Source organism: Hemiscyllium ocellatum, chromosome 8 (assembly GCF_020745735.1).
Source record: "Hemiscyllium ocellatum isolate sHemOce1 chromosome 8, sHemOce1.pat.X.cur, whole genome shotgun sequence".
NCBI lineage: Eukaryota > Metazoa > Chordata > Chondrichthyes > Orectolobiformes > Hemiscylliidae > Hemiscyllium > Hemiscyllium ocellatum.
The window spans coordinates 53,683,954-53,786,690 of NC_083408.1; the positions used below are offsets into that span (position 1 = coordinate 53,683,954).

Sequence of the window (102,737 nt, forward strand, 5' to 3'; positions counted from 1 at the left end):
TGAAGTAACTAATTTCAGTATCAGATCAGATCAATAAGCTTCTAGCTTGAAATTTTGGTGTCGAACTTTGTTACCTAATACTTTAATTTGTATTATAGTGCATAATATATACTATCATTATTTTAAAATCCAAAGCCAAATGGAGGGAGGCGGATTTTAGTTTGCTTTGTGATGGCGTTTTTGCTAAAGATCAAAAGTAATTTGCAAGTGACCTAACTACAGAATTTCCAATAACAAATGACTCAAGATAAATACTTGGCAGGACACGTGATGATAATGGATGATATGTTTATACTATTGAGTTTTACCAATAGACCAAACACAATTAGTTTAGCTTCTGACTCAAGTTCCAAAGGAAGGAGAGTTTTCACCTGGCAGGAGAGTAAAACATTCAGTTCAGTTTAAGAGTGCCAGTCACCCTAGTCAAAGTGTTTTTAGATTGTGGAGCTTTAAGGCTGGAACAACTTTTGTAGAAGCCTTCATGTTAGAATCAGAATGGTTTAGGACATCAGGATTTTGAACGGTTAAGGTCAGCAGACTGAAAAGGAATTGTAAAATTGTCTCACCAGTCCAAGAAAAATAAACTGGGAAGAATCCGTTAAGAATGAATTTGAAGAGTTAAGAGGATATTTCTCTGAAATAAAATAGCTTTAAAAGGTTGTGTGAGAAACAGCTTGAAAGTTTGCTTTGCTATTTGTGACAAGATTTTTTCAACTTGTATTATTTATAAAGAGCTTTTTTGGTAAAATAGACTTTTATTTAAAACAAATGTAGCATTGTGTGACTATGTTTCATGGACTACCATCATTATAAATCAATTTGCAAAAATAAAACACTGATCAAACCAAGTTTAATTCTCAAATCCAGTGTACAAACAGCTAGGGTCATCACTTTAGTAATTCCTTGACCATGAAACAACTATGGATGTCCCAAAAATGTGAAAGGAAAGACAAAGCAAATTCCATTTGTTTTGTTATTACTCATTTAGTTGATGCGAAAGAGGCACTTCTGCACATGACCCAAACAAAAATCACTAAATTACAAAAGCTCAATCAACAGTTATAAAAAAGGCAGATCACTCATATACTTTGCAAATATTTTAATGATTATTTTAAGCATACACATTTGAAAATAGTTTGTGTGACTTGAAACTGCAACTTGAGTTAAATAAATGTTTATAATATACAAAGAAATACAGGGGAAAGCTTAGCTTGCTTTAACATGTGCCTTGCACCTAGAACCAGTGTTTCTAGCTTACTGTAAAATTGCACAAATGCATTCAAGGATTTGATCTTCAGAGCAGGACATGAAAGACTGAAAACATACGCACACCAAACAAACGAAAAGAAAACCAAAGCTTATTCATGATTGTATACTAAAAAAGGATAGCAAGTAAAATTAATACTCAAATAAACAGTGCAGGCACTAGTAAACAGGAAATGCTTTGGAAGAAATGCCCATTCATTCTCTACATTACAATTCTACACAAGCAGGTTCTTGACCAATAGCAAGAGGCCAGCAAAGGAGGTCAAAAAAGTGGCATCTGTAGTGAACCCAGGTACCAATTGCTGTGCTTAATAAACTGAATAAAACACGATGCATTGTCAGAAATTAAACACTGAAAATATGACAAAAACTGCTCTTAGGAACATTTACAGGACCGTCCCAGCTTCCAGTCTCATAAGCCCTTGAAGCAGCACACAGTGCTCTGTGTCATAATATTTGCTGGCCTTGTAATTATTAACAGGAGAAGTTTGTTCCTGCCAAAACATTAGCAGCTAAGAGTTATTCATTATGGTTCTCTTTAAAGCCTCAAAAAGTAGGCAAGCTGTATCCAATTACAGCTGGATATAAACATTTTTTCACACAAACACAAGAGGCTTTTCTAGTTTCAGATTCAGTGTTCTGTTCAGTATCCATCAATGTTCATTAATCAATTAAGATGAAAACCTTTCTCCATTGTAGCAGCTAGCAAACGTTCTCTCATAATTTCCTCAGAGGAATATTCAGGCAATTTAAGGTAGTGCACACACGTGTTTACTGATGGATAACTTGCATCTGTTGCATCAACCTAAAATCAAAAAAAAGTTAAAATGCATCCCTTAGGTCATTTAATGTAACATATTTAGTACTTCCAACCATGTCGATCTTTGTAAACCAAAACAGATTTGGATCATTATCATTTTTAAGTGGAGATATTTCATTACACGTTTTAGCAGTTTTCGAATCTTCCAACATAATTTGGTTACATACCTTCCGAACAATTGTGAGCCGAGGATGAAGATTGGCCAGACCACCTGGTGGAAGAGTGGAACATCCTGTGGTGAACTGGAGAAATGCCTTCCTTTCATCTGATGACATTCCACAAAGAACTTTAATAAATCGAATGAACCCTGGGCTGAGGACAACGAAGGAAAAATTCAATAAAAAATACTGAAAGCGATTCCTTTATCCCACATTAAGCAAGTAGTATAAATTGTACTAAGTTCACGCAGAAGTTCACATAAATAAAGAAACTGAACATGAGGGAGCTGTAACCCTAAAATTGAAAAAAACATTGACCCAAAATGTTCTTGGCAACATGTTCAATATGAATGCTTCCAACACTGTTGTTATTTTAGATTTCCAATGCCTGCAGTATTTTGCTTTTATGTTGAAGCATTTTTCTATCCCCAGAAGAGTCATCTTCGATTTCTGGGACTTGCAGCAAAGTCTTGGCCAATGAAGACAAAGGATGAGTCAAATGGCGCCTTGGTGTAACAAATGTCCTAAAATTCTTAACTGAACTGGATTGTATTTGACAAGAAATTATCATCTACATACATTATCCAAAGTGAAATATAAATCCACAAAACATTACTGGTCAACTTATTCAAGACAATGACGTAAAGGTAATTGGGGCCAAAAAGAAAACAAAAATGGTATTTAGGGTCAACAGGTCTAAAGTTTGCAAGCTGAATCGGTACAGCAGAATTGACAACCCGGCTCTCTCAAGTACCTATCTCGGGTGTAGCCCAATTTGGGTTCTGTATAATTAATAATATCCTCTGCAGTCCAAGATGGTGACTGGTTTCCACAAAGGATCATTTGAACTTCTTCATGGCTGAAAGAGCTCAGCTTTTCCATAGGAAAGACACGATTGAATCCATCTGGAAATGGGGAAGAATGATAAACACCATGCATAAATTGACACTTTTTATAGTTCAGGTCATTCAATTTACATTTGCCCTCATTAACCTTATTAGCTTTACAGAAGATTAGTTCACTCAATGGCAGGATAGTATATCAATTGACCAAACACTATCATAATCAACCGATAATCATGTTTAACTATAATTTCTCATTTCTCTTCAAACGTCATGTCTTCAATAGTTAAATAAAGTTAGCTATTATTTATGCAATATCCAAACAATTCTTGCTATTGACACTGTTCCATCATTTGCTCGAACCAAACCCCAGCTTGTTCTGAAGTGGTGTAACTTGGTGGATTTGGACATTAATTGCTCATTGAAGCTGCCACAGGAAGTTGTGGTAATTAAAGCTCAAGTAACCTTCTAATGATGTATTCTGTTCCTCAATGTTAGCACATTCACGATTAAAAAGGGCATTACCTCTGAAAGCATCCATCTGCTTTTGTATTCCAGTGTGCATGCAGAAGTCAAACATCAATTCTACATACTCTTCTGCATTGTCTATCGTTACCATCTAAAATAGAAGAATGTTAGATCAATCCAAAATCGACCAAAAATAAAAAAGCAAACAAGAACATTTCATTGCAAATATTTTAGGTACACATTCCCCTCTCTTACTGAAGTACAGATAAGCAAATTTAGGACAAAACAAGATTGAGTAGGGCAGAAACCCTAGACTGTAATGTTACCCAATGAAACAAAGGGGGAGTAGGGGTTGGCAGCATGAAGGAGGAAGAGGGGATGCACAACCGCACATGCAGGTGAGCAACATGGGAAACAAGACACAGAGAGAGAGAGCGCGAGAGCGAAAAAAAACAAGAACAAGAGTGGAGACTGGGTTAAAAACAAAATAACTATTTCTTCCTCAGTAAGATCTGAAACGTTTACCACTGACCTCATCATCACCATTTGGCTTCAAATCAACAGCTGTAAATCCATGTACTTTGGATGAAGGACAAAACTGAAAATTCAGCCTGCAAGATTTGGGAAAAGAATAACAAAACAATTACAAATACCTAATATTTTAATAGTTAACTTCAAATGATTTCAAGTGGAAGCATCTTGCATTCAGCCCAAAACATATTTTTGCTCATTTTCCCATTTCCTCAAATCGTTTGGACTGTGTGCATCTGATGTGACAACCAGATTAGTAGACTGGTATAGGTAAACATACCCATGACCAATTTCCTGTATGATTGGAATCAGAGTCAGAGTCATTCAACATGGAAACAGACCCTTTGGCCCAACTCATTCAAGCTTACCAGGTATCCCAAACTGATCTCATCCCACTTGCCTGCATTTGGCCCATATCCCTCTAAAACTTTCCTATCAATGAACTATCCAAATGTCTTTTAAATGTTATTCTTGTATTCGCCTTACCACTTGCTCTGGCAGCTTGTCCCATAAAAGCACCACTGTGTGAAAAAGTTGCCCCTCGGGTCCCTTTTAATCTTTCCCCTCTTACCTTAAACCTACACCCTCTAGTTTTAGACCCCCCTAATATCGGGTAACGACCTTGGCTATTCACCTTACCTGTGTCCCTCATGATTTGACAACCTCAATAAAAAGTCACCCCTTAGCATCTTATGTTCCAAGGAAAAAAAAATCCCAGCCTATCCAGCATCCGCTTATACTCTAACCCTCCAGGCTTGGAAACATCCTTGTAAAGGTTCAGAGCCAATAGAACAAATATCATTCAGAGCTGACTTTTACAGGAGAGTGGAAATGTGAGTACAAGAAACGGACTATAATTCACAATAAAGAAAAAATAAATCACAAACATAACCACTGTATGAACAGCAATCTCCTCCCACCAACAAACAAACAAATCTCTAAGTGATGTGGACTACTTCAAATTTCAACTATATTGCTCTCAGTTCAAAAAGCTGTGACAAGAAATCGGATGTCAATTCACTCCTCCAGCATGCAACTGAAAATATATAATAGCTTCAGAAAGTGTATAAAGTGTACTTTTTAAAAAGTATCTGATAACTTAAAATTGATTGGAACCTACATTTTGGACACTAATTTCCTGATTATAATTTGTAATCTGGTCACAAATGCATGATGATTCAACTCAAAACCAAACAAAATGTTAGATTGCCCAACAAGTCAAATAAATAGGATTTCACTTGAGCATTATAAATACAGAGAAATGGGAAGCATACATATCCAGACCTCTTAACAGGCAGGCACTGTAGAAGACTATTTCATCATATTCACAAAATAAACTCAAATCTGGAAGAGCACTGCAATTATTTTGAAGAGAGAACGAGGAAACGGCTAAATTAAAGCAGAGTGTCACACCAATTCTGTGTCAGGCTGTGCTATGTAGAGTGCTCTTCTTTTTGGGCTTCAGATTTCCAGTGTTTATTCTGGACACAAGTTCGCTATCTTATTCTGAGAAATAAGTGTATCGACCTGAGTAGGCGTGAACATTTTCAGAGGCACAACAGGAATTACTTCACATTTAGAAGTCTTTCCAAAGATTTAACCTTGAGGTCTAGATATTTACAGCCTAACCACGTTACCGTTCAGCATGGAAACAGACCCTTTGGTCCAACCCATCCATGCTGACCAGATAGCCCAACCCAATCCAGTCCCAGCTGCCAGCACCATATCCCTCCAAACCCTTCTTATTCATATCCCCATCCAAATGCCTCTTAAAAATGTTAACATAGCTCCCTCAAACAAAATGTTAATAGGTGAAAAAAAAATGCAGATAACTGATGGACTATGCCAGAAGCCAAGAAGAAAATCCGTACCCTAGATCTTCTATGCCAAGTGGTGGTCCTGATCGGTTCTTCAGAGTAAGCTCCTGGAGTTGTGTGTTTTTCTCATCTTCCGAAAGAGCTCTGTTACTTACTATTTGCCGCCTTTTCACGGAAAGTTCCTTAATTTCCTTCAAGAACCTAGCTCTGTGTGGATTTACCAATTCAAAATCCTCCCAAGTTAAAATTCCATGGAACCAACCAGGGGGTTTGGGTTTAGGAGGATCAAGAATAAACTCTGATTTTGAGTCTTCATCAAAACTACCAACAGATATAGAATCATGTCCTTCCTCTGTTGATGCTTCTGATTGGCTTTCAGTATAATGCAAATCACCATCTAGCCGGGTTCCATATTCATTTAATAGCTTACTCATATTGCTTTTTATGTCTCCCATGCACATGAGTTTGAAGAAAGGTTTAGATATTGGTATATCCACCAGTCTGTTGTCCTGAACGCATTTGGCTAAGAAAATTCCCAGAAAATGGAAAAGTTTGGTTATTCTGTCCATTTCTTCACTATCCTGTGGGAAAGCCGCAGAAAAAAGTCCACACGATCGTTGCACATAATAACCTGGTGGCTTAAGTCCTCCTCCTAAGTCAACCTGTTTAAAACAGACAAGTTAAATATTCAGTTGAAGTGGTATCAAGTTAGTTTTTAATACAGTAGCGCCTCGACATACGAACGACCCCATTCATGAACAAATCGGTTTACAAACAGGATTGTACGTAAAATTTTGCTTCAATGTACGTACGAAATTCAAGGTATGAATGCAAAAAGCCAGTGTGCGACCACGTGGTTTCATTGTTCTGCTTTGCAATGCGCTTGTTGAACACAAATGCTCTTGGGCCCTGCGTGATCTCATTCAGTTAGTCTCTGGCGCATGCGCTGTGAACAGCCATCCAAGCATTCTTACACTATCTGAACAATGGGAAAAATTGATTCAGTTCATGAACCCGATCCCAGAACGGATTAAGTTCCTAAGTCGAGACGCTACCGTACTATGAACAAAATGTTGGATCATGTTATACTTTATCAATTGAAACAGTCTAATTGTAACCTTAGTGCAAAGCAAAAATAAAGTTTTGTTTTCATTTTAATACCTGTCGGGATTCATCATCAGGAAAATCATCATCACACAGCCAAATCCCAAGTTCTTTCTTTTGAAACTCTGCTGCTACGAGTGCATAGAACTCTAATGTTGGACCAAGACCAGTTCCTTCTTCACCTAAAAACTCAACCTGAAAACATATCAGAAACAGGTAGATTGAAAATTTAAATTGGACAACCACCATCAGCCACACCATCATTAAAATCAACAAGAAGTGAAATTTCTGTCAATGATCAAGTTTGAAGAAGTCCATCCACTGATGTGCATTTTGTGGCATTCACTACAAAAAGAGAGGCCGCCAATTGGGATGCTCAAAATTTTTAATTACACTGCAAATTAAATTGAAAAAACACTACTTGTAGATTAATTTGGGTTTACTTCTTCAAGGCATGTAAAACACAGAAAATGCAAGATAAACAATATAAACTGCGCACAGCCTGTCAAGAGTCCAGTTACTAACTGGCTTCTTGGTAGAGAAGAACTACAGTATTATTAAAAAAAAAATTGACATGTTATAGAACTTGCTTGTCTGTGCTCTCCAACATACGATCAAACAAATTTAACAAGGGAACAATTCATTGTGCATTAGAAATATATTGCTGACTGACAAAATTAGCAAACGTGTACTCTAATGACTCGAGACACTGCTTGGAGAGTCATCTGAGAGAATACCCTGAAAGGTTGGTTTAACTTCAAATAGGGAAGTCAACTCTAATTTGTGGAGATGTGCTGTGATACGTTTGAGAGAATGGCATCTCTCCCAAACCTTGGTTCAATTTCTCTTTCCCAACCACCAAGACCACCTGACCTTCCTTGACAGCTTCCCTCATGTGCTCGACCCCTTCCTGCCCTAAAGGCCTAGCATTTTGATCACTAATTTCCAGTGGCCGGTTTTGTGGAAGAGTCTGCACTCCTGGCAGTGCCTATCTTTGAGTTCTGCTGCTGTGCTGAGACTGTTAGAGCTGCTGGACAATCATTGGCTGGCGGCTCTCAAGGGTCAGATTTCTTGTGCAGTAGGTGGTGAAAGTCTGACACTGGCTTTACACTGCCCCAGCATATCATCTTTGTGGGGTAGACGTTCTGAATTTGGCCTCATATTTCTCTGCAGTATTTCACCCTGTTAACATCCTGTACATAAATCCTTAATACCCAACTTCTTTGCTTACTTCCTGCTTGTCAACTCTCCCTCCTTAGATGCTGATGCAGATGGGCTGCAGGAAGGACAGCAAGTGGGCCATAAGCAATGCACAAAATGAATGTCATTGCTTCCAAACTATATAATAGTTTTTGGAGACTCTGATTCACATGAAGTTTTTTTAAAAATTTATGTATCACCTAACAGTCACCAGAAAAGGACCCTGATCAATTCCTCTCACAAACTGTACACATACCAAGCCAGGCTGAGATAATCAAACTCAATGATCACTGATAATCCCTGGCAATTGTACAGCCTACATGGTTTGATTATTTTCTCTCTTAACTGTCTTAGTAACAAAATGGCATGATTCCATTTGTTCTTCGTGAAGAATTCTGAGAGAAACACAAGATTGTTCATTTTAAACATTACTCAAACACACAGGAACCTACCAAGGTCACTTAACACTATTCCAATTGGATTTAAGGTTTTTTGTATTATTTACCTCAAGGACAGATTTCCTATCAGCATGAATTTGCATGACGTTCTCTGCCCACTCCATTAATGTATCACCACGAGGAACCTTGACCCGTTCATGTTTTAATCTTCCAACCCTAAATTCTCCTGGATCATCACGTCTCACTGTTGTTGTTGTTCGGGTACGTTCCATGGTGGCCTCACGTCTATTCTGTAGCCAAACTATTGCTCTAAAAACGCAGCAGTAAACAGAGATGAAAGGAACACAGTAATGTACAAGTATAGATAGTTAGAACTAAAATGATAAAATGAACATCCTCACCAAGATATGTAGTAGAGAGTCAGCAGAAGCCAAATGAAATGCATTACGTTATACTGTGCAAAACTTTCTACTGAACTATTGTAAGTTAAAGTTATAGAAAAAAAAACAAAGGCAACACATACATATTGTACTGATATTGAGATGGTTTTTCAAAAAGACTAATTTGTATTATTTAAGTCCATCATTTACCTTGATGCTCCAAATGCTGTGCAGGTGAAGTAAAGTTGTCTAGTTTCAAAAGGAATCAAGAATGGACACTTGCTGGTCAGCTGTTCACACCAGTCTGGTAATGCACTACTAGCCAAAGCCAATGGCTCCTATGATAAAGGCCATTAAAAAAACTGAGCACATCAAATAGTGAGCCAATATAAAAAAAAAGGTGAATATCATTGTTTTAATAACCCAAAAACTTTTTACGGTTAGAAAGAGATTTAGGCAAGTTCGTCAGTGACTACACCATTAACTCCTGGATATTTGAACGCATTAGTCTTCCAAATGGAATTGCTAAAGAATGTCATACACAATTTGTACTTTGGATCAATTTTAAACAGTTACCTCAATCTGTTGTAAGATTTTTGTGGTGACTTTTTTGCTTGTGAATTCTTCTGGGGAAACATTGAATTCAAGCTGACCATCACTTTCTGCAAATAACGGAAAACACCACATGAACTAATCAATTCATGGATTTTATGTATTTCTATTTCCATGATAAAAGATGCAGACTAACCTTCTTGACCTCTCCACGTAGTGTATGGATCACTAGCAATAATATAAAGAATACGAAGTAATTGCAAGACATCCTCTACACCACAAGCATTTTGCCCACTCCCAGCCTTGGCTTGTGGCTGCTCTCGTGTTCCATTAAGAATTTCACAACCATGCAAAGAGGAAATGGATCCATGGCTTAATCCGGATGATTTTGTTCCATGCTCACAAAATTCCTGCAGAAAATGTTTATTTTCAAAGAACAAAAATTAATAACACAATCATTGCAAAAATAATCAACTGCATGCAGTACTAGACAAAGCCATTTGCATAGCATGATTAACACACTAACTTTTATGGGAGTTAAAAGAACAAAAATGCATTAAAGCTACAACCATACATTAAGGCTCATTTAAAGGAGTAACTCTGCAACATAAGCATTAAATTTGCTTCTACAGGTGCAAACACATAATTCACAAAAAATATTTTGCACAGTAGTATACCTTGTATGCAGCAATGAGCTGAGAACAATTTCTGTTTTTCCTAATACTTTTATTAGTGCCGGTTAATTTCCAGTGCCGCAGGAAAGCTGAATCTGCATTCTTCTGCAGGTACGTTATCAAGTCATTCTTTGGTAATTCATCAGTGCCAAGGTATTGTTCCACATGCTCTACAGACCAGCAGCCCTACAACAGGAAGAACCAAAGGTTGGTCTTTCCTGATTGTAAAGTCTTACGGGTTGTACATGCTTGAAAACATTTAAATTTTTTTATTACACATGCTCTTAGGATTAAAAAGATCCATTTAACGGAACTGTTAGTACTTCAAGATAGTCATAGTAATAGTTTAGTCTGTTATCACTAGGTGCAAAAAAGTGACAATTTTGGAACACAAAATAACCACTTACCATCTTTCCATTTTCCCCCTTTTCTTTATCAGAATCTTTCATCTCTCTGTACATAATCCTATAAGAAATGATAAACACTTATCAGCTTTTCAGGTTACGATTATAAATTTCTGGTTTGGATCTTTGAGCTTACAGAGAAATTCAGCACTGAGATAAAATACTGTTCTACTCTAGATCTCAATCAGCAGCAAACAGTCCAAAAGGATAACAAGGGCAGGTTAAAGTTCATCAACACCCTAAGGTTAGCTTAATTTTTTAAAAAAAGCAAAGAATTAACATGTTACTGAATTTTAGTATTCTAAGCAAAATACACTGTATAAATGTGAAATGTAAGGTAATTCAGTTTAAAATTTGGAGTTTGGTTAGTTAATTTGGTCTGCCCCTATAAAAGGGTTTAAATGATTAATTTAAGTATTACTGCAGCTGTGGTGATTTATTTTAAAACAGTAGGAGACATTTTCTGGAGAGTAATGGGGGTTTTGTTTATATTGGGAGGATTTATGGGCAATTTCTGTTTGGGCTTAAAAGGAAAACACAGCTTGAATAAAGCACTTTTCAGTTCAGGTTTGCAGAGGTCTTGGCTGGCGACAGACATGCAAGACATTTGCTCCTGAAGAGATAATTAAGATCTAGTTTTAAAAAAAAAGCTTTGCAGCAACTTTATATCTAAGTTTCTTTGCGACTGTGACCTTCAAAACCAAATGGCAATGCCACAGCGTGCTAACATTGTTTGCTGTCTGCAGAACATCAAATCAGCTATGCACGAGAAGTTGTACAGGTGAGTAAAAGTTACTCCTCAGTTTAAAGCAGTTTGCAAGATCCAGACCAGAAATGGTTGGTTCAAATCCTGAAGGGGTTGTTGGAAGCTGATAAAATCTAAAGTTTAGTTGGAAGAAAACTCAGAAGAGGCTACCAGATTCACAAGACTCAGTTAAATTAAGAGCTGTTGTGGTTCTGTTCGCCGAGCTGGGAAATTGTGTTGCAGATGTTCCGTCCCATGTCTAGGGGACATCCTCAGTGCTTGGGAGCCTCCTGTGAAGCGCTTCTGTGATCTTTCCTCCAGCATTTGTAGTGGTTTGAATCTGCCGCTTCTGATTGTCAGTTCCAGCTGTCGGTATATTGGGTCCAGGTCAATGTGTTTATTGATTGAATCAAATCAATAAACACATTGACCTGGACCCAATATACTTACAGCTGGAACTGACAATCAGAAGGGGCAGATTCAACCCACTACAAATGCTGGAGGAAAGATCATAGAAGCACTTCACAGGAGGCTCCCAAGCACTGAGGATGTCCCCTAGACATGGGACGGAACATCTGCAACACAATTTACCAGCTCGGCGAACAGAACCACAACAATGAGCACCCGAGCTACAAATCTTCTCACAAACTTTGAAATTAAGAGCTCTACACATGTGATAGAGAAGGGAATTCCCTCTGGTGCATGTAAAAGACCACCATAGGAATTAATGGGATTATATTTTACCATGTTGTACAAAATCTTTGAACTTGAGACATGTGAATAGTTTTTATTCTATTTTATTCTTCATTTCATTTGCATATCAAATTTGTGCTTTATTGTCAAAATCAGATCTGCAATTGTGTGCGCACGCGTGCTGTTTGTCCATCCGCCTATGACGGTGTCTCTCAGTGAAAGACCACAAACCAAAAAACAAAATTTGATCCACGAAACCAGGTTTCAATCTGGAATTGGTCAGCAGCAACTGGGATCAGAACATGTTGCTAATTGAGAAATTTAAGAAAGCTAAATACATAACAGACATCAACTCTCTGCCTTCTGTTTATAAAAATGACATTAACTCATTTCACTCACTGATACAAAAAAGTGATGCTATGTTACTTAAAACATTATCATGCTACAGAAGGGTTTAACATTCTCCAGGTTCAAGTTTGCCTGTCAAGTGCTTTTGTCATAATTTTCACGACGCTATTCACTCGAAAGTTGCTGCAGCTACATACTTAACTTTGATTTATTATGGAGAAGAAATCAAAGTTAAGCGTATATATGAGGTTTATTTACCAAAGGTCTTTTACAACACTTTATCCTCATTGTGACCTCATGTTAATGGTTATGAATGATGTCTCTCCGCTTGATTCATTGTGGGTACACATGCTGAACTTAATCAAGAAGTCATTGAGACATGTTTTATTACATAACCGAAAGCGGTAGCCAAGGTCTTCGGAATAGAAATTCAAGAGCAAAACAATAACTTAATAGTTTATCTAAAAGAATGTATTTCAGAAATAACTTCTAATCAAATACATCCAAACATGCAAGGTTTCCAAATATGTTCACTTACGTGTAGGTTGGTTCCCATATGCGTCTAAACTTATCAGATTTTATATTCCCATTACAAGAAAGCTGCAACAGTTTCTGTACGTAACAGAAAATGGTGGCTCTGTAGTTTGACAGGGGCAACTCCACTTCACGAGATGTACCCAAACCCGCTACCTTAAGAGTTAGTGCTAATCGTGGTGAAGGAGCACACTCTACTTCCTCCAACAGCTCTGATCGAGGTGTTCCTACAAAACAAAAACATATTTCAAAGATTAAAGCCCACACTGTTGTTTTAAAAATGTAAAACATTACAAAAAAAAAGTGTACACCAAACCAACGTAAAGCCTACTTTCAGATGATATCACTATGCAACCAATTTAGAACATATTGCTATTACTGCAAGACTTCAATTACTAAAACAATAGGTTACAAAAGGAATAGGAGAATGGGTCATAAAAGGGAAGAAAATAAACAGCCAGTGTGTTTTTATGTAGCAATGTGTCTCAACATAACAAAAGGATAAGAGCTTGAAAAATTCTCTGATCAAGAAATTACCTGGGGGAGGGATTTCTAAATCAGTTGTCTGCTGCACATTTGTACGACCAGGTCGTGGATCAAAAGCAGGTACTAAAGCAGAGAATTGCCGCTTTAAGACAAAATCGTCATCCCACGTTCTGCGACGTCCTCCTTTTGTTTCATATTCTTCTTCTTCCTGCAGTCCAAGGTTTAATGAAGGTGATTTTATGTACAGTAGCAACCACACCCCCCCCCCCCCCCGCAGGGGATTCGTTCCAGGACCTACCGCGGAAGCCCGAAACTGCGGATAGGAGCGAACCCATTCATTTAAATGGGAAACGTACCTTCCCAACAGTCTCATGGTCCCTCGTTCCAGAACGGTCCCTATGATGTCCCAGCCACAGTTAACCGCAGGTAACTGAAACCACAGAAACTGATTCCGCGGATACAGGGGTCGCCCTGTATTTTCAAGCATTATAAAACTACAAATTAATAGATCAGACTGCATATCTCAAACAGGACAAAAAAAACCTGTATTACACACTTGTGTTACTACTGTTGTTTAAGTAATCTCAACAGTACTTTTACTTGAAACACTCAAAGAGCGACATGAGAATGGCATACCATAACTTCTTCATACTCCTGATCTTCTTGATTGTCATCTTCATTTTCATCATCTTCCTCATCTGGTTCAGGCAAATCTTCATCATCTTCAAGTTCTGCCAATAAAGTACTAGCTCGACAGCTATCTAGAAAATCTATAGAATATAAAGTAAATATCATTTAGCTAGAAAAACCTATTTCAGAGTCAATTTGAAATTAATATTAAAGTAAATAATGCTTAGTTGCAAGGTAAACCTGTGTTATAAATGGCATGATTACATACAGCTGCCCTGCATGTTTGCACTTTAACAAATATATATGCTGCCATGAGTTGGTGATGGAAGAGGCATGATAAAGAAAGTGACCTCTGGAGAAAATTAATTGGATCATAATGTCAACAGCAACACAGCATATGCATCCAAATGTTTGCCACTGTGTTAATTTGAATTCACTGGTTTGGGCAGTTTGGGATTAAGTATTTTCTTTGTTGGGTTGTTGGCATCACTGGCAAGACTAACATTTAATGCCCAACCGATATTGCCTTCAAGGTGGTGGCGAGACACCTTCTTGAACAAATGCAGTCTGAAATGAAAGTATTTCCATATAGAGAGTGTTGCAGGATTTTGACCCAGTGGAACTTGAGGGACAGCAAAATGCTATGAAGCAGGTTTGGCATGCAACTTCAAAAAGGCAGCCTGGAAAGAGTCTTCCTATACACCTGGTATCTTTACACTTCCAGGTAATAGAAGTTGTGGTTCTGAAGCCATACTGAACTGCTGCACTGTAATGATTTTTTTTCCCTCCCTCACTTGTCAATGCCTTTCTCAAGCAGCTCAATTAACAACTGTGCACTTATCCAAATTTCAATATCAAGTAGTCAGCTGATCAAGTAAACATGACTCTATAAAGACTGGTGCAATCAAATCCATGAGTAATCTTGCTTGGAAGATAGTTACAATGCAAACACTGATGACAGATAGATGCAATCTTGCCAATTAAGAAAATCTAGTTGAAATATATGCACAATATATTTAAGAAAGTAAATATATATCAATTACAATGAAAAATAGCCAAATTTTCTGCATTTTCAGGGGAAAACAAAAATGTATGGTTCAATTTTTTCTTGTGCATCTTAGGATAAGCAGGTACCCTTCTATACAAATATTAAAAGACCAAACTAAAATCTCAGTTGGATCAGCTTCAATTAAACCAGAGATTCCATAACTGGAGATTATACAAACATCCAAAGTGTAGGAAGTTCATTTGATAAAAAGGGAGAGCAAATTCTTTCAAAAGATTAATACCATGTTTCAGTTGTGATTAAGTTGATCGGAAAATTAACTATTTAGATTTCAAGGTCTTTCTATGCCAGACTTTGAGAGACTCCCAATGACAAGACAGAAGACTATGGATAAACCTTTTAAAGATAGGTGGCAAAACAAAGGTGAATGCTTGGTTTTCTTGGTCAACACTGGTCAACTTTTACCCGTGTGCAGAGGTATTTCCAACTTTTCTATGAAAATGCCTACGATGTCCAGCTTGAGAAATTAGACAAAGCAACTAATCCTGGACTTCACAACAAACAGCTTTGCAAAAGCTCAAACACCTTGTCACAATAGTCTTTTTTCAAAAGCAAAATTCTTTTAACTGGTAACTCCTTCCATTGGGTCGTATTGTTCTCTGCCCTTGTGAACCAGGTGCTGAAACGAAATGCCTCAGGAACAAGGATTTAAAAGGTGGTCAGTTAACTGATCCCTGACAATATTTTGACCAATTAGAGTCCATGCCAATGAATCAGTACCCTCTTCTCTCTCAGCAAAAATTGTTGCTTCCTTTTGAAACCCAGTACTCTGGCCATTCTGTCCTGTTGATGGCAAGATGGGAAGGTTTTGTCTTTTTTTCTCAGAATACAGTTGGTTCTGACATAATGCAATAGTCCATATAACCAAATCGGGCAATGGCTGTGACATTTAAACTAATGGGGCCAGAATAGAGTTATAGCCAACACAGCTAAGGAAAGCTTGCATTCTATAAATAAGTCTAAATTCAACTGCGTTAAAGTCAATTTGCATTGAAGCAGCATGCGTTATAGCAGAACCAACCATACACAATTAGTAATACGACATGGAAATGGTTATAGTGAACCTAATAAGCCAAAGCATTGAGGATTGCTTTTAAAAATTTGAGTTTCACTCTAAACAGAAGTACTAGACCATCAAGGGCACTTTATGCATAAATTAATAATCAGTTCAACTGTGTATTTCTGGTTATTATGCAGCACAAAGTTCAAAAATAATGTGAAAAAGTCAGAACATGCCATGACTCATGATGTCTGAGCTTTACCTGGTCCCTCAAAGGATCAGCAATTGAACTGATTCTACGCAACGGTACTATGAATTCAGACCTTCCCTTCCAATTGCACACAAATCATTCTGAAATCTTAAAGCCATATTTTCTACTCACACATTCTGATAAAATGATTTTCTATGGAGTGCCAATCACAGACAAACTGCCACTGTGCTCCTACTTTAGTCTGTCCCAAAACTGCTCAATAGTTTGCCAGGTCTTCTAAGCCCAGCTACATCAGAAACGTAAGAGCTCTGATAGATCGTTGTTCATTGGTGGGGTGTTGACTAGCCAGTCTCACCTTTCAAGGCACAAGCCGCTATAAGCTAAATGTCCGAGTGCAACAACAATAGTCTGTGAATCTTCGAGCATAGATGAATGCTATGAATGGCTGAGCGAGCGATTTGGTGAAGGCAGACAGGTGAAATACTTACTCAGGAGTTCCAACACGTTTTGTCCACTCCAATTTTTCCTTGGTAACTAACTATCGAAATGACTGCATCAAAACTTCTATGATCTTTGGTTCTAACTCAAAATATTCATGTAGTAGGGAACTGCCTGACAAAATTCAAACATACCAGGAAATTCCCAGAGAAAGTCAGAAGTCACACAACACCAAGTTATAGCCAAAAGTGTTAATTTGAAATCATAAGCTTTTGGACTGCTGCTCCACCAGATGCTCCTTTACCTGACAAAGGAGCAGCACTCAAAGTTTGACATTTCAAAATGAACCAGCCTGGCTGTAACCTGGTGTCATGTGATTTCCGACTTTGTCCACTCCAGTTCAACCCCGGCACTTCCACATCATGACTTCCAGAGAAGTCAGCATGTTGGGACTTTTGCCGGCCCCAACACGCGAAATTTAGTCTTTGACAATCCAGAGATTGGAAAACATTTAAATTAGCATTTATGGAACTTGATTATAGCCAATGAAACAACTTTAATCAAGAAATATTAAAAATAAGTGCAAGCATTACCTTGAAGACTAAATTTTAAAAAAAAGACCTTCACAAAATTCAACGCAATGTGAAAACATTTGTTCCCATCATCATAGTCCTTGGGAATAACCTACCATATAAAGAGAATTCTGCCTCTTGACCTGTGTCACTCTCACTGGAAGTAGATGTCAGACTTGTTGTCAGTGTATTACTGAGTGACTGACCGACTGACAAACCTGTGGTTGCTGTGGCTACATTGTTGCTGCTGGTGACGCTGGAAGTTGACATAGTGACAGTTGACGTAGTACCAGTTGTTGTGAGGTTTGGGAAACTCTGGGCACCCATGAGAGGAGAAGCTACAGGTTTCAGGAAACAGGTGTTAAATTACTGATAGTACATTCAAAAAAAAGAGCAGAATTTTCTTCGTGTGAATTTCAGCACCTTCTTAAAATCAATGTTATATTTTCCACCACAATAAATGAACAGTTGTTAAAAACCTAATAAATTTATCTTGTTTGAAACCCTAACTTTTAACCAAGTGGATCAAACTAAATAGCTTCACTTCTCTGCATTATAGCAATTTAAGGCTGTGCCAATAGATTTCAAGTACAAACATGAAACTTTTTTAAAAAACCAAGAATCAGAACTTTTATAATTAATATTTCCATTGGCTAAACAAACCAAGTACTCTTAATATTTCTGTTATACATTAAATGGCAAACTCAAAGAAAACATTTGCACTATAACTCCAGGGATATGGAACCCTGAAGGAAGTACACTCTAATTGTTAGCCACCATATATTATCATGGTGTGTGTGTGTGTAAAAGTCAACTAATAACTTAAAATTTGTGACGGTAGGTTTCAAGAAGGGAATTGCTGAATGTAGTGAGGGAAATTAACAGAAATAGGAAGTACAAACAGTAGAGCTCAAAAAAGAGGGTTCAGAGTGACCTGGTGGCAATAAAAATTTGATAAAGTACAAAATACTTCAATTACCAAAAAAGTTACTTGTAGTAGCAAACATTGTATAAAACAGGTTAAAAGTTAAATCAAGCAATTGATTATATACAAATGAGAGTTAGAAGCAAGAATAGGGCATTTGACCCCTCAAGCCTGCACTACCATTCAATAAAATCAGTTGACTGTAACCTTAATTCAGCTTTCCCACATTCACAGATAAACATTTACCCCGTTCTCAAGAACCGGCTACCTCTGACATAAAAATATTTAAAAATTCTCCCTTAAAAAAAGGGTGCTGAAAGCAGAGAACTCAAAGACCTTGAAGGGAAAAAATAAATGCCTCATCTGTTTTGAATAGGTAACACCTTATTTTTTTTTAAAAAAAAGAGTAACTCCTAGTTCCAGATTTTCTCTCTCACACAAGGAAACATCTTCTCCATATTCACCCTGTCAAGACCTCTCTGAATTTATAATGTTTCAATCAAGTCATCTCTGAAACCTCCGTGCTCCAGTGGATACAGGTCTATTCTGTCTAACTTTTTCACCTAGTTATAGTAGTTATCTAGTCAACCTTCCCTAAAATGCATCAAAACAAGGCCTACAAATGCAAGGCAAATATATTAAATAAAATTAATCACTTACTTGCAGTACTCATGACATTCCGTCCCAGAGTATTAGTGTTGTTATCACTGCTACTGCGACTTAAATTCATATTATTGGTGGCATTGGTGCGTGCTATATTAGCCACTCGACGCACAAATGATTCCATAAGACTGGATGCTTCCCTTGAAGATAAATTGGGTACACTGGCACTTGAGCTCATGGGTGCGCCAGCAGCTAACAGTGAGCTTACTGAAAGTCTGTTACTTGCAGAAGAACTAAGTGGGCGTTGTGACGTTGCTTCTTTGTTTGATGACTCAGCCACTGAACTAACATCAGGGGAGCTCACACTAACAATACCCATTGATATTGCACCAGATTCTCCAGAGTTACGTATTGAGGCATCAGGACCAGATTTCCTATCCACGTTTTCACTTCCTGTGTCTGCAGTCAAGGTGCTGGTACTGGCACTAGATGTTGATTCGGTTCCACCCTGGGGCAAAATATCAGTCGTAGAAAGGACAACAATAGGTTCATGACTGTCTGTACCAGAAGCAGCCGTCTGTTCGAGTACGCTTTCAGATCTGCGATCCACTTTAGACGAACTCAAGCTTATATCGCTGCTACTAGCCACACTGCACACAGAACTGCTGCTTCCTTTTCGACTGGAGGAGCCCGGTGCAGTGGCCACCATCTTGTCTGGGCAGTTGTTTTTCACCAAGCTGCTCCATGCTTGCGCTGTGCCTGAAACAGTGGATGAAACAGGTTTGGGTGATGGCGCTGAATCAGGGTCGTACCCTGGTGCAAGCTTGAGGTCAAATTTTCCTTCTGCGCCCATACGGTAAGAGTTAGAGCCACCAGCATCCCAGGTGACATCAATCCAGCCTGGAAAGGGACAGGAGTTTATCAGACCCAGCAGAAAGCAGACAGCAGCTATATGGACAGCAGCTTCATCCAATGAGACCAGACTATTACTTTACTGGAAGTAGTAAATTAAAACAATTTGCACTGTTAAGCAGAAAATAATTGGATATTTAGCTATTAAGTGTTCGTTGTCTGAAGAGGGCAAAAATATAAAAAGTACAAGGGAACCACACTCTGCACAAAGGAACTCAAAACAGTTCATTGTAAGGTGTATTCATTGCAAGTATTACGAACCAATAGCTTAACAGATCTACTTTTGCTGTTTAACATACATATTGGAATTAATCATAAAATTATAGTCTGGTCCCAGTGAAGTACTGCGAGAAGGAAAAATTGAGTAACAGGGAGATAAAGAAATGTACTGCAAATGCCAAGCTGAAAGTTATACAGAAAAGAGCAATACCTGGCAACACTATGAATATAGACCAATTGTAGAAAACTACCTCTTAAATTACAGTTAAAGGACTCTTAATTGATAACATGTGTCAGAGACCAAAATAATGCAATGCGTCCCTGAACTAAAAAACACCAATTGAAAAACTAACGCAGGATAGTTACTTGTAATTCTGAAGGAGCACGTTAAAAATGTTTTCCCTTCTGATAGTGATATGTACGCAAGCAGCAACCAGCCGGTTATTAAGAGGTTAAAGCACAAAACCTTCCCTAACAATCTCATCAGAAAGGTTGCAAGGAGGCTGGCATGAAAAACAGAGAAAGGAAGTGTGTAAACATTTTTCTAAAGTTAGGGCAGAATCACATTGTACTACATCTGATGTGGATGTGCTTGGTTCTGGATTAGTGGTGCTGGAAGAGCACAGCAGTTCAGGCAATATCCGAGGAGCAGTAAAATCAACGTTTTGGGCAAAAGCCCTTCCTCAGGAAACTTTACTGCTCCTCGGATGCTGCCTGAACTGCTGTGCTCTTCCAACACCACTAATCCAGAATCTGGTTTCCAGCATCTGCAGTCATTGGTTTTATCTGGATGTGCTTGGTGCTGATGCATTTACACCTTTCATCTTGATGAGTAGAGAATTTAAGTAGGATGAAAAATGTTCATCCATTTAGTTACCAGTTTTCCCTGCAGCACTACCTAACCATTTAAAATTTTTAATAACATAGCCTTGATTTTCTAAGCAATTCCTTTTGAAGACTTTTTTTAAAACACTTCATAAGAGGTGGGCATTGCTATCAAGCTGGTATTTATTACCAATCCTTACCAGCCTTTGAGAACACGATGACATATCACCAGGTTTTAAACATTGTTGTCGGTGTGGTCAGGGAGGGATCGCCAGGATTCTATTTCTTTACTGCTACAGAGTGACACAGTTCCAAAGTCAGGGTGGTGTGGATGAGGGGAATTTGTAGGTGAGAGCATTCGCATGTACCTGCTACTAAGCTCCTTCCAGGTGGGAGAGATCATAGGTTTACCAAGATGCTGTTGGAAAAAGTCTGACAAGTTACTGCAATACATCTTGTAGATGGTACATACTGTTGCAACTGTCCATGGCGGTGAAGGGATTGAATGCTTAAGATGGTGGATGGGATGCTAAACAAGTGGGCCGCTTTGTTCTTGATGTTGGGCTTCCTTGCATGCTGCTGGAACTATACTTGTCTAGGCATGTGGAGGTAGATGGTTTTCAGAAGTCAGGTGATGCAGTATTGGCGTGAAAGCTCTCAGCCTCTGACCTGCTGTGTAGTCACAGTTGGTTCAGTTCAGTTTCGGATTAATGGTAACCGCCAGAATGTGCACAGAGGTATTTAGTGATGGTAATGCAATTTAAAAAAAAATCAAGGGGAGATGGTTAGATTCCCTCCTGTTGAAGATGGTCATTAGTCACTCATCAGCAGAAACCTGAATGTATTTCAGGTCTTGTTACACGTGGACACTGACTGCTTCAGTATGAGGAATTGTGAACATTACTATACACTGTGTAATTACCAATGGACATGGTTAGTTTTGATCTTTTGACAGATGGAAGGTCAGTGATTAGATTACTTACTTTGGAAACAGGCCCTTCGGCCCAACAAGTCCACACCAACCAACCGATGCGCAACCCACCCAGACCCATTCCCCTACATTTACCCCATCACCTAACACCACGGGCAACTTAGCATGGCCAATTCACCTAACCTGCACATTTTTGGACTGTGGGCGGAAACCAGAGCACCCGGAGGAAACCCACGCAGACACGGGGAGAATGTGCAAACTCCAGTCAGTTGCCTGAGGCGGGAATTGAACCCAGGTCTCTGGCGCTGTGAGGCAGCAGTGCTAACCACTGTGCAACATTTAACCCCAAAGAACTCATGCAACAAGATGTCCTGCAATAGAGACGGTTAACCTCCAAAAATCATATACACCTACCTTTGAGTAAGGTATGACTTAAACCAATTGAAGAGAGTCCCCCCCCACCGCCCTCTCCAGGCCCTCCCCTCCTCCAGGTTTTAATGAAGGCATGAGTTACATGGCCCTGGCCAAATCTACACTGAAGTTTAGTGATCAGGTTATTGTTGATCAAATGCCACTTAATATTATTGTTAACAAGCTCTTCCATCACTCTGATGGGGACATTAATGGGCTGGGATAAATTTATCCCATTTGCACAGGATATATCTGGACAAATTTTCCAAACAGTCAGGATGTACTGGAAAAGCTTGGATTGGGGCAGAGAGTCAGAGTCATACAACACAGAAACAGACCCTCCAGTCCATCCCGTCCATGTTGAACAAGCTTCCGAAACTGAACTTATCCCATTTACCACTTTAGCCTCTCTCCCTCTAAATCTTAGCTATTCATGTATAGTCCAATTGTCTTTGGAATGTTGTAACTGTACCTGCATACACCACTTCCTCTGGCAGTTTATTTGAAACACAAACCACAATCGGTGTTCAAACATTACCCCTTAGGTCCCTCTTAAATCTTTCTTCTGTCACCTTAAAAACATTTCGAACTCTCCTACTCCCCGGGGAAAAGATATTTGCTAGTTACTTTATCTATGCCCCTCATGAATTTGTAAACAAGTCTTCAATACTATTGCTAGAATACCATTAGGGCCCATGACTTTTGCAGTGTTCAACAGCTCAAGCTGTTGTTTCTTGATATCATGGGAATGAACTGTAGTAGGAGTAGAGGGCTGGCATGTAGGATGCGGAGGACCTCATCCATTATTTCCAGTAAACAGTTTTAGAACTGAAGGTAGGTAAAACTAAAAAACTGCAGATGCTGGAAAAGCACAGCAGTTCAGGTAGCATCCAAGGAGCAGGAAAATTGACGTTTCAGGCAAAAGCCCTCATATGAAGGGCTTTTGTCTGAAACGTCGATTTTCCTGCTCCTCAGATGCTGCCTGAACTGTTGTGCTTTTCCAGCACCACTCTAATCTAGAACCATATAACTGAATGTGGTAGGCCCGCTGAGCTTAGATTTGATCCTTTGGTTGAGAGATTGCTTTTGTCTATTTATTGCACATTACTTTCACTTCACAGCACGCTTTAGTGCTGTATTGACCAGTTTTACACCTCACTTTCAGGTATGCCTGCATATCCTCCTGCTCTCTTCAATGATCCAGGGTTGATCTGCAGAAACATAGAAAATGGGAGCAGGTGTAGGCCATTCAGTCCTTCGAGCCTGCTCCACCATTCAGCATGATCATGGCTGATCACTGAACTCCGTATCCTGTTTCTGGTTTTGCCTCATGCTTTTTCATCCTTTTAGCCCAAGGAACTATGTCTATTTCCTCTAGAAAACATTCAATGTTTTGGTCTCGACCAGCCTCAGTGGCAGAGGCTCACCACTAACTGAAGACATTTCTCTTCATCTCAAACCTAATTGGCCTACACCTATCCTTAGACTGTGACCCCTGATTCTAAACTGCTCAGTCATCAGCAACATCCTTCCTACATTTACAAAGTCTAGTCCTGTTAGAATTTTATAGGTCTGAGTCCTCTCTCATTCATTTCAACTCCAGCGAGTGTATCCTAACCAATCCAGTCTCTCTTCATATCTCAGTCCTGCCATTCCAGGAAACAATTTGACAAACCTTTGTTGCACTCCCTCCATAGTCAGAACATTCTCTCTCACATTAAGGGACAAATATGCTAAGGCTTTTTATAACTGTAGCAAGACATCCCCACTCTTGTACTCAACTGCTCACAAATTGCCTTCATTGCTTCCTGCAGCTTAGTCCCAATGACCGACGAAAGACACCTAAGTCTCAATGCACCTCTTTCCCAATTTATTGATGTTGAGATAATCTGCTTTCCTATTTATGTTACCCAAGTGAGTAACTTCACACTTTATCTGCAATGCACTGGTCCACTCGACTTATCCAAATCACAACAAAGAATCTTTGCATCCTGTTCCTGTGCTCTTTGTTGACTACCTTCCACAATCAACTCTACCAGTTAGGTACTTTAAAAATTCCAGTAGATTTGTTGAGCACAATAAATCTTTCATAAATCCACACTAACTATCCTGTCCCATCACTATTTTCCAAGTGTTCTACAACTCAATCTAGTATAGTTGACTCCAGTGTTTTCCCACTACTGATGTCGGGCTAATTGGGGTTAAAGCCCTTCTTTATTAGAGGGGTTATGAATGTTATCATCCACTCCATAGTGCTGCAGGACCACTTCCTAAATTCTCTGGGATTTAGATCAGGCCCCAGGGATCTCTCTCAGCAGCCTTTAATTTGAATCAATCCCCCAAACAACATTTTCATACTAAATCTGATTTCCTTCTGTTCTTCCCTCTCACCAGAGAATCTGTGATGCACCACCTATATCTGTGATGGAAGCAAACTGATTCAAGGAAGCTAGATAATTATCTGATTATGAGAAGGCTAGTGAAAAGCACAAGGTAATTGTTTCTTTTGTGACCTTGCAAAGCCATGAGGTGCTGAACGGCTTTCTTCTTGGACATTAGTCAAGCACAACATGTCTCAAAAGGTTCCATGTCATTAACTGGTGTTTAAAGCTCTTAAAAGAAATTAATGTTGTCTTGTCATTTGAACTCCAATTGTCCATCACCTATGTTTTTTCTGACATAACTCTTTCTTGACAGCAAGGACAATATTTACCATCCCCTCATTAATCTACTATTGGAAAATTAGGGTTACTACTTTCACTATTTAGACTTCCATGAAATAGTTTTTGAAAACTGCTTCAGAATAGTTTTCTTCAGTTGTGGTTCATCCACATCCTATTTCGGTATTCCTACAAATTTTTCACCTCGGTGAAATCTAAAACAAATTACTTTCTTTCACATTCACACTCCAATTCCCAATAGAATTCCCAACCTCAAAGCCCAAGCAGTAATTGGTCCTCTGATTAAGTTGGACAAACGAACAGCGATGTTTGATCTGAAAATTTAGTTAGCAAGCTGAATATTTTAGTAACTGCTTGGAGTTAACGACTTGCTTTTAACAACACAAGGTGAACATGAAGACACATGATAGAAAAAAACTAACATTTTTATACCAGTGATTCCCTCAGAGCATGTTCTTAGATACTATCCTCTTGTGTTTTCACTACCTTGCACAGGGAATTGTTTTTTTTAAATTCATTCTTGGAAACAGACATCAATAACTACCCAGAGGACAGTTAGAATCAACCACAAGAGTCACATGTAGATCAGACCAGGTAAGAATGCAGATTTCTTCCCTAAAAAGATTAATTAACCAGATGGGATTTTCCTGAAAAATTGGCAATGTCTCTATGGTCATCATTAGACTCCTTTTCCTGGTGATAACTGAATTCAAATTCTATTATGTGCCATAGCAGTTTTAAAACCAGGTCCACAGAACATTACCTGGTATACTGGATTAATAGTCCGGTGATAATACCACGAGGAAATCACCTACCTCTAAATTCAAAGGAAATTCAAACAAATTGCATCCAAATTTCAAAGGTTTGTTTTTGATCATCAAAGGCAATGGTCAGTCCAAGTACTGACCTTTTTTTTGTATTTGGTTGCAATTTATTTCATTTTAAATTATTATGCATTCTACTATTGGGAATTAATTCAAGTTAGAGTGAAACTTATTGTCATGAAATGCAAGAGAAATAGGAAAGGCTACAAAAGAGCAACTCATTGACAACTCCATAAGAAGCATTACCACTACTTACGTATTTCACAACTAAGTCCCTGAATTTACATTTCACAAAAACCGGGATTGTTGGTTTAACCATGTCCTGGATTTCAAAACGAAGACTCCTGATTTTCTCTGCAAGACTTCTGTATACCAGTATTACAATTAATCTTTACAACACTAAATGCAGTCAAAACAAATCTTACTGGTTTACCATTATGCAGTTCTCCTGTGATAGTGCCTTCACCTGGTGGATTGCCATCTTGATCTCTCCACTTCCAATCGATGCCCCTAACTACACGTGCACCTGGCACCATGTACTTCAGAACCTGAGAACGTACAAGGCGTCTTTGTCTCCTTAAGTTCGCTTCTGCTTCCTTAGCTGCTTTGCCTATTAAAGGAATGTTAAAAAGAAATCATGATATCTCCTTTCATAGAAAAGATATGAGGGATGATTCAATTAATGGTACAATTTATGAAAAATGTTGGTTTGTAAAACTGTTGCTCTGCATCAAATATATTAACCAACTAGGAAACACACAAATTTGTTTTATTACTTAGGTCATAAAGCACAAACATTGGTCCAACTCATCCATGCCGACCAAGTTTCCAAATTAAACTAGTCCCAGTGGCCTGTGTTGGACCCATATCCCTCTAAATCTTTTTTCTATTCCTTTACTGTCCAAATATCTTTTAAATTTGTAACTGTACCTACAATAATCACTTCCTCTGGCAGTTAATTCCACACACAAACCATCCTCTGAGAAAAGTTGCCCATCTGGTCCATTTTAAATCCTTCTCCTGTCACCTTAAAAATAGGCCCTCTAGCTTTAAAGTCCCCTACCTGGGAAAAGATCATTGCTATTCACTTTATTTATGCTCCCAGTGATTTTATAAACAAGTCTTCCGTATTATTGCCAAAATACTGTGCGGCCCGCAATCTTTGCAGTGTTCAATATCTTAAGCTGTTTCTTGATATCACCCTATCTTTGCCCCGCATTCTTTTATATCTTTAAACACAGGAGCCAGATCAGCTAACAGTGCTGAATGCCAAAATGTCATCATTGTTAAGTTTTTGCAATAATGGGAAATCCCAATAAAAACACATACTGCAATTGCCTGTGAAGTTTAAACTTTGACAGGCATACCTGAGACATCAAGAACATCTCTGGCACTGGTGTCAGAGTGGGTAACCTGCACTAACCATACGAAACTTACTTCATATTGACCCCAGCATTGCTCTGTTGTTCCATTTCAAGTGGAACTGAATGAGTAAGAGCAGATCCCTAAACATTCACATTCAACACCTGTTGCAGAACCCCAAATTGCTTCCATGACCAGAACTTCAAACCCAAATGCGATATCTGATATCACAAAAGGGGCCACAGCTGCTCCTCACCATCATCCTTGTCGATGGCTACATTGAAGCACAACTGCTCCTGAAGACCTGCCTGCTAGGCCAGAGATAAGTTCACAATCAGTAGCAAGATCCCCGGCAATGTTGTTGACCATGTGAGTTGGATTAGGATCTCATTATTCTCTCAGAGTGAATAAAATCAATTCTTGTTCACTCTGGAGAAAGTTACGAAGCTTTGCATATGTAATACAGGCTTAGAAATACAAATGTTGTCAAGAAACTGGCCTATAACAGGTTTATAAAATCACAGAATGAAGACCTCATGGGAACTCTTTTCCTTTATTTTTATCTTTAACTCGTCAAGACAGATGCAAATATGCCAAATTTCATAGTGAGCAAAAGCTTATAGTGCCTGATAAAGAGTGCCGAATGGCTGGCATAAGGGGCTCTGATGAAGGCATTGCTCTAGAATCCAGGGAGATTTTGCTCCCTATGCTTCCATTTAATTTAGAAATGGTCAAATGCTTGGCTACAATACCTTTTCCTGCTGAGGACAAATTCTTACGTAAAAATATTTATAATGTGAGGAACTACATTAAAAATAAATTTAATTGAGTCAGGGCTCACAATGGCTGGCAAGCTTATTTGAGCTCCATATATGCAGTTCTCTGTGCACCTGGTAGGCCTCCATCTGCACTGCTGGACAAAAATCCACCAACTGGCATACCTCTTATGTGCGCTAAAACAGTCCACACAGAAAAAACTGAGCATTACAATTAGAAACATTTAGGTTCACTCTACAACCAATAACTTCAAAAAAGCAAATGAACTGCCTGGCATCCAAAAGGAAGAACCAAATAGGTTTCCTTGTTTACACTGTTAAAATGCAACACAAGAACTCAAATGGATATGAAACAAACTATATTTAATGGGCAACAAATATACAAACTAGTTCGGCGGGAGGTGGGAATCAGAGCCACATATCTGACAGGCGGGGGGTGGGGTGCAGTTGCCAATAGATTCACTACATCCTGTCACTGCCCTATCGGGAAGGTTTCTCCCGCGATGAAACAAAGAGATTGGTTAAGGTGTGTCTGCTTTAACGCAAGAGTGTCCAAAATAAGAGTGACTAACTCAGAGCATGGATCAGTACTTGAGACTACGATGTTGTGGCCATAACAGAGGCGTGGGTTCCACAGGGGCAGGAATGGTTGCTTGATGTTCCAGGGTTTAGAACATCTAAAAAGTACAGGGAGGGTCTAAAAAGAGGAGGGGGTATAGCATTGCAAATCAGAGTGCATCACAGCTACAGAAACAAAGGTTGTTGAGGAAGGTTTGTCTAATGAGTCAGTATAGGTGGAAGTTAGGTTCAGCAACGTAATAGCCACCTCATTGGTGGTCTTCAACAGCCCTCATCGCAGTAGAGAGATTGAAAAACTCATGGGCAGGCAGATTTTGGATAAATGCAGATATAGCAGGGTTGCTGTTATGGATGATTTCAACTTTCCCTATATTGACTGGAACCTCCTTAGTGCAGACGGTTTGGATGGAGCAGTTTTTGTCAGGTGTGTTCAGAAGTGTTTCCTTACTCAGTATGTAGACAGAGCAATAAGGGGAGAGGCCATTTTGGATTTGGTGCTCAGCAATGAGTCAGGACAGATGTCAGATCTTGCAGTGGAGGACACCTTGGTGACAGTGATCACAACTACTTTACGTTTACCATAGCCTTGGAGAGGAAAAGAAGCAGTTACTGAGGGAAGATATTTAATTGGGGAAGAGGAAATTATGACACTATCCGACAGGACTTGGGAAGTACAGACTGGGGGCAATTATTGCACAGAAAGAGCATAGCAGACATGTGGAAACAGTTTAAGGAGCAGTTGTTGAGAGTGATGCATGAATTTGTTCCTCTGAGACAGATAAGAAGGGTTAAAATTGAGGAACCTTGGATGACAAGAACAGAGGAGCTTCCTGTCAAAAGGAAGGAAGCAGCTTATGTAAGGTGGTGTAAGCAAGGATCTAGCACAGCTTTACAGGAATACAACTGAAAATGTATTGCTGGAAAAGCACAGCAGGTCAGGCAGCATCCAAGGAGCAGGAGAATCGACGTTTCGGGCATGAACCCTTCTTCAGGAAATGAGGAGAGTGTGCCAAGCAGGCTAAGATAAAAGGTAGGGAAGAAGGACTTGGCAGAGGGGCGACGGAAATGCAATAGGTGGAAGGAGGTTAAGGGGAGGGTGATAGGCTGGAGTGGGGGTTGGGGCAGAGAGATCAGGAAAAAGATTGCAGGTTAGGGAGGTGGTGCTGAGTTCGAGGGTTGGGACTGAGACTAGATGGGGGGACGGGAAAAAGAAGAAACTGGAGAAATCTAAGTTCATCCCTTGTGGTTGGAGGGTTCCAGGCGGAAGATGAGGCGCTCTTTTTCCAGCCGTCGTGTTGCTATGGTCTAGCGATGGAGGAGTCCAAGGACCTGCATGTCCTTGGTGGAGTGGGAGGGGGAGTTGAAGTGTTGAGCCACGGGGTGGTTGGTCCGAGTGTCCCAGAGGTATTCTCCGGAATGTTCCGCAAGTAGGTGGCCTGTCTCCCCAATATAGAGGAGGTTACATCGGGTGCAATGGATGCAGTAAATGGGGTGTGTGGAGGTGCAGGTGAATTTGTGGCGGATATGGAAGGATCCCTTGGGGCCTTGGAGGGAAGTAAGGGGGGTGGGGGGGGAGAAGAGATGTGGCGCAAGCTTTGCATTTCTTGCGTTTGCAGGGGAAGGTGCCGGGAGTGGAGGTTGGGTTGGTGGGGGGTGTGGACCTGACAAGGGAGTCACAGAGGGAGTGGTCTTTTCGGAATGCTGATAGGGGAGGGGAGGGACACATATCCCTGGTGGTGGGGGTCCATTTGGAGGTGGCGGAAATGACGACAGTTAATATGATGTATATGGAGGTTGGTGGGGTGGTAGGTGAGGACCAGTGGGGTTCTGTCCTGGTGGCGATTGGAGGGGCAGGGTTCAAGGGCTGAGGAGCGGGAAATGAACGAGATGCGGTGGACAGTATCGTCGATCATGTCTGGGGGGAAATTACAGTCTTTGAAGGAAGCCATCTGGGTTGTTCGGTATTGGAACTGGTCCTCCTGGGAGCAGATGTGGCGGAATTGGGAATATGGGATGGCATTTTTACAGGGGACAGGGTGGGAGGAGGTATAGTCTGGTTAGCTGTGGGAGTCGATTGGTTTATAAATGTCCATGTTGATTCAGTCGTCTGGAGGTAGAAATGGAGAGGTCTAGGAAGGGGAAGGAGTCTGAGACAGTCCAGGTAAATTTGAGGTCGGGGTGGAAGGTGTTGGTAAAGTGGATGAACCGTTCAACCTCCTCCTGGGAGCACGAGGCAGTGCCGATACAGTCATCGATGTAGCGGAGGAAAAAGGTGGGGTTGGGGGGTGGGAGATATACCAGCGTAGCTGCGGAAGATGGACTGTTCCACATTTCCTACGAAGAGGCAGGCATAGCTGGGGCCCATGTCTACTCCTTTGGTTTGAAGGAAGGAAGTGGGAGGATTGGAAAGAGAAGTTGTTCAGATTGAGGACCAGTTCAGTCAGTCAGTCAGTCGAAGGAGGGTGTCAGTGGAAGGATACTGGTTGGTACAGCAGGAAAGGAATACAGGCTTGCTAGAAAGGAGCTCAGAAATTGACTGAGGAGAGCCAGAAGGGTGCACGAAAAAGCCTTCGTAAGAAGGATTAGGGAGAACCGAAAGACATTTTCCTCATACACAAGGAATAGGAGAATGATCAGGGAGAAAGGAGGGCCAATCAGGGATAATAGGGAACTTGTGCATGGAGTCTGAACAGATAGGGGAAACCCTAAATGTGTTTTTTTGCTTTGGTTTCCACTAAGAAAACAAACCTTGTTGTGAGTGAGAACTTTGAGGAGCTAGGATACAGGCTTAACAAGACTAAGATTGATGAAGTTGATTTGTTGGAAATTTTTGACAAACATGAAGATTGATAAGTCCCAAGGATCAGACCAGATTTATCCTAGGCTGCTCCGAGAAACAAGAAAGGAGGCTGTTAAGGCTGGTGAATATCTTTGCCTCCTCACTCTCCAAGGGAGTCGTACCAGGCGATTGGAAGGAGGCAAATGTTGTTCCTCTTTTTAAGGGTAATAGGGAAATCCCTGGCAATTACAGACCAGTCAGTCTTACATCTGTGGGCAGCAAAGTTTTGGATAGGATTTATGACTATTTGGAAACGCCTGATGTGATTAAAGGCAGTTAGCATGGCTTTGAGGGGCAGGTCATGCCTCACAAATCTTAGAGTTCTTCAAGGAGATGTCAAGACAGATTGAAGGTCGAGCAGTGGATGTGGTGTATATGGACTTCAGCAAGGCATTTGCTAGGGTCCCCCATGGTAGGCTCATTCATAAAGTCAGGAAGTATAGGATACGGGAGATTTGGCTATCTGGACTCAGAAGGCAGAGAGTGGTTGTAGATGCAAAGTATTCTGCCTGGAGGTCAGTGTTGAGTTGGGTCCCGAAGGGCTCTGTTCTTGGGCCTCTGCTCTTTGTAGTTTTTATAAGTGATTTGGATGAGGAGGTCGAGGGGTGGGTTAGTAAATTTGCAGATGACACAAAAGTTGGAGGTAGCGTCAATAGTATCGAGAGCTATTGTAGGTTGCAGCATGACAGACAGGAGTTGGGCTGAGAAATGGCAAATGGAGTTCAACCTGGATAAATGCGAAGTGATGCATTTTGGAAGGTCAAACTCAAATGCTGAATATAGGATTAAAGACAGGTTTCTTGGCAGTGTGGAGGAACAGAGGGATCATGGTGTTCAAGTAGATGGATCCCTCAAAGTTGCAACCAGTCGATAGGGTTGTTAAGAAAGCATATGGTGTTTTGGCTTTTGTTAACAGGGGGATCGAGTTGAAGAGCCATGAAGTTTTGCTACAGCTCTATAAATCCCAGGTGAGACCAGGCTTGGAATATTGTGTCCAGTTCTGATTGTCCTACTATAGGAAAGATACAGGGGCTTTGGAGAGGGTGCAAAGAAGGTTTACCAGGATACTGTCTCGATTGGAGGGCTTGCCTTATGAACAGAGGTTGACTAAGCTTGGACTTTTCTCTCTGAAGGAGAAGGAAGACGTGACCTGATCGACATACACAAGAAAATGAGGAATGGATAGAGTCAATAGCCAGAGACTTCTCCGCAGGGCAGGACTGACTGGCACGAGGGGTCACAGTTTTAAGATACAAGGAGAGAGGTATAGCGGGTGCATCAGAGGAAGGTTCTTGATGCAGAGAGTTGTGAAGGCATGGAATGCGTTGACAGCGGTGGTGGAAGTAGGGTCATTAGGGACATTTAAGCGAATGCTGGACATGTACATGGATAGCAGTGAATTGAGAGGTGCGTAGGTTAAGTTAGTTTATTTTACATTAGGATTAATCCTCTGCACAACATGGGCCAAAGGGCCTGTTCTGTGCTGTGCTTTTCTATGTTCTACTTTCTAAAATTAAAGAAAAAAGGTACAAAAGCAAAATGTGTGGGTGAAAATCTGAAATACCTGGTAGGTGAGGCAGCATTGTTGACAAAAAGCCAAGTTAACATTTCAGGTGAAGAGGTCCTTTTGTTCGAACACTTCTGATAGACTGAGGTGGACAAAGTTTAAAAAAAAATCACAACACCACGTTATAGTCCAACAGGTTTATTTGGAAGCACTAGCGTTCAGAATGCTGCTCCTTCATCAGGTAATTCTTGGGGTAGGATCATAAGACACGGAATTTATAGCATAAGATCACAGTGTCATGCAACTGAAATGATATGTTGAACAACCTAGATTGCTGTTAAGCCTTTCAGCTTTTAGAATGGGTTGTAGGTTTCGGTTCATAAATATGAAAATCCCAGAACTTCTTTTAAATCACACTCTCGAGTTAAGATTAGATTAAATTACTTAGTGTGGAAACAGGCCCTTCGGCCCAACAAGTCCACACCGACCCTCCGAAGAGCAACCCACCCAGACCCATTCTTCATCTAACACTACGGGCAATTTAGCATGGCCAATTCACCTAACCTGCACATTTTTGGACTGTGGGAGGAAACCGGAGCACCCGGAGGAAACCCACGCAGACACAGGGAGAATGTGCAAACTCCACACAGACAAGTTGCCTGAGGCAGGAATTGAACTCGGGTCTCTGGCACTGTGAGGCAGCAGTGCTAACCACTGTGCCACCAGTAAACTTAAGGTTTTATTTTAAAAAAGGTGACATCTCAGGTCAGACGATGCATTAAATGTGTGAGGTTAGAGTCTGTCTTTATCCCAATCTCGAGTCAGAATGGTTCTACTGCCAAAGTAGGATTTTTAAAAATATGATATTGATTGACTGCCTACAGATTATGTGCAGGTTGAGGCCATCCTCATGGATACCAAACTTGGCTATCAGCCTCTGCTTGGCCACTCTGCATTGTTGTGTATCCCAAAATCCGCCTTAGAGGGTGGTCACCCGAAGATCTGAGACTGAACGTCCCTGGCTGTTGAAGTGTTCCCTAACAAGGAGAGTATTGTGCAGTGCCCACTCATTCGTTGTCATAGCGCCTGCTTGGTGTCACCAATGTACCATGCTTTGGAGCATCCTCACCTGCAGTGACAGAGATAGACAACACTGGCAGAATCACGAGTTCTTGCCACATACATGGTGAGTAGCGTATGTGGCAGGTACTCATGTGACTCAGTCAATGCTGTTTCTCTCATACATGCAGGCAAGGATGCCCCGAGGCATGGAACATTAGCGAGACTAGCAGGCACTACACAACAGATGAATGGACACCGCACAACATTCGGCAGACAGGGGTGTTCCCTTCCAGTTGGGGAACACTTCAGCAGTCAGGGGCATTCAGCCGGATTTTCAGGTGACCACCCTCCAACGTGGACTTCGGGATACGCAAAAACGCAGAGTGGCTGAGCAGAGGGTGATAGCAAAGTTCGGTACCCATGAGGATGGCCTCAACCGGGACCGAAGGTTCATGTCACACTACAGATGGCCCCACTATACAATACACACTCTCACAATACACCCTTTACCAAGCATGCACCCACATGAATGAGACACACACAAACACGTCTATGGTTTGACTTTATATTTGCAGATACATTCTATTGTACTCAAAAAGCACACAATCTGCAGGCAGTCAATCCATGTCATATTTTATAAATTCCACTTTGGAAACAAATCCAGAGTCAGACTGGTTCTTGATACAGACAGATTCTAACCTCACACTTTTAATGCACTGAGTTGAGAAGTCAATTTTTTAAAAAAACCTTAAGTTACCTTGAGAATGTGACTTACAAGTAGTTCTGGGTCTTGCATTTAGGGAACTGAAACCTGCAATCCATTTGAAAAGACGAAAGACTTAACAGCAGTCGAGGTTTGCTCAAGATATCACATTTGCTATAAATTCTGTGTCCTATGGTCCTGCTCCACAGACACCTGATGAAGGAGTAGCGCTCTGGAAACTTGTACTTGCAAATTAGAATGGATTAGAACCTGGTGTTGTCTGATTTTTAACTTCTCAAAAGATCATCTCCACTTAATTCCTTCTGCATTAAGTGAAGCAACTTAAGTCTGCCTTACAAAACTATCCCACTGGGTGCTGCATTTTTTTTTAAAAAGAGATACATAGCATGTCACAAACACTCTTGGCTTTCATTAGATGCTCATATCCCCAACATGAATTCAAAGCTCCCTGTGTACTTCAAAATTTTTCCCACTTAGCCAGAGTTTCTCCAGATACAGGTAGCCCTTCTATAGCTCAATGGTGGCGTTCTTGTGCAACTGCGCATTATAGAAAAATTGCACTTTGGAAACAGCGCTTGACATGTTGGCATAACAGCCAACATGATTTAAAAAGTTCATGCTTGAGAAACAGCGTCCCGAATTTGTCAATCGAGTTAGTGATTTTGCATTAATGAAACAGACATTATAGCAGAATGACCTGTACGATCACCAACAGCACAGTGTTACACAAAAGGCTTTCTGACCCTTAAATCTTCAAATGCATGGCCTTTCGCTTCTTTCATGAATGGTCAGAAACTGAATGGTCAGAAGCATCCCGGTTGGCTGTGTTCCCTTAGTCACATTGCTTTTGTTTCTGCACCTCAAACAGTAATTGGCTTTATCTATGAAATACCGTGAGGAAAGGTATTAAAACTGCCAACCCAATTCAATTAATTGCTGCAACCTCTCTCCCACGGTAACAAGATTATATAGACAAACAGATGTCTTCAAACTGATGCTTTGATCAGAGTTCCAAGTACATTTTAAAATAATATTGAACTTAACAGGACAATGATAATTTATTCAATTCACCTTCAATTTAATTTGTAAAACTGTAATGCATTCAAAATAATTCAAATTGTTAATGCTTTACAGTAATTGTCTCACCTAGCTGGTCTTCGCATACACCAGAGACTGTCCCGTACAATTCAAATCCAGAGAGAGAGAGGTAATGAGTCTGCCCACTGGCATTTTTCCCCATTTGTTTAATTCGAATATGTCTCCATCCCTGTTTCTCATCCTTTGGAGGATCCAAAGGCCATGTTGCTGTAGACCTAGAACATGCATTTTAAATCGGGTCAAGGATTATCAAGACATTTAGCCAGTTCAATTCAAAAACGACACCTTTCCAAAAATGTTAAGTCTTTCAATCAGTGTTATCCATCAATCTGATTATTCAATTCATATAAATCTAAAATTGACCATTGAGTGTAAAAAACAAGTTTTAGGATCCACACTAGTTCTTCATACTGCTGGAAAGTTTTTAAACTGATGCATTCAAAAAGGTGGCTACATCATCATTAAATCAGTGTCAGAAATATGAAGCATTTAAGAGGGTCATTTAATTATATAATGGCAAATTAAATATTAAGATTCAAGTCTGCGAAAATTTGTTTTTAAAATGTTTGCTTTCAGAAGAGTATTTGATTAGAGATCTGGTACAGAAGGTACAGGGCTCGAGTTCATTTTTGAGCAAAGCAAAGGGACCAGAAAAAACAACTTAAAATCTGGAGGTTTCCAGGAACGCCTCGATATCAGGGCAATATCAGATCTTCCATACTGTTCAATTTAAGTTTAACACTTCATTCGTATTTTCATCTTTCACTCTGTCGATCATAACCCTCCAGGTTTAATCGACAATCTTTATCCTTTGAATGTTACCTTATCTATAGCCACTTATAATTTCAATAGCATTGTAAATCCCTCCAAGTTAAAAGTACCCATGCTTCAGATTTTAGATTCTTAAACAATTAAGGTACCAATCCAGTAACAAGATCACTTATCATTATAGAGGTGAACTGGGTGTAAAGCATGAAGGTGGACAGGGTTGATAGAGAGCAGGAAACTGTCCTGGCAGGGATGTCCAATTAGAGGTGGAATGTTGGAGGGATGTGAAAGGATCTGTGGAGCACGGAGCATGGAAAATTCAGATTAGTGTCAAGTATGGTGGCATCAGAAGCTAGGCAATAGAACAGCTGAAAACAATCTCCGTACACGTGGTTGCACATTTTGGAGTTAGAAAACGCTTTGCCAAATGAGGGAATACCAGGTAAAGTGCAAGAAGAGAGAGTTTTGAGGCTTTAAGATCACAAGATAAGTCATTGAGAGTAATTTCTCAAGGGTTTAAACAGTTTAAAAAAAAAATGGACTATTGAGCATAGAATATGAAAGTCAAGATGTACTTCCATACAAAGTCCACTAGGGCAGGGAGATGCTTTCGGCTGCAAACTATTGGAAAGGAATGATGAAAACAGAAACAAAGCACAAATTCACTAGTCCACTAATACGCAAGAAATATTAATAAGAAGTGATATAAGTGTATCACTAAAGCAATACCTAAAACAGGCTTCCAAAAAAACAAGATCTGTTGAGTGAAGGGACAAAGAAGCAAATGAAGGGACAATTTGATACAGCTGTTAAAATTATGTGACAAGCTGCTTCCAATAATTAAAGACTCCACATTAAACAGGATGCATTGCATTCATTTGTGGACGCATGCATCACTACCAATGCTAGCATCTATGCCCATCCTTAACAGTGTACCACCACCATCTTGAACTGTTGCAATCTAAGTGATACAAGTACAACTATGGGCAGGGGAGAGAGTTTGAGAATTTTAACCAAATTACTGAGAAGAAACAGTGACTATAGTTACAGTACGGCATGCGATTTGGACTCGGTTGGTGGACTTGTGCCTTGGAAATAGTTGACAGGCTGGAGTGTCAGATGACGCGTTATGCAAGACAGAATTCCAGGCCTCAGACCTACTAATAATGATGTGGGGGAATTCAGAAATGGTAATGCCGCATGCAGGCAGTGATTGCTTCAGTATCTGAACAGTTGCAGTCAATGAAGGGGAAAAATCATTGAAGAAACAGCTAAAAATGGTTGGATCTGGAGCTTTTCAGAGAAATTCCTGCAGTAATATTGAGAGGGATTCACTGGTTTCCAAGAATCATCTTCCATTATGATAGGTGTGAGTCTTGCCAGTTGACGTGACTGTAGTTGGCCAAGTTGGATTTGTCCACCATTTTTGTTATCCGGACATGGCTGGGCAATTTTCCACCATCAGGAGATTAAATGGTGAGAATAGCATAAAGGCTGCTACAAAAGGGACATAGGTAGGGACAAAAGATCTGCAAATGGAGTGAAAATTAGGACAAATGGGAACTTGTATATTTTGACAAGATTTTTTTGTGCGAATGGTGAGAGATTGCACCATTTGGAAATACAGAGAAATCTGTATGTCCTTATGCATCAATTGCAAGAAAGGTAGTTGAAGGCACAGCAAGTAATTAGGAGAGCAAAGAGTGCTTTTTTCTAAAATAAAAGTTGAGGGAAACATTGGCCAATACCAGCAAGGAGCACAGCTGAAGTATTGGCCACCTTATTTAAAAGGGTGCACATGCGTTGGATGAATTTCTAAGAAAGTTTGGTTCACATATGTAGTGGGCAGGCTATTTTATGAGGAAAAGCAGGACAAACCAGAGCTGTATGCATTGGAATTCAAAAGGGTAAATGATGGTTTGAGTGAAACATACAAGATTCTCAGGGAACTTAAACTGCTTGTGGAAAGGATTTCTCTTTAAGGGGTCACAGATTTTTTTAAAAATTGGCAATTTAAAGTAGAGATAAGGAATCTTTTAAGTGGGAATGCAGAGTCAAGGTGAAAATCAGATCAGCCACTGTATTATCGAATAGTGGAGAGAGCTTGGAGAGCCCAGTGACCTGTGCCACTAATTATTGCATCATCCTATTTGGATACAGTCAATGTAGAGGATAAACATCAGTAGAGAGTTGTGTCAATGTACTGGTTTTGCTTTATATATCTATGTAATTCATCAAAACTGGAGTTGCATTTTCCATTTCTCTATATTATAGTAGTGTTTGATTGTAATTTTTCCTAATTCTGCTGACTTACCCTGGTTCATTCAAGCTGCAATCATCCACATGAGTGTAGAGAGTTGTCCAGTTTTGTCCATCTTTGGAAACTTGAAAAACCCAGTTCCGCAGGGCAGACCGACCATAACCACGTGCATGTCGTAAAGTATATGCTGACGGGATCACCCAAAGACCAAGATCAATCGCAAACCAAGCATTCTTATCATCATTCGTGTGACAATTAAGGGCTGAGCTGTCACGACTTAAAATATCTTCCAATCGTCCATATGGTAAATTCCTCCCTTCCGAAGAGGTTACAACCACCAAGCCATAAGCTGCAGGATTCACCCACTCATACGCAGTTCTGCAATTTAACATTAGGATTCTTAAATAAGAAATTCATCAAAAATCTTATAATTGTGGTTATATTATTGACAGATAATTACTCCCGTTACCCATGTTACTTATGTTGTATCACCTCCATGACTCTGAAAATTATTCTCCTATAATTTACTTAATATACTTCAAATCGATTACCTCAGCTGCAGTAAATACCTTCACTCAAAAGCAAATATACCGGCCGTGAGACATAGCAGCTGCTGCCAATTGTACAGCATACTGCAAGATATAATCCAAATGATGGATACAATTTGCATCAGCTATAAATCACAACTTGGATGGAGGTTTCCGAACAGTGCAGTAAGAGTTACTCTTGCTCATTGTTGCAAAACTGAAAGATGTAGGACTATTACATAGAATCTCCAACATAAGCCTTAAGTCAGGTACAGATGCAAGGAGCACAGGAAATCATGTAGCCAGTGTCTCAAACTCAAAACAGCTTTACAAGTAACCTTTTCTTTCTTGGATTACGGTGAAGGAAAATGGTCAAATGCAGAAAACATTTGAGGCACTCTGTACAAAAATTATTCAGTGAACAAATCTTCCCCAAGTAAACAACTGATGTTACAACTGGTTAACTCAAGAACTGAGATTTTCCACATATATATTTATGAAATATTTAAAGGATTTTTTTAAGAAAATGCATCAATTTCAGAAAACCATAGTTTATCTTACTTTGCATTTGTCCCAATCCAGTATATTATTCCATTTTCATCAAAATTATGCTGGTGCCGAAAAGTAAATATTTGTCCTTCACGTAGTTTACGCACAAAGACAAATGTTGCTCTGTCAAAATCATACCACTGTTTTGCCACCTGCACCAAAAAAGTTGAAGTTAGAACCCATGTTTGTTACATTTTCACTTATTCTTTAATATCCTTTTAAGAGATTATTGGCCAGTACAGAGTATAGGAATTCCGTGGTTATGTTGCAGCTGTACAAGGCATTGATTAGGCCCCTTTTCGAATATTGCGTTCAATTCTGGTCTCCTTGCGACAGCAAAGATGTTGTTAAACTTGAAAGGGTGTAGAAAAGATTTACAAGGATGTTGTTGGCATTGGAGGGTTTGAACTATAGAGAGAGGTTAAATAGGCTGGGGTTATTTTCCCTGGAACATCAGAGATGGAGGGATGACAGCAGAGAGAGATCTATAAACTCATTAGGGGTATCGATTGGGTGAATAACTAAGGTCTTTTCCCGAGGTAAGGGAGTCCAAAATTACAGGGTATAGCTTTAAGGTGACAGGGCAAAGATATAAAAGGGACCCAAGGGACAACTTTTCCTTGCAAACAGTGCTGCATCTATGGAATGAGCTGCCAGAGGAAGTAGAGAAGGCAGGTAGGATTACAAAATTTGAAAGGCATCTGATGGGTATATGAACAGAAAGGATTTGGTGATGTACGGCCAAATGCTGGCAAATGAGATTAGATTAATTCAAGATATTAGTTGGCCTGGATGAGTTGAACTAAAAGGTCTGTTTCCATGCTGGACAACTCTTAAGACTCAGTACTTGGGACTTTGAGTCATTACATCAGTTTATTTACCATTTTAAGAAGATACTGCTCCAAGGATTCAACAGTGGCCAATGGTTCCATTTTCAGCATTCTTCCAGTTCTGTCTATCAATGACGTTTCTCCAGGAGCACGTTCCAATCTAAACCTCAGCCTTCTCGTCAGGATCTTGACAGGCGGAAAAGCAGACTAAAAAGATTAGTAGAATTGCACCTAAACTTCAAAGTTAAATGCAACAAATGTCCACATGACTACCTACAAAATTTGAATTAAGATACAAACTTTGCTTAAAAAGTAATAGCTAATGTCAGGTGGGAACTTGAAGCAGAAGAGAATCTGTACAAAATCTGAAATGTCAAATAGTCCTAGACTTTTTCAGTCTCCATACAGTGAGCAGATTAACAGTTTTACCAGGACATTTTGCACTTAAGGCCACATGCCAAGTCAAATGAGTTACAGATTTGGCCATCAGGATTGCTTATAGCGAATAAATATTATTCCTTTGGTATTTAAGAACAAAAACACCAATCACAAAAAATGTGCAACTCTAGAAATATCAAGGAGTAACTTCAAAATACTAGATGAACAGACAAATACATCCAGTGCTGGAGGGAAACAAAAGAATAGAATTCATCATTAAATATTCTCTCTCATACCTGCAAGTTATATGAAGAGCCAGGGGTATCATACAGATGCAGAGGCAGCCTCTCAATAGATTCTAACACTGCTATGAGCTTTCGAACAAGGGCAACAGCTGGCTGACTAAAAAGAAAATGCTGTTACAAAATTAAAATAAATTGTTTACAAAATAAACATTTCTTAAGAAAAGCTCCATCTACCTTTCTTCATCTTCATTTTCACTGAATGCAGTTTTGAAAACATTTATTCGCTCCATTAGTTGGCTACAATCTTGCTTCACATCTAAGTCCACATTCTACAGAGTGAAATAAAATAAGTGAAGTTTGCAAATAACAAAGCAGATCCACAACAAACAAGGGCTCTTTCACAAACTCATACTAACATTGTTGAGGACCGTAAGTAGTGCTTGTACCAGCCCACTGCTGCACATCTCATAGGGCGATATGGTGTTTTCATCCTTTAATAGTACAATCAAGTTTTCCAAGGCAGTTTTCATTAGATCCCTCCATGTAGCCTCTCCATCTACACCCTGGAAAACAAAATGCATCATCTTTTCATCTTGAAATGTTCACCATTCTGCAAATGTTTATCTTTGCAAAAAATCAGTAATATTATAATTCCAACTTTTCATCTGGGCAACCTCAAGTATAAAAAGAGACACACATCATTTTCACTTGCTAAGGAACATTCTGACATGCTGGAGTTTACAAGATTGGACAAATAGTCTGAATATGACAAGAACTAGTCATCAACATAGTCTTTATCAGAATGTGTGCAGCAATAACCTCAATACTTCTGCAGGATTTAAATGTCTGCAGCAGCTTAGAAGAGGTAGCACACCAAAAATACAAGTTTGCAACAATTTGGAAAACTCAGTCAGAAGAACAGTGTCTGCAAAGCTCTGTGGGATTCAGGAAAAATGCAAGTTCATCAACCAAGATGTGATAATGCTTCTGAAAGAGGGACGTACTATATAGATAATACGATATCCCACTACAGCAGAACATGAGTGGTCAAGGAAATTCTTACCAATTCAACCATTACCCTTTTGGCTATGTTAAAATGACATACCTGAATTTTTCAAATATGCAAACTTAGCATGCCTGCGATTCACTGTTAGATTACTCCAGCAATAGCTATTAGAGGGCTTATCATAAACAATTTGAGGCAATGAATTTGTACTTGCAGAGTTACATTGTACTTTGCTCAAAATCTGCATGGATTCATGTGGAACTCGGAGCTCAAAAACTGCATGAATTTATGTAAAACTCCATTATCTCACTTTTTAGATTAGAATCAATCTAAACATCATGGCAGAGACAGAACACAGGGGGGCCAACATCTTCAACATATTGTCTAGCTATCATCATTGTTAATCCCTAACCCGAGAAGGCAACTTTAAAAAAAAAAGGTTTTGTGGTGATTTACACATGAAAGTGTAACTATCACTGCATTCTAACAGATGGAAGGCTGAACAGACAATCAAATTTTTCAATGTATAATTTCAGTTACATCACACTAAATTTTTGCTACAAATTCTGTGTTACGATCAAGCCCTTCACTATCACCTGAAGGAGCGTCGCTCCGAAAACTAGTGTGCTTCCAATTAAACCTGTTGGACTATAACCTGGTGTTGAGATTCTGAAATTTGAGGCAAAGTTACCTTCAATGTTCCCCTCGTCTTGACTTTCAAGTAGTCCTTCATAGATATCTTTGCACGCTTTCATCCTACTCAAAGTCTCATTTTACACAGCTGCTTTTCTTATCTCTCTTCACACATTATACTAAAACTCTGATGAAACTGTACCACTGTATTTGTTATGAAAGAAGAATGCAGCCCTACACCGTGCAATTCCCTTTTGGGAAAACTTGTAGGGCAAGAAGTGGAGGATCCAAAAAAATTAAGAATGTCTCTTTCCATTGAGACATGCAAATTCAATTCCTCATCCACTATTTCAATCTCTCTACTTCCTCTGAATGTTCCTTACAAAGACACAAAAGAACAAGAAATGACAACTTCATCATAGTAGAGTCTTCACAGTTGTTCAGAATACTCAACATAATTTATTCACAACAGCCTTCTAATTGCAATAAGTTAGCCAGATTGCTGTTGCTATCAGGAGAATTTAGAGTCCCAGAGCGGAGCATACTGGGTACTGACCATAAAGGGGATTCATATTACTGATCTATTGGTCACATTTTAGGAGAAAGTGAAAACAGCAGATACTGGACAGAGTAGAGTGTGTGATGCTGGAAAAACACAGATCAGGCAGCATCCGAGGAGGAAGAGAACTGCCGTTTTGGGCATAAGCCCTTCATCAGGAGATTTTAATCAATTAGTTGCTAAGCTTAGAGGAACTGATCACACAAGCCCCACCCTGAAACAGACATCCCATTATCAATATCCTATGGATGCTTTTACAGTACAGCATGCATTTAGATAGACTGGCAAAACTCCTAACAGCAAAATTTGATAGATACCTGAATTAGGTTTGGATTTCAATTAAAATGCTCTGGAAAGCAATAGCAATATTTAATACTAAATACTATTACAGAAGCCAGTTAATCTTAAATCCACATATGAATTTTACTTACTTGTCTGTTAGCATGAAGCTCCCATGCACTCTCAAGTTGCGTTGCTATGTTACGCAATGTGACCACCACACCTCGAGGCATACTTTCCACAGCCTTAAAATGATCATCATATAAATCTCTGGCCATGGTTCTAACCTGCAAAGAAAAATTGGTTAAAAAGTCTTTCAAAATAATATATTCCTATTTAATTAAGTAATTACTACATGAGGTAAAAGGACCTGGGTATTGGGAGTAACAGCACGAAAAGAGAATTTACTAACAGGAAACATAGTCAGTCAGGCAAGTTGATCACTGTTCGATCTGCAAACTAACTGTTCAAGAGCTGCATGGTGGTCAGCCATTCTCTATCTTCCTGTTTGCCTTTAACTTGCAGTGTGACCAGCTTTCGGAATGTGTTAGCCACGTGGTTTCTGCCTCAGTGACTCTAGTGTCACTGAAAGACTGAAACCCAGAACTCCAGCTTGTGTAGCTGGTACACAGTTTTTAAAAAAAAAATCATGGGAAAAAGGGCATTGGAGTCTGGGGCCAAATTTATTTCTAATCTCTATTTGCCTTTGAGAAGTGGCAGTGAGTTGCTTTCTTGAACCACTGCAATCCATCTGGTGTAGGTAAATCAGCAGTGCTGTTAGGAAGGGAGCTTCAGGATTTTGACCCATCACTGAAAAAACTGCAATATAATTCCAAGTCAGGATAGTCAGTGTCTTGAAGGGGAACTTCCAGATGATGGTGTTCCCAGGTATCTGCTGCCTTTGTCCTTCTAGATGGTAGCTGATGTGGGTGTGAAAGGAGCCTTGGTGAACTTCTGTGTAGATGGTACATGCTGCTACTACTGAACTACAGAGGTGCTGCCCACATTTAAACTTGCGCCAAGACATGTTCACCTGTCATCTAAACACTTGAGGAACTACATTTGCCTCCAGCAGTCAAAGACTCATTTTGAATCATCTTCATTTTCAAATCACTTCACTGTCTTGACCCCCTGTAACCAGCTTCACAACCCTCCAAGATATCAGCAAGTGTTTAATTCTTACCTCAAGCATCCCTAATTTTAATGGCTTCATTGAGAGACGGATTAACAAAGAAGCTCATGCTAACCTAAGTGGTCAACATCATTCATGTTAGTAAATAATTTCATTTGCATTTCAAATTGAATGCAAACTCACCTTCTGTTTAGTTTTCTCCAGTTTTGATTTTAGCTTTCTACCTCTTTTACCAGTCCAGCCAGCTACAAATTCCGATCCTTGAAAATAAAAAATAAGCTTTAAATCAATTTATTCTTCTTCTAATGAAGAATTGCATGTATACATTTTTTTTTAAACATTACAGCGTGGTACAGGCCCTTCGGCGCTCGATGTTGCGCCACCCAGTCTTACTAATCTGAAGCCCATCCATCTACACTATTCCATTTACACTATTCCATTTACATCCATATGCCTGTCCAATGAAGATTTAAATAAACTTTAACTTGGCAAATCTACTACCATTGCAGGCAATGCATTCCATATCCTTACTACTGAGTAAAGAAGAAATTACCTCTGACATCTGTCTTATACCTATCTCCCCTCACTTTAAAGTTGTGCCCCCTTGTGTTTGCCTTCTCCATGCTTGGAAAAAGGCTCTCCCTGACCACCCTATCTAACCCTCTGATTATCTTGTAAGTTTCTATTAAGTCACCTATCAACCTCCTCCTCTCTAGTGAGAACAATCTCAAGGCCCTCAGCCTTTCCTCGTAAGACATTCCCTCCATAACAGGCAACATCCTAGTAAATCTCCTCTTTACCCTCTCCAAAGCTTGAACATCCTTCTTATAATGCGGTGACCAGAACTGTACACAATATTCCAAGTGTGGCCGCACCAGAGCTTTGTACAGCTGCAGCATAAGCTCCTGGTTCCAGAACTCAATCCCTGGATTAATAAAAGGCCAACACATGCCTTCTTAACAACCCTGTTAATCTGGATGGCAACTTTCAGGGATCTGTGTACACGGACACCAAGATCCCTCTGCTCATCCAAACTCCCTAGACTCCTACCATTAGCCCAGTATTCTGCATTCCGATTACTCTGTCCAAAGTGTATCACCTCACAATTGTCCACATTAAATTCCATTTGCCACTTCTCAGCCCAGCTCTGCATCTTATATCTCTCTGCAACCTACTACATTGTTCATCATTATTCAGAACTCTACCTACCTTAGTGTCGTCCGCAGATTTGCTAACTCACCCTTCTATGCCCTCATCCAGGTGATTTATAAAAATGATGATGAACGGCAGTGGACCCAACACTGACCCTTGTGGTACGGCGCTAGTAACTGGACACCAAGATGAACATGCTTCATCAACTACAACCCTCTGTTTTCTTTCAGTAAGCCAACTACTGATCCAAACTGCTATGTCTCCCACAATTCCATTCCTCCACATTTAGTATAATAGCCTACTGTGGGGAACCTTATCGAACGCCTTGCTGAAATCCATATACACCACATCAACCGGTTTACTCTCATTTATGATCACAGGATCAGTTAAAGGATTGCAATCATTGTTATCATGTAGGAAAGATAAAAATATTTTCATATCACAGTCAACAATTGCAAGTGCATCCTTACCAAGTGATGTTTCTGCAGTAAATGAATGCTTGGTTCCCCGATTGGACTCAAACACAAATCCAGGCAGATCCTCCTTCAATATAGTGGCCTGCTGACCATCAGAATTGTGTATTGCAATTTCTCCTTCCTTTAGACAGGTGAGGGACCAGTTGCCTACAGTAAGTTTTGTTGGCCCAGGTGCAGTCAGAATGGGTTGGCTTGTGGTTGCTGGTTTGACTTGACTTCGAGCCCGTTGCAACTTCTCCAAGAATTCACTTCTGCTTTCTGTCACACAGATAGACAAAATTATTTCACACAGCTGTCAGATCTTCATTACCACTAAACAGCAAAACCATGCTAATAATAATGGTTAAATCAATTATCTAAACCTTTGCACTGTAAATGCCAAAATAGGATCTCAATTTTTGTTATTTTGTAGCAGTCTTACAAGTTGACTCCATGTTACACCTTAATGTTTACAATACATTGGTCCATAAGTAAACAAGTCAATGTTCAGTTAAGTTGCAACTAAAAATAAGTGGCAATATAGTAAGAGTAGCAGCAGTAAGCAGAACCCAGGAACATTCCCACAAAGAAAAAAAAAATCCACTATTTTCACAAAATGCTACAGCTTCTTGGATACAAGTGAAAATATTAGCTTAGAGAAACATGGGACAAAGACCAGACCGCCTATGGCTAATCAAAGGAAACCAGTGTGTAAATTAGTACACACACGTTTTGGGAAAATAACAACTCATGCTCAGGTATGAACATTGATATTCCACAATTGTCATTCTCCACTTTTAAACCTTATTGCCTTACTATCACAGGGCCACGTGCAAGACCAATCTCTGTACATATATGCTTGTTCTGCACGGTCCAACAGATAGATGAAGAAGCTCTTGCTTAAATTTTTTCTTCCCTGTCCTGCAACACATGAAGTTAAATGTAGCAGCTTATTCTACCCATGCTGACAAGGAGGAGTTTAAGGGCAGGATTTTCTTCCCAGCAGCCAAAACAAAAATGAGGACACACTGACTGCTTAACTGAAAAATTGTTTTAGGAGAACTGTTGGATAAATTGCCTGCTGTCGAGAATGCAAGATTGGGTTAACCTTTAAAGGTATCCTCAAAAGACAGATAAATGCCACCTTTAAGGACTTCAATTCAGGCAAGAGAGAATGTAACCTTGTCCATCCCTGTAAAGTTTTTGATAATACAAGCGAGCAGCCAACATGACATTTCACCAGCAAATCACACTTGCAAACTAAATCAACATGGGCTTGTACATTTTTGCTCAGACAAACAAACATGGGAAATTGGTAAAGTGCATGGCTCAGTGCAAAAATCACAATACATGAGCTCACTGAGCCATCTAGGAACCTACATGCTTGAACGTGTATTGAATACACACACTTTACCTGAGCTGTCAGAGCCACCTTCTGGACTTCCACTAGAATACATGGTAGCTAGTTTCCCATCCAAAATGAATCGAAACCATCCATTACTACCATTTGACAATTCTAAGGCAGCTGCATCACTCCAGATGTATAAACAATCCCTTCCCCTGATGATAGACCAATCTCTCCAATGGTATGGCTTGCCTTGCTGAATTTCTTTCGCATCTTCTTGAGGCTCATCATCCTAAAAAGGAAATTACAGCCAGTTACAAATGTGAATCTACACCTTATTTGCAACAACTAACTTAAACCCCCAGATACCAGTAACAATAATGCTGACCAATTATCAACAGAACTACAGCAGTATTTGTTTCAGCACTGCTTCAGTCAGTTTAAATGCAGATAAAACCAAATACTGATTTCTATTATGTTATACGTCATTGCAACCAAAATAGAGTGGCGTTTACAAACAAGAGTTAACACTTAGTATATGGTAAATGCTCAAAAGAAACTTTTAACAGTACTGTTCAATTAAAAACATAATTGATGGCACCAAGTGAGAAACTATGATTTACAGCAACATTTTCAGAGTTAGTTTCTCAACACGTTAGTTGCCCAAAATATTCACCTCGGATCTCAGATGATTTTTCTTTTTAGTGTTGCACTAGTTCAGAGTCCTCTTCACTTCAGAATGGAGGCATCCATGGAAGAACAAATCTAAACCTAAATGATATGCCTTTCTTGATAGTGTTATGGAAAGTAAGTGGTTTCAATTTTAGACAACCTTTGTCCCTTTTGAGATCCAATTTGATGCCTTAGATTTTTGCCTGTGAATGTTCATATTAGTAGATCTTAGAACGGATGTGCACACACGCATATTTGCACACATCAGTCATACGGGCAGGTGCAGAGACTCCAGAAACTTTGCATAGTCATCATCATGCAAGGCATTTCAAGCAGCTAATTTTGTGCAGTAACCTCTTAAAAGTTAATGCACTATAAAAGCTACACTGTAAACTGGACCCACAATTAACACAATTTCTTCATCCATAACTACACAAAATTCAGAAGTTCAATTTCTGCACACACAGGTTACTTGACATACATGATTGTGAAGTATACAGAACCAAATGGCTTAATGATAGCTGCCACAATAGCATTTTAATTATGCCCAACAGAAAATCCGTGCCATACAGTCATAAAAGGCTTTTTGTTCTCCACAAATACTTTTGACTCAATACTTTGGGTAAGCACTTTATGTATATCTCATGTTTAAACTGACGTGCACAAGCTTTGGCTATTGCATGACAGGAGAACCAGCTGCTATAAATGTTGCTACCTCAATATCCAGGATATGGGTTTGTGTTATTTGTAATTGACCACACGAGTTGTGGAAGCTGATGAAAAGATAGCACTTCTAAAGGAAACAATTATCCTTTCATGGGCTACTTTTTTTGCAGCACTCTTTATACCTCAGTAAACACACTTACATCCTCAAATAGAAAGTAAGAGAAGAGTTAACGGGTATGCATAGCTAGGCATAATCAGTCCATGTTCAACAGCAGCTACTCCAAGGACTCTTGCTGTGCAGTGGTAGTGTCCCTACCTCTCGGCCAGAAAGTCTGAGTTCAAGCCCTAGCCATCCAAGAGCAGCCTCAGCAAGATGACATCAAAATATTCAGCAGCTTTCCCTGAGGTAAGTGGTGGTGGTAACGCAGTGTCATTATACTGGACTAGTAATCCAGACAGTAAGGCTAATGTGTTAGTTACACGGGTTCAAATCACACCATTGCAGATCAATCAATAAACATCTGAAATGAAAATAAAAGGCCACTCTGATAGTTAAATTTGCTGGTTTTTATAAAAATAAATCTGCCTTGGAGTCTGAGACTCCAAAATCCTTATCTCAAGTGTCGTGAACCTCAGTTTAACTACCATTCTAGTTGAAGAAGTAGAAGTTAAACATTTACTCTGATATAAACTCCATAATCCTCACTAGATGGAAATGGAAATGCAAACATCTCAGTATGCAGAAAGATTATAACTCTAGAGAACATTTTTTGTTCTATATAATCTGTCGCATAAGTCAACAGATATGTCAGGTGATGGTTTAAATGATAAAAAAAATTCATCACTTAAAACGTTGTTCAAAAGGTGCCATGGCTAGAGTTACTTTTAACCTTCACACAGATGCCAGATATTATATGTAAATTCTATGGAACTGAGCTCTAGTCACTTGAATTTTGCACAATCTTGAAACACAGAATTTGCAGATTACCAGAAAATAAACTACAGCACTACTATCAGGAGAAAAAAAATAAACTGGTTCAGTTGGGCAGTACTCTTATCCATTGTCATTGAGGAATGATGATCTTGCAATAATAAACATCAAGTGAAATTTGTTTCAGGTATGCAAATTTGTTATTAATAAAGATCCTGCACACCTTATCAGGCTTGCAATCCTCTTCATTTTCATCATCTGAAGATGGTCCTGCCAAGGTGGATACTTTGTTGATTACACCAAGCCTTGCAAGTTGGTCCAGAAATAGGTCACCTCCTTTGTCTACCAGATCCCGTATGATCTGCAAAGCTAGTAAGTGGCCGTCATCATCATCCTGTATAAAAAAAATATCAGTTTGCTGCAACATAATTTAAAATTAAATTGTTAAATTTTCAAATACAGATTAATTCATCTGCTTCAATATAGAACATAGAATAAGCAATTTTATCAGTGATCAGCTAGTTAAAAATACACTGGAACTGAATGCCCCTGTTTCAACCACACACAGGAATGTAAGCATGACTGCAACAGAATGCAAATGCCACTGCAAAGTAGTTGCCACTCTTTCTCATGGTTCAATTTTCTCAAATGGCACAAAATGATTTTACTACTCATCCACACAAATTATCAAGCAAACATTTATAAAACTTTTACATAATAAAATGCCATTCAGAAGCACATCAAATAAAATCTGACTAAAGCCAAATGAGATACCAGGAAAGGTGGCCTAACATTTAATCAAAGGAGACATTTTATAGACAGGTAGAGGCAAAGAGCTTTAACTGTGAATTCCAAAGTTCACAGCTGAGAAAGCCATGTTGTACAGTTGGTGTCAGCTGTGGCACCGTAATTAACATGGATTGGTCTCAATGCCGATCTTGGGTAAGAGAAGAAAATAAACTGCAGTTATCACTATCGTTAACTTGCAGGAGTAATTGGAAATATACATGGGATGATCAAGGAAAGGATTAATCGCTGTTTTGGTCCTTCTTGGTAGAAAGCCTTCAAATAAATATGTTCAAGATTCACACACAACAAAGGTCTGCATAAACCCCAATATCACTTAGCATTTCATTAAAACAAACACACGGAGAAATTTTAAAAGAGCTGGACAAATTTTGGAGCACGTAATTGGGTCATTACCACACAATCACATGTTCTTAGAATGATTTCCCTGGACAAAGCTGAGGCAAGCGATCAGACTATCCAAAACCTCGCCCGGGGATCTGCAATAGTCACATCTCAATTTAACATTTCTCGCTGATAAAATGGCTATATAAAAAATAGACAAGATGATCAACAGAGAGAAAAAAAAAAATCAAATTTTAGCAGTGTTAACAGTTTGGTAAACCATACACAATTAGTTGTTGTTTCACTGTTGTCATCTGGAGCATTAATACTGTGCAAATACCAAATGTAATCATTTTTGCACTTTATGTTATGTTTTAAAACTCACACACTATAGTGGAAAAAAAAACAGTAAAACAGTGCAATGAACAATGCCACTGACTTTTGTAAGAAAGCTGTTACATATATTAATTGGGCTATTCTTAAATTCAAAATTAGTGCCTTCAAAATATGCTAGTGCAGCAGAGTACCTAGTGCTTCAATTTATGATCATATTGTGAAGTTTCACAACTGTACATCAGTCATACTCCAAAAACTATCCAGCCACATAGACACTTAGATGAGAAAGGTTTTACTTTAAATTGGCTGCCTCAAATGACCAGTTTCAGTACGACTCAACTGTAATTATCAGCTTGCATTTTGAAAAGGGTGCCAAGGTATAACTAAGTTATCAGACACTAGATCTTCAATATAAAACACAGAAGCTGCAGCACTGAAATGCTGCCTTAAGTAACTCTTAAAATTTTTACTATGAAGTCTGACCTCTTGATCTAGGACTGTAGCCGTAATTTCTACTAGCACTGTAGGCAAGTTGTGGCCTGCATCCGAATCGCATACTTCCTTCAAAAGTGCTTCAGAACAATAGTGTACCATCTTTCGAACAAGAGCAAGACTAGCTTTCCTAGAAATTACAATGGGAAAATAATTATTGACCATTGCATAATAGAGATACTGAGCTGAAAAACAAGCCTGAAAATTAAGTTCATATTGGGGACAGATAACATCAATAAATCATTCTTATGATTCATTGGACAATCTTTGTGCGTTTTGGTGCAAGTTCTTTGTTTCAATATAGATACGTGAAAAATGGACACAGTAAAAGTGAATTTCCAACAACTGAGTTCAGTGTTATACATGATAATCATTTTTGATATTGAAAGCAATTTTTGAGAAGATTTGTAGTTCAGGAGGAGGATTTGGACGTTTGGGTTAGTGATGTCATTTCCTGTGAAGTCTTCCTATACCACCCCCTGAGAAAATGAACAGGAAGTGACTTCACCACAGGAAATATCATTACCGGTCCAAAGAAACCCAAACATACAAATAGAAAGCAGGAATTTTCAGTCTTGCTTCGCATGAGGTCCACTGAAGATATTACCGAGTAAGGTAACAAAACGTCTGGAAATGAACCTTTCAGCTCAGCGAGCAAACCTACATCCAAAATTGAAAGCAATATAAATAGCAAAATCAAGGGAAGACTTCATATGGTGTTGTTCTAATGTTTAATTTTAACTTAATTTACACAATTTATAAACTGCATTGCAGAATGCTGGTAATTTGAATAAATTACATTGTGATCAGTACCTAAATAATTAATAAACAAAAATTCAGAAACACCTGAAGACAGGAGCATGAATGTACAGAGGAACCTCTATTATCCAAATACCAATTATTCGAAAATTGGATTATCCAAAAGGAGATCGAGGTCCCGATGGAAACATTACATCAAAGACGTGTTTCCAACAGTGATCATACAGGCACCGTCACCAAATGACTGACTGCCCATCCTTCCACGCTCCCCACACTTTCCCTGGAGTTCTACACAGAAATTTTCCCTAAGCCCCCCTTCCCCAGATAATCTCTCCAACATTGTCCTGCACAGGGCAAAAGTGGAACCGGTCAAAAAGTTGCAGTACAAAAGTTGTGTGTGGGGCTGTCACTGCGCATGTGCGCACACTATTGGGAGATTTACATCACAAAGGCAACTGCAGTAGTCTTGTTGTTGATGTCCAGTCCAGCTGCCCCAGAGAGGGGGCGGGTGTGTACTAGGTTGGGGGGCCGGGGTGGGGTGCCCCCCCGAGGGTGGTGTTGGATGGGGTTGGGGGCACGGTCTCGTGCGCAGTGTGCTGCTACAGTCTCCTGAAGGGGGAGCAGACTTTGAAAACTCGAGCCCTAGAGGAAAGGAATTTAAATCAATTTACCGAACAGTCGATTATCCGAGCGAAATAGTACCTGTCCATCACGTTCAGATAAATCGATGTTCCCCTGTATTTCACCAAAATATCGTTGCATCTACTTTCCTTACAAGTTAGAGTGGCCACTAGAGTGAAAAATGCAAAGTAAATTTTTGGTCTCAGCTCCAAGTGGATGATGGGAAAGAAAATCAAGTATTTCTTGGAATACTTAAAGACCAGAGTACCAAGAGGGGGAAAAGGAGGCTTTATGAAATCTTACAAGTTGTAGTGTGGTTAAAATTTGTGTACTTGAATTGCAATAATTGCTGATATTGGTGTTTATTTCAGTATGGAACTATAAGAATCAAAACATGAAGTACACACCCAAATAAGAAGCTTCCGGAGAGTCCCTTTGTATCTTCCTAATACAAACAGCAATTTCTGCTTGAACTGTGCATTTTGTGGATATTTTCCAGCTAAAAGCTGATTTGAACTAGAAGTGCTCAAATTGGAAATGCAGAGACCAGTACATAAACACTACTTACTTCAGCCTTGTGAGATTTGCCTTCTGTGTGTTAGCCAGTGAGAGATTTATTTTAGGTCAACTGGTAACCAAATCTCTTGAATGCTTGTTGAGAGGCACAGGCTCATGACTCAGAGGAGTTTATGTATAAATTTCAAGCTGCCATAAGCTCAGTGAATAAAGCATTCAAAGAGCAATTTAATAGGTTAGTCCAACTTTTTTGCACAAGGGAATATTTTTTCAATTTTATTCTAAATCACAGGGCAGAATTGCCTTGATGAGAAGTTGAGTAGGTGGGAGGTGGTGGCAAGACTAGAGGGAATAGATGGTGGTTATGGTTGGGATGAGAAGGATGGCGCACACATGGACCAGTGAGTCTCTACCAGTCTTGTCTTTCAACCTCACCTTCCTGCTCTCCCTCTTTTCCCCTTTAATTCCTTTCTTCACTTCTTTGTAGTGGTGGCTATTTCCCCAGGTGTTTCCACCTCAATTCCTGATAACAGTCCCAGTCACCAACCCAATCCCAGCAGCTCAGGCCCAGTCCTGGACCTCCACTCTACTGTTAAACATAAATGTTAGGATAAAATGGCAGACACAATAAAAATAAACAAATCTGAAGATAAATTCAAAACAATATAGGACTGTGCTTTCCATTTCTTAAAGAAATGTTCTGGTATTTGGCTGACAATATACAAACACATGGCAGTCAGATGAGGAACCACAGGCCAAATATTGGACAATCTTGCAATGATGGAACCACTGCGCCACACACTTAAATATGGTTTTGGAATGCAGATAGAATTACAAAATGCTAAGATGTTGTTTTTGCTTTAATGGGCATTCATACATAACTTAAATCACTGAGGAATTTTAACACTGCCAGCACCCTTTATTCAGAATTTAAAACATTGCAGTGAGAGGGGTGAATTGCAATCTTTTCTGGTGAGTAGGATTCAGACAACAATGACATAAGAAAGCTACAAAGAATATTCAGCTCAACTATTGCGACCTGTAGTATGTACTGAGACTTGGATAAAGGTTATAAATAGTCTATCACACTATAATGAGGAGTAAACTCTGTGATACGATGATTAAATATTACCAAATTAGGTTAGCACCACAATTAATCCTTCAAAATTGGCTCATTGCACAATGTAGTTCACCAGATCAATAAACTCGTTGGGGGATGGTGCCATAATGGCAACATAACAGGATTAATAATGACTGGAGGTCATACATTCAAACCCCACCACACAGCTAGCAGGATGTAGAATGAAATACATCTGGAATCAACAAGATCTTGGTCACCATCACAAGTAGTTGCAAAAACTCATCTGGTTTATCAATGACGGTTAAGGAAGGAAATCTATTGCCTTCATCTGGCCTGGCCTGAAGACAGTTTTCAGCTCAACACTCTAAGGCAATTGGGGACAAGCAACATTGACCTTGCCAGTGATACTCACATCCAACTAAAGAATGAAAAGATGTGATAGAGGGTATGTACGCATAGTTCTCTTTGGAAACAAAGACCACCTGAAATTGCTGTTAATGCGAATGATCTGTTCTTTTCCCCATACAAATGCATAGTTTAACTGATGAAGACAGCAGATAGACTTCTGCACAAGTATTTTTAAGCTATTGTGGTTCTGTTCGCCGAGCTGGAAGTTTTTGTTGCAAACGTTTCGTCCCCTGGCTAGGAGACATCATCAGTGCTCTGGAGCCTCCTGCGAAGCGCTTCTTTGATGTTTCTTCCGGTATTTATAGTGGTCTGTCCTTGCCCCTTCCGGGTGTCAGTTTCAGCTGTCCGCTGTGGTTGGTATATTGGGTCCAGGTCGATGTGTTTGTTGATGGAGTTTGTGGATGAATGCCATACCTCTAGGAATTCCCTGGCTGTTCTCTGTCTGGCTTGCCCTATGATAGTGGTGTTTTCCCAGTCGAATTCATGTTGCTTGTTGTCTGAGTGTGTGGCTACTAGAGATAGCTGGTCGTGTCGTTTCGTGGCTAGTTGATGTTCATGTATGCGGATTGTTAGCTGTCTTCCTGTTTGTCCTATATAGTGTTTTGTGCAGTCCTTGCATGGTATTTTGTACATTACAAAATACCATGCAAGGACTGCACAAAACACTATATAGGACAAACAGGAAGACAGCTAACAATCCGCATACATGAACATCAACTAGCCACGAAACGACACGACCAGCTATCCCTAGTAGCCACACACTCAGACAACAAGCAACATGAATTCGACTGGGAAAACACCACTATCATAGGGCAAGCCAGACAGAGAACAGCCAGGGAATTCCTAGAGGCATGGCATTCATCCACAAACTCCATCAACAAACACATCGACCTGGACCCAATATACCAACCACTACAGCGGACAGCTGAAACTGACACCCGGAAGGGGCAAGGACAGACCACTATAAATACCGGAAGAAACATCAAAGAAGCGCTTCGCAGGAGGCTCCAGAGCACTGATGATGTCTCCTAGCCAGGGGACGAAACGTTTGCAACAAAAACTTCCAGCTCGGCGAACAGAACCACAACAACGAGCACCCAAGCTACAAATCTTCGCACAAACCTTGAATATTTTTAAGCTAGCTTAATGAAACCCGTTTCATCCTATGCTTCCAATCACAATGTTCTTCATCAAATAATTCAAACGCAAATCTGAATTAAAATACTTAATTTTACATTCCAAGAACTATAATAGAATAAATAATTTAATTGACAATTTTTTTTATTAACACAAACGTTACACAGTGGAACCTAAACACAGTAAATGTCTTGATATTTTGACTGGAGTGACAAAACTGGCTGCTATTTATACTCACTTCGCCTTTTACAAGTAGTTTACAAAATTTCTCTTTGCCATCTACTAGTTAAGCACCAATAGTTGTGCATTACAGACTATGGAGCTAATGGAATTTGATTCTGGCAAAGGGAAATCACCATTTTGGTGTCTGAAAGTTATCACCTAAACCCTGGGAAATACTGTGCTGGTTCAGTGACAGATAGTATCTTAACAACAGTGACAAGCTCTTTGGGAAACCATGTTCCAATGATAAGCAGAGATAATTAAGGTTTAGATCAAAATCAAATTACAAAACAATTAAGTTTTTCCTTAAAAGTTGCTAACAAAATGCTTATGACATAAAACAAGAAATCTCAACCAATTTGAAAAATATACCTGATGGATGGCAACATAGTTTGTTGAAATGTCTGTGCAAATACTGGCAACAATCTCTTCAAATATAATGGAGCCATTTCAGGATCTCCCTTTGGTTCATTTCCATCTTCCTCCTCCCTGTTGGCATCTTTCTTTTTCTTATCTTCACCTTTATTCACTGGACACATCCAATCTCCTAAAGGCAAAATGGTTAAAATACACTTCTTGTAAATGCTTCTCTGTTGGGGAAATATTGTTCACAGTGGAAGGAATACTACTTCAAGGAGGAATAAAATTTGTTCCTCACCTTTAGCACCCAACTCAAAAATCAAGCACTCCTTGAGCAAAAACAGTCCAACCAGATTTTGATAGACAGTTGCACCTTGTCAAATTTATGGCCGCCACAAAAACATTTACAATTCCTGTCCATGACCAGCTTGTAGACACAGACAGACAGAGTGATAGAGAGGGAGGCAAAGTGAGACAGATAGGCAGGGCGAGAAAACAAAGCAAGAAAGAAAACAGGATTTTGGCTTCTCCAACCTCAGCAAGACTTTACAAGAGAAGGCTGTTTACCAAACAAACCACTTGCTCATTTCTTTCTACAGTTATACTGACAGTTATGTACAGCTAGATAAATTACTTAATATAAATATGGATATAAATGCTTAAGCTTAGGTGTTTGACAATAAAAGATGTGAAGGTAGTCACAAAATCCCATGCTTAAAACATGCCTCATTTCTAATGCTGAAATTTACTATGTGGAGAATCATCGCTGGGCAGTGATCACACCTACTCAAACTTCAGTACTCAAGACATCAAGAGAATTTCATTCCAATTTGAAATGATAAATAGTTATTAATTTTACTGATACTAGTAACATTGAAAAACTATGGTAAAGATAATTTGTTGCAGTTAAAAATCAAGTACCGGGTCAATTATTTAGTGCAAACCTGTGGCAATCTGAAGCATTTCAAAATTGAGAGCATTTCTCTCTCCACCTCCCCCTGGTACCAATGTAATTCACTGGAATTCTCCAGATGGTGTGTACTGTTATTGTTGAATATACTAAAAGTTAGAGACTGAAAGATTGTTTTGAAACCACAGATACAGGAGATATGCAAGTAGGGTAGGAAAGTGGAATCGATTTAGATTAGATTAGAATAGATTAGATTCACTACAGTGTGAAAACAGGGCCTTCAGCCCAACAAGTCCACACCAACCCTCCAAACAGCAACCCACCCAGACTCATTCCTCTTTATTCACCCAACACTATAGGCAATTTAGCACAGCCAATTCACCTCATCTGCACGTTTTTGGAATGTGGGAGGAAACCAGAGCACTCGGAGGAAACCCATGCAGACACGGGGAGAATATGCAAATTCCACACACAGATGCCCAAGGCAGGAATTGAACCCAGATCCCTGGTGCTGCGAGGCAGCAGTGCTAACTACTGAGCCACCATGCTAATTAAATGGTGAAGCAGATTTGAATGTTGCTTGGTTTAATTCTGTTGTCATTTAATGTTCTGAAGAAACATGGTAAACTTTGATTCAAGATAAAATTCTAAACGTCTGAGAAAAAAAATAAGGTTTTCCCATCAGTCCCTTAAGTACTGGGTCAGCTAGTTGTAACACCTAATGATTATAACTCTTAACAGTACAGCAAACCTTTTACAACTGTACCTATGGGATCAGGAGTGTGCCGTTTGATCGAGAAATCCACATAATGAATGTAAAAAACACACTAATAGAAACACAATGCGGGGGTACACATATCACCATTATATTTTATTTACAGCACAAATCACTTGGATAATAATGCAACTTTGCCTTAAACAAAAAAAAACTTAAGTGAGCCTTCGCTCTCCAACTTTCAACTGACGACTTAAACGTTATCGCACAGTAAACTTCCAGTATTTCAGCTACATAATTTTTGCTGGTTTACTAAGTGTGCCACTTCATAAGGTGCCAATTAAAACAAAGTTTGCTGTACATATTAAAATGTACTTTTGTTAAATATTGTGCCCACTACAACCATCTGTCATACTTTATAACTAGTCTTCCTCAACCCTTTATTCAACTGAAGGTTTCTGCAGCAACCTAATACAGTACTTCAAAGAAATCAAAACGCACTAACACATTGTTGGTTAACAACTTGCAGTCATCAACAAGCAAAAGCTTGCACTCTGACTTAGAGATGTTTTCTAACCTGGAGACTGCAATATGGCCACAACTTCACTGTGACCCCTCTCACGGGCCTTGTCCAGAGGTGTTTTACCATCTTCATCACGTAGGTCCGGGTTTGCTCCATGTCTCAACAGAGTCTAGTAAAAGCAAATGCAAACATTTTCAAATCACTAAAATCAACACAAGTTTGTTTTTTAAAATATAAAAACAAGCTTACTCCATATCATTCACAAATCTCATTCATCAAACAAAAACTCATTAAATACATATTTGATATTTTGTATTTGCACTTCCATCATAAAGAGACACACTTTTACATAGCACTGCTCACGTCAGGTATTTCAAGGCACTTCGTGGTCAATGACATTTAAGTGTTTTTGTAACATAAGGCGATAATTAAATCCTTAGATCTCTCATTAAAACAGCATCATCTAACTTGATTGCACGCTCACCACCTAATGTCTTTGTTGTGTTTTACAGCCCTCTCACCATTTACTAAAACTACCTATTTTTATGTCACGATAACATTTGGAGATTGTGCTTCCCATACTGTACTCCCCATGTCCCAGACCAAAATCACACACAAAACAAAAATGGTACTTGCACTGGTCTATGGGGCACACTGCTTCAAATTTATTCCTGTTCTCCGTCCAATAAGTAACCTTGCAGCCAGCATTCTATGCTTACTCGTATACTGTATGCATAGATGTTGCCAACAAAGCTATGCAAAACATATGATCAACAAGCCTGTTGATCAAATAATATCTGTTCACGCAATTCTAAATGCAATGACAATGAAGTGCACAGTAAGATAGGAACAGTAGGCCATTCAGGCCCTCAAGCCTGTTCTGCCATTCGGTAAGATCACGGCCGATCTGTGATCTAACCCCATATGCGTGTCTTGGGCCCACATCCCGTGATACCGTGGCTTAGTAAAAACTAGTCCGATTTAAAAACTTAACAATTGAATTAGCATCAACAACATTTGAAGAGTTCCAAACCTCCACTACGGTGCATGCATACATGCATGGTCACATTTCTCCTGAATGAGTGCAGTGCTGGAAAAGCACAGCTGGTTAAGCAGCATTAGAGGAGCAAGAGAATCAATGTTTCGAGCATAGGCTTTCATCTTTCCCGAATGGCCTGATTCTACATCTCTGGCTATTCTTCTTGGTTCTGGATTCTTCAACCAGTGGAAATAGTTTATCTTTATCTACCCTGTGTTTCTCTATTAATATCCTGCAGATCTTGAATAGATTGCCCCTTAATCTAAATTCCAGAGAATAAAAAACTAATTTGTCTCATCTCTTTTCATAACTTAACCCCTGAAGTCCAGGTATGATCCTTTTAAATCCGCACCAAACTCCCTCCACAACAAGAATATCCATCTTAAGGTGTGGTGCACAGATCTGCTCACAGTACTCTAAATGGGATCCAACTAGGGTGTTGTATAACTGCAGCTTAATATGTACATCCTTATTCTCCACCCTTTAGATATAAAGGCCAGCATTACATTAGCCTTCTTGGCTATTTTCTGCACCTGTTTGCAACATTTTAAAAGGAGCTATGCATCTGAGCCCAAGTCTCATTGGACATCCACTGTATTTAACACTGTGCCCTCTTAAAACTAAGTGTCACAAACCAGGTCAATTCTCACTATCAATAGCCTCAGCTCGTTTTATACACAACTGGATTCTGATCTGGCTGTTTGCACTTCTCTTATGGTTGCGCGCGCACACACACACACACTATTCAATATCCCATGGTTAGCCCAAAAACCACACTTGATTGTGGAAAGACATTACCTTAGCAGACTTTTAGCAACAGCCTCAAGAGAATATTTCTTGCAATTGGGAAAAAGATACCAACCTGCCAGTTCAGAGCTCATTTATGACATACATCATGACATTTTAACATCATGAACAGTATTTTCCCCAAGTAAGACTATGAATAGCAGTCAGCTGAAATGCTGCTGCTTTTCTTAGCTGATGCTAACCCATCTGCCATCACACAGGTCAGCTGACCCAAAAAAGCAAACCACATATCTCACACTGCACGCAATAACATACTGCAAGACTGCCCTTCATCCTAAGAAGTATTTCTCTGCAGTTAACTATTGCAAGAAAAAAACAAAAAAAAATCATACCTTTGCAACCTGTGGCCTTCCAAAACAAGCTGCATAGTGCAAAGATGAGGATCTTTGTCCCCTGTTAACATCAGCACCCCTCTCACAAAGAAATTCCACCTGAAAAGAAAATTTAATAATCTATTCCTGTCACATGATCATTTGTGTTCCTGCTCGATTTTTCACACAAAAATCCTATTTTCTGAACTAATACTTAATTTAGTATCTCATTAAAAAAATTCTTGACTGTTTTGAAGTATTGTAGTACTCACATTTATGATGAATGAGGCAGAGACTTGAAAATACATGTTCAAAAGTTATTACATTTTCTTACCATTTCCTGAGTTCCAAAAGCAGAAGCCCAATTCAAAAGAGTTTGACCAACATCATCCATAAAATTTACTTCAAATGCTGTATAAAAAAAGTTATTGACAAAAGTTAGTACGAGGAAGAAAGGAATTTTAAAATAATAAATACAGCTTTTGTCCCAAATTTTAAACTTACCTCCGGTATCAATTGCATCTATCAATGCATCTGTGTCTTTACTACGGATGCAATCAATAAGCTGCCGATGAGAACGCTCTCCAGAACTATCCAGTCTCCGTAGGCCAGGGATTCTGCCTGTGGAGCCAGCACTAGACTTTGGCAAAGCTTTACGTCCTTCAAAAAGTAATACCAAAAGTAGATCCACCAATCGCATAGTGTCAAGCACACACCTTTCATCACCTTGTAGTGCACTTTCTATTGAGTCAGGTAATGCTGATCTTAATAAGTCCTGGGGGGGAAAACATTTATTAACCCTTCGGTGACAAACAAATCTTAGAGCAAATTGTCAATTACAAATCAATCTTGGCTTCCTAATGTGGTATATGAATATTGATAAGCATTCCAATTTAACTTGAGCATGAAAAGAGATTTGATTTTAAAGCCATGATTTGATCAAATTTAACGTAAAATCACTGATCTTAAATGTTATCAGTCTCCTATGGTTGACGTGTTCCAGCATTTTGTGTCGCTATTTTGATAAATTGTTGAAAGCAGATTTAAATTCAGCTTCAACATCTTACACTTGAATTCATATTGTGGGAATAAAACAGATTATAAATGGAATATTAATTATTTTGAGAAAAAGTCCACTTAGACAAGATATCCAAGATCCTTGCATAAGATGGTCACATACTACATTAAATCTTGTGAATTAAGAGGAAATATGAAATTCTGATAAGTTATTAAGTGCTGCTTATTTTCTCAACGATTTTTTTTAGCAACACAAAGTATCGCCTAGCAAGATGCACATCAGTAATACATAGCCTAATTTTTTTTAAAAAAAGCAATTTCTCCTATATCAACAATTTTTTTCTCATCGCTGAAAAATCATGCATGAAAAGGGAGTTGAGAGGTTGAATGCTTACATGTGTCACAACAGGGGAGCCTCTGCACAGCGTGGAAAGCAAACTAACAATTGTTGATACTTGGTTACTAAGTTTAGAATCAGCCGCATTGGGAGTTGCTCCTGTGGAAGTACGGCCTGGTTTGCAAGCAGATGAAGACCCCCCTGCTACTAAACCGCCTGCTGCTGCCATGCGAGACAGCAACTCTTCCGTCAACCCATGCTTTGCTAAAGGGGCTGGGTCAACTCCACGACGAGTGAATCTGTCTGCCAAAGAAGCAAAGCAACGCAAAGCTCCATCTGATACCTGAAAGACAAAAAAGCTTGATATACTATTTGGTCTCAAAACATGTAATTGTAAAAAGAAAAATAAGAAAATTAATCAAAAGAAAAGAAGTGAACAACTAAATTTCTCTTGGCCCTGAAACACAACTTTTCTTTAAAATTACAAACACTTAAAAGGTGAACATATTTTGGGGAGGGCTAAAATATTGTTCATTTAATACCTCTGCCTCTAACAACAGAAAATCAAAACATTTTAAATGTCAACTGCTGCTTCAACAGAAATTTCAACGTTTCTAGTTAGAAAGCAGCCTCATATAGATCTCATCTTTTTTTCTCCTTCAGAACAGACTTGCTCAGATGGCAAATATGACAAGTCATTCCTGGTATCACTTCATAATTTCCAATCTGAGAATGTCAAACTGAGGACAAGCATGATTTATACAGTGGCATTTTGGGACATGGAAGAAAAGCAGCAAGGAAGAGCAGATCCCTATACTGCCTACCTCCCATTCAGTGCAGCCCAACATCTATGCATCTGCTGTATTATTTGATGTACCCAGTTGTCTCTCAGTGCCAAGATTCAGCACTGTTCCTTTACCTACAAGGTAAGAGCCTGTTATTAGATGGGGTTAATCAAATTTTGTATTGAGAAAAATGAAATGAATGCAAGAAGAACTCTAAACATCAACAATGTGACCATCAATTTAAAGGAACTCTGCCTTTTAATTGCTCTGACTCAGGCACTCAATTGCTTCAATAACTTGAGTAGGAGAGGAGGGAGTACTGGTTCTCCAACCGAAGCAGAACATAACAGGAAATTAATTAGAAGATAAAAGTAATAACACCAGAAATTATCAAGCAAATCAAAAATTACAAACTAATCATTTCATTTTGAAAGTCATTTCATTTCAATATTTTACTTTTCAATAAAACTCCCCTCACCATGCAGCAGAACAATGTTGATAATCTTCATAATGTATTAAATTTACTGGTATCTGCAAAATCTGCAAGGGACTGGCAGGCTATTTAACGAATTTCAGATTAATGTAAAAGAAAGTTGATGGTCTTTCCAAATATCTTCTGCCTTTAAAAGCTCAAATTGGTGAGGAAACATTTAACAAAATTATTTCCTACCCTATCTTATTCAAAAGATCTGTCCCTGAGTCAGAAACTCAAACGTTCAAGTTCCACTGCAGGATTTGATGGCCACAGTAAGTATATTCATAGCACAGCTAAATGGGTTGATTATCAACCTGCAAACACTTCCCTTGGCAGGCAGTAAAAGCTGCAAAGTCTCCTGGTCAACCTTGCTTGAAATGGAGTCTCTCAAGCTTCAGTCACTGCCAACAGGTGGCAACATGTTCCAGGACTATCTAGACATGGACACAGAAGAACATGCTTTGTCTGTCTCATTCATCACTACGCACTAGAAAGCTCTCAAGTTTAAATTTTACTTTATTTCATTTTTCACTGAATGTAGATCTCAGTACCATTCTCAGCCAATTCCTCGGAGAATCAGACAACTGCGACAAACCATCCAATATTGCACGTAGTCCAGAGTAAAGAAAAGGAGATATATTGTGCTACTCTACCATAATGCAAGTTGCAAAATACAAGTACAGATGAAAGTTATTTGGGCAACAAAGGTGCCTTCAACGATCTGTCAGTGCTGATCACAAGACATGCACATTTACCTTTCTCATCTCAAAAACACCACTGCAATCCTGCAAAGGGCCTCCATACCTCAGGGTTAATGAGAAGACCATTACTTAGAGATTATGGCCCAATAACCCCTGATGGAAACTGCACAAACGTAACCTTCAAACATCAGAAGCAGAAATATCCAACTAACCCATCATTAACTACAGCCCAGGATAAACAATTTTTGAAGAAAAGATGAGGGGATTTTGGGGTCACTGAAGGAAAAAGTATGTATAATGGACACTAAGTGCTATTAAAAGGTATTTGTACTTAAACAAAAACATGGCACATTGCTTTCTTGTCCTACTTACTTGGGGATCTTCATGTTTCAATAAACTAGACAAAGACTCCACACAAGTTTCAAGTGATGAATCTTGAGGTTCCATTTTTCCACAAAGCCTGGAAACTACAGCCATTGCAGAATGTAAAGTGTCTTTATGTACAAGATGACCACTGTCCCGAATGAAGGTTAGCACACAGTTTAACCCTCCGGCTTCAAATACTGCTCCTGATTCTCGCGTACAGATAAGTTCAAGTACCTGCAAGATCAGATTATATTCAAAATGTCAACAGTATGACTTAGTTAAGTAGATTAAATAAATGTAAAAACATTAGAAGTAAAAACAAACTTCTTTCAATGTATCAGTGGTGCTTCAGTCATAATAGTACAAACCACAAATTTAAATTTAATGACCTGCTAATTTGAAGAAAAAGTTAAGGGATGAGTAGCTTTAAACAGAGACTTAACAATATCTTAATAGTTCCCACATATTTTGAAATATTTGATTGAGTTATATATAAAAGCGATTAAACCAAACTATTTCACTCATTATTTTCATAAACAGTTTTATTGTTAAAATCAAATCTGTAGCAGAACATACTTTTATTTCACCTTGTTAAAGCAAAACAAAAAAAACATTATCTCTACTTGCCAAAATTAAGGTCTGGGATTGACTTTAGCAGTAATAACATCAGATGGAAATACAATACTAGATTGAGACTCTTCAAATTGGCCTCACTAGTCATTCAGCAAGGGAGACCTGTACCTAGCAGCCGTAGCTGAATCTAACTCCAGGTATTAGAAGTTCAAAGTCAGATAGCAACATTTTTTTAAAAAATTACTTGTGTATGCAAAGAAGATCAAATCGTTGGAAGTTTTACTTTTAAACTAAATCAATTACAGCAAGATCCTCATTACCTTTACACATTGCTCAGCCAGGTCTCTGCTGGTTCTGTTATTGAGCTCAACTACAACCAATCGGTTACAAAGTGCTTTAATGGCTCCATCAACTCCAACAATCCTTCGTGTACATTCAGCAGATACATCCAGGTAATACGTTATGGCACGGGCTGTTACTTCTAACACATTGTCAGGGGCACTTTCATCCAGAAAGATTTTGCATAGAGCTGGCAGAAATGTACGAGGAGGACATCTGCAAAAGTAAAAGTAGTTTATAAAAATGCCCCTCAAGGATCAGTAACATTACCAAATATAGTGATTTAATATTTTTCTGTTCTATTATCGGGAGAATTCAAGTTCAAGCTCAGCATAAGTTGCTAATCAGCAACTAATTACTGCATTACTTGAGGTTAAGGGGCTTTAACTATTTCTTACTCTGCAAGTAACCTACTGATTTTTTTTAAAGTGACATATTTCCTGTACAAAGCAAGGCTTTAGCAAACATTTCAGGTCATTGAGAATATTAATGCATGTTAACTCTCAACCGACAGACAAGGCAAATGTCAACTGAAAAAATTTTCATTGCTGTCTTTCCAGATTACTGAACTTTTCTTGGAAAAAAAGGGAACCTATACAAATAAAAAAGACATTTTTGCAGCTTGTGTTTAATGGGAATTGTGTCAATAGTAGACCTATTCTTCTTCTATGGTAGGTAAAATAAAATATCAAAAATAAGCTCCAACACAAAAGCAAAATCATGTGGATGCTGAAAATCTGAAACAAAAATAAACGGTGAAAATGTCCAGCAAATTAGACAGTATTTGTGTGAATAAACACACAATGTTTCAGTTCAATTACCTTTCTCCAAGTTATTATTTGCTTACATGGAGAAAAAGGGAGGACAGGTTTGAAATTTATTCAAGACTGAATTAGATAGATTTTTGATCGACAAGAGTCAAGGATTATAGAGTGCAGACAGTAAAATGCAGCTAAGAGCACAACCAAACGAGCTATGATCTTATAGAATAGTTAGGCAAATTCAGGGCCAAATGGCCTACTCCTGCTATCTTTCTACACTTATGGGCATGAAAAGGGTATTTACATGCAGATGCATGGAACATGGCTGAGTAAATGAAGATATATGCAAAGTGCTCTTTTAGGAAGGAACAACACTTGTTGCATATGTCATGGTGAAACAGAACATAGTCAAGACATGTGATAGAGTTAAAATTAGTCATAGAATATACAGCATGGAAATAGAGTCAAGAGCATGGTGCTGGAAAAGCACAGCCGGCCAGGCAGCATCAAAGGTTCGGGAGAATCAACGTTTCAGGCATAAACCCTTCATTAGGAAGGGGGCTTGTAGGCTGGGGAACAGAGATAAATGGGAGCTGGGGGGGGGGGGGTAGCTGAGAATGCAATAAGCAGATAGCAGATGAAGGTGGGGGAGAAGGCGATATCTCAGAGAGGAGGGAAGAGCAGATAGATGGGAAAGCCCATGGACAGGTCAGGAAGGCAGTGCCGGGTTGGAGGCTGAGGACTGGAATAAGGTTGGGGGGTGGGGGGGAAAAATGAGGGAATACTGGTGAAATCCACATTAATCCAGTGTGGTAGCATGGACCCAAGGTGGAAGATGAGGCGTTCTTCCTCCAGGCATGGTTAGGGTTTGGCGGCAGCGGCGGCCCAAGACTTGCATGTCCTTGGTGGAGTTGGGCAACAGGGTGGTAGGGTTGGTTGGTATGGTTGGCCCAGAGATATTCTCAAATAATCCGCAAGTTAGTGTGCTGTCTCTCTAATGTAGAGAAGACTATATCGGGAGCAATGGATACAGTAGATGACATTCGTGGAAGGACAGGTAAATTTCTGTCGGAAATGGAGGGATCCTTTAGGGCCCTGGACCGAGATGAGGGGATAGGTGTGGCCAAATATTCTTCACTTTTTGCAATAGCAGGGAATGGTGCCAGGTGTGGGCTGCTGGGGTGGTGGGTGGGGGTTGTAGGCATGCATTACACAAAGGAATCACAGAAGGAATGGTCTCTCCAATATTCTGATAAGGGTGGGGAGGGAAATATATCACTAATGGTGGAGTCTATTTGTAGGTGGTGGAAGTAGCGGAGGATGATGTGTTGTACAGAAAGATTTGTAAGGTGGAATATGAGGACCAGGAGGGGGTCTGTAACAGGTTGTGGAAATCAGTTGGTTTTTTTTAAAACTTGTTGTGCTCTCTCTTCATAATGAAGAGGTATCCAACCTGCTGTGATGTGAAAGACATAAAATAGTCTAAAACATTCCATTATGTTCAGTCTGCAGTCTGTGCCAAGTATAATCATTAATTGGGCTAAAAGATCAGGGGTACTTGGGTGATGGAGAGGAAGAAGGTCCAGATATCCCAGCGCAGGAATCATAAAACAGGAGTTTGAAGGTACAGCAAATCATAAAGCTCCTGTTACAGTAAAAGGCTAGTATGATTAGAGAGCAATGGATAAACCAAAAGATATTGAAGTTTAGTCAAGAATAAAAAAATGTATATTGGATATGGACAACTGGGTTCAAATGAACCTCCTGAACAGTACAAAACATGTAGGGGCATTTTTAAAGGGGGAAATCAGTAAGACAAAGACAGGATAATAAGATAAGGTTATTTGCCAAGGTTAAGGACAATCAAAAGAGATTCTACAAGTACATTAAGAGCAAGGCAGCAATAAAAGAGTGTAGGGCCCCTTAAAGATCAAAGAGGTCAAAAATGTGTTGAATCTCAGGGGATGGGAAAGATATTAAATGGAAATTTATGTCAAATTTTACCGTGGAGAAAGAAATGGAGACCAAATACTGATATTGTGGAAAAAGTTCACATGACAGAAGAGGAAATCTTAGAAAATGTAAATATGGATAAATCTGCAGGACCTGATTGAGTGTATCCCAGGATATTGTACTAAGTTAGGGAGGAAATTGCAAGGTTGCTTGCAGAAATATTTAGTTCATTTATAACTACAGGTGAGACACTGGATGACTGAAGATGGAGGACAGGAAAAATTTCTGGCTGTAACAGCTGCTCCTTTGAGATATTTTAGGTGCTGGCAGTGATTTCCTTGAAGTCCAGTAGCAGCGATTACTGTTTTCTATGCTGTTGCATTGTTTTGGAAGTTTGGAAAAAAAAGTCAAAACAAAAGCAGTTTTAAAAGGGAAAAGAACAGACAGAGGAAGCACATGGTGAGGACAGTGCAGGGGAGGGGGGGGAAAAGAGAGAGAGAGAGAGAGAGAGAGAGAGAGAGAGATTGTTGGTGAAGTGCGGCCCACATAAAGTCTGCAGTAGTGAGTAGAGTCTTGATAATACTTTAAATATAAGCCATAACTATTAATTTAACATGGGCCAGTGTTTGTAGAGGAATAACACACATTTTCTGGGTCTGTAGATTGCAAAGGAGCAAAAATGGCCTTTAGTAGCGTGAAATATGCTTCTTGTCAGAGGTGAAAATTTAAACACAGTTTAAGGGTGACTGAGTATTATATCTGCCATAAGTGGTTGTGAATCTCATCAGATCAAATGGATCGGTTGGAGAGACAGTTAGAAACAATGAGGAAATTGCAACAGCAAAAGTGTGATGGATGGCACTTGTAAGAAAGGTCGGGGGGGGGGGGGGGGGGGAGTCGTCTCAGATACGGTCACATAGATGGGCTAACACAAGGAGAGGCAAGAGGGGTACGCTGTTTTGGAAAATGTAGGGGGTGATGAATTCTCAGGGGAACATAGCACGAACAGCCAAATTTCTGGCATTGAAACTGGCTCTAATGCAACGTCGGGTTCCAAGAGATCAATTGCGTTAGGGGATTCTCTAGTCCGAGACGTTTCTGTGGCCAGCAGAGAAAAAGCAGAATGGTGTGTTGTTTCCCTGGTGCCAGGATCAAGGACATCTCAGAGAGGCTGCAGAATGTTCTCAAATGGGGAAGAGGGGCCAGCAAGAGGTCATTGTATACATTGGAACCAATGACATAGGAAGGGAAAAGGTTGAGATCTGAAAGGAGATTACAGAGAGTTAGGCAGGAATTTATAAAGGAGGTCCTCGAGAGTAGTAATATCTGGATTACTCCCGGTGCTACGAGCTAGTGAGGGCAGGAATAAGAGGATACAGCAGATGAATGCACGGCTGAGCTGGTGTATGGGAGAAGGATTCACATTTTTGGATCATTGGAATCTCTTTTGGGGTAGAAGTGACCTGTACAAGAAGGACGATCGCACCTAAATTGGAAGGGGATGAATATATTGGCAGGGAAATTTGCTAGAGCTGCTTGGGTGGATTTAAACTAGTAAGGTTGGGGGTGTGGGGGGGACCCAGGGCGTTGGTGAGAAACGAGGTCATTCTCAGACTGGTACAGTTGAGAACAGAAGCGAGTCAAACAAACAGTCAGAGCAGGCAGGGACAAGGATGGACTAGTAAATTGAACTGCATTTATTTCAATGCAAAGGTCTTCACAGGGAAGGCAGATTAACTCAGGGCATGGTTAGGAACGTGGGACTGGGATATAATAGCAGTTACAGAAACATAGCTCATGGATGGGCAGGACTGGCAGCTTCATGTTCCAGGATACAAATGCTACAGGAGCGATAGAAAGGGAGGCGAGAGAGGAGGGGGGAGTGTCGTTTTTGCTAAGGGATAGCATTACAGCTGTGCCGAGGGAGGATACTCCTGGAAACACATCTAGGGAAGTTATTTGGGTGGAACTGAAAAATAAGAAAGGGATGATCATCTTATTGGGATTGCATTGTAGACCTCCAAAGAGTCAGAGGGAAATTGAAAAATAAGCTTATAAGGAGATCTCAGTTATCTGTAAGAATAATAGGGTGGTTATGGTAAGGGATTTTAACTTTCCCGCCTCAAGCGACTGACTGTGTGGAGTTTGCACGTTCTCCCCGTGTCTGCGTGGGTTTCCTCCCGGTGCTCCAGTTTCCTCCCACAGCCCAAAGATGTGCGGGTCAGGTGAATTGGCCATGTTAAATTGCCCGTAGTGTTAGGTAAGGGGTAAATGTAGGGGTATGGTTGGGTTGCACTTCGGCGGGTCAGTGCGGACTTGTTGGGCCGAAGGGCCTGTTTCCACACTGAAAGTAATCTAATCTAATCTAATATAGACTGGGACTGCCAGTGTTAAAGGTTTAGATGGAGAGGAATTTGTTAAGAGGGTACAAGAAAATTTTCTGATTCAATATGTGGATGTATCTACTAGAGAAGGTGCAAAACTTGACCTACTCTTGAGAAATAAGGCAGGGCAGGTGACTGAGGTGTCAGTGGGGGAGCACTTGGAGGCCAGCGATCATAATTCTATTTTTTTTTAAAAGATAGTGATGGAAAGGATAGACCAGACCTAAAAGTTGAAGTTCTAAAGTGGAGAAAGGCCAATTTTGACAGTATTAGGCAAGAACTTTCAAAAGCTGATTGGGGGCAGATGTTCGCAGGTAAAGTGACAGCTGGAAAATGGGAAGCCTTCAGAAATGAGATAACGAGAATCCAGAGAAAGTATGTTCCTGTTAAGGTGAAAGGAAAGGCTGGTAGATATAGGGAATGCTGGATGACTAAAGAAAAAGAAGGAGGCATATGTAAGGTATAGACAGGATAGATAGAGTGAATCCTTAGAAGAGTATAAAGGAAGGAGGAGTATATTTAAGAGGGAAATCAGGAGGGCAAAAAGGGGACATGAGATAGCTTTGGCAAATAGAATTAAAGAGAATCCAAAGGGTTTTTACAAATACAAGAAGGACAAATGGGTAACTAGGGGGAGAATAGGGCCCCTCAAAGATCTGCAAGGCGGCCTGTGTGTGTAGCCACAGAAAATGGGGGAGACATTAAATGAGTATTTTGCATCAGTATTTATTGTGGAAAAGGTAATGGAAGATATAGTCGGAGGGAAATAGATGGTGACACCTTGTAAAACGTCCATATTACAGAGGAGGAGGTGCTAGAGGTCTTGAAATGCATGAAAGGTGGATAAATCACCATAACCTGATCAGTTGAACCCTAGAGTTCTGTGGGAAGCTAGAGAAGTGATTGCTGGGCCTCTTGCTGAGATATTTGCATCATCAAGTCACAGGTGAGGTTCGGGAAGATTGGAGGTTGGCTGACTCTGTTTGAGAAGGGTGGTAAGGACAAGCCAGGGAACTATAGACCGGTGAGCCTGACCTCGGTGGTGGGCAAGTTGTTGGAGAAAATCCTGAGGGACAGGATGTAAATGTATTTGGAACAGCAAGGACTGATTAGGGATAGTCAATATGGCTGTGTGCGTGGGAAATCACGTCTCACAAACTTGATTGAGTTTTTTGAAGTAGTAATAAAAAGAGGATTGATGAGGGCAGAGCGTTAGATGTGATTTATATGGACTTCAGTAAGATGTTCAACAAGGTTCCCCATGGGAAACTGGTTAGCAAGGTTAGATCTCATGGAATACAGGGAGAACTAGCCATTTGGATACAGAAATGGCTCAAAGGTAGAAGACAGACAGACAGTGGTGGTGGAGGGTTGTTTTTCAGACTGGAGACCGGTGACGAGTCGAGTGCCACAAGGATCGGTGCTGGGTCCTCTACTTTTGGTGATTTAATTAAATAATTTGGACACGAACATAAGAGGTACAGTTAGTAAATTTGCAGATGACACCAAAATTGGAGGTGCAGTGGAGCGAAGAGGGTTACCTCATTACAACAGGATCTGGACCAGATGGGCCAATGGGCTGAGAAGTGGCAGATGGAATTTAATTCAGATACATGTGAGGTGCTGCATTTTGAGAAAGCAAATCTTAGCAGGACTTATATACTTAATGGTAAGGTCCTGGGGAGTGTTGCTGAACAAAGAGACCTTGGAGTGCAGGCTCATAGCTCCTTGAAAGTGGAGTCGCAGGTAGATAGGATAGTGAAGGCGGCGTTTGGTCTGCTTTCTTTTGTTGGTCGGAGTATTGAGTACAGGAGTTGTGAGGTCATGCTGTGGCTGTACAGGACATTGGTTAGGCCACTGTTGGAATATTACGTGCAATTCTGGTCTCCTTCCGTTCAGGAAGGTGTTGTGAAACTGAAAGGTTTCAGAAAAGATTTGCAAGGGCGTTGCCAGGATTGGAGGATTTGAGCTATAGGGAAAGGCTGAAGCGGTTTTCCCTGGAGTGTTGGAGGCTGAGGGGTGACCTTATAGAGGTTTATAAAATTCTGAGGGGCATGGATAGGATAAATAGACAATGTCATTTCCGTGGGGTTAGGGAGTCCAGAACTAGAGGGCAACCTTTTTACACAGAGGGTAGTACGTGTATGGAATGACCTGCCAGAGGAAGTGGTGGAGGCTAGTACAATTGCAAATATTTAAGAGGCATTTGGATGGGTATATGAATAGGAAGGGTTTGGAGGGATATGGGCCAGGTGCTGGCAGGTGGGATTGGATTGGGTGTTGGGATATCTGGTCAGCATGGACGGGTTGGACTGAAGGGTCTGTTTCCATGCTATACATCTATTACTCCGACTGAGAGTGAGTGTCTAATGTTGTGCCTTTAAGGAATTAAGGAGGGGCCTGGAAACTATAGATCTGTGAGTGACTTTGGTGGTTGGTAAGTTATTGGAGGTGATTTTGAAAAGTAAGATCTATATGCATTTGGAGAGGCAAGCAACAATTAGGGATAATCAGCATTATCTCAGCAGGAAAAGAGTGTCTCACAACGTTGATTGATGTGGAGGGGCTGGTGTTGACTGGGGTGGACAAAGTTAAAAGTCTCACGGCTACAGGTTATAGCACAACACTTATTTGGAAGCACCAGCTTTTGGAGCACTGCTCCTTCATCATCAGGTAGCTGTGGAACAGAATCATAAGACTAAATTTATAGCAAAAGATCAGTGTCATGCAACTAAAGTGATATTGAACAAACCTAGATTGCTGTTAAGTCTTTCATCTTTTGGTTCATTCATATGTCAATCTCAGAACTACTTTTAAGTCACATTCAAGATAACTTAAGGTTTTATTTTAAAAAAAAAGGTGATATCGTAGTTCAGAGACTGCATTGAAGGTGAGAGGTTAGAGTCTGTCTGTATCTCAATCGTGACTCGGACTGGTTCTATTTCCAAAATGGAATTTATAAATGGTTACATGGATTGACTGCCTGCAGATTGACTGTTATTGAACAAAATACAACTAGATGCAAATATAATTCTGCAAATGCAAATTCACCCCATAGATCTGTGTGTGCGTGCATGCATGAATGACAGAGCATGCACACGTGTGAATGCGCATGAGAGTGTGTGCTTGCGTGTGAGCATGCTTGGTAAAGTGAGAGTGTGATGTGTGCTTGGGAGAGAGTATTGGGGGTATGTGTGTGTTTATGCAAGAGGGTCTGTGTAAGTTTACTCAAAAAGCACAATCTGCTGGCAGTCGATCCACTGATGAAGGAACAGTGTTCCAAAATCTAGTGCTTCCAAATAAACCTGCTAGACTATAACCTGGTGCTGTGCGACTTTTAACTTTGTCCATCTCAGTTCAAAACCGGCACCCCCAAGTCATGGACATAGGACTGCAGACACAAAGTTAGAATTATTAACATGACAAAATTGTACAGTAGTTTGCATTTCAAATAAAACAGGTAGTCCTGATTTGTGCTTGTGCTCGCTATTTCAATTAGCAACAATAGGAGCCCAATCATTACCCATGGGGAAAGGAGAGCAGAAAAACATCAAGGTTTCAGCTTCACTTTCAACCTGCTAACTTCTGCTGGAAAATAAACGTATGAACACCAGGCAACAAAAGGAAAGACCCAGCTGCAATGACCCCTTGTCAAGAGGCAAATAAGCCAACATCACTTCATTCATTTGAAAAATCACCTAGGCAGGTCTGCCAGAAGCCTTAAAAATAAATAACAAACCTTTACAAAGAAATTTAAAAGAAATAATCACAGAGGCAGAAATAGGCAAAATCTTGGGGAATGGCACAGACACTGAAGAAATATTTTGTGTCATCTTCACAGTAGAAGACACAAATTACCTAACAGAAATAGAAGGCAACCATGGCCAAAAAGCTGAGGAACACAAGGTAGTTAATATCGGTTTCTGACTTCTACCCATACTGACGCAGGAGACAAACCCTCCTCAATGACCTCCATTTCTGCAGCTGTGATACTATCCCTGATTAGCAATGCCACTCCCCCACCTGTTTACCTCCCTATTCCTCTTGAAAAATCTAAACCCTGGAATATCCAACAACCATTCCTGTGATATACAGGTCTCCGTAATGGTCACAACATCATATCTCCAAGTACTGATCCATGCTCTAAATTCATTCCCCTTATTCCTGATGGATGGTTTGTAAATTTACAAATGACATCAAGATTGGTAGCATAGTGGACAGCGAAAATAATTTTTAAAAAAAAAAGAGTACCTCAGTGTACAATGGGACCTTGATCAGATGGTCCAAGGAGTGGCAGATGGAGTTTAATTTAGATAAATGTGAGATACTACATTTAGGTAAGGTAAATCAGGGCAGGGTTTGTATACTTAATAGTAGGATTCTGAGGAGTGTTGCTGAACAAAGATCTTGGGATGCGAGTTCACAGTTCTTTAAAGGTGGAGGCGCACTACATGGTTGTGAAGGCAGCATTTGGCATACTAGCTTTTATTGGTCAGTGCACTGAGTATAGGAGTTGGGATGTTATGTTGCACTGTACAGGATATTGGTTAAGCCACTATTAGAATACTACATGCAAATCTGGGCTTCCTGCTATAGGAAAAAGGTTGTGAAACTTAAAAGGTTGCAGAAAAGATTTACAAGGATTTGTTGGTATTGGTGGATGTTTTTCATTTATTCACTAGATGAGGCTGTCACTAGCTATACAGCATTTATTGCCCATCCCAAATAGCCTAGAAGGCAGTTATGAGTCAACTACATTTGAGCTGTTCAGAAGGGGCAGAATAGGCTGGGGCTATTTTTCTTGGAGCAGAGTGTCGGACGCTGGGGGGTGACCTTATAGAGGTTTATAAAATCATGAGGGGCATGGATAGGGTGAATAGCCAAGGTCTTTTTTTCCCCCAAGATGTGAGATCCCAAAATTTGAGGGCTTAATTTTTAGGTGAGGGGAAAGATATAAAAGTGACCGAAGGAACAACTTTTTCATGTAGAGGGTGGTGGGCGTATGGAGTGAGGTGCCAGATGAAGTGGTGGAAGTTGGTACAATTTCGGCATTTAAGAGGCATCTGGATGGGTACATGAACAAGAAGAATTTAAAGGGATATGGACCAGATGGGACTACATTAATTTAGGATACCTGGTCAGCATGGGTGAGTTGGACCGAAGGGTCTGGTTCCATGCTGGGCAACTCTATGGCTCTAAAAAGAAAAATCCTGTTAAAACAGTTTGTAATTTCAGCTCTGGTAAAACTTTGGCAGACTCGTGATGAAGTCATCCATCTGCTTTGAGAAGAGGCTAAACAAAGACAAAAAAACAGAAGGCAAACACATCACAGCTTCAGAACACAAGTTAGGCCACAGTAATGTCATCCATCTGGTTTTCATTGTTCTTTTAATGTCAGCGAAACAAGATTGAAACAATTCAAAGCAGGCCATAAGACCATAAGACATAGGAGTGGAAGTAAGGCCATTCGGCCCATCGAGTCCACTCCGCCATTCAATCATGACTGATGGGCATTTCAACACCACTTACCAGCATTCTCCCCGTAGCCCTTAATTCCTTGTGACAACAAGAATCTATCAATCTCTGCCTTGAAGACTTTTAGCATCCCGGCCTCCACTGCACTCTGCGGCAATGAATTCCACAGGCCCACCACTCTCTGGCTGAAGAAATGTCTCCGCATTTCTGTTCTGAATTGACCCCCTCTAATTCTATGGCGGTGTCCACAGGTCCTAGTCTCCTCGCCTAACGGAAACTATTTCTTAGCGTCCACCCTTTCCAAGCCATGTATTATCTTGTAAGTTTCTATCAAATCTCCCCTTAATCTTTTAAACTCCAATGAATACAATCCCAGAATCCTCAGCCATTCCTCATACGTTAGACCAACCATTCCAGGGATCATCCGTGTGAATCTCTACTGGACGTGCTCCAGTGCCGGTATGTCCTTCCTGAGGTGTGGACACAGTACTCCAAATGGGGCCTAACCAGAGCTTTAAAATTTACTGTTGACTCATTCTGATGGCACTGCAGTGAGTTCTCAATCTCGTTAAGATTGATCACAAAGCATCCAAAAAAGAGGTTTTGAATGAGGAAAAATTGATGAAACTTTTAATATTAATTTTTTAAAATCTTTATTCATGGGATGACAGCATCACTGCCCACCCTACAGGGCTGTTAAGAGTCAATCACACTGCCGTGGGCCTGGAATCTCACGTAGTCGACACCAGGTAAGAATGGCAGTTTCCTTCCCTAAAATGACATGAGTGAACCAGATGAGTTTGTCCAACAATCAATATGGTTTTATAGTCATCTTCAGAGACTCAATTTAAAATTTTTACTGAATTCAAATTCCACCAGCTGCTGTGGTGGGATTCAAACCCAGGAGCCCAAAATGGGGATTATTATGACACAAAGATCTAGAACAGTAAAATAAAACACATTAAAACTTTGAAAATTGCCAATTCAATAGTTTAAATGCAGTAGTGTAGTTAATTAGAGGCAGAGAATAGGGTTTTTTGGACCATTTTTAGGTATATAGGGTCATTTGAAGGACATGATGCTCAACACAGACACGGTAGGCCGAAGGGTCTGTTCCTCTGCTGTACTGCTCCATGTTCTAATATGGAAAAACATTTCACAAAGCACCCTCAAGTGCAAGAACAATAATGGATGAGAAGCTTAAAATGTTGGAAATTCCTAAAACATGGCCACAGAAGGTCTGAAAGAAAAGCAAGGAGGGAAGGCATGGATTTTAACTGAGAAAGGAAACATCTGGATTCAAATAAACAAAAATAAAGAGAAGGAATAGGCATTACATATTATTTATGCTCACTTCAACTAAAAGCGTAACCTAGTAATTGCACTTGCAAATAACTTCTCATTCTAAATTCTAGAAAAAACAAGAAAAACTGTCCATACACATTTGCAGGCAAAAAAAAACAACTGTATTCTAGGTCCAACAACTTTTGGTTTGGAAATCAGAAATTACGAAATAAAACTCAGCAGGTCCAGCAGCATCTGTGGCAAGAATGCAGAGCTAACGTTTCAGATCCAGTGACCCTTCTTCAGAACTCCAAGGCAGGGGACCAAAATCATTCACAATTTTCCAGCTGTGGTCAAACTGCATCATGTATAGCTTTAGCAAGACCTTTCTACTTTTAAAATTTGATTTCCTTTGAAATGAAGTAAACAGTCCATTTATCTTCTCTATTCCCTGAACTTGGATGTTAGCATTGGGATTCACGCACAAGAATTTCCAAATCTGTGTGCTGTATTCTGCAGTCGCACAATTTAAACGTTCAGTTCTTCTGCGCTCCCTGTCAAAGTGCACAATTGCACTATTTCTCATGTTACATTTCATCAGCCAAGTGCTTGCCCACTTGCTTGTGTCTACATCCCTCTGCAGACTCTAAGTCATCCTCATTTGCCTTCCTACCTATTTTTGTCATCCACAAACTTGATGATGGCACATTTAATTCCCTCAAATTTACTAACACATATTACGAATAGCTGTGACACTCCATTGGTTACAGGGTGTGATCCTGAAAATACCCTCTATATTCCACACTCGCCATCATTTCTATCTATGTTAATATGCTGCACCCAACACACGGGCACTCATTTAATGCAACTGTTTTACGTGCAGTACCTTACTGAATGCCTTTCCATTTAGCTACATTGTTTGTTACCTCAAAAGAATTCTAATAAAATTTTAAATCAAGCATGATTCCCCTTTCATGAAGCCATGTTGACTCTGCTTGATATTTTGCATTCGTAAATGCTTGACTAACAATTGCAACGGACTCTAACAATTTTTCCAATGACAGATGTGAAGCTAACTGGCCTATTGTTACCGGTTTGCTTTGCTCCCTTATTTTGTGAAAAAGGGTGTAACATTTGTAGTGTTCCTTTAAGCCTTTTACAAAACTCCTTTCCCGGGCCACTCCAGCCAATTCCACCCCATCCCACTTAATTAACCTCATTTAAATTTAGCACAGTTGTTTCTGACCTAAGTTTCTCACTCTCAAACTGAATGATAAATAATGCCATGGTATCGTCATTGTTCCCCAGAGGATCCTTTACTCGGATCATTTATTAAATTGATCTCATTGGACATTAGTAAACCCAAAGAAACCTGATAGAATTCACAACATATTTTCAGAAACTACCCTGAATGCACCATGAAATCTTTCTATTGGATACATTTGTCAATTTGATAAGTCGACAAGATTAAAGGCACCCATTATTAATCCACTGCCTTTTCAACATACTGTCATGAGTTCTATCCTACAGTATAACTACTGTTAGGGGTCCTGTGGACTACTCTCACCCTACTCCTTCTCCCTCATTATTTCTTGCCTCCACCCAGATGGATTCTTCATCATCTGAAGAAAGATAATTACTTGCTGTCCTACTTATTCCACCTTATATTAAAAACAATCACACCAGCCTTGCCTATGAAAAGTCACATTCCCCTGAATATTTACTTCCCAGCTTTAACCTTTGCTTAACCATGTCTCTAATGACTACGGTGATCCTCGTTAAACTTCTATTTGTCCCATTAAATTTGTTTTGTTCCCATGAAGATACACATTTAACAGCCATTAAATTTTGTCTTGTTACCACTTATTTCGGCCCTTTGAGCATATTTACTGCTTTTTCTTACATACTTTCACACTCTTGTCACTTGCTGTCCCACTCTGGGTATCATTAGCCAAGTCTTTTTTTTGCATCCCTGCATTTTTTTTTGCTTTTAAGTCTACATTTCCCTTCTCCTGATCTCTCCCTCTCTGTTTAGTTTAAAGTCTTCTCAATTTCATATTGTTGAGAAACAGCATATTATTTAGTTGTTTTTGTTTTTTTATCCTCATGGTGGTAAATCATTGGTATAAATAACAAGGCTGAAGCATTTGCAATGTACTAAACTTTGAGAATGAGGTGGTGAGTGGAGACTTCAATGGTTCATATTTAGTTCTTGCCCACCATTTGCAACTGGATGTAGAAGGACATGAGGGCTTTGATCTAATCCCTAAGTTGGGGGATTACTTGTCTCTGTGGTTAGCAAGTGTTTCTGCTTTTCTAGCATGCATGCAAACTTGATGTGTTGCTCCACCAGGCTCACCCTTTTTTGTTAAACTTGATACTGCTCCTAGACACTTTAGTGAACAAACACTGATCCTGTGACTTAATGGCAATGCTATGAGAAGGATATGCTAAACAAGCAAAAAAAAAGGACGAAAGAAAAAAAAACAACCATGAGGGCCAACTAGCAAGGATCAAAAGCTGACAATAAGAGCTTCTTAAAATATATAAAAAGGGAAATGAGAGATCAAAGTGAAGATAGGCCCCTTAGAAAATGAATCTGGTCAAATAGTTGTGGGGAATAAGGAAATGACAGAAAGTCAAACAGATATTTTGCATCAGTCTACAGTGAAAGATACCACAGCCATCCCATCAGTGGTAAAGAATACAGGGAAGGAATTAACAACTGTCACCATCAATAGAGAAGTAGTGTCGGACAGACTAAGGAGGCTAAAGGCAGAGGAGTACCCTGGCCCTGATGGATTGCATCCATAGCATCAGAAAAGTAGTCGTTACAGAGATAGTGGATGCACTGGTAGTAATTTTCCAAAAAAAAAAAGAAGCCTCGGGTTCTCGAGAAGTACCACAGGATTGGAAAACTGCTAATGTGAAACTCCTTTTGAATAAAAAAAAGAGAGGGAAAAGCAGTTAGCCATAGGCCTATTAGAAATTAACAGCAGCACATTGGAAAATCAGTCTAATCTAGCAGGCTCAGTGTGGCTTCCTGAAAGGGAAATCATATCTGAATAATCATAATGAGGAAGTCTCAAACAGAGTGGACAGAGGAGAACCAGTAGATATATTGTATTTGCTATGGTACCTCACAAAATGTCAAGTCTTAAGATGTTGAAACAGGCCGCAATTCTGATCACGAAGAGTTTAAAAGAACAAGGCGGCGATCTCACTGAGACATACAGGATTCCTCAGGGGGCTTTACAGCATAAATGCTGACAGAATGTTTCCCACATGGGAGAGTCTGGGACCAGAGACAGTGTCTTGGAATAAAGATGTGCTAATTTAAAACTGAGATGAGGAGGAATTTCTTCTCTCAGAGGGGCGAGAGCCTTTGGAACTCCTTGCCACAGAGAGCTGTGGGGGCATAGGTCCTTATGTATATATTTAATGCTGACATTAACTGATTTTTGATCAGTAAGGGAATAAGGGTTATGGAGAAAGGGCAGGAAAATGGATGTGAAAATGTTGCATCAGCATGATGCTATAAAACAGTACAACAGGCTGGAGGGGCTAAACCATCCAACTCCTGATGCTACTTCTTATGGTTTTATAGTCTTATGGTTTGTAATGGTAGTCAGTTCTTTGCTGCTGATGCCCTAGAATTTCTGCTCAATATTTTGTTTTCAGATGCTAGATCTCTTATGATTCTCTCTCATTTAGCATGGTGCTGTTGTCACAGGTGAATCTGTCCATGACTGATAAACGGAATAGAATCTTAAGAGATCTAGCATCTGAAAATAAAGCATCAATAAGACACCCTAGGCTATCAGCACCAACAGAACTGTCAACCATTAAAAACTGTAAGATTGTAAAAGCATAAAAAAAAAGGAATAGAAATTGGACCAAAGGGTCTGTTTCCATGATGGAAGACTCTGACTCTTAAGGTGTATTAATATTTTTGCTCTTATAACATCAATGGTCGTAAAACTACCCAGAATGTAATGCTTGTGTATTGCCAGGAAGTCCAAATCTCCAAACTTTCTGATTGAATCAATATCAGAAGTGACTCTTTAAAAAACTGACTATTTCTAACAATGTTTAATACCATAAAAATTCCTGTCTTCCAAGGTCACAAGTAAATACATATCACTTAGAATTGCTTTAGGTGGGAAGAGCAAGAGTTATGTGTAGTAATATCCACTCCCCTTGGCGGCCACACACTGCAGACCGTGAACAATACCAGTTCAAATATGTTCATAAAATACAAACTTTGTTGAAGCCATCGAAACGCAGATCTGAAACATTGCGGAATCCCTGGGTACTTCATAAGCTTTGTTCTGCCCTCCAACGCGTCACTTAAGAGATATGATTAAAGTAACACCAATAAAATTCCTGAATTTTTTTTAAAAAATGCATCCAGTCGAAGTTGGGAACCAGTAAAAAGTCAACAGAAAAACACCGACAGCGTATGGTTTTGTTTTTTTTCTCTAAAAAAGATAACTTACGTTTCAAAACAACGGTCCACATTATCGGACATGAGAAGTAGCATACACAGCTGCTCCAAGGCTATGAGCTGCATGTCCCTTTCGTCTCCCTGGCCCATTTGTAGCCATTCCAACAACGTATCGGGATCCACATCGGCCATGATGAGAGAGACCTCGACAATCCCTGACAGTTTCCCCGATTAATGTTCTCCTAGCGCTGGGAGACTGGATAACAAAGTCCCTGGGAAGAGAAATCACTGTTTCCACAACTGGTCCCAATTAATCTAAAGCCAAAAAAAAACACAAGGAAACAGCACGTTAATATATTTTCCCCTCCTCTGTGTGTACTTCGGTTCATCAATTTCCCCCTCTCCCCGCAAAAAAGTTGGGGCAAGCGATTTCCAGCCGAAACTAAGGCACTTCCCTCCCTCCCCGGCCTCGGGAGCCGCCATTTAAACATAATCGGGCCGAAGCCGGCGGATTGGTATGGCCCAGGCCGATCTCTACACAACAGCCGCCGCACGGTGGGTGGGTGGGTGGATGGAGGAGAGAGGAGAGACCCAGGCCCAGGCCTCCCCGTCTCCCTCCCTCCCCCCGCGGGGTTGCTGGAAAGTGGTCGCCGATGGGGCCCACTAAAACCTGAGTCACCCGAGCGGCCTGGGCCTCGCTTCAGCTCCTTCCTCCCGGCGGGCGCACAAAGGGACTCGGCCTTGCCTGGCGATGAGGGAAAGGGGGGGGGGGACAGAAAAGGGAGCAGCCCGGTGCTCCATCGTCCGTCAGCCCGACCTCCCTGACTAGGCCTCCAGGGCCCTGCGGCTAAATTTCGACCATCATCCCGTCAGGCCTGGCGTCATCAAGCCGGCTCCCACCTCACCTTCGCACCCCCCCCCCAAAAAAAACACAGAAAACTCCGGGGCCTGAAAGCGATTCCCTTTCCCCAAGGCGGCATTTTCCTCACTCACTCACCGGCTCGATCTATCGGTGGCTGGGGGACGGGGCGGCCCGAGAGTCACCGCAGCAGCACATCCTCCAGGTCGGCCCGCCCCAGGCTGCCCCACTGTTTGTCGGGGGGGGGGGGGGAGAGACAGAGGCCGACAGCAGCTCCTGGTCGTGCGGCCGATTCCGGAGCTCCGGGCACCGAATGCGGAGGAGGAGGAGCGTCCGTTCCTCCCCTTTACCTCGGGGAGCGACAACAAAATGCCACGGCCTTCCCCCGAACGTCAAGCCTCGTACGTCTCTTCGTGTGTTTATGTTTAATCTTGGGAGGGGAAACTAGAGATAAAACAAACACGCACTCGTTTCGCCCTCCTCTGAAACACATCACGGGTGAGTTCAAAAATTAACGCCTTGTGACCGTTGAATTGATTTCATCGCTCGAGTCGTGAAAACAAAACGTGTTTATTTCGTGTTTTTTTTTTCATTTTTGAGGTTATAAAGTAGTGTGGTATTCCGGAGAAGTTATTTTTAGCTCCGTTTGCAAAAGCAGGGTTCAGGTGAGTTTTTTTTGAGTGCAGATGCAGACTCTTTCGAAGAAGAGTGAGAGGGGTTGACGAGCGTTTATGTCTCCGTCAGCATCACAAAGTCAGATTATCTGACCATTATCCTCGCTCTGTTTGTGCTGGATCACTACCTGCAAATTGGCTGCCACATTTCCTACAATATAGAAGTGACAACCACTTCAGGTGAGGTCAAGAAATTTTGAGATAACTTGTTCCTTTTGGCTCAGTCTTAGAAAGACGTGATTTATGTACTACTGGTGCAGTTTTTCGTGAGATTTTTAGATGCTGTTCGGCTAAATGTAAAATATGTGTAATGGCACTTTTTCAAAGTACTGTAGGAATGTCCAGCCAACATTCACCCCTCAACCAATTTCCTTCATCATAGTGCATTTATTCTTAAAACAGTTATTCTGAGAAAACAGGACTACTTGAACATTAACCCAAACTCCAATAATGGGTGAATAACCCCACTGCTGAAAATGTGTTGCTGGTTAAAGCACAGCAGGTCAGGCAGCATCCAAGGGATAGGAACCTCGACGTTTCGGGCACAAGCCCTTCATCAGGAATGGCTTGTGCCCGAAACGTCGAGGTTCCTATTCCTTGGATGCTGCCTGACCTGCTGTGCTTTAACCAGCAACACATTTTCAGCTGTGATCTCCAGCATCTGCAGAGCTCACTTTTTACCTGAATAACCCCACTGCCTTTTTTCCTGTAAATATTTTTATTGAGAAAAAGATTTTGAATTTTTCACAAAATTATAAAATTACTACAAAATAGTATAACAATCTTTTAATATAATAATAACAGTAAACAAAATACCATACTCCACAAACAGTTTAAAAGAGAAAAAAAGAAAAACCCTACCCATACTACAATAAATAAATTTTTAAAAACTATATTCAGTCGAATTGAACCAAGGCAAATTAAACTAAATAAAGTTACAATACACAGCACAATCCCACCAAAGCTCTACATCACAAGAGCATGGGTTGGCATACCCATATTTATGCAGAATTCTTCCTCCCAGGGGCCCCCGGCCTGCCAGACACAGCCCTCATGACTATAAAAAGGCCCTGGCCACTATAGTCAACAAGTTTGCGTCCATATAGTTCAAAAAGGGCCACCACGTCCGATTAAAAAAAGTTCCATTTTCTTGTGTATCATACTTGTAATGAAGTCCAGGAGGATGTGCTCCATAACTAACCTATGGTACCTTGAGAGTCCTGGGGGATTTTCCGACACCCAGCTCATCAGAATGTTCTTCCTCGCACAATATGAAAGAATATTGAACAGTTTCTTCCCATGAGCATCCAAAGATTCAGCAAACCCAAGAGGAGGGACACCAGCTCTACCTTGATCTTGGTTCCCAAAACCCCTTCCAAAACACTCGTTACAGCGCACCAATAGCAATGAGTAAGAGTACCAATATCCATTTTAGATTTGGGGCATATTACGGATGCTCCTGCCTCAGTGCCGGATAAGCCTTGTGGAGTACCTTCAGTTGCATAGCCTGCGTTATGTTACAAATCAAAATTTTCCTTACGTTCTCCCAAAAGTCCTCCCACGTCTCTGATGAGATCTCCACCCCAATTCCTGAGTCCAGATCCCGTACAGCTGTTTAATGACCTTCAAGACACTACTTCCTCCTAATGAATGATAGAGGGCGCTGACCGAAAGAGTACCCGCAGATCGAAGTACTCTCCTCTCCACCTCAGACTTATAAGCTCTAACCATTAATGTAGTCCTTTTCTGTATAAAGTCCATAACCTGAAAAAAATGAAAGAGGTCCCTCCTAGATGGCTCATATTTCTGGCTCAGCTGCTCAAAAGACATCAGGACCTCCCCCTCAAATAAATCTCCCAAACAGGAAGCTCCTCTAGACTCCCAGAGCCTAAAGCCAGAATCCATCAATCCTGGCCAGAATCCTGTCATTCCTACTGTGAGAGTTAAAGGGAAAGTTGTTTTGTAAATTGCCCTCACTTTGTTGCATCCTTCTCCATGCTTTAACCATGTTAAGAACAATTGGATTTCTGCAATAGTCCATAACAGTCCTCATCTTGCCCATAAACAACAAATTAATGAGGGGGCATTCTGCCTGGGAAGCCTCAATGTCCTGCCAAATTGACCTCCGGTCCTGGCAAGCCCAATCAGCCACATAGGAAAATAGGGAACTTAATTGATATTTCTTAAAATCTGGAAAGTCCACACCCTACCATACCCTGTGAAAGCTGCAATTTGGTAAGCTTAATTAGAGGCCGCTTGTACACCAGATAAAAGAGTTAAGCCTCTGTAGTACTTGCCTGGGCAGCATCAATGGAAGCATTCACATGGTATATAATAAACAATGAAGAACATTCCTTTAAATCAGAGCTATTCTACCCAACCAAGATATTGGAAGATCCTCCCATCACTGAAGGTCCTGTCTTATCTTCTCTAGCAACGGCACAAAATTAGTTTTATATGATTGATCGAAGGCTGGGGTGATAAAAATTTCTAAATACAGGAATCCTCCCTGTGACCACTGAAAGGGAATCGGATTCCGCCCCCAAAATCAGGTACTCTTACAAGACTCTCCGTAGGCATGGCCTCTGAATTCATAAAATTGATTTTATGTTCCGAGAAAGAACCAAATAAATGAATCACTTGTATTAAATGGGCCATAGATATTGTCGGGTTAGTTAGGAAAAGAAGAACATCACCTGCATAAAGGGTGATCTTATGCCCTCCTGATCCTACCTTCAGGGCATTTATATTGGGGTTCCTCCGGATAGCCTCTGCCAACGGCTTAATCACTAACATAAATAGCAATGGTGCAAGGGGTCACCCTTGTTTGCTGCCTGTATCAATAGTAAAGTTGTCAGACCTTATACCATTAGCGAGAACAGCTGCCTTAGGGTCACTATATAACACTACCACCCACCTGGCAAAGACCCCTCCAAGACCAAACCATTCCAGGACATAAAAGAATTACAGCTACTCTACCCTGCCAAATGCTTTCTCTGCATCCAGAGAGACTACAAGCCTGGCTGGAATCGATCCCTATTAGCACACCTGGACCATATTCAGTACTCTTCTAATGTTGTTCGAAGACCTGCGACCCCGAATAAAACCTGTCAGTCCTCCTTTACAGTGGAGGGCAAGACAAAATATTGAAATCCACGTTTAATGGCGATATGGCCCTGTACAAAGGATGAGAGAAACACCCGGCCGAACCCTCCCCAATGTAACTTTAAGTGCTCCTCATCAGTTAGATGTGTTTCTTGCAGCAAGGCTGCATTGATTCTGTCTTTTCTAAGACTTGAAAGTATCTTCTTTCTCTTAATCGGTGAATGATTTCCCTTAATATTCCAGGTGTACCATTCAAACAAACTATTAGCTATAGCCATCTAAGACAGCCTGTGACCCCCAAGAGGAAGAACCCCACTCATAATGTGCTGAGTGAAAACAGTCAACAGATCATAAAAACTTGAGAATACAACTACAAAAACTGCCAAATCAAAACTTCTAACAATTACTTCTACAATAAACCAATGTATGATACAAATAAGAAGAAACTTTCCCCCTTGCCCACAGGGGGAACTCACATTAGCCCCTCCATGGCTCCTATTAGCTGAAGCCACGGCCCAAACCTAGGCAAAACAGATTTTTCAAAAATTACAAGCATCTTATAACAAGAAAATTAAAAGTGGGCATTCAGCCTGTCCCATCCATACTTTGACCCGAGGCAATCCTGGTAGATAACTCCCTGCCCCGAATCCCATATCAAGAGAGAGAAAAGAAAAGGGAATGATTTAAAAAAGGATAATGGGAGGGGAGAAAGAAGGGAGAAGACAGAGAAAAAGAAAAAGGAGAACCCCACACATTAGAAGAACAAAGCCAGGTAAACCAGGCAAACTACAGAGGAAGAAACAAAGTTAACACTATTGTCCATATTATCTAGCCAGTCTATTTTAAGATGTCCAGGAAGTCCTTTGCCTTTTCTGATGAGTGAAAATTAAATACAGACCCTCTGTGGCTGAAACGCAACACTGCCGGATATCTTATAGAGTACTGAATATTCAAGTCTCTCAGCCTCTTCTTTACCTCATCAAGGCCTTCCTTTCGTGAATCATGGCCGCAGAAATGTCTTAAAAGAACATTATTCTTGATCGATTGTATATCAGGGCATGTGGATCCTTCCCTAGTGCTCTGGAAGCCTCCAACACCATTTGCTTATCTCTGTCATGTTGGAGCTGCACTAGGACCAGAAGAGGGCACTGGTCCAATCCGAGCCTGCGCTATGCGACCCAGTGGGCCACTCGACTCAACACCCATTTGTGCTCATTCCAACTTCCAGCCTCAAAAACTGCGGGAGTCATTGCTCCAAAAAACTGATTAGCTGGCCTTCTTCCTCCCATTCTAGCAGCCCAATCTGGCAAATGTTCTTCCAATGGCCTCGACTTTCGAGGTTGAGGACCTGCTCCAGTCGGGCCCATACCTGTCCTTCCAGTGCTTGGACCCGGATCCGCCAAGGATTTTGCCACGGTTTCGGAAGTCGCAGTCTGCTGCTCTACCTCCACGACACACTGCCATAAACACTGGATCTCCTGGTCATGCTTCTGCAGCATGGCCAAGATTGGTTCTAGCCTGGTCTGGGTCTGCTCCATGGCTGAATCGAGCTTCTCTTGGAGTTTCACAAACTCCAAGACTCAGCTCTGCTCCACAGGTAAGTCCCTCGGGATGTTTGTGGAGGCCGATACTGCGGTTGTGGGCATATTCTTTGCTGCAGGGGAGTGCCCTGCTTGTTGCGATCCTCGCTGTCCTTTTCCCTTGGTCATCTAACTTAATCAACAAAACTGACACACAGCATTTCTGGAGATCTAAAACTGCCAATTTTTACCACAATAACTAAGAAAGGGAGGGTAAATGCACCACTTTGCCTGGGTTATGGAGTAGAACTCAGCAGGGCAAACCTACTGGATCGCTGCCATCTTGGATCTCCCCCCACTGCCTTTTAAACACCTGATGACAGTTAAAGGTGAAGGGAGCAAATCATTCTTTAAAACTTAGGGGAGCCAAAGACAGACTGTTGTCTACATCGATCATCTTTTTGGTAACTTCTACAATCAAACCAGTGTCAATATGCTTTGTATTCCTTTACACTAAACCAAGGAGGTCAAGAGTGGGACCCTGATCTTTGGCTGCCCTGGATCTTCTTATATTTTTCACAGGAAAGGATGTGTCAGATTTTCTGTGGAATATTAACACAGCATTGGTAACACCAGTTACAAGTGGCAAGGTCAACCTCATTGCCATAGAAAACGGGAGCTGTCACCTGAGGTTGGAAGGTGCATTCTGTCCTGATAAAAAAGCACAACTCACTTCAAGTTGATCAGTCTCCAAATAATGAGCTGCTGACTCTCCACTAGTCCATCTGTGTCAAAAGGGCTTGCATTTTCTAGGCCTTGCTGAACAATGAATGGAATCCATCACTTCAGGCAAGCAAGTGAAAAACATGGGGAAAAAAGACAAACTATTCTAGTAGTAAGGCTTGAATGTCAGAACCATGTGCACACACAGTTTACAGCTGGATGATAACATGCACGAGACAACTGTGATTGAAGTGGAACTTGGGCTGAATACAACAAAAGCTACACTATGCATACAAACCTCTTGTGAACTCTTCCCGACCAGATGAATATGCTTTTCTTTCAGTGCTCCACTCTTGGTGAATACAAAGAGTGCATCACTGAAAGGAAAGCATATCCATCTGGTAGGGAAGAGTTCAGAGGAGGTTTGTAGGCATAGTGTAGCTTTTGTTGGAAGGAAGTCACTAGTGTTGATGATGTAACTCACTCTGGTTAATTCAGAATATATTCTCCCCACCCACCTCTGAACTCAAACAGCCTCATGGGTATCCATGCTCTGTTAGAGTGCTCCGTGATAAAGGTGAAAGACAGTTCTACGAGGAGAAAATGAGGACTGCAGATGCTGGACACCAGAGTCAAAAAGTGTGGTGCTGAGAAAGTACAGCCGGTCAGGCAGCATCCAAGGAGCAGGAGAGTCGCTGTTTCAAGCGTACGGTCTTCATCAGGAATGTGAATGGGGGTGCCCAAGGGGGCTGAGAGATAAATGGGAGGGGGGGGGGGTAGAGCTCAGGGGAAGGCAGCTAGAAATGCGATAGGTAGATGAAGTTGGGGGTGATGGTGATAGATTAGATTACTTACAGTGTGGAAGCAGGCCCTTCAGCCCAACAAGTCCACACCGACCCGCCGAAACGCACCCACCCATACCCCTACATTTACCCCTTACCTAACACTACGGGCAATTTAGCGCAGCCAATTCACCAGGCCTGCACATCTTTGGACTGTGGGAGGAAACCGGAGCACCCGGAGGAAACCCACGCAGACACGGGGAGAACGTGCAAACTCCACACAGTCAGTCGCCTGAGTCGGGAATTGAACCCGGATCTCTGGCGCTGTGAGGCAGAGGTTGGAATAGAGGGTGAAATGGATAGGTGGGAACGAAGATGGACAGGTCGAACAGTTCAAGAGGGCAGTGCTCAGTTAGAGGGTTGGATCTGGGATTAGGTGGGGAGGGAGGTGATATGAGGAAACTGGTGAAATCGACATCGATCCCATGTGGTTGGAGAGCTGCAAGGCAGAAGATGAGATGTTCTTCCTCCAGATGTAGGGTGGCAAGGATTTAGCGGTGGAGGAGACCCAGGATTTGCAAGTCCTTGGAGGAGGAGTTGAAGTGTTCGGCCATGGGGCGGTGGGGTTAATTGGTGCGCCTGTCCAGGAGATGTTCTCTGAAATGTTCCACAAGTTGGCATCATGTCTCCCCAATGGAGAGAAGACCACATCAAGAGCAATGGACACAGTAGATGAGATGTTTGGGGGTGCTGGAAAATCTCTGCCGAATGTGGAAAGATCCTTTGGAGCCTTGGATGGAGGTGAGGAGGGAGGTGTGGACACAAGTTTTGCACCTTTTGCCTTGATAAAGGAAGGTGTTGGGGGTGGAGGATTCAGACCAAAAGGATAGCCATGGGCCCAAGCTATGCCTGCCTCTTCAGTCCATCTTCCGCAGCTGCACCGGCACTATTCTCCACCTTTTCCTCTGCTACATCACTGACTGTATTGGCACCACCTCATGCTCTCACAAAGGGGTTGAACAGTTTATCAACTTCACCAACAACTTCCACCCTGACCTCAAGTTCACCTGGACCATCTCAGATACCTCCCTCCCCTTCCAGAACCTCTCCATCTCCATTTCTGGCAATCGACTCAAAATGGACATCTGCTTCAAACTCACCAACTCCCATGCTACCTCAGCTCCACTGTCCTGTGGCCAAACACTTCAACTCCCACTTGGCCAAATACATGCAAATCCTCCAGCGCCAAATCCTAGCCATCCACACCTTGAGGAAGATCACCTCCAACCACATGGGATCAAAGTTGATTGCACCAAATTCCTCATCTTCCCTCCCCCTATCTTATCACAGATCCAACCCTCCAAGTCGGCATCGCCCTGAACTGTCCTACCTGTCCATCTTCCTTCCCACCTATCCACTCCACCCTCTACTCCACCCATCAGCATCACCCTCACCTCCATCACCGACCAATGGCTGCCTTACCCCTAGCCCTACCCACTCCCATTTATCTCTCAGCCCATTTGGCTCCCTCCCCCATTCTTGATGAAGGGCTTATGCTTGAAATGTTGACTTTCCTGCTCCTCGGCTGCTGCCTGACGAGCTGTGCTTTTCCAGCGAAGCTCTATAAGGAGTGAGGCACTTCCAGGAGAATCCCCAAGTCGGGATATCTTTATCCAATGGGAATTTCAGTGCAAGAATGGATGCAAGTCGTAAGGCATAGCCCTGCTACCTCAGAAAGATATATGAAAACACGCAGAAACTAAGTAAGCTTGATCGCTTTTTAACACCTTTCAAAATAAGCCATGTCATAGTGTTTCCTGGAGATGTCCAGGATATGGTATGCTGGAAACATCCTGATGTGCCCCACTGGATGGAACCCTTGAAGCTTTACATTCAAAGCAGAAATGCTGCCTCTGTGCCAATATCAGATATTCTGCCTACCAAGTAAAATCCAATGTTTCTCTACACAAAAGGCATTCACCAGCATTCCAAAGTAAAATGTAACATACTTCAAAACACCATCTATAATACTCCACTCTCAAAATATGGGAAGCAAGATTAGAAAAGTGCTAATCGTACAAGACTAACATTCAAGTGCCTTGCCAATATTCCAGCAATAGCACTGAAGACTTATCCTCCAGAACTAGCCACATCTATAGCTTAGATGTTCAGCACAGCTATAACACTGGCAATGGAGCTAGCAATGTGGAAATTGTCCAGGTATGACCTGTCCTCAAAAAGCAGGATAAATCCAATTTGGCCAATTACCATTCCATCAAACATCTCTCAATCATCAACAAAATGATGGAATGGGTTGCAACAATGCTATCAAACAGCATTAACCTGCTCACTGATACCCATTTTGTGGTTCACCAGGAGTACTTACTCCTGACTTTGCAACTGTGGTCCAAACATAGGCAAAAGAGCTGAATGAAAGAGGGAGTGACATCAAGACTGCATTTGATGTCACACTCGAGCAAATACTAAGTTAATGGGAATCAGGAGAAATATTCTGCTCTGGCTGGAATCATGCCAGCACACAGGAGGACGATCATGGTTAGTGGAGCCCAATTAGAGGAGGTAATGGTGTAGTGAGTTTGTCACTGGGCTATTAATCCAGAGACCCAGGTAATGTTCTGGAGATCCAGGTTCAATCACCACCATGACAAATTTTTTTAAAAATCTGGAATTAAGAATCCAAGGATCACCATGAATCTGTTGTTGATTGGCAAGAACTAATCCATCAGATTCACTGACGTCCTTTAGGGAAGAAAATTGGGGTACTATTCCAAGTAATTCTGCCTTTAAGTCCCAGTACTGAGATAATTTTTTAAAAAAATATTCATTCAGAGGACGAGGGCATCACTGGTTAGGCCACATTTATTGTCCAACACTAACTGCCCTGAGGACAAAGTGAGGACTGCAGATGCTGGAGATCAGAACTGAAAAATGTGTTGCTGAAAAAGCGCAGTAGGTCAGGCAGCATCCAAGGAGCAGGAGAATCGATGTTTCCAGCACGTCGATTCTCCTGCTCCTTGGATGCTGCCTGACCTGTTGCACTTCACTAACTGCCCTGAGACCAGCTGAGTCAACCACATTGCCATGGATCTGGAACAATGTGGTTGGCTCAACTGGTCTCAGGACAGTTAGTGTGGGCAGTAAATGCTGGCCTAACCAGTGATGCCCTCATCCTCTGGATGAACAATTTTAAAAAAATTATCAGTCCCAAGTCTTCGAGGCAGGAATTACTTGGAACAGTACCTTAATTCCACCCATCTTTTGCTGCTTTATTAGTGACCTGTACAGCATAATATTAAAAGTGGGGGATGTTCAATGATGATTGCAGAGTATTCACTACTCCTCAGATACTAAAGCAATCTGTGTTCATATGTCACAAAGCCTGGATAAACTTCAGGCTTGAGCTTATAAGTGGCAAGTAACATTCATACAACAGGTGTCAGCCAATGGCCATACCCAAGAGAAGATTGAACCATCATCCCTGAACCATCACTGAAATCCCCACTATCCATATCCTGGTGGTTTTTGTTAAACAGAAATTGAAATGAAACAGCAATAAAAATATTCTTGTGACAAGAGTAGGTCAGTGACTTTGAATTCTATGGAAATAAATGCATTCCCTGACTCTCCATACCCTTTCCAGCACATACAAGACACAAATCAGGAGTATGATGGAATATATGCTTAGTTTATTTCAGTTCCAACAGTCCTTGACAATGTTGTCACCATACAGGACAAAACAGACTATTTGATCAACAACACACCTCAACAATTAGTCCTCTATCACCAGTAAGCAGCAGCAACAGAGTGTACGATGCTTAAGATGCAATGCATCTCAAGACTCCTTCAGCAATACCGACAACCTCTATAACCTAAAAGGAGAATGGCATCATATGAATGTGAAAACCACCACTGGCAAGATTGTCCAAGCCACATTATCATGACTCGGATACATAATGTTATTCCTTCATTGTCATTTCATAAAGATCCTGGAACTCTTTCAAGTGGCACTATGATTTACCTGAACCATTTGGACTGCAGGAGTTCAAGAAGGCAACTCAGCACCTATTGAAGGGCAATAAATGCTAGGATTAGGTAGTGATGCCCACATCCCATGAAAAAAAAATCCTTGTAATGGAACCTATCATTGAAGCCAAGCAGTCTGCTCTTATTGATCACCAAACAGTAAGTAAGGAGATTCTGAATGCATTAAGCCACTTGTAGTAAATTCCAATAGAAAGTTACAACATTAGCAGGACATTTAAATATCACTATCTTTAAGTCAGGAAGCCCAGGTTCAAGTACCACTTTTAATTTAGATTAGATTCCCTACAGTATGGAAACAGGCCCTTTGGCCCAACAAGCTCATACCGACCCTTCGAAGAGTAACCCGCCCAAACCCACTGTTGAGAGATGTGAAATAACATCTCTGAACCAGTTGATTAGAAAAATAGGTTAAATAATTATACAGCAGACTCTTAAAGCCCTCGTATGGCACACTGATACTGTCCTTACTCCTAGACCTGGAGGCCCAGGTTCAAGTCCCACCTGGTCCAGAAGTATGTAATAACATTTCTAAACAGATTGATTAGAAAAATGGGTTAAATTAAAAAAAAGCACACCCTGGAGGGAGAGGGCACCTGCTCCTCTCCATTCACCAACAATCAGGCGTTTTGCCAATCAGAGTTTCAACCCCATCACTCGAAGGAGATGCTGAGATGAACCCCAGTAGTTCCACACATACCTTCCCTGACAGTCATATTTTTCCTTTAAGTTACTGGAAATATGTCATTGTTGCCCACAAATTTGTCAACGGAATTCACTGGTCAATATTCAAAAGAATATCTAGCTGTGTTGAACTACAAAGCATTAGAAAAATAACGATGGTTTTAAAAGCATACATAGAGAACTTGTTTCTTTACTAAATCAGCTTTTCCATAGTCGATTGCCAAGAAATAAACCCCTCACAGACTGAGGAGGGACTGTTGTCAAGTAAAAACAGAAAGAAAATTAAGCAGATCCCTCTTCCATTGTTACATTCGTGCCTGAATATCATTGGAGGAGGAGAATGCGGTGTCCATCAATGCTCTTGATGTCTTTAGAGAAAGGTGGTCATCATGAGTGATAGAGTGATTTATTTCTCCCTCCAACTCCATTTTGATTCCCATCCTTGCTGCTCTCCTTAGCTTCCCTCACCTTTGATGATTTGCCCACAATGGGCTTTAATACTCAATTGGCTAATTTTGTTTTAAACTGGTGTTGGTGATTAATTTTTACAAAAGCAAAACAGTCATGATGATTTTGGTAGTGGGACAATCACCTAATTGTATGAAATAGCTCTTCTGGGTAGAATCAGAAAAAGCAGACACCCCGTGCAAGGTCTCTTGTGGTGCCGTTTATAGTATCCCTTTGAGCAAGTCCCACCTGTTTCAGAGGTGTGTAATAACATCTCTGAACAGGTTGCTTAGAAAAATCGGTTAAAAATAAAGCCTGGTAGCTCAGTTAGTAGAACCTCAGGTTTGGAATTCAAGGATTCATTGTTCATGCCCTTCTTTGGTGGGCTTTTGAGGTCCTGTGATACTATCCCTACATTTGAACCAGGAGGCTAGGATTCAAGTCTCACCCACCTCTGGAGGTGTGTAATAACATCTTTGAACAGGTTGATTAGAAATATTTAGACAAAGAGAGCAAATGTGATATTTCAAAATATGTAAATACAAAAAAAACTAAATTAGAAAAATCAGACCCAAACCTTACCAACCCCCACCCCCGCTACATTTGATGGTTCCCATTGCACATAATGGGATTTGCATTGTAGACTTCTAATTGGCTGCACGGGTTATTACTGATGGCGGTTAATAGTTAAACACACAAAAAATTCACATTGATTTGGTGGGAAAGGCATTCAGTTGTGTGTGATAACACCTCTGGATGTAAAAAGAAAGTCATTAGTGAAACAGACCCTCTCCCTAACAATCCTACCCCCTCACTTTTGATGATTTGCATTGTCGTAATAGACTTTGAATGTAAATATCCAACTGTCTACACATGATTATTGATTTGGTTGATCGTTTAAACCAAAATAAAGCACGGTGGTTTGGTGGCAGAAAAGTTGTTGATTGTGTGTTATAACACTTTCAGATGTAAAAAAAGAAATGCACACCGAGGGATGGGTCTGTTGAACTGTCGGGGATTCGCCAATGTATTCTTCAGGAACCTGAAGAAGGGCTTATGCCCGAAACGTCGAATCTCCTGTTCCCTGGATGCTGCCTGACCTGCTGCGCTTTTTCAGCAACACATTTTCAGCTCTGATGTTTAATCACTGCCTGGAATTGAGGAAACATGAAGCAGTTTGGACTCTCCTTTTTATATACCTGCTCACATAAACCATTTACTGATCATAGAAACTCACCAATTTATCATGAACATTGTGGAATCAATTAGGAAACAAACTATCATGGATCTAGTTATGCACAATAAATGAATAATTCACAATATCATCATAAAGACTTCAGTAAGGAAGCATATTTATAAAATAATAACTTTAGTGATATCACAAAATGGTGGAAGGCACTGGATACTGCAACAGCTACAGGCTCTGACAACATTGGCTGAATAGATCTTGATGGGTCGAATAGCCTAGTAATGCTCAAATGTCTTATGATATCACATTTTTGGCAATAATGCTGAAAATGGGCACTCCAGAGCTCACTGTTCACTTCGTCGAGCTGTTCAAATGCAATTACAAATTTGCACATTCCAGACAGTGGGCAAAATGGTCCCGTTATTATCCTGTTTGGAAAAAACAAGACAAACCCTGATAATGCCAATTACTAATCATCAGAAAAGCAATGGAAGGGGTCATCAGCACTTCCTCAGCAAGAACCTGCTCACTGATGCTCAGTTTTAATGGTGGTAGAGTAGGATGGTCCAGATGGAGCTCATCCGTTCCCTTTTTTATCTCTTTCGTGTATTTTTTATTCCTTCTTCTCCCGGCCACAGACTCATAGCCACTGACTCCTGAGCTTGGACTCAACACAGCATGGCGGCCTCCTGGCTCAGCGAGGTGGACCTTTGGCCTGGTGTGGTCATCACCAGCCTGGCAAGGTGAACTTTCGGTCCAGTGTGGAGGACTCTCAGCCTGGTGTGGCAGGCTCTTGGCCCAGCGTTTTCTAACTGGTATGTGGCAGTTTCTCTGCCTGGCATGGCATAAGTGCGGATGTCCAGTCTCAAGGTGATCTCTCAAAGTGCAGAACTTAAGTGCTAAGTTATTGCAGGAAAGACTGCAATATTGGAACTTTCAGCTTTATTTCTTTATTTTCAGCTTAAAACTAAGAAGATCTTCAACTTTTAACCTTGTTTCATTTGTTTTGAGCTATATTATAATTACTGCAATGTCCAACTTCTATGTTTATTATTTCATTTTACCTTCTTCTTAAGATTCTATATGTTGGTACTCACTGTACTCCTGTACTTTTATACATAAGTACAAGTGACAATCAAATCAAATTTCACCAGGGCCACTCAGCTCCTGCCATTATAGCTTTGGTCCAAACATGGTAGAGGAGCTGAATTCAAGAGGGGATGTGACAGTGACTGCCTTTGATGTCACGGCAGCATTTGAGTACGTTTGGCACCAAGGAATCCTTACAAAATTGGAGGGTATTATGTCACAGCTGTCTGGGTAATACTTTGAACAAAAGAAATTAGCTGGAGTTGTTAGAGGTATGATGAAAGGTGTGTGGTTTACATACACATAATTACTTGATAGTTTGGCAGATGGATGTTGTCACATAGTGAAGAACTGTGAAAAATGCAGAGTCCTTTCTAGAGCCTAATTGTGTACGAGTCAGAACAGGTGAGCTCAAGCCTCCTGGAGTGTCACTGGAAGACTTCTTGTTTGCACTGTGGAGATTACAACAGGGATTAAACATTGGCAGGGATTAACTTGCTTTTGGTTTAAGATAATCAAGGATTGCTGTGATCTTTGAAAAACAGAAATTGACAGGTTTACATGAAAGAACTGAGGAGACTCAGTTAAGTCAAACTTAAAAGATTTGAGACAGTATCTGGAGTTGAAATGTGGTAACATGCCGATGTTGGAGAATAGCTGAGCCTCTGTTATGGCATGTGTTTAAGATCTTTCAGATTTAGTTCTATATTTAAATAGCTTGCTTTCTTTTGGGTAATAAACTTCTGTTTTATTGAAAATCTGCACCCTTGAATGGCTGTTTCTGTGAATGAATAAAATCTATAATCTCTCAAACCAGATTTCAATCTGGGGTATAAATTGTTTAGTCGTAACACAGCTGGGATTACAACAGAGGTCAATTATTCTCAGTCTCAGGATATCTCTGCAGAAGATCCTCAAGATCATGTGCAAGGCCTAACCATTTTCAGCTAATTCATCAACAATACCTTCCATCATAAGAGATCAGAAGACAACATGTTAGCTAATGTTTACACAACATTCAGTAACATTTGCAATTCTTGAGATACTGAAGCATTCCACATCCGTATGGAGCAAAAGCTAAACAAAAGCTTGGTTGGCACTGATAAGTAGCAAGCTCCACACAAGTGCCAAGCAATGACCATGTCCAACAGGAGAAAATCTAACCTTACAATAACATTGTAATCACCAAATCATCCACAATTGATATCCACAAGCTTCAACATTCAGTCCCTCCATCACCGACGCACAGTCATATTACTGTGTACCATCTGCATGATGCACTGTAATACAAGTCATCAGGTGTTCCACAATACTTTCCAAACCTGCTAACTCTACACCTTGGACAAGGCAGCAAAGGCATGGGACCATGACTCATCTGCAAGTACTGCTGTAAGTCACATACCCATCGACGTTGGAACTATATCATTATCCCTTCATTGCCACTGGGGCACAAGAAAAGGTGTACAATATTGTGAAGATTAGACTTAGGCTGGAAGATTGGGAACATTAAAAAAATGGATGATTAAAAAGCTGAGTAAGGAAATAGTTTGCGGTTAAATAAAATAAATAGCAAAATAATGAGCAAATCAATAAGGAGCAAATCATCAAGCTAGTGGACCTATGCCTTACCACCCACTTCACCTTCAACAACAAAACTTATAGACAAACCAATGGAACACCCATGGGATCTCCGATATCAGGGTTCTTAGCAGAGGCAGTAATGCAGAGACTTGAGCAAACAGCTCTGCCAACCATCCAACCCAAACTCTGGGTCTGCTATGTGGATGATACTTTTGTCATCACTAAACGAAACAAGTTAGAGGAAACCTTCAAGACCATCAATAATAAACTGCCAATGGGGAACTTCAAACCAGTGTCTACAGAAAAACAACACATTCAGACCAAATATTGAACTACAGAAGCCATCACCCCAATACCCACAAATGAAGCTGCATCAGAACATGGTTTGTTGAAATAAACACACACTGCAGCACAGAGGAATACGCAAAGCAGAGGAAAATCATCTATACCATGTATTTAAAAAGAATGGGTACCCAATAAACACAGTCCACTGATTTCTCACCAATAAACCCAAACAAGCAGACAAATCACATCCAGAAACCCTAGCCCCTCTCCCCTACATCAAAGACATCTCAGAAATGACTGCCAGACTACTCAGACCCCTTGCCATCATGGTAGCCCACAAACCCACCAACACACTAAAACAGCAGCTAATGAACCTGAAAGACCCTATACAGGCAATGAGCAAAACTAATGTCATTTACAAAATACCATGCAAGGATTGTAACAAACACTACATTGGACAAACAGGCAGAAAGCTAGCCACCAGGATACATGAACACCTACTAGCCACAAAAAGATTTGACCCTTTCACAAATGAATAAGGAAGGACACCACTTTGACTGGAACAATACGTCCATCCTAGGACAAGCCAAACAAAGACACGCATGAGAATTCCTAGAAGCATGACGTTTCAAACGGAACTCCATCAATGAGCATATTGAGTTAGACCCCATCTACTACCCCCTGAGAAAAAGAACAGGAAGTGACTTCACCACAGGAAATGACATCACCAACCCAAACATATAAATAGAAAGCAGGAATTTTCAGCATTGCTATTCATGAGGTCCACTGAAGATGTTACCTAGTAAGGTAATGAAACATCTGGAAATGAACCTTTCAGCTCAGTCAGCAAACCTACATCCAAAACCTCAACTGGAGCTACAAATCTTCTCAAAACTGGCTAAAGTAATGAGTTTCTGTAAGTATATAAAGAAGAAGCAACCAACTGTGTAAGGATTGGTCCCTTTGTGGATGGGACAGGGGAATGAAGTGAAAAAGGAAATGACAGATACTTAGGACAAATATTTTATATGTCTTCATGGTAAAGTACACATAAATCAAGCCAATAAAGCAGAAAAAGGGCAAAAGGGTTTGATAGAACTTAAAACAATTGTTACCACTAAAGATACAAATTGAGAAATTAATGGGAATAAAAGCAACTTGTCCCCGGATTACCTTAAGAGGTGAAAAAGAGGAACCTACAGCAGCAGTTTATTTAGATTTCCAAGAAAGTACAAAATAAATGTTTACTATGAAAGTTAACAGCTCAAACATTTGGGAAGTGGATGTGTAACAAAATTCTAAAGATTCTGAAAAGTTATATAGAAATATGAGTGGCCAAAATTTTGCATATGGGATACAATATAAAAAGTGTAATGTTATTCACTTTGGAAGGAAGGAAAGCAAAACATGTTTTAAATAGAGTGAGGCAACAGAATGCCATAGTATGCAAGAATCTTAAATCAATCAGGAAAATCTAGAAGGTACAGCAAGTATTATGAAGATAGATCAAACATTTTAGTGCAAGTTGGATAGAACATAAAAGTTGGAAATCTTGCTACAATTTCACAGGGCATTAGTGAAAACAGACCTCGTGCACTGTGTAAAAGATTTGTCTCTAAGGAGAAAAATTCATGCACTGGAAGCAGTTTATTTGGATGGTTCCAGAAAAGGATTCTCAGATGAGAAAATTGAGCTGTTGTACCTAAACTATTGGTGTTTGGAAGAATGAGTGCTGATTTGACTGAAACAGATAGTTTCCAGTCACCTGAATGTTTTAATTCTTAGGGATTTCTAGAACTATAGCGTAATTTCAGAATTTAGACACAGTTAAGGTAATAAGTGAGGTCTGCAGATGCTGGAGATCACAGTTGAAAATGTGTTGCTGGTTAAAGCACAGCAGGTTAGGCAGCATCCAAGGAATAGGAAATTCGATGTTTCGGGCATAAGCCCTGATGAAGGGCTTATGCCCAAAATGTCGAATTTCCTATTCCTTGGATGCTGCCTAACCTGCTGTGCTTTAACCAGCAACACATTTTCAACAGTTAAGGTAATGATGAGTAAGAAACTCTTCTCTGAAAGTCATGAATCTTTTGAGATATCTATTCAAGAGACCTCTGGAGAGTGAATTATTTAATGTATTGAAGGCTGAGAGAGAGAAATTCTTAAACTTTAGAGGAATCAAGGATTAGGGGGAACAAGCAGGCAAATGGATCTGACACGAAGACCAGCTCATCCACAATGTTATCGAACGCTGGATCAGCACCAAGAGACCAAAGTTCCACAACCCTAACCAACATAAATCCGTGTACTGGACCCGCTCCCATTGTTCTCATCTTTGACGAACCACAGCACATCAGTCTTATCAAGCCACATTGTTACATTAATCTATGCTGCACTTTAGAAATAAACTGATCAGGTCATACATTGTCCCCATAGATTCTGAGAATGAAGATGCACAGATTCCAAAGCATTTTTATGCAAAGAACCACAAAACAGGCCATCAAATTTACTTCTAATTTTACAAATTTTAGAATATTTCTCAATTTTTAGCTTTTTGTGGTCTAATGTCATAATTTCGTAATGTATAAATGTAAAACAAGAACCGAAGAAAGTGAAAGTTACTTTGTTTCATCTTATGACCATTCTTCAGAGGCCATCAGGATGGGGTCTTTCCAGTTCTAGAACTTAGAACATAGCAAAATACAGCGCAGTACAGGCCCTTCTGCCCTCGATGTTGTGCTGATCCAAGCCCACCTAACCTACACTAGCCCTCTATCCTCCATATGCCTATCCAATGCCCGTTTAAATGCCCATAAAGAGGGAGAGTCCACCACTGTTACTGGTAGGGCATTCCATGAACTCACGACTCGCTGAGTAAAGAATCTACCCCTAACATCAGTCCTATACCTACCACCCCTTAATTTAAAGCTATGTCCCCTCGTAATATCTGACTCCATACGTGGAAAAAGGTTCTCATGGTTAACCCTATCTAAACCCCTAATCATCTTGTACACCTCTATCAAGTCACCCCTAAACCTTCTTTTCTCCAATGAAAACAGCCCCAAGTGCCTCAGCCTTTCCTCAAACGATCTTCCTACCATACCAGGCAACATCCTGGTAAACCTCCTTTGCACCCGTTCCAGTGCCTCCACATCCTTCCTATAGTATAGCGACCAAAACTGCACACAATACTCCAGATGCGGCCGCACCAGAGTCTTATACAACTGCAACATGACCTCAGGACTCCGGAACTCAATTCCTCTCCCAATAAAAGCCAGTACGCCATATGCCTTCTTCACAGCACTATTTACCTGGGTGGCAACTTTCAGAGATCTGTGTACATGGACACCAAGATCCCTCTGCTCATCCACACTACCAAGTATCCGACCATTAGCCCAGTACTCCATCTTCTTGTTACTCTTACCAAAGTGAATCACTTCACACTTAGCTACATTGAACTCCATTTGCCA

General features: G+C 40.4%; 1 protein-coding gene across 5 annotated transcripts; it reads right to left on the bottom strand.

Moving 5' to 3' along the window:
• Positions 1-1,084: 1,084 nt before the first annotated feature.
• Positions 1,085-83,549, bottom strand: hectd1 (HECT domain containing 1). 5 transcript variants are annotated; one of them, XM_060829035.1, is made up of 42 exons: positions 83,265-83,548; positions 82,320-82,582; positions 65,945-66,179; positions 65,058-65,285; positions 62,783-63,067; positions 61,875-62,145; positions 61,705-61,781; positions 61,392-61,490; positions 59,268-59,382; positions 57,078-57,252; positions 51,953-52,091; positions 50,226-50,396; positions 47,803-48,025; positions 46,404-46,667; positions 44,965-45,041; positions 43,802-43,936; positions 41,589-41,735; positions 41,407-41,501; positions 41,224-41,329; positions 40,601-40,735; positions 39,732-39,871; positions 38,698-39,021; positions 35,664-35,830; positions 26,102-26,278; positions 18,923-19,624; positions 17,454-17,675; positions 14,057-14,190; positions 13,472-13,628; positions 12,939-13,161; positions 10,618-10,675; positions 10,214-10,396; positions 9,733-9,946; positions 9,561-9,646; positions 9,195-9,322; positions 8,712-8,913; positions 7,064-7,201; positions 5,957-6,564; positions 4,087-4,165; positions 3,612-3,705; positions 2,999-3,149; positions 2,254-2,398; positions 1,085-2,071 (listed from the first exon to the last, which is right to left on the bottom strand). In XM_060829035.1, exons 2-42 carry the CDS (start codon positions 82,457-82,459, stop codon positions 1,934-1,936), a joined length of 7,587 nt encoding a protein of 2,528 aa, XP_060685018.1. In that variant the 5' UTR covers positions 82,460-82,582; positions 83,265-83,548; the 3' UTR covers positions 1,085-1,933. The 5 variants fall into 5 exon arrangements, with proteins under 5 accessions (XP_060685018.1, XP_060685016.1, XP_060685017.1 ...); XM_060829033.1 differs by having other exon boundaries at positions 18,923-19,765; XM_060829034.1 differs by having other exon boundaries at positions 40,601-40,756.
• Positions 83,550-102,737: the final 19,188 nt, after the last annotated feature.

What these genes read in the sequence shown, in the direction of transcription:
- hectd1 (XM_060829032.1), bottom strand. Translation starts at nt 82,459, where the DNA reads ATGGCCGATGTGGATCCCGATACGTTGTTGGAATGGCTACAAATGGGC. An exon ending in TACTGCAGAAACATCACTTG is followed by an intron (nt 45,042 to 46,403) that starts GTAAGGATGCAC and finishes TTTATTTTCAAG; the next exon opens with GATCGGAATTTGTAGCTGGC. An exon ending in GAAAATGAAGATGAAGAAAG is followed by an intron (nt 41,330 to 41,406) that starts GTAGATGGAGCT and finishes TTTTCTTTTTAG; the next exon opens with TCAGCCAGCTGTTGCCCTTG.